Genomic DNA, 144,179 nt, shown 5'->3' with positions numbered 1-144,179 from the left:
CAGCATCTGGCCTTTGAAAAAAATTAATAAAATTGATAAACCCCTAGTCAGACTTATCAAAAAGAAAAGAGGAATGACCCAAATAAATAAAATCACAAATGAGAGAGGAGGAATAATAACCAACACTACATAAATACAAACTAGAAGAGAATATTATGAAAAAATTATATACCAAGAATTGGACAATCTGGAAGAAATGGATAAATTTCTCAAAACATAAACTAACAAAACTGAAACAGGAAGAAATAGAAAACAATAACAGACTGATAACCAGCAAAGAAATTGAATCAGTAATAAAAAATTCTCCTAACAAACTAAAGTCTAAGGCCAGATGGCTTCACAGGGGAATTCTATCAAACATTTAAAGAAGAGTTAGTACCTATCATTCTCAAACTATTCTAAAAAAATAGAAATGGAAGGAAGACTTCCAAATTCATTCTATGAGGACTGATTCCAAAACCATATAAAGACTTCACTAAAAATGACAACTACAGGCCAATATACCTGATGAACGTGGATGTGAGAAGTATCAACATAATACTAGCAAGTCAAATCCAAGAGTATATTAAAAGAATCATTCACCATGATCAAGTGGGATTTATTCCTGGATTGCAGGGATCGTTCACTATTCTCAGTAGATACAGAAAAAGCATTTGACAAAATATAACATCCATTCATGATAAAAATGCTGAACAAAGTAGTGATAGAGGGGACACACCTCAACATCATAAAGCCCATATATGAAAAACCCACAGCTAATATCATCAATGCAGAAAAACAGAGAGCTTTTCCTCTAAGTTCAGGAACAAGACAGGGATGTCCACTCTCCCCTGTTATTTTGAATATAACAGGAAGTTCTAGTCTCAGCAATCAGACAACAAAAGGAAGTAAAAGGAATCCAAATTGGCAAAGAAGAAGTCAAACTTTCACTATTTGCAGATGACATGATACTCAATATGGAAAGCCCAAAAGACACAATCAAAAAGTTGCTAAAACTGATACACAAATTCAGTAAAGTCACAGGATACAAAATCAACGTGCAGAAACCTGTTGCATTTGTATACACCAATAATGAAAAAGCATAAAGAGAAATCAAAGAATCAGTCCCATTTGCAATTGGACCAAAAACCATAAGATACCTAGGAATAAGCCTAACCAAAGAGGTAAAAGATCTGTACTCTGAAAACTATAGAACACTGATGAAAGAAATTTAAAATGACACAAAGAAATGGAAAAACATTCCATGCTCATGGATTGGAAGAAATATTGTTAAAATGTCTATACTACTCAAAGCAATCTACACTTTTAATGAAATCCTTATCAAAATAACAACAGCATTTTCCACAGAGCTAGAACAAGCAATCCTAAAATTTATATGAAACCACACAAGACCATGAATAGCCAAAGCAATCTTGAAAAAGAAAGGCAAAGATGGAGGCATCACAATTCTGGACATCAAGTTATATTACAAAGCCATAGTGATCAAGACAGTATGGTATTGGCACAAAATCAGACACATAGATCAATGGAACAGAATAGAAAACCCAGAAATTAACCCACAACTATATGGTCATTTAATCTTCAACAAAGCAGGAAAGAAAATCCAATGGAAAAAAAAAGACAGTCTCTTCAACAAATGGTGTTGGGAAAACTGGATATCAACATGCAAAAGGATGAAACTGGACCACTTTCTTATACCATACACAAAAATAAATTCAAAATGGATGAAAGACCTAAATGTGAGATGGAAACCATCAAAATCATAGAGGAGATCACAGGCAATAACGTCTTTGACATCAGCCATAGCAACTTCCTACTAGATATGTCTCCTGAGGCAAGGGCAACAAAAGGAAAAATAAACTATTGGGACTTAATCAAGATAAAAAATTTCTGCACAGCAAAAGAAACAGTCACCAAAACTAAAAGACAGCCTTCGGAATGGGAGAAAATATTTGCAAGTGACATACCTGATAAAGAGTTAGTATCCAAAGTATATAAAGAATTTATAAAACTTAACACCCAAAAAACAAATGCAGTTAATAAATGGGAAGAAGACATGAATAGACATTTTTCCAAAGAAAACATACAGATGGCTAACAGACACATGAAAAGATGCTCAATATCATTCATCATCATGCAAATACAAATCAAAACTACAATGAGATATCACCTCACACCAGTCAGAATTGCTAAAATTAACAACACAGGAAAGAACAGGTAGGTGTTGGTGACGATGTGGAAAAAAGGGAACCCTCTTACAATGTTGGTGGGAATGCAAACTGGTGCAGCCACTCTGGAAAACAGTATGGAGATTCCTCACAACATTAAAAATAGAACTACCGTATTATCCAGTAATTGCATTACAAGGTATTTACTCAAATGGTTCAAAAATATTGATTCGAAGGGATACATGCACCTGATGTTTACAGCAGCATTATCAACAACAGTAAACTATGAAAAAAGCCCCAATGTCCATCAACTGATGAGTGGATAAAGAAGTGGCGTATATATACAATAGAGTATTACTTAGCAATAAAAAGAAAGAAATCTTGCCATTTGCAACGAAATAAATGGAACTAGAGAGTATTAGTCTAGGTGAAATAAGTCGGTCAGATAAAGTCAAATACCATGTGATTTCATTTATATGTGGAATTTAAAAAACAGATGAGTATAGAGGAACAAAAGAGACTCAAATCAGGTGTCTGTTAGCCATCTCTATCTTAAAGATACAGAACAAACTGAAGGTTGCTAGAAGGGGTTTGGCGGGGGAATGGGTTAAATGGGTGATCGGTATTAAGGAGTACACTTGTGATGAGCACCAGTGTTGTATATAAGAGATGAATCACTAAGTTCTACATCTGAAACTAATATTACATTGTATGTTAACTAACTGGAATTTAAATAAAAATTTGAAAAAAAATGAAAAATGTTGGGGAAGGAAGTTAAAATGCGAAGGTTTTAGTGTGCATTTATATTCAAATTGTTATAAAAAATGGATATATATATATATATATATATATATGCCATTATATGTGAACCTCATGGTAACCACAAAGCAAAATCCTACAGTGGATACACGAAAGATAATGAGAAAGAAATGTAAATATAATAATAAATTAAGTCATCAAACGACAAGGGAAGAAAACAAGAGAAGAAGAAAGAGAAACTACAGAAATAGCTAGGAAACAATGAAAAAATTGCATTAAGTACATACCTATCAACAATTAATTTAAATATAAATGGACTAAATTCTCCAATCAAAAGACAGAGTGGCTGAATGGATTCTTAAAAATAAGACTTATCTATATGTTGCTTACCAAATCCCACTTCATATCTAAGTACAGACTGAAAGTGAAAGGATGGAAAAAAATGTAACTGAAAAACCTCGTATACCTATATTCATATGAGACAAAATAGACTTTAATGCTGTAATAAAAGACAAAGAAGGGAATTACATAATGATACAGGGGTCAATATAACAAAAGAATGTCACATTTGCAAATGATTATGCACCCAGCTGATGAGCAACTAAATGTACAAAGCAAATATTAGCAGACCTAAAGGGAGAAGTTAACAATACTACAATAATTATAGGGGACTTTAATACTCACTTACATGAGTGGATAGAACATCCAGACAGAAGGGGCATCTGGGTGGCTCAGTTGCTTAAGTGTCCAACTTAAGCTCAGGTCATGATGTCATGGTTTGTGAGTTCAAGCCCCTCATCGGGCTCTGTGTGGACAGCTCAGAGTCTGGAGCCTACTTCAGTTTCTGTGTCTCCCTCTCTCTCGGCCTCTCCTCTGCTTGCACTCTGTCTCTCTTTCTCTTTCAAAAATAAATAAACATTAAAAAAATTTTAATGAAAAGAACATCCAGACGAAAATCTATAAAGAAATATTGGGCTTAACTGACACATTAGACTGGATGAACTTGATAGATATATATACAGAACATTCCATTCAAAAGCAGCAGAATACACATTCTTCTCAAGTGCACATGAAATATTCTCCAGAACAGATCACTATGAAAAAAGTCTCAAGAAGTATAAGAATAATGAAATCATGTCAAGCATCTTTTCTGACCACAGTGGTATTAAACTGGAAATCAATCACAAGAAGGAAACTGATGGGGCAACTGGCTGGTTCAGTCAGTAGGTCATGCAACTCTTGATCTCTGGGTCATAAATTTGAGCCCCATGTTGGGGATAAAGTTTATTTTTTAAAAAAAAGGAAACTGGAAAAATCACAAATATGTGAAGATTAAACAACATGCTACTTAAGAACCAGTGGGTCTAAGGAGAAATCCAAAAATACCTTAGACACATGGAAATGGAAATACAACAATTCAAAATCTATGGTATAGAGCAAAATCAATTCTTTTTCTTAATGTTTGTTCATTTTTGAGAGAGAGATAGAGACAGAGCATGAGCAGGGGAGGGACAGAGAGAGAGGGAGACACAGAAGCTAAAGTAGGCTCCAGGCTGTGAGCTGTCTGCACAGAACAAGACACGGGGCTCAAACCCAAAAACTGTGAGATCATGATCTGAGCCAAAGTCAGACGCTTAACAAACTAAGCCACCCAGGTGCCTCAAGCAAAAGCAATTCTTAAAGGAAATTTCATAGCAAGAAAAAAAAATCTCAAATAAGCAATCTAAATCTATACATAAAGGAACTATAGAAAAGAACAAATGAAACCCAAAGTTAGTTGAAGGAAGGAAAAAGTAAAGACCGGAACAGAAATAAATAAAATAGAGACTAAGAGAAACATAGAAAACATCAGTGGAGCTAGGAGCTGGTTTTTGAGAGGATAAACGAAACTGACAAACCTCTAGCTAGAGTCATCAATACCAAATAAATTTAAAAGATCAAAAGAGAATAGTACAAACAATTATGTGCCAACAAACTGGACAACCTAGAAGAAATGGATGAATTCCTAGAAATAGTCTTCTAAGACCGAATCTTGAAGACATAGAAAATATGAATAGACAAATTACTGTTAAGGATATTGAATCAGTAATAAAAACCTTCAAACAAACAAAAGTCTAGGTCAAAATGGCTTCACTGGTTAATTCTATCTAACATTCAAAGAAGATTTAATACCTATTTTTCTGAAATTCTTCCAAAAAATAGAAGGAAGAAATGTTTCCAAAGTCATTGTAGGCTGGCCTTACACTGATACCAAAACCAGACAAAGACACCACAAAAAAGAATATTACAGGCCAATATCCCTAATAAACATGGATGCAGAAATCATCAACAAAATATTAGCAAAACAAATTCAACAATACATTAAAAGGATCATATACCATGATTTATTCCATGGATTTATTCCAGAAATGCAAGGAGTGTTCAACATCTGCAAATCAATTAATGTGATAGAACACATTAACAAAATAAAGTATTTAAGTTATAAGATCGTCTTACCAGATGCAGACAAAATATGTGACAAAATTCAACATTCATTTGTGGTAAAAAACACTCAAACAAGTGGATCTCTTCAATAAAAGATGTTCAGAACACTGGGCATGCAAAAGAATTGAACTAGACCACTATCTTTTACCATACACAAAAATTAACTCAAAATGTATTAGACTTGAATGCAAAATCTGAAACCATAAAACTCCCAGAAGAAAACATTGGTGGTAAGCACCTTGACATCAGTCTTGGCATTGAATTTTTGGATCTGACTCAAAAAAAGACAACAAAAGCAAAAACTATGAAGCTACTGCACAGTTGAATAAACCATCAACAAAATGAAAAGAAAACCTACTGAATGGGAGAAAATATTTGCAAATCATATGTCTGATAAAAAGTTCATTTCCAAAATGGTTAAAGAATCCAAACAACTCAATAGTAAAACAAACAAGCTGATAACAAAATGCACAGAGAATCTAAATCGACATTTTTTCCAAAGAATACATAGAGCTGGCCAACATGAAAAGATGTTCAACATCACTAATTATCAGGGAAATATAAACCAAAACCACAATGAGATATCACCTCACATTAGTCAGAATGGCTAGTATTAAAAAGACAAGAAATACCAAGTGTTAGTGTTTGGAGAAAAGGGAACCCTCATACACTATTGGTGGGAATGCTAATAGGTTCAGCCACTATGGAAAACAATATGGATGTTCCTGAAAAAACAGATCTACCATATGATCCAGCTATTCCACTTCTGGGTGAAGAAAATGAAGACACTAACTCAAAAAGATTTATGTACTGCTAGGTTTGTTGCAAAATTATTTACAATAGCCAAGATATGGAAGCAACCTAAGTGTTTATCAATAGATGAATGTATAAATAAGATGTTGTGTGTATGTATATGCATATATGTATGTATATATTATATATTTTATACATATATGGTGGGATGCTACTCAACCATAAAAAAGAATGAAATTATGCCCTTTTTGATAACATAGATGGACCTAGATGGTATTATGCTAAGTGAAATAAGTTAAACAGACAAAAACAAATACAGTATGATTTCACTTATATGTAAACAAAACAAAACAAATGAACAAAGACAAATAAAACAAAACCAAATTCTTAGATGCAGATAACAGGCTGATGGTTATCAGAGGGGAAGAGTGTTGGAAGGGTGAGAGAAAAAGGTGAAGGGGATCAATTTTATTGTGACAGGAACTAGACATTGTGGTAGTCACTGTAGTGTATGCAAAGATTGAATAATTTGTGTTGTACACCTGAAATCAATATATTGCTATATACCAATTTCACCTCAGTTAAAAAAAATGACACCAAGTTTTTGACACATGATTATCACTAACTTGATAGTGATAACTTGAGAATACCAGTGGTTTGGGAACTATTGCTTTGGAAATTTGCCTTAAAACATTTCTCTTTTAGAGTAACATAGACTACCTCTCAGATCCCTTAGTAAAAGTTAAATCAATATAAATATAATGCATCTCTTAGTAAAGAATAGCCAAAATTTCTTAAGTGAAACTACCAAACAGGAGTGCCTGGGTGGCTCAGTCAGTTAAGTGTCGGACTTCAGCTCAGGTCATGATCTCCTGGTTCATGGGTTTGAGCCCTGTGTTGGGCTCTGTGCTGGCAGCTCAGAGCCTGGAGCCGGTTTCAAATTCTGTGTTTCCCTGCCCCTCCCCCACTTGCACTCTGTCTCTGTCTCTTTCAAAAATAAATAAATATTTTAAAAAATTTAAGAAACTATCAAATAGGAGCGCCTGGGTAACTCAGTCGGTTGAGTGTCTGACTTTTGATTGTGGCTCAAGTCATCATCCCGGGGTTATGAGATGGAGCCCCACGTCGGCTCTGCACTGAGCTTAGAACTTGCTTAAGATGCTCTCTTCTCTCTCTCCCTCTGCCCCTCTCCCCTGCTTATGTTCTTTCTCTAAAAAATGAAAACAAAAAACAATAACTATCAAGGAAATACACTAATTTTAAAAGATAATAAATATTTATAGTCCCAGGAACAACTTCAAAAGTTATGCATATGTGTGTATTTTTATATATACATATATACTTACGTTTATATAAATGTATATGAGGTACCATATATTGGGAAGAAAGCAAAAATGATTCTGAGGTAACTGAGCATTTCTTATTCCATGTGCTCAGCATTCTATATTTTATCTTTTAAAATTCTCTCACTTTATAGATACAAAAATTTCTTTAGCTCTTGATTGTTCTATAGATCAATCTTAGCATTTGTATTTAATGTTTTATTAAACATTTCCAGTAGTGTTTCTTGGCTTAACCAATGTTGGCTTTATTTTCAGAGCTGGCTTCTTAGGCCACCTAAGGAGAAGCTTTGACTGGCATATGGTGTTTCTTGCAAGGATTTTAAACATTAATTTACAAGATGTTTGCAAGAGGTGTCTTAACAAACAATTGGTTTTAACATGAAAACATATCTGTGAGCATCTCCTTACCAGAAAGCTTGACCATTATTCATCCAATAGATGTTTGAGCTCGTGTTTCCATTTATAAGTGTATTCATTGAAGGAGAGTTATTGGAAATGAGACTTGGTCTATCTCTTTGCTATAATATAAGAGAGAATAAGTTTCATTTGCTTGACTACAAAAATCTCTGCTTGCTTGTACAAGAAAAGTGGACACTATCTCAATTAACTTTGCATGGTTTATTCTTGTCAGTGTTAAGGGACAACATGAACTGATTTGAGGACCAAAGCCTCATAGCTCTTCTGAATGAATAGTGTCCATATCTGGAAATACAGATTTAACAATGCAGTTATAAAAGGTAGCTTCATTTAAACAGAAATAATACTTAATAATCAAGGTGAAAACATGAAAATAGGCTGCTGAGACTCAAATGCAGTAAAACCAAAAGCATTTACATATTAAACCCTCTGAGGAGACAGATTGCAGATCTACCTTTGAGAATGCAATCTAATGGTCTTTGTTCCTTCATTTCTTCAAAGAAATACAGTCAAAATGTTTTCTTTCCCCAGGTGCTGTATGAGGCACATGCTGTGCAGGCACTGTCAAAAATGGATATCACTGCAGCAAAACTCATTTCCTGCATAAGTTAGTCCTAAGGTTTCATTCAGACCCTTGCTTCCTGATGTTTACCTGCCCTACCAATGCCTTTTAGTCACGTCACCCTTCATCTTTCAGAGAAAAGAAAACACTTAATCTCATTTATCAATTCTTAAGTAGTATCCAATACTGCTGGCCATTGTTTGCCTTCCTGTGACCATCCATTCACCAGTCGGTGACATAGAAATACCTCATTTGCCTCATACCACTACTAGAATATACCAATACACACAAATATTCACAGTGGATCATCAACTGCTGGGATATAAAGGGTTAATATCTTAGGGGAAAAATACTCTGAATTTCTATAGATAATCAATTTGTATTTATTCATGGTTGTTTATGCAGTCAGTTGGCAAGGACTTATTGAGTGTCTATGTGTCCAGAATGGCTGATACTTCAAAGAGAGGGGAAACAAAAGGAACAACTCTAGTATTGCAAAATAGCAAATCAACAAGCTACATGGAAATCCAGTTTCTTTTGATGGAGATTTCAAGTAGAATTCTAAACTAAAGAATAATTGTTTTTCTCAAACTGTAGTTTATACAGGTAATGATGATAATAACTAACACTATTGACAAAAATGAAAACATTTTGAGGTTTAATAAGTTCTTTAAGGTCACAAAATGAGCATAGTCAAGAATGCAAAAACAGTTTAGAGGCTTTAAAGGACTAGAACATTTGCTTTATCTAGAATCTGGATAAAAAGTTCCTAGGAAATTTGACTTCCTGCCCCAGTTTCTTCATAGGTGAAACAGAAGAAGTAAATGAAATACTATACAAATAGTACTTAGTAGCATAAATAGCACACAGTATGCCAGTGTAAATAGGTGGTCTCTACTGGGGATGAACAATTAGCTCCAGGCATAGAACAGTTCCTGTAGTGTTAGTAACAGAGAATGATCATACTTGCAGATTAAACTGAGCAAATCAAAGCTTCCACCCTTTAAATTATAAAAACTGAGCTGAGAAATACCTTGACTGATATATCTAAGCCAATGGTTTTCAGTTAGGGGAAATGTCCCTCAGGGGCATTTGGAGACATTTTTGGTTGTCACAATTTCAGGGAGATGATACTAGCATTTAGTGGATTGAGGCCATGGATGCTTCTAACCATCCTATAAGGTGCAGGTCAGCCCCCCACAACGGATTATTATCTGGCCAAAAATATACATAGTGCTGAGGTTGAGAAATCCTAGTCTAAGCTGATGGGCATAAATTAAGATATCAATTTTGCTTATTCTATAATAGAATCATTGAAGGTATCAGATGTAGAAGTGTATTTTCCTTAACATAGAAATGATAAAAGGAACTGGGTGCCACAGTATGTTTTTCTAATACACTGTCTGTTTATAAATTTAAAGAAACATGAAAAGCTAGATTTAGAACATCATCTTAGAGCTATTCAAATGTAAGGATTTTACCAAATAGAGAATGAGGAACCAACCCTAATGAAATATTAAACAATTTCTAGAATTGACTGCAAGGCTATAAAGTCATATTGCATTGGGCATTTATGAGGACTAAATTTAAAAAAGTGTTTCCACAGGGGCACCTGGGTGGCTCAGTTGGTTAAGTGTCTGACTCTTGGTTTTGGCTCAGGTCATGATCTCATGGTTCATGAGTTCGAGCCCCACATTGGGCTCCACGCTGTCAGTGAGGAGCCTGCTTGGGATTCAGTCTTCTTCCTCTCTCTCTGCCCCTTCCCTGCTTGCTCTTTCTCTCTCTCAAAATAATTAAATAGGGGAGCCTGGGTGGCTCAGTAGGTTAACCGTCCGACTTCCTCTCAGGTCATGATCTGGCGGTTTGTGAGTTCGAGCCCCGCGTCAGGCTCTGTGCTGACAGCTCAGAGCCTGGAGCCTGTTTCAGATTCTGTGTCTGCCTCTCTCTCTAACCCTCCCCCATTCATGCTCTGTCTTTCTCTGTCTCAAAAATAAATAAGCGTTAAAAAAATGTTTTTTAAATAAAAATCTATAAATAAATAAATAAATAAATTTAAAAATAAAATAAAACAAAATAAAGTGTTTCCACAGATGTATCTTTTGATCATTTAAAATTCAAGAGACAAGAAAAGACGAACTTAAAACTCAGTAGATTTGATTAGAGTGAGATTTATTTTATTTTATTTTATTTCATTTTGGGTTTCTTTTTGTTTTTCATTCCCATATGCTTTTATATTTTGTCCAAGTTTGTATTTAAATTCCAGCTAGTTAACTTATAGTGCATTAGTTTTAGGTATAGAATTTAGTGATTCATCACTTACATACAAGACCCAGTGCTTTTCACAAGTGCCCTCCTTAATACTTATTACCTCTTTAACTTATTCCCCTTTCTCACCTCCCCTCCAGTAATCATCGGTTTGTTCTCTATAGTTAAGAGTCTGTCTCTTGGTTTGCCTCTCTTTCCCACCCCCCCAAGTTCATTTATTTTGTTTCTTAAATTCCAAATATGAATGAAATCATATGGTATCTGACTTTCTCTGATTTATTTTGCTTAACATAATACTCTCTAGCTTCATATACATTGTTTCAAATGGCACGATTTCATTCTTTTCCATGGCTAAGTAATACTCTCTCTCTACACACACACACACACACACACACACACACACACACACATACACACACACACCACATCTTTATCCATTCATTAGTCGATGGACTTTTGGCCTCTTTCCATAACTTGACTATTGTTGATAATTCTGCTATAAACATTGGGGTGCATGTATCCCTTTGAATTAGTATTTTTGTATCCTTTGTGTATCTAGTAGTACAATTGCTGTATCATAAGGTAGTTCTATTTTTAACTTTTTGAAGAACCTCCATACTGTTTTCTAGAGTGACTGCACCCGTTTGCATTCCCACCAACAGTCTGAGAGGGTTCCACTTTCTCCACATCCTTACCAACACCTGTTGTTTCCTGTGTTGTTAATTTTAGCCATTCTGACTGGTGTGAGGTGGTATCTCATTGCAGTTTTCATTTGTGTTTGCCTGATGATGAGTGAAGCTGAGCAGTTTTTCATGTGTCTGTTACCCATCTGTATATCTTCTTTGGAAAAAATGTGTACTCATATCTTCTGCCCATTTTGTAACTGGATTATTTGTTTTCAGGGTTTTGAGTTTTATGAGTTCTTCATATATTTTGGATAATAACCCTTTATCAGATATGACATTTGCAAATATTTTCTCCAATTCCATAGGTTGCTTTTTTAGTTTTGTTGATTGTTTCCTTCATATAGTGAGATTTAATTAAAGGACAAAAAAAGGCTGTGATCAGGAGATGGTGGCTATTTTGCATTATGAAACTTGTACTTGTTTATAAAGATGCACACATAAAAAGAGATGAAATAAAGAAGGAGAGGAGTGTAAAAGAGTAAATATCACAACTTCCTGTTTTAAATAAAGATGGAAATTAGGGACTTTGTACTGGTGATGAAAATTACAGTAGCTATTAATCACTTATAGACAAATATTTTGTTAATTTTACCATTATGGAAAACAAAAAGTAGATGAAAAATACAAAGAATTATAACATGCTTTTGCATAGCATTTTACAATGTACAAAGTGCTCTGGAATTATCTCATCAATTTATAGAGTAATGTGAGAAAGAACTTATTTTTTTTTTCATAATGACTGCTTACTCCCAGGTGTCCAAAATATTTGGCTTTTGGGAATAGAGCTCTATTGAACTATTGAGTGAACGTGTTGATTCCAAGAGCTCAAGTGGCAGTAATTATAGTCTAAAACCATCTAACTTGCTAATGGTAGAGAGAAGTAGATGGAAGACATAACCTACATCTGAAGACAGCCTATCATACCACCAACCTAATGCACTTGGAAATAATAAGTAGATAACTCTAGCTGCTGAAATTCACAGGGATCTGTATAAACTTGATAAATCACTGATAGAGGCTGTAAACTTGACAGCAAATCAATTACAATACCTTTGTGATTCCTTTCTGCATGTAACTAAAATAATAGCAGTGGGGATTTGAAAAATAATCCATCATTGATTGCTTAAAATCCATTCTTGAAGTGGTAAAAGACACCCCAGTCACCATTCATCAGCAAGGCCTTCATTATATCATTTAGAGCATGAATTTGTTAAATGGGGAAAAGGATTCTCTACATATAAACATGATAATGCTAACCCATTATCAGTAAGACATACATTTTGAGCTGTTTCTCTAGTAGTTAAAATGAGTTGTTTTTTTTTTTTTTTAAGTAAGTTATATATTTTTGCCTAGATTCAAGATACAGCAGGGCTGGAAACATTATCTATGGTACAGTTTATCTTTTCATAATATATAGTTAATAAATAGGGGGATAAAACTCAGACAAATCCCTACATTTCCCTTTAGCAACTATGATATGCTTAGAACCAATCGTAAAGGAATTCCAGTTGTTAAATAGGTAATGTTACTTCTTAGTATCATAGAATATTAGAGCTGGACAAAGCCTTAAGAATACCTAATATCAACCTACATTTGCATATGAGAAAGCTGATTCAGGGAGGTTAACAGACTCATCCAAGTATACTTAGCTATTGTGGTGGCTTATTAGGGTCTAGAATTCAGAGTTCCAAGCTGCCAATTTAGTGATCTTTCTGTCTTATCATGCTGCCCTAAGGTCACACTTGGTTCAACCACTACCTGTTGCTCTGTGAACTTCTTTGAACCAGCCTGCAAGAGATAAGATTTCAAGCTTATGTCAACATCATCCCAGAATTACCAGTTATTTCATTTCTACCAAATGAAAGAATACATGGGGAGCCCTGTGTCCTTTTAAACCTCATCATCTAAATTGGTGCATCCCCTTGCATTTCCTGGGCTTGTTTGCATCCTCAAAGCTAACTCCATGGTGTAGACTTGTACAGAAGGCCATCTCTTAATCAAATAGCACATGAAACAATTTTTAAAATTCAGATCTGAGATATTCTCTAATAATCATATGTCTCTAATAATCATATTTTCACAAGCTGCTTTCTGGTTTAAAAATAATTTTAGGTGTATTAATAATTTTCTTGTACTGGATTTTGGCATGTCACTATGTAGGACAAAGATGTGAATATGGCTGTGAGGTCAACAAACTGAATTTGAGCAGCCTAAATGCAAATTAAAAGTTTTCCAGTGAAAGGCATCTTTAATAATGCTAAAAGGCATGTCAAAATGAAGTGTGGTTTGGGAAGATATGTGAATGCAATCTAAGGGAAAGACTATGGGAAAAATGATGAGTGGGAGTCAGGGGCATAAGAAGTGCAAAAGGTTGCATCAATGACCCCAGTTCTTCATTTCTGCCTGGATCCCTATCCTTTGTCATGTACCTTTTCAGTCCTTTCCAACATAGGTGGGATATAATTCTGAGATCTTGGGTTTAGTCACAATTGCATGCTTTGGACAATGGAATTAGCAAATGTGATAGAGTCTTCAAAACTGCTTGCACAAATGGGCTCACTGACTCTTGTGCTTATGCCTTCCAAGTGAAAAGAACATGCATATCTTAGTCTTCTGCTCCCAAGGGCAAGATAAAAGGTGTGTGAATCAGAGCTGTTACAGCTAATGTACCCTAGACTGGCTAGCCTAGAGCAAAGCATATCCAAAACAAGAATGTATGTCCTATAATACATGATAACTGGTGTTTTGCACTGAGTTTTGAGGTAGTTTGTTATTCAGCAGTTACTTGATATAGAAAGAGTGGTTTCTCATGATTTGGAAATATCTAGCCATTGCTAGGAGAATATCAGGAAGTGGCAGAAGATCTCGAAGAGCAAAAGTATCCCTTCAGATTAGGAAACTCATAAACCTGAAGCAAGGTAGTAATGATTTTCCCACCAAAGATACCGAATCTGGTAGTAGGGAGTGGAGAGTGGTGTTCCAGGAACTGGTGCTAACCTGAATGGAGAGGTTTATGAGGGCCAGAGTTGGAATAATGAGTTTCTTCTCTGAGGTCTTAATGACTTCCACAGGCAGTAGAATCATCAGCTTTGGGAAGGCTTGGCACAGAGAAGATGCTTAATGTTTTTTTCTCACTAAATTAATGAATGAATCAATGCTGGAAACCAAAGTCCAAAGCAAGATCAGACTACAGAATTGGAGTAGGAAGCTGTGAAAGCCAAGACATGACTGTGGGGGGAGGATGAAATTCAGGCAGCCCTAACAAGAATTTGCACATATAGGATGAAGGAGTATAACTAGGAGAGTGCAGGTGGTTGTTTGCAATAAAAGCACTGTTTGTAAGGCTTGTCTGACAGAGTTCCATGAGGGACTGTTTGAGACTTTTTCCCTTTTCCAGAGATTAAAGAATAAAGCAGAGATTATAACTGAGATCAAGCCTTATTTGAAACAAAGATAAATTTTCCCAGACTGGATTTAAAGAGGCTTGGTTCTTGACTCAAAGATTCTATGCCTCCTGGCATTTTCTATAAAGAGAACTAAGGGCATGTAAAGGAGGAGAGCAGCATGTTGGGGAGCATGCCTAGGGTACATTAAATGGAGAGATGACAATACATTTTTCCTGTAGTCCTGTGTTCCTCCTATACTCCTAAAAGGAAATTATCCCTTCACCTCACCTTCCTGAGGGATGACAGGAGGGAGTCACTCTCTTGGTTATTCCTCCAATATTGAGAAAACTAGTCCATGCTTGGGTATATCTACAAGGGAGAGCAGATGTCTTTATCATTGGACGTATTGCTTTGCCTCCATAGGTAATGGAGAAAAATGGGAGATGTAAAAGACAAGATCTCTTACAAAAAAAAAAAAATCCTGATTCACTCAAGTTCCCAGTTTTCACTGTCTGAAGGGTATGGAAAGATGAATCCCTCCTGTGACAACAGGTCCCAGAGACAGGCTGCCAAATTTCTAGGATTTCGCTCAGAGGAAAGTGATGGATGTGGGTGTGGTGAAAGACCCAGCTGAGAGTAAGCTAGTAGCTGTGCTAAGTCTCCCGGGGAGCGGCTTAGAGGTGATTCCTTCTTTAGCGATCATCACCTACTCACACTGAATCTTTTGACGGTAAGATGAGTGCTCAGTGAAAAACTATACAGTGGGCTTAATCGACTTGTCATTGGTGATCATATGAGGAGATGACTTATCCCTTTCACAGTTTCTTGCCTCCACTGGAGGATGTGTAACATGCTGGGAAAAAGAAGTGGGGTCATAGACCATAGACCATGCCTTTCCTTCAAAGCTGCAGAGTAGTGGATCTCAACTCGATAATATTCAGCGCCCTTCCATTCTGTTTTTTATTTAACTGTGGTAAAATATACATAACATAAAATGTACCATCTTAACCGTTTTTAAGTGCACAGTTTGGTAGTGTTAAGTACATTCACATTGTTGTGCAACCCATCTCCAGGATGCTTTTATCCCCCTCCAATTATTTCAATCCATCTCTCCACCCTCCTCCCCTCTGGCAAATACCAGTTCTCTGTATTTATGAGTCTGTTTCTGTTCATTTGTTTTGTTTTGTTTTTTAGATTCCATATATAAGTAAAATCATGTGGTATTTGCTTATCTCTGTCTGATTTATTTCACCTAGCATAATATCCTCAAGGTTCATCCATATTGTTGCAAATGGCAAAATTTTATTCTTTTTTAATGGCTGAGTAAAAATTACATTATACACACACACACACACACACACACACATATATATATATATATATATATATATATATATATATTTCATTCATCTATTGATGAACACTTGGGTTGCTTCCATATCTTAGCTATTATAAATAATGCTGCAATAAACATAAAGGTGCATATATCTTAATAGGTATTTTCATTTTCTTTTAGTGAATACCCAGAAGTGGAATTACTAGATCATATGGTATTTCTATTTTTAATTTCTTGAGGAATCTCCATTTTTTCCATAGTGACTGCACCAATTTACATTTCCACCAACAGTGTATGAGGGTTTCCTTTTCTTCATGTCTTTGCCAACACTTGTTATTTCTTGTATTTTTTTTAAATGCTTATTTTGAGAGAGAGATAGAAAACAAGTGGGAGAGGGGCAGAGAGAGAGAGGGAAACAGAAAATCCCAAACACTCCAGGCTGTGAGTGCAGAGCCCAAGGTAGGGCTCAAACCCATGAACCATGAGAACATAACCTGAGCCAAAATCAAGAGTCAGACACTTAAGTGACTGAGCCCCCCGGGCGCTCCTTGTCTTTTTGATACTAGCAATTCTGACAGGTGAGAGGTGATATCTCATTTTGGTTATGATTTTCATTTCCCTGATGATTAGTGATATTAAGCATTGTTTTAATATGTCTGTTGGCCATCAGCATGTCTTCTCTGGAAAAATGTCTATCCAGATTTTCTGCCCATCTTTAAACAGATTGTTTGTTTGTTTGTTTTTGGTGCTGTGTTGTAGGAGTTCTTTATATATTTTGGTTATTAACCCCTTATTGGATATATCATTTGCAAATATATTCTCCCATTCAATAGGTTGCCTTTTTTGTTGTTGTTGATGGTTTCTTTCCATGTTCAAGAGCTTTTTAATTTGATGTAGTCCCATTTGTTTATTCTTACTTTTGTTGTCCTTGCCTGAGAAGGCAGATTCAAAAACATATTGCTAAGATCTATGTCCAGGAACTTACTGCCTATGTTTTCCTTTAGTTTTATGGTTTCTCTTCTTACATTTAGATATTTAACACATTTTGAGTTTATTTTTCTGTATCATGTAAGAAAGTGGTCTACTTTCATTCTTTTGCATGTAGCTGTCCAGTTTTCCCAGCACATTTATTGAAGAGTCTGTCTTTTCCCCCATTATATATTCTTTCCTCCTTTGTCAAAGATGAATTGACCATATAATGGTGGGTTTCTTTCTAGGCTTGCTATGCTATGCTATGCTATGCTATGCTATGTTATGTTATGCTATGCTATTCTGTTCTATTTTATTCTATTCTATTCTATTCTATTCATCTATGTATCTATTTTTGTGCCAGTACCATATTGTTTTGATTATTACAGCTTTGTAGTATATTTTGAAATCTGGAATTGTGATACCTTTAGCTTTGTCGTTCTTTCTCTATATTGCTTTGGCTCTTTGGGATCTTTTGTGGTTCCATACCAGTTTTTGGATTATTTCCTCTAGTTCTGTGAAAAATACCATTGGTATTTTGATAGGGATTGCATTGAATTTGTAGATTGCTTTGAGTAGTATGGACATTTTTAACAATATTAATTCTTCCAAATACATAAGCATAGTATTTTTTCTGTTTGTGTCCTCTTCAATTTCTTTCATCAATTTTTAAATAAATTTATTTATTTATTTATTTATTTATTTATTTATTTATAGAACGTGTGAGCAGGAGAGGAGCAGAGAGAGAGAGAGAGGAAGAGAGAGAATCCCAAGCAGGCTCTGTGCTGATGCAGGGCTCAAACTCACTAACTGTGAGATCATGACCTGAGCCGAAATCAAGAGTCAGACACTTAACCAACTGAGCCACCCAGTTGCCCTCTTTCATCATTGTTTTATAGTTTTCAGAGTACAGGTCTTTCACTTCCTTGGTTAAATTTATTCTTAGATATTTTATTCTTTTTATTGCCTCATAAATGGGATTATTTTCCCAATTTCTCTTTCTGCTAGCTCATTATTAGTGTATAGAAACAAAACAGATTTCTGTGTATTAATTTTATATCCTACAACTTTACTGAATTCATTAATTGTTTCTAATAGGTTTTTGGTGGAGTCTTTAGAGTTATTTATATATAGTATCATGTTATCTGCAAATAGCGACGATTTTACCTCTTCCTTACTAATGTGGATTCCTTTTATTCCTTTTTCTTATTTGATTCCTGTGGTTAATACTTCCAGTACTATGTTGAATAAAAGTGGTGAGAGTGGACATCCTTGTCTTGTTTCAGAACTGTTTTCATCTTGCAAAGCTGAAACTCTATACTCATTAAAAAATAACACCCCAATCCTCCCTCCAGCTCCTGGCAACCATTGTTCCACTTTATGTCTCTATGAATTTGACTACTCTAGGTACCTATATCAGTGGAATCATATAGTATTTGTCTTTATATAACTGGATTATTTCAGTTAGCTTAATGTCCTCAAATTTCATCCATATTGTAGCATATGTGAGACTTTCCTTCCTTTTTAAAGGTGAATAATATTCCATTGTATGTATATATCACATTTTGTTTATTCATTCATCTGTTAATGGACATTTGGGTTGCTTCCACCTCTTGACTATTGTGAATAATGATCCCATGAACATGGGTGTACAACCATCTGTTTGAGACTCTACTTTCAATTATTTTGGGTATATACCCAGAAATGAAATTGCTGGATCATATAATAATTCAATATTTAAATTTTCTAGGAACCACTTCACACACTACATTTTTTTTTTCAATATATGAAATTTATTGTCAAATTGGTTTCCATACAACACCCAGTGCTCATCCCAAAAGGTGCCCTCCTCAATACCCATCACCCACCCTGCCCTCCCTCCCACCCCCCATCAACCCTCAATTTGTTCTCAGTTTTTAACAGTCTCCTATGCTTTGGCTCTCTCCCACTCTAACCTCTTTTTTTTTTCCTTCCCCTCCCCATGGGTTTCTGTTAAGTTTCTCAGGATCCACATAAGAGTGAAACCATATGGTATCTGTCTTTCTCTGTATGGCTTATTTCACTTAGCATCACACTCTCCGTTCCATCCACGTTGCTACAAAAGGCCATATTTCATTCTTTCTCATTGCCACGTAGTATTCCATTGTGTATATAAACCACAATTTCTTTATCCATTCATCAGTTGATGGACATTTAGGCTCTTTCCATAATTTGGCTATTGTTGAGAGTGCTGCTATAAACATTGGGGTACAAGTGCCCCTATGCATCAGTACTCCTGTATCCCTTGGGTAAATTCCTAGCAGTGCTATTGCTGGGTCATAGGGTAGGTCTATTTTTAATTTTCTGAGGAACCTCCACACTGCTTTCCAGAGCGGCTGCACCAATTTGCATTCCCACCAACAGTGCAAGAGGATTCCCGTTTCTCCACATCCTCTCCAGCATCTATAGTCTCCTGATTTGTTCATTTTGGCCACTCTGACTGGCGTGAGGTGGTATCTGAGTGTGGTTTTGATGTGTATTTCCCTGATAAGGAGCGACGTTGAACATCTTTTCATGTGCCTGTTGGCCATCCGGATGTCTTCTTTAGAGAAGTGTCTATTCATGTTTTCTGCCCGTTTCTTCACTGGGTTATTTGTTTTTCGGGTGTGGAGTTTGGTGAGCTCTTTATAGATTTTGGATACTAGCCCTTTGTCTGATATGTCATTTGCAAATATCTTTTCCCATTCCGTTGGTTGCCTTTTAGTTTTGTTGGTTGTTTCCTTTGCTGTGCAGAAGCTTTTTATCTTCATAAGGTCCCAGTAATTCATTTTTGCTTTTAATTCCCTTGCCTTTGGGGATGTGTCGAGTGAGAGATTGCTACGACTGAGGTCAGAGAGGTCTTTTCCTGCTTTCTCCTCTAGGGTTTTGATGGTTTCCTGTCTCACATTCAGGTCCTTTATCCATTTTGAGTTTATTTTTGTGAATGGTGTGAGAAAGTGGTCTAGTTTCAGCCTTCTGCATGTTGCTGTCCAGTTCTCCCAGCACCATTTGTTAAAGAGACTGTCTTTTTTCCATTGGATGTTCTTTCCTGCTTTGTCAAAGATGAGTTGGCCATACGTTTGTGGGTCTAGTTCTGGGGTTTCTATTCTATTCCATTGGTCTATGTGTCTGTTTTTGTGCCAATATCATGCTGTCTTGATGATGACAACTTTGTAGTAGAGGCTAAAGTCTGGGATTGTGATGCCTCCTGCTTTGGTCTTCTTCTTCAAAATGACTTTGGCTATTCGGGGCCTTTTGTGGTTCCATATGAATTTTAGGATGGCTTGTTCTAGTTTCGAGAAGAATGCTGGTGCAATTTTGATTGGGATTGCATTGAATGTGTAGATAGCTTTGGGTAGTATTGACATTTTGACAATATTTATTCTTCCAATCCATGAGCAGGGAATGTCTTTCCATTTCTTTATATCTTCTTCAATTACCTTCATAAGCTTTCTATAGTTTTCAGCATACAGATCTTTTACATCTTTGGTTAGATTTATTCCTAGGTATTTTATGCTTCTTGGTGCAATTGTGAATGGGATCAGTTTCTTTATTTGTCTTTCTGTTGCTTCATTGTTAGTGTATAAGAACGCAACTGATTTCTGTACATTGATTTTGTATCCTGCAACTTTGCTGAATTCATGTATCAGTTCTACACACACTACATTTTTAAAGAAATATTTTATAATATGATGGCTTGATGTATGTATACATTGTGAATGATTTTCACAATCAAGTTAACTAACACATCCATCCCCTCACATAGTCATCATTTTTGTGTATGTGGTGAGGACACTTATGATCTGTACTCTGTTACTAATATTAACTATAAACTATAGTGTTCCTAACTCTAATCACCATGCCATACTTTAGATCTCCCAAATTTATTCATCTTGTAACTGAAAATTTGTACCATGTGACCAACATCTCTTCATGTCCCCCACCCCTAGCCCCTGTCAACAGCTATTCTAATCTCTGGTTCTCTAATCTCTCATCTCTCTGGTTCTATGATTTCAACTTTTTTAGATTCCACATAACATTGTATACCTTAAAGTAAATCACGTTGTGCAACCTAAATATATAGAATTTTTATTTGTCAATTATACCACAATAAAGCTGGAAATTTTTTCAAATATAAATTTTTAAATAAATTAAATTTTAAAAAGGAAAAGAAATATTTTGTATCATCCCCTGTGCTCTACTGAGGTGAAATTCAAGGGTAATATAGCCTGTCTTTGCAAGTAATTTTTTTTAATTTTTAAAATTTTTCTACTGAGTTTTTTAATTCCCATATAGTTAACATACAGTGTTATATTATTAGTTTCAGGTGTACAGTGAATCAACGATTCTGAGTAGACTCAGTGCTCATCATGATAAGTGTACTCTTCATTTCCTTCACTTATTTCACTCTTCTCCCCACCCGCCTCCCTTCTGATATGCTTTATTTTAGACAAGTATCCTCAGTTAAAGTTATGTTTTTTCAACAAGAACATTTTTTTACTGGAAGCATACTTCATAATACATGGCTCTAAAAGATATATAAAACCTTCCATCCAAGAAAAATAGAATACACATTTTCTTCAAGTACACACTGAAGATCCTCTGGTTAAATCGCATAAAAACAGATATAACACATATTACATATTTAAGACGACTGAAATCATACCAAGTAAATTTTCCAACAACAATGGTACAAAACTAAAGATCAACAATAAAACAAATCTGGAATCTACAATGTAAATATTAAATATTTAATACGTAAATATTCAACAACACACTACTGCACAAGCAATAGGCCAAATAAGAAATCAAATGGCAAGCCAAAATATGTCTCAAAACAAAAGAAAAAGAATTCCAAAACCTATGGGTACAGCAAAAGCAGATGTTAGAGTAAAATTTATGCTATAAATGCTTGTATTAAGAAAAAAATTTCAAATAAACAACTTTAACATTACACCACAAGGAACTATAAATAGAAACTTAATTGAATTTAGTAGCGGAAGTAAGTAACAAAGAAAAGTCAGAAGTAAATAGCAGAATAAACAATAACATAACATGGAAAGTAATGACCAGTTTTTCCAAGAAAATAAACAAAATTGGCAATGGTTTAACTATATTAACTAAGAAAAAATAGGAAGACTCAAAAAAATGAGAAATGGAAGAGAAAACAATACAACAACCACAGAAATACATAGTATGATAACAGATTGCTATGAATAATTATATACTAACAAATCAGATAACTTAGAAATAAAACAGATAACTCCTAAAAATGCACAAGTTACGAAGGCTGAATCATGATTGTTGAATCTAAGAAGAAGGAAATCTTAGAGCAAAACCAAGAATGACGGTTGAATTAGGAACCAAAAATCTCCCAGCACAGAAAAGCCCAAGGCTACATGGATTCATTGATGAACATTAAAACATTAAAAATAATAGTAAATTAAAATCTTTATCACATTCCTACAAATAATGGAATAGAAGGAACACATTAAAAATCAACCCATGAAGCCAGTACTACCCTGATACCAAAGCAGGATGAAAAAAATATATATAATAACAAGTCTAGTTTGTCCAATAGAAATATTGCTGCTCCAACTTTCTTTTGACATCCATTTGTGTGACAAATGTTTCTTCACCCCCTCACTTTCAATCTGCAGGCTCTTTAGGTCTAAAATAAGTCTATTGTAGGCAGTGTATTAGATGGATCTTGTTTTTTATACATTCTGACACCTACATCTTTTGATTGGAGCATTTAGCCCTTTTACATTCAAAGTAATTATTGATAGATATGTATTTATTGCCATTTTATTGCTTCTTTTGTCATATTTCTGGAGATTTTCTCTGATCTTTTCTTGTCTTTGTCATTTTTGTTCTCTCTTTTGCACTCAGAGTCCCCTTTAATATTTCTTGAAGGGCTGATTTTAGTAATTATGAACTCCCTTAGTTTTTGCTTATATGAAAAACTCTTTATCTCTCCTTCTATTCTGAAAGATAGCCTTGCTGGATAGCATATTCTTGGCTACAGATTTTTTCCATTTAGCACTTTGAATATATTGTGCCACTCCCTTCTGGCTTGCCAAGTTTCTGTAGAGAAATCTCCAGCTAGCCTTAGGGGATTTCCCTTGCAATTTAAGGACTTCTTTTGTCTTGCTGCTTTTAAGATTTTTTTCTTTATCACTATATTTTGAAAATTTAATTACAATATGTCTTGGTGTTGGCCTGCTTTTGTTGATTTTGCTACGATTTCTCTGTGCCTCCTGTATCTGGATGTCTGTTTCCTTCCCCAGATTAAGGAAGTTTTATGCTATTATTTCTTGAAATAATTTTCTGCCCCCATTTCTCTCTCTTCTTGTTCTTGGATTCCTATAATATGAATGTTATTATGTTTAATGATGTCACTGAGTTCTTTAAGTCTATTCTCGTGTTGCATAATTCTTGTTTCTCTCTTTTGTTCAAATTCATTACTGTCCAGTATTTTATCTTCTAGATCACTGATTCATTCCTCTGTGTTTTCCAGCCAGCTGTTCAATGCATCAAGCCCATTTCCAATCTCGTGTATTGCATTCTTCTTCTCTGATTGACTTTTTTAACTCTTTTATCTCTGTGGTAAGGGTCTCACTGATGTCTTCTGTTCTTTTCTCAAGCCCAGTGAGTATCCTTAGAATTGTTGCTTTAAACTCTCCATCAGGCATGTTACTTATATCTGTTCTGCTTAGATCTCTGGCTGTGGTTTTATCTTTTTTTTTTTTTTTTCACTTGGGAGAAATTCCTCTCTCTTGGCATTTTGTCTAAGCCTCTGCCTTATTCTCTGTGTTAGAAAAGTCAGTTATGTCTCCTAATCCCAAAAGTAAAGGCTTTATGAAGAAGAGGTCATATAGTACCCAGGGAGGGCTTTGTGCTTCAGGGAATGTCTCTGGTGTGTGCTACATGTACTCTGCTGTTGTATTTTGTCTGCTCTATCCTTCAGACCAGTGGTCTGCAGATATTCTCCTTGCCTGCTGTGGGCAATTCTACATAATATCCAGTGATATAAAGGAAAAATGAAAGGAAAGTAATTTTTAATATAAACTATATTTCAAATGTGTTTGAGCACAATCACAAAAGAAAGGGTCAGATGCTTACTACTAATCATAATAAATAAATTTGGATGTAAAAGAAATAATAAGGGTGCCTGGATGGCTCACTCCATTAAGCGTCTCTTATTCTCCACTCAGATCATAATCTGAAGATTCGTGAGACTGAGTCCCGTGTCAGTCTCTGTGCTGACAGAGCAGGGCCTGTTGGGCTTTTCTCTCTCCCTCTCTTTCTCCCCCCCCCCCCCCGCTCATGCTCTCTCTCAAAATAAATAAATAAATGTTAAAAAAATAAATAAAAGAAATAATAAACTTAAAATGCTTATTATTAAGTGAAAGAAGTGAATCTGAAAAGGCTACATACAGTGTGTATTAGCAGGGTTCTCACTCCAAGTATATGACATTCTGGAAAAGGCAAAACCATGAAGACAGTAAAAAGATCAGCAGCTGTCCATGGTTAGGGAAGAGCAAAGAATGAAGGTGGAAAACAGAGAGATTTTAGAGCAGTAAAACTGTTATGTATGATCCCATAATGGTGGGTACAAGTCATTATACATTTGTCACAACCCATAGAACAATGTACATCACCAAGAATCCTAATGTAAACTAAGGATTTGGGGTGATAATGATGCATCAGTGTAGGTTCATTGATTATAATGAATCTACCATACTGGTGCAAGATGTTGATACTGTGTGAGGCTGTCTGGGGGAGGGGGTATTTAAGAATGCTCTGTGCTTTCTGCTTCATTTTGCTGTGAACCTAAAGCTGCTCTAAAAAATAAAGTTAATGATGATAATAATAATAATAATAGTCAAGGGCCCAAATCAGGTAATTTTCAATTTAAAAAAGAAATAAGACAATATACAATTGAATATTCTTGAAACTTTAATTTTTTTAAATTTTGAATTAAAAGGTAGATAATTACACTTATGTATATATGTATATTCCTGGAATCTCCATAATGAGGATAGTTACATAATACAGGCTGATTCAGCTATTCAAATATGAGTGACACTGCCATTGGTGACATGATTTTCCAGATTAGTAAAGTTTCTAGTAAAATTCTAAACAAAATGAATTCAGTCTTTCCTCAATGCATATGATAGTGCCATTTACATTCCTGGAAAATATAATGATTATTAGAATTGTGCAAGATACTTTTTTAATTTAAAAAATGTAATTATGCTTTATATTTGTTAATTATTAACAGGTTTTTAACAACATGAATGTCCAGTGGGACACTTGAAGGCAGTGCAGGAAGTAAAACTTTTCATGGATTAGGTTTGTCCCACTCATTCTCTCTCAATTCTGACTTCCTCCCACTACATGTCAATAATGCCTCCCCAAAACACTGGGATCATACTTACACCTACACATTTCCTTAAGAATAGCAATTGTCTCAAATGATGTCACTTAAAAATAATCAAATCAAAAGTTATTTAAAAACATGATACTTAGATGAAATATTTCCATTTTTATTGTTCCTCAAAATGGGACACATTGAGTTAAAATACAGAACCAAGTAGAAAATTCTCACTCAACAATAATAAAGAGTATTTGTAATATCCACTGAATAGGTACATAAATTTAGTCTCTGTGTGAAACTCACATTCAAGCAATGGATCTGAAGTTGACACGAATGAATCCTATTTCAAATTCAACAGATTTTAAGTGAGTTTTACATAATTTAAAACAGGTCATTTTTTATAGTTCTTTAACAGTTAAGAATTTTTGTGTCATTGCTAATAATTTTACTGCATACAAGATGAAAGCCAGGCAAGACAAGACTTTTGAGACTATTCATACTCAATGGAAAGTACAGATAATATCTTTTTAAAGTATTTTAAAACTTTTTATTTCAACCTTACATAAGAGTTACATAAATAGTATGAAAACTTTGGGGCACCTGGGTGGCTCAGTCGGTTAAGCATCCAACTCTTCATTTTGGCTCAGGTCATAATCTCACAGTTTGTGGGTTGGAGCTCCATGTTGGTCTCCATGCTGACTGTGGAGCCTGCTTGGGGTTTTCTCTCTCTCTCTTTATGCACTTCCCCTGCTCTCTCTCTCTCTCTTTTTCAAAATAACTAAACTTTAATCTTTTAAAAAAATAGTATGAAAAATTTCCATGTGCATTTTACCTAGATTTACTAGTTGTTAATATTCTTTCCCATTTGTTTTATCACTCTGTCTCTGGATAGGCAGACAAACACTGATATATTTTTTTCTGAATCATTTAAGAGTAAGTTTCAGAAATTATGTCCATTTACTCCTAGACATATAAATATGTATTTCCCAAGAACAAGAATATTCTCTTACATAATCACATTATCAAGATAAGGAAATTTAACATTGATACAATACTATTATTTAATCTGTAATCCATATTTCAATTTTGCCAATTGAATAAAACCACTTATAACTATTATTTTAAAGTCTAAGATCCTGTCCTGGATTTCATATTATTTTTTTAAATGTTTATTCATTTTTGAGAGACAGAGAGAGACAGAGTGTGAGCAGGGGAGGAGCAGAGAGAGAGGGAGACGCACAATCTGAAGCAGGCTCCAGGCTCCAAGCTGGCAGCACAGAACCCGATGCAGGGCTGGAACTCACTGACCACGAGATCATGACCTGAGCCGAAGTCGGATGCGTAACTGACTGAGCCACCCAGGCGCCCCTCAAATTACATTTAGTTGTCTTGTTGTTGTAGTCTCCTCTAAGAATTACTAGAGACCCTCCATTTGGATTTGTCTGATGTTTTCTAATGATTATATTCAGATTATATAGTTTTGACAGGAATGCCACAAAAGTAATGTGCCCTTCTCAATACATTCAATCAGGATGTATATGATGTTATCTTGTCCTTTTATGAGTGATTAGAGAATACCTTCACTAGAAAAAAGATCGAGTAAAAGCAATCTCACCCAAATCAATACAATGTGCTGATCAATTTTGGTGCTTTTTTATAAGTAAGCAAAAATTTAAGTTGATTTGACCTAAACACACAGTATTTTCTTTAAAAAGAAAAAGTAAATTCGTAGTGAAGATAACCTATGGAATATCACCTTTATTAACACAAGCTGAGAGTTTCAAATTCAGATTTAGATTACTTTGATGATTAATATGCATGATGATATATCCTGTCAAAGACCTGGATAGAACTTAGCTGGTGGTCAAAGGATATTGCTTTATAGTCAATGTGCTTGGGAATCACCTTTATCAGAAGGAAAGGGGACCACCTCATGAGATTATATATTGGGTCTCTGAGAAGGGTTAGCTGTGAAGTGCTTTCCTGTAGCTCAATGAATTGAAAAGGATAAGATTCGTTTTTCTCTCATTTTGCTTCTATCTGATTCTGTTCTGCTAGCAAAGTACTTGAAGTAAAGCATCTATTAATCTTGGAACAACCACTGAATTTAATTACCATGTCTAATGTTAGCTTGTACAAAGTGTTATAGGGATATGTTTTCTTCCATAAGAAGTACAGTACAATATGTTCTTCTATTTCAAATCCATTTCACTTAATTCCAGTGTTTGATGGGAAAAAGCAATACTGCTACCAACCTTCATAGTCAGGCTGCTCTCTCTCGCTGAACTACACACCTGAGAAAAATCACATCCTACTTGCTTTCATCCCAACATGCTGCTATAAAGAACTATTTCAGTTTGTTCTTCTCCAAAAAAAAAGGAGTGAGGAGAGTATGAATAATTGTTGCATTCCAAGAGACTATGATGAATTTTATTAGTGTACAAAGCATATTGCATGAATTTACCAAGGGTCTTTATTCTGAGCTCACATATGTTCTGCAAAGCTGTCATTTTAAACCGCTCATAGAGTGATGCTAAGTGGCTTATTCCATTTCCTTGTATGGCTATTCACCTTTTTGGGGGGGGTGGTGGGTGGGTATTAAACTCTACATGCTGTGATGGGAATCTATACAAAGTTTATACTTCTTGACACATTTTTGAGGTGAAGCAAGTAGAGATGAAAACAGGAAGTCATATTGATTCTCTCAGGAATCTCTTAAATTAAGAGGCTATTTAACATTGGAAGGTTGTATGATGGGATATGGGTAATTGCGTACAGAGTCAACATGTAAGTGGAAAACAACACTATTGGCAGTTGTAAAATGATGACCCTCCATCTTCCTGAACAAGTGAAGGAAAAAAATTTAACTATAATCATAATGCTCTGCAATACGTCTCCAGAACTTGTTCATCTTCTAACTTTGTTTGTACCTTTGACCAACATCTCTGTAATTCCCTCACCTCCCACCCTCACAATACAGTGATATTCATATTACAATACATAAATCTATCAACCAACACATTATACACCTTAAACTTACACAATGTTATATGTCAATTATATCTCAATTTTAAAATGTAGCATAAAGCATAGAAAGAGGTATTTAGTTCACATATATTTTTTAAAAACCCATTAACTTGTTAAGATTTCTCAAATAGGATATTTTGCTGGAGAGCCTAAGGAGGGGAAGATGGCCCCCATGCTGTCAATTTGAGACACTAGTCAGAGATAGTCTAGAAAGCATCTCAAATTACTTTTATCCTTTGAGACTTTAGTGTATAGTCATATTAAGGAAGTAATATTATGAGGTCAAATCAGAAATAGTTATTTCAAACAAGTATAACAACCTTTTGTTCACCATTAACCATCCTGCTCTGAGTTTTTCATCATACTTATGGCAAGTAAAATTATTAAATTGATTTTATATTACAGTAAAATGTATCATGCCTCAATTTCACTCCTCTCTAAAAGAACCTATTATACATTTTCTGAATAGAACTACACACTGAAGCCTTCAAAATATGACAGTAAATAATAATAAAAAGTAATGAGAATCATCCTATACTTGAACTATGATAATGACAATCATATATATTTTCATAATTATATTTTCATTATTTAAATTCTCAACCCATCACACATATATCTATTGGTTTACTTTATTTCCAATCCTATTTCTGCCTGCTCACTTTCATATCCACTACTTTCCTGCCCAACTAGCCAAACTCCATTTCTGCTGCTGCTGTGGCTCCTTCATTTGAAAGGCTTTCCTTGCATTACTGCCACCACTCCTTTTATGCACTCTCATCTTCAGAGCTCTAAATCATCCTCATCCTTCTGGATTCAGTTTAAATGCACCTCCTTGATATCCTTTCTGGATAAATATAACTTCCCCTTTCCCTATTTACCCATAATCCTTTAACTATACCTTACTTGTTATACGTATCTTATTCTGTGTTTTGTACCTTTTGTTTGTTCATTTATGCACCAATTATTTATTAAATGTCTCCTATGTGCTAGGTGGCATGTACCAGGGATGATTAATTAAAACAATTCTGTAGGTCTGTGTCCCCTGGAAGCTCTTATTCTGTCAGGAAATATAGACATTAATGAAAGAATTACAAAAATAATGAATTCTGTAAAAGAGAAAACACAAGATATTATGGTTGTGCCTAAAAGGTCATGTCTCTAACCTAGTCTAATGGGTCAGTAATGTCTGTCCTTGGTCAACAGGGATCAAGTTATATGACTTGAGGTTTGACCTACACTTCACTTGTCTTGAGTCCCATTAGATGAAAATGCATTGTTCTGGAAATCCCAGAGGAATCCACTCATATTCACACAGCTTGGGGCTTCAGAAAGCAAATTATTCAATTGCAAATAACATCTATGAAAACTGTATCCACACTATGCATGTATAAAAGTCCCCCATATGTTTATAAAAGCTTGAAGCTGCCCATTCATGGGACCTCTCCTGAGCCCTCTCTGCAGGCCAGGCCTGGTGCCAAGTACTAAGGATACAGTGCTGCAGATGACAAGCTCCCTTCCTTCAAGGAGCTCATGGTGTAACAGACAGAATCTCTCTGATTATTCTAATGGTGTCTCAAGTTTTGTCTGCTGAGACCCCAACTACTTTGGGAAAAAAAGGAAGGGATCTCCTAGTCATCTATTTTGTTCTTTTATGCAGTTCCTTTATTTTTAGTCATAAAGACTCATTTCCATTGAAGAATATGTCATCACTTTTGTTCCAAGGAATTTGAACAACAGATGGAAAGATGGAATCCATAGCTTTTTCCCTTTGGGGAGTCTGCCCATGCATGAGAAACAGAGAATCCCCAATAGTTATAACATAATAGTATATTATAGTTCTTCATGTTACTAGAATAGTAAATTTCCCGTGGGTGGACACAGTCTCTTACTCCTTTCCATTTCTCCTGAATCATTCAGTGCAATGCCTTTTACTTAGTTTGTACTCAGCCAATAGAGTAAATGTATGAGTGAGTGAAAAATTGATGAATGAACAAACAAATGAATAAACAAATTATTTGGAGAAGTTAAAGAATAGGACAAAGCAATGACAGAGCTAACCTTGAAAGTGTAACTTGGAGGATTCATGCCATTCCACTATTTTTATTGCAAAAGATTTTTAATATTTGGTCATGTGACTAGTATTGTTATAATTAATTAGGATCAGATTTATCCATTATCTAAAAATAAATATTGATGACTTTGTAAAGACTCTCTTTCCCTACACACACAGGAAAAGAGATCATTCAGGAAACAATGAGTAAGAAATAGAAACAGACAATCAAAATCTCTAACCCCAAGGACTTCTAAGTGCTTCTATCTGATGCCATATCTGAAATGCATAGCAGTAGAACCAAAATAAATTAGATACTTACCATTTCCCTAAATAGGGGTTGAATATGTAAGGTTTTTTTTTCTCCCTGAATAAATTAATTAGCAGCAAAGAGTAGTGGAAAGTACTTCTTCCTCTATAACAAATTTGTCTGTGTTCAAAGTCATGTTACTAGTCTTCCCACCCTTCAGAGTTGCTTAGTCATTTGATACGTGTGAACAATCTTCTCCTATTTTGTTCTTAAAAATCTGGTCTCCCAAGGTATTTTTTAACTATAAAGGTAATGATGGCACCTGTATAGTGGAGAAACCCAACAGACACCACTTTAACCAGGTGATCAAGGTTAACACTACCAGTAATGGGACATATTGACATCATGTACGTTTTTACATGAAACACTGAGAAGAGCACATCATGCTGTGGCATTCTTGCCATAAATGCTAACCTCAGTCTAACCATGAAAAGCATCAGAAAAAAACAAATTTAAGGGCATTTATAAAATAACTGGTCAATATTCTTCAAAAGTGTCAAGGTCATGATGAAAGAGAAGGAAAGACTGAAGAACTGTCACAATTTAGAGGGGACTAAGGAGACATAAAAATTTAATGATATGTGGGATACTGGATTGAATACTAGACCATAAAAAGGACTTTAGTGGAAGAATTTGTGAAATTTGAATGAGGTCTACAGTTTAGTTTATAATATTATACCAATGTTAACTTCCTCATTTTGATAATTGTGCCATGATTATATAAGATGCTAGCATTAGGGAAAGATGTGCAAGGGTTATATGGGAACACTACTATTTTTGCAACTTTTCTGTAAATCTAAAATTAGTTCAAAATAAAATGTTAAAAAAAAAATCAGACGGCACATCAACATTAATGGACACCCTTAAGAGATAAATAAGTACAGACACATTGTAGAGTGGCCAAAATAAGATTAGTCAGAACAATGTGACTTAAACATTTGAATTGTATGTAATTTCCCTTTATCCAGTCTTAACTAATGGTATCTAACATTAGTATCACTCCACATATTTATACAATCAATCTGCTAGGTGCTCTAGTGCTCACTATCATTGCATCATCTGATTTTAGTAATTTTAATTGGTTACATTAAATGAGTTTGAAAAAAAAACAAAGAAAAATCTCAAAAAGTTTTGAAAGCACTGTCCTCTGCTCCTAAAACTGCTATATAGTCTTTTATTTCTGGTTTTCACTGTCTACCAGATCAAAAATATGTTTGCCATCATCATGTCATTCTAACTTTAGTGGTAAGGAAGCTTACCACTTATCAAAAAAAAAAACCTCCAAAATTTTTGGTATTTAAGTGTGAAATATCAGTTGGTCTGACTCCATATACAAACAAAAACAAAACACACATCTCCTAACCATCCTTCCCCCAATGTGTCTTACCTCCAATCTCTGGGAATAGGATTTTTGGAAACAGTTCTTACTGCAATGTGGAAACTACTTCTGGTTTCCAATTACCAGAGAGTTGAGGGCTTATTCTGTCAGGACTACCTAAGTTTTTACAAAAGCAATTAAGACTTTTCCAGCTTAAGGCTAATGTTCTTCAGAGTGATTCAGATGTCAAAGCTGAAGTGAAATTCAAACTAAGCAAAAAGTTATCTTGGGCAAAGTTGGTCTCTATATTTTAATAGGAAACTATACAACCTTCAAATGTTAGTTATGACTTTGTTGGATTTGGTTGTCACTGGCATGTCAGAATTCCTTGGGCCATAACCCAATATATAGGAATTGGAAAGTGAATGATAGAAAGGAAGTAGGGTTACTATATATGGAATACTTGAGACACTTACTTTAATAGGATGAATGGAATGAAGTGGCACAAGAAGAGACTGTTCTGAAGTGAGGAACTTGCTGATGAATATGGAAGCACCTTGAAAGGAGGTAACAAAGACATACATGGGAGAGTGAGCCTTAGCCCCCTCTACCTTGTTCCCTATTACATCTGTCTCTGAAATGGAAGGGAGGGAAGAAGTTGAAGATAGATGAAGATACAGAGAAAATATGAAGTGGAGTAGAGGAAAGCTGAAGAAGATAATAGCATATTATTTCTGTTCTTTCACAACAAAGTCAGATAAGAGTGGATGTGTTGGGGAAACAGTGGAAGCAAGGAAGGAGAAGTCCAGGACTTGAATGAAATGGACTTGGCACTGTGGAGGTTGCCACTGATATTAGTGAAAGACCTGCTAGAAAACAAAGACCTCAATGGCAGCTCACATTAATTTGTAGTAGAATTATTATCTACACTTTGAGATTTTCTCTAGCCACCCTGGGCATATTATTTATGATTTTCCTACACTTCTATTATTTCCTCTCAAATGAATTTTAAGCAAGTTTACATTTACTCGTAGAAATAACCATTGGCATTTTCTTGGAAAGTCTAAATGAGTTTGTCCAGTCCATTTGGCAACCTTCCCTATCTTTGTGCTTACTCTAGTTTCACAGCTGTTGGCTATACCTATTTCTTCCCTGCCAAGAATTGTATTAGTGCCCTGTTTTAACTTGGTTCTATTCACTCATGGAAACAGGGAAGTTTTCTTTTCTTCTCCCGTATGAACAGTAAAAAGGCTTTCCTATTATTTTAAAGACCATGTTTAAGAGTGAATTTTTATTTATGGAAGACCTACAACTTGGCAATGAATGTTGCAATTGGGTGGGTTGGGGCAGGGGGATAAATGAATAGTCAGATATGAAGAGATTCAATTTAATTTTGTCTTTGATCTCATAAAGTCTTTCTATACAAATTCAGCTTCACAGTATTTCTTCTCTGGCCCTTTGCTTTATACTCTCCCCAGTGAGGTCACCATCATTGATCACTCTCCTATTACCCTGTTCTCTGTTAACACTGATTTTCTAAACCATAGTAACCTCCATCTTCATTGCATTTTAGTCACTCATTGTACTTCTGAAATTGTCATTTCTCAACAAATATCTAAGAACCCAAACCCTCAAATCTCTTCCTTTAGCTCTACAATTCCCTGTTCTACATCCTCACATATAATGAGCCTGATATTTAATCTCCTCATGAGTATTTCCTGGTCTTCTATCCTTTCCAATTCTTCTACCTTGTCACCCTAATTTTTAGTTAACAACTTTAACTGAACATGTCCTAGGTTCAAAATTCCCAAATGTATAATGCCTTATTTTTTAATCGCTGTGTTTTCTGGTTTTCCAACTCTACAGGCTCTATTGCTCAAAGGTTCAGCACTTTGTCACTTGGGTCCACCACAATTCATGGCATCTAGTCTCAGGCAAGCCTTACTTGCTGTCTAGAAGCTTTTTTTATTTTCTGCTCATAATGAGAAGTTCTAAAGTACCTCCATAAAGATTCAATTCTATCCTAATTCCACCCACACTAGGAATCATACCTCAAGACTACAAAGGCCTACAAATACCTTTGAGCACAGCATCCTAACTTTCCCTCTACCTCTTTCCCTCTTCTATTTTTATCTGTTTCTGAGGAGGAAACATCTCTGTTTTCTGCTGCTCTTGTCTTGCTCCAGTCCATCATGGGAAAAGATAATATGCCTAAAGGACAACACTAATCCCTTGCTCAAAAACTTCCAATGGTTTCGCACTGCCTTTGGAGTAGAGTCCAAACACATTAGCCTCCCATTCAAGACCCTCTGGAAGGTAGACCAAATTTACCATTCCATACTATTATTTCCTTAAATAACATGCCCTAACTGGCATAAAAATGAGCTAGTTCTTCCCCAAAAGTCCCTTGTATTCCATGCTTCCATGCCTGGAGGAGTCAAGGTATGATCTTTCATTTATATAATCTGAGTTTAAATACTAACTCATCCATTTTCCAGTTGGGTGACTTTAGTCATGGCTATAGAATCTGTGATCCTGAAGTTTCCTCTCTAGCTACTTGAGAGAATCAAATAAAACAACGATTATTGCAGCGCTTGAAAAACCACATTATGCTACTAAAATGTAAAGTGTTCTTTCATTCAACAAATATTCATTTAGCACCCACTACTTGCCAGACATTATAGTGGTGCTATTCACTTTTTAAATGAATCTTATTGATTAACTCAAGGAGACTAAACCAGTCTGCCTCTACCAATCACCATAAGCAAAAGCAACCAGCAGAATCAAAATATAAATAATAACCCACATAATATTGAGGTTTAGCAAATATGGTTTTTGAAAAACATCCTTTATGGATGGGTTGATTGCCAGTTTCAGCTCAGAACTATTTTCCTTTTTATTATACATCTTCATTGCTGCTTTTCTGGACACCAAAATCAATTCAGATCAATAACCTAAATTAAGAAATTCTGAAAACTTTTTAGAAATAGGAGTAGAATCTATTCCTTTCACTCCTCAGAACATGAATCTCTGATTGGAAAAAAAAAAAATATTTCTTTAAGTAAGCCCATGTCTTGAGTCTCTTCAATCCATGCCAGATGGAATGTTCAGGAGCAGATTGTACAAGCAAGATTGCAAGGGAACATGGTTTTGTAAATATAGCTTCTCTTGTTGGTGGCTGTGACTCTACTTGGTACAAGAGAAGACCAATACAAAAAGCATACACAAAAAAAGTACATTTTCTCCAGTACTGACAGACTTGTTGTACTGGTGCCAATAAAATGATTGTTGATTTCCAGAGGGTTGCAGGCAGGGTGAGGCGGGTGGACACAAAGCTACCCTGTGAACAAGCTGTTTCTCTCTCTCTCCCCACACCTCCTTTAAAAAATATCCAAAATAGAAATTTCAAAGCTTGAAAACTTCAACGCAATTTAATTTAAGTTGCTTCCCATGACTTTAAATACTAAATGTTCACACCTACGTCAGTACTACATTGAGAACCTCCCACTCAGAGACTGTATTTAGGAAAGAAAGGATGCCGTGGTCTGCAATGAGGCCTAGATTTGAGGGACCTTGAATTCTTAGACATGTTCTTCTGCAAGACTCCAGAGTTCAGCGGATCTAATTCTTACTTATCAGTGGAGGGTCTGGTCAATGTTTTCAGGAAATTTCCTTTTAAGGGTAATTATTGAAGATAAAAATATTTATTACAAGATAAACACAGTACACCTATATAACCAGCTTCATCATTCACATATACCCTGCTCCATGCAGTAAGTTTGTTCCTAAGAATCTGGATACATATTGAGTTTCAGCCTTTAGGGCTTTCCTGATATAATCCTAAAGGACAGACATTGCTATTTCTCCCCACACTTAGGCACTGACAAATATCCATGCCCCATTTTCTTTAACAATGATTGCACCTTTATTAGTTTTTAATATATAGTGTAGATTTACTGAACATCCCTTTTCTGGGAAAGTAAATTTTGTTTTTAGTGTTTAAGCCATAACATGGCTAAATTGTATACCTAGCATGTTATTTCACACTCCACCATTTTCATGTTTTTTTAGTTTAAGCCAAGCCAGGTGAGTAGGCGTCATCCAAGATAAAATCTTACTGACTTTTTTTTTCCCCAAAGAAAAGCTGGTGAACAGGAGGTGATAAATGCTATGCTTCCTACTCAGACTCTGTCATATAAGATGTCAGTTTTTTTTAAATTATATTCTTTGCCAGCTCAAAGAGGCAAGTAATTTTGCTACATATTATCTTACCTTTGTTAGAGTTCCTCACAAGCAGCAATGGAAGACTTTTCATTTGTTGTGCCAGAACTGGTCTTAATACCCAATTCTAAACCAATCTCTTGGCATCCTGGAAAAAGAAACAGATTATTAGTTGTCAAAAAAGCAGACCAGACAATTACTAAAATGCAAGCCAGGAATGAAAGAAGAAATACTTTTGTGAAACAATATAGCAACTGGAGAGTTGTTTTTTTTTTTTTTTTTTTTAAGAAACTCTGTATATTTAATCCACTCAAGTAGTAGCATCGAACTACTAGTTCAATGAACTACTAGTAGCAAATGAACTAACACAATACAGACATCATCAAGAAGATGCTGGAAACAAAGGAGAAACTAAGAGCTGCTATCTTAATTGGATTTCCAAGAATCAGACCCTGTCATCAGGATTCTATTGCCAGTTGTGTATTTGGGAAGCACAGGTACCACCAATGGAATAGTAAGGAAAGAATAAGGGAAAGGGAAGGCAACATTTTCAACGACAGGGTCCGTTATTAAGCCAGTCACTACAGTGGACAAATGAAGCTTAATCCTGAGAGAAAACTCTGGGAAATTCTATAAAATATATGCCTCAGAATTATCCCACCCAGAGACCAAGGGAGCTGAAGCAATTATACCACAACCTCAGGCAGTCATTGGTTGAGGGCTACTGAGGTAGAGGAAGGGTAGAAATTATTTCATCAACATTTCTCATCTGCCTTGCAAGTTTCAGAAGAAACCCTCAGGCCCAGAGATGCAGACATTGGAGGTAGATGTGGGCTGGAGCATGCTAGCCAGCTAGGTCCAAGGACAAGAGCAGCAGACTGATAGCATCTGCTACAGCTCCTGTTTGTACCTAATCATGATATCTTCAGACCGAGAATGTTGTACTAGTCTTTGTCATGGGGCTTCCAGTTAGGGTCAAAAAATTTAGCAAATAAAATACAGGATACATAGTTAAATGCAAATTTCAAATAAGCAACAAATAATTTATTAGTTTATGTTTGTATTCTTTTATGAGATTGTCAGTCAGATGTGGCAAGAGGAGACAGAGGAGAGGCTCCAGAAAAAGCAAATTTTATTATACTCACAGATCCTAGACACAGGAGCATGGCACACTGTTCAGGGTCATATGGCAAAGATACCAGAATGGTCAGGAAACAGAAGTCAGGAACAAGGGAAAAGTTTGGGCCACTGTCTTTACTAGGATTTCCACAAGGCAGGGCAGAGGACTGGTTAGGTTGAATAATTTTATCAGGCTTTAGACTATAGGGATGCTCCCTAGTTACCTGGCATCTAGCGCTGGGATTATTAAAGCAGAGTAATATGGTCTTGTGGGGTGTACAGGCCAGATAAAGAAAGTATAGCCCTTGATTGTTTAGTTTGCACATTAAAAACATGCTCTGCTTAGGCCCTTTGCTATCTCTAAGAATTGGCTAGCTCAGGGAAGGGTAATTGCTCTCTAGCCAGAAAGGTTTTGTCTTTATTTTAGGATGCCAAAACATCATAATATATAGAAAATTAAAAATGTTTACACTGTACTATATTATGTCCATACAGCAAATGGTTTGTTGTTTATTTAAAATTCAAATTAAACTCGATGTCTTGTGTTTTATCTAGTAACCTTACCTTCAGAGAGACATGACAGAGAAATGCAATAAAGTCAACCTCTATAGGAGAGAACAGTGTACACTTGTATTACCCCCTCTTCCTTCCTTACCTATATCTCCCACTTCTCATTTACTTGAGTCAGACACTTTGGCCTTCTGTGTGAAAGATGCAGGTGGTGAGACCCTGTTCAGTTTATTTGTGGAAAGATGAGGGACAAGCATTTGATCCTGGAGACAGATAGACGTAAGTCTTTTTTGTGATGGTGTGTATGCAATAAATAATAAAATATGCTCACATTTATTGAAGCTATTCTTAATGCTAAACACCATTTTATATGATTTACACATATTATTCAATTAATCTTCACAACAAGATTATGAGGTAGGTGCCATTATTATCCCTGATTTACAAATAAGGAACCTAAGACACAGAAAAATTAAGTAGCCTGCCTATGGGTACTTAACTACATAACTAGAAACTATCTCCAGAAACCGTGCTCTTAACCACCACGCTAAAGAGGGAAAGAGGTGATAGTTGATGGGATACAAGATAAGAGGTTGACAAAGAAATAAATGTGAGAAGAAGATAGAAAAAGATCTCTGAGCAGTGGATTGGACTTGAGGATTCCAGATATTTTGAACAAATGGAAGAAGAAAAAAAACACACCAATGTAGGGAAAGAGAACACATAATTATCTAACTCCTTTTCTTGCCACCATGGGAAAAGACAAGGTAGGAAGAGAAGCTACCAGGACAATGGGATCTAAATAAGTGCTCTAAATGAGCTAATGCATATCTAGTTGTCATTATCACTACTGTACAAATTATAAACCTTGTTTAAATAAACACAGCACCATAAACATGACAGATACTTTACAATATTTTTAAATTAATTTTACCCCTTTTTGGTAATGAACTTGCAAATGCAAATAAGATGTCTACAAAAAACAAAAGCAAGATAAGGTGAGTCTGGAGAAGGTGAAGCTTTATAAGAGAATCCTTGAGGATAATAGGGTGTTATCTTGCCTTTGAACAGAAAACAATTCTGGCTGAAAGCTAACGAAGGTTCCACAGCTTTCAAATAGCCAAACTGTCCTTGAAATGTGATGTTCTCTTGGCAACTAGGAATGTAATGTAGTAAGATGGCACAATGTTATTTGGTATTCAGCCCTAGCCTGGCTGTGAAATGGGGGCAAAGAACAGCAGCAAAAAAGCCAGCCTAGAAAACAGTCACTAAAGTCTTTTCTGGAACCAAAGGTGTTAGTAAGTCTGGAAGAGAGAGAGGTAAAATTGCAGCTAGCAACACCTTCCAGCAGCCAACAGAGAGAAGACAGTTCACAAAGGGCATGTCACAGAAGGCACAGCTGCAAATCCAGTTCTTCTTTTGGTTATCCATCAGAATAATGAAAATGGGAAGAGCAAAATGAATTCATTATTTTTTGAAAAAATATCTTTTCTGGTTCTGTTCAATGAAGGGGTCTGGAGACAATGACACTGAACAGCAGTGAACACAGATTTGGTGTCTAGATACCATTTCTCTCTGAAAGGAAACAGAGTTCCTTTGAGAAATGAAATGCTTGTAGAAATGGTTAAAGAGAAATGCTTATAGGTCAGGGGCAGGAAGAGTAAGAGAGTGAGCCTGAAATATTTTTCCATGCCAGAAAGTAAGAAAGCACTCAAAGAGTGCTGGAAGGACATAAAAGCCAATTTGAAGGAGTTCCTACTTGGTAAATTTAGACAATTTGAATATCAAAAGGAATAATGGCCATAAATTATTACAATGCTAAATACATAAAACTCCCTGGGTCCAGGTGTTGCTCAAGGAAAAGAAGACAGTGGGAAAAAAAAGAAATGCTCTTTTCTACAGAAAGATGTCAGCTAACAAATATAGAAGGACTGACAAAAATAACGAATCACTCTTTTGCATCCATAATGTAATAATTGGTTGGTACAAGAATGTTAAAGCTACTGGGTAAAGGGTTATTGGGGGAACAAAATATTTGGATGGTGTTGAAATCCTCCCCCCACTTTGGATTACTTGGTAGTTGTGAAGAGAAAGGTTTTCCTTTGATTGGAGAGATCTGGTAGACCCAAGGAAGCAGTTGTATATAATATAAATATAATAATAGTAGCTACATCAGAAAGTTAATATAAGGATTAAATGACTCATCTATGCAAACCACATACCACTGGACCACAGAGTTAGGGCACAGCAAATTATACTACTGCTGTTGCTACTACCACTATTACTCCTCCTCCTCCTCCTGCTACTACTACTATTACTACTACTAATAATAATAATAATAATAATAGTTCTTATTCATATTATTTTATCTAAGCTACAGGTCAACCAAAGGCCTAAAGTCAAAGCAGGTCAAATGATTCACTTTTTAAATTTTCCACAAAGATCATAGCCAAATCACAAACTAGTAATTGGATGGCCAATATAAAAAAAAATATTACAAACTTAAGGGCATAGATCTAGAAGAGAGTGCCCCAATATCTAGAAAGAGTTTGTATAGATAGTTTACTCCAGACTTTTCCAGAGTGGGGCTGCTGCCCCTAAGCTGTCTAGCAAAGCGATGCAGGCTTCTTGTCCTCCTCCCTTCCCCACAACAAGGAGACATAAGGGAGTAAAGGGATTCAAAGAGAGAAAGAGATGGCTAAGTCTTTCCCCAAGTGGTAGCATCCTTAGTCCCCATGACCCCTACTGCTCCAAGGAAGAAGATGCTTTTGAAGAGCTGAAATGGGGATCCAAAAACAAAATGATGGTTGAGATTTCCCCCAACAGGAATGCAGCCCCAGCCCATTTGCCAAGATATCTAGAAGAAAATTATTTTAAAATATGAGGGACCTATTACTCCAATGCAAGTTAATTTATTTCTTCCCTCCTAAGGTTTCACATGATGGAAAATGTGTCTGGATGAGAAATCACACCCCTTGAAGTTTATCAGTCCTCAACACACTTCTTCATCTTGAGACTAAGGTGAATTGGTAATGATAGAGCCAGTAGGAGTTTGCTATGAGCATCTCTTGGCTAAAGTCTAGATTAGCTGGTGTTTTTGTACCTTATTCTTTTAGTGCAATCCTGCCTGAATGAATTCCATTACCAGCTCCTGCATCTCTTTGCCAGAGAGCTTTCTCTAGCAGTTTGGGCCAGTTCCATCTAATGTACAGCAGATCAAAAGTAATAGAGAATTAATGCCCCTTGGAGAAGTCCTCAAACCATGATGAACAGGACTTGGAGTATCTATTCCCCAGATATCTAATACCTTAGGTGGTATGACTCTAAGGTGTGTCTCCTATAGTTTCCAGAGTTCTCCTACAGAATGAAGCACTAGTTTCCCACAGTGGGATCTTTCTTGATAAAAAACACTCTGTTGGCTGTCTTTCCTTCCCTGTCTCACTTCCCTACTCCTTTATTGATGTTTTTCCAGGCCACCTTCCAAATAAGCTATTTGTGCCACAATCCTTGTACTTGTGGAGGAATACAAATTATGATGGCTTACTAAAACAAAATTACGATTACTAACCAAATTTACTAACCAAAATTACCATTTCTAAAGTTACAAATGAACTGCATGACCAAGTAAATCTTTAGGACTAGTACAAACAGCTACATTTAAAATGTGCACCTATAATTTGAGAGAGGAGGTAGAACCCTGGGAGAAGTCTCCAGGTGCCTCCTCTTGTTATAAATGCTTATCTGAATGGCTAAAATTAGTTTATGATCTATCTGGAGCAACATTAGTATCTTTATATGGGAAGTTACTAAAACATTTACCTACTGCAACAATGCAAACTTTGGAGTAGGATCCTGAAAGATGTCAAGAATGGTGGGTCCAAGGCAGTTGTGGAGGTAACAGCAGCTGGTTTTCTAAGCCAAAGTCATTTACTAACCAGTAGGGCAATGTTTCACTATTTTAACAATCAATACAACCCTGTAGTGTATGATAACTGAATATCAATCCTATTCTAGACTACTGAGATGGTTTTTATGGTATTTGGATAAATAGGAGATTCCCAAGGTTTAAAAAAAAGGCTCCTTTTTGCCAGCACCTCAAAAAGAACAGCAAATGATAGTGCAGTACAATCTGGGGTATAGAATGTGCTCTGAAAATTAAGTCTTTGGCATAATAGTTACATCCTGGGTTATCAATTTTAAAATAATTATCCTACAACAAAATACATTGAGTACTAAAACCAAAAATAACATGTTTTAACTTTTTTCTTCAAAATGACTTCAGAGTCATTAATACAAATAACAATTTTCATTGTTTTGTAGCTTTGTGGATAAAACAGATGACTCCATACTACATACACCTGTTTTTACAGAGTAATTATAATAAAACAGCTGTATAACTTTTGAGTACATTTGATTTCCTTAGAAAGTTACAACCATAAGGAATTTTTTTTTTGGATCTTAAAGAACTATTTTAAACACATCTCTTACAAGGTTACCAGTAAAAATATAAATTCCAATTAGAGAAACCATTTCCATAAGTTCTGTTGGAGCTTATAGAATACTGATAGGGAAATGTCAGAATGTAGCATACAAAATAAACCTGATCCAGACCATATGAGGGATAATTTTATGAATACTTGGCCTACATGGAAACCTCAAAAAGCATACCTTCAGCTTCAGGTAACAGTTGGGTCCTAAAAAATCCTTTTTAAGTAAAAGTAAATTGGTTTTCAAAAAATATATAGTTAAAAACTAAAATTATTTTCTACTACTTTCTTTTAAAACTGAGTATGATGAGTATTCAGAGAAAAACTACCAATAAATATCAAATAACTATAATCAAATAATTATGTAACTATACAAATGTTCTAGAGATAATGTGAAGTAAAAAAAAATCCTTTTTTAATAAAAGAATAAAGTTGTATCAGAGGTTTCCATCAAAAGCAAGCTCAGCTTCCAGAGAAGATGGCAACATGAGCCTAAGTGTCTAATCCTCCTTATTGTCTCTGATGTTTTTTCTCTTTATCCCCGTCTTTTATATTATTTTTATTCTCTTTTTTTACTGCTTTTTATCAATGCATTATTCTCATACTCTGTAGTGTTTACCCTAGAAATTATAACATATATCCTTGACTTATTAAAGTGTAATGAAAAGTGGTACCACTTCCCAAAAAATGAAAAGACCAATGAACTCTTTTATTTTATTCACCCCCTTTTCACCTTTTTTGTTGTTATATATTTTAATTCTAATGATACTTTAAGTCACATCAAACATTATGCTCTCATGGATTTTAATTTTCAGCAGTTTTACTATTATATGCTCCCGTATGACTTTGTATTTTTCCTGCTTTGGACTTTTATAGTTTTTTGAATATGTAGCCTGATGTCTTTTGTCTGCTTTCAAAAATCATCTTTTCAGACATTGTTTCTGCTCTATCTGCTTTCTCTTCTCTTTCTGGAACTTAAATCATCCTTATTAATTGAAAATGAAATCAGTGAAAAGTCAGACTAGTTCATTGTGTTCCATATATCTCTTCTGTTTTTGTCTGAATGTTTTATCCTTCTGTTCTCCATGCTTCAGTCTGGATATTTTCTTCTCATATATCTAACAGTTTATTTTTCTCTTTTCAGTTGTGTATAATGTGCTATTAAATCATCTATTAAGGGGCACCTGGGTGGCTCAGTCAGTTAAGCCTCCAACTCCAGCTCAGTTTGTGAGTTCGAGCCCTACATTGGGCTCTGTGCTGACAGCTTGGAGCCTGGAGCCTGCTTTGGAGTCTGTCTCCCTCTCTCTCTGCCCCTCCCCCACTAGCGCTCGCTCTCTCTCTCTCTCTCTCTCTCTCTCTCTCAAAAATAAATAAACATTACAAAATCATCTATTGAATTGTTTTTAAATTTTTTATTATTTTGTAATGTTTATTTTCAACAAGTTTGTTGAATTATATTCTATTTGCATAGCATATGCTTTTATCTGGTTGCACTTTCTTATTTGTTGGTTTTGGTCTATCTCTTCAATATTCAAATTCTTTTTTATTTTTAAAAATCTTTTATTTTTTAGATTTTGGCCTTTCAGTTTTAAATTCTTAAGGTATCTGGAACTGTTGGTTGAAAGGAGATCCAATTTTATTTTTTTTTTCCATATAGGTATTAAACTGTTTTAGCACATTTTTTTCAGCTCTACTGAGGTATAAATGACAGATAAAAACTATATATATTTAAGGTGTACAACTTGATGTTCTGATTTCTATATTCAAATTATTTTCAAAATCGGGTAAATATCTTTAGAGAAATAAGATAGTGTACCCATGAAATAAGAAAGAATGTGATGAAAATTATTTATAATAAATCAAATTATACAAGATAAACTTGCAGAATTGAGAAGATTTTAAAAGGAAGTGAACACACTTGCAAAAAATTTCAAATCAAACATCTTGGAAACCCTGAAAAAAGCAGAGTCAGGCATGTGTATGACCTGGGAGCCATCTGACTCAAAGAAAATATTCACTTTTTATTTGTTTTTGCAGCCTTGGAGAGAGAATCAGGATAAAATTAAGCAATGGATTTTAGTAGCTAATGGGTAGTAATAAAAATACCGAAAGGTGTTCAAGTTATAAAATTATAACAAATGCTTCATGATAGATACTAATTAATTTTTAAATACTAACCCCTTGCTATTTGGATTTTAGAAACCATATTTTATAAAAGGCACAGGTATATGAAATATATGGTCTAATCTGACAATTTAGTTACCAAAGTCATGGAAAATCTGACCCTTTGAATTTTGTTATCCTAGCAGAATTATGACAACTTGTCCAAATTTTGGTCATTCTGGTGCCTAAGAAAATGTAACAGTAGCATAAATATTATCCTTTAGAGTCCAAACCTATAAAATAAAGACAAATTCCAGAAACTGTCTTAATGATTTGTATTCAGCCCATACATAGTTTTCAATCCGATACTGTTTTGATCATAGACAAACTGAATGTAAGCTTCTACTCTGAAAATCCCATAAGAGATTTTAGGGCAATTACTTTCTTCTTCTATTTCAGCTTTGTCTATTAACTATAGAACCTGTAGTGTTCAGAAACAATGGAGGGAAACTATGATTTGAAACATACCCTACATACAACATTATAAACATACGACATTATAAAACCACATGACATAATATGGTAATTAGTAAATGTATATTCTGAGCTCTTTAGCAAATACATACTCAAGAATTAAATTATTTCAAATTTATGTGCCATATCATATCATAATATGTTCCCTTTCTCACAAATGGAAAGAGGAAGAGGAATTGTGTTATCATTTTCACCTATTGCCACCCTTGACAGCCTGTAATAAGCTTTGACTTGCCTCCTTTACTACGGAACAGTGACTCACCTAGATTTATATAATACTTAGTCCTCAGGAAACCAAATTTCTCAGTTTCTCCTTGATCCCAAAAGCGCTTATTGCTTAAAGCAAACAACAACAAAAAAACAGTTTTTTTAATTTTTTTAAATGTTTATTTATTTTTGAGACAGAGAGAGACAGAGCATGAGCAGGGAAGGGGCAGAGAGAGAGGGAGACATAGAATCTGAAGCAGGCTCCAGGCTCTGAGCTGTCAGCACAGAGCCCGATGCGGGTCTCGAACTCGTTAACTGCGAGATCATGACCTGAGTGGAAGTCAGATGCTCAACTGACTGAGCCATCCAGGCACCCCAACAACAAAACAGTTTTAAGGAAATATTCAAGGCAACAAAAAGAAGGGTAAATTTTTCAAACAATTGCCAGAACATGCATACTGTTATGATTATCTAACCCTCCATGCACTCACATTCAGGATCATACAAGCGTTGACTCTGCATTTGCATGATCCTGAGAGTGAGCACCTCCTTAGTTTGTGCCCTAGGCACCTTGTTTGCTTCACCCTATTTCCCATTATATACAGTAGAGAGCCCAGAGAAACAGCATTTAAGACATAAGCAAAAGGAGAGAACCCCTCAGGAGGCACTGAGAAAGTGTCAGAGAGGAAGAAGAGAAGCTGCATCAGAGGTGTTCCGGAAGACAAGAAAAGAGAGCACATCTAAAAGAAAGCAGTGGTCAACATCATCCAACTCTAAACAGGAGTCATATGAGATAAAGTTCAAAAAGTGTTCATTGCTAGCAACTGCCAGTTTAAGGGAAACATACATGACTTTTAAATATACAGAAAGATGCTTAATCTTACTTAAAAATTTTAAAATGCAAATTAAAACTTCAAGAAGACACAATTGATACACCATGTTGGAGAGGACATCAGGAAATGTTCCCTCAAACATTACTGGTGGGGGCGTAAATTGGTACAACAGCTATGGAGCTCAATGTGGCAGCATCTATCAAAAATTGCTTTGACTCAGCAATTCCACCTCTACATATTATGCAACATATTCTTGATATATGTGTTAGAGGAAACATATTGCAGCATTGATTGTGAATACTGAAACAAAATAAGTGTCATAGAGAATAGGTTAAATAAACCTTGATACATCTATGCCATAAAATTAATGCAATACTATGCAGTTGTTCAAAGGAATGAGTGAGCTCTCTATGTAATGATATGGAAAGATATCTACTATCTGTCATTATATGAAAACATCAGGAGAACAGAACAGTGTTTTTCATATGCTCCAATTTATGATTTAAAAATACCTTTAAGACTATTTTACTCATTTTTGCATAAAATGTCTCTAGAAGGAAACAAACAAAATAACCTGGTGATAGCTGTTGCTTCTTGAGAAGGAAACTAAGCTAGAAAATATGGGTTGGAGACAGAGACTTTCTTTTTACTCTACCTTTTTGAACTTTTAAAACATTAATTTCACGTGTATATAGTCCCTATTGAAACTTACAAAAACAATGGGGTGCCTGGGTGGCTCAGTCAGTTGAGCGTCTGACTTCAGCTCAGGTCATAATCTCACAGTTTGTGGGTTCGAGCCCTGTGTTGGGCTCTGTGCTGATAGCTCGGAGCCTGGAGCCTGCTTCAGATTCTGTGTCTGCCCTATCTCTCTGCCCCTCCCCTGCTCCCGTTCTGTCTCTCTCTGTCTCAAAAATAAGTAAACATTAAAAAAAAGAAAATTACAAAACCAAATAAAATGAAAGCTTTTCACTGTATTGAGAAAAAAGAGGTTGCAAATAACCTTAGTAGTGGCTGCTTCAGAGACATGGTAAGCATAGGAATCATATTGCAGTGGATTAAAGAGTAACACTGAAGTTAATAGAGACATTCTAGTGAGAATAACTTTTAAAGTTCTTTGGCACTGAATGGGAGAAGAGTAATAGGATAGCAGCCAGAGGTGGACTCAAGGTCATGAAATTGAGGGGCTAAATATCTACATGAATACTGATGTCACTCAGTAGAGAAGAATATGGTGGGTAATTGAACAACCTGACTTCAATTGGACACTTGGCTTCTGACTCTCCTAACCCGTGTAAGATTAGCAAGTTATTTCATTTCCCTGCATGTCACTTTCCTCATTCACAAATTTCATACAGAGGCTGTAAGGATTAATTGAGTTAATAGAGGTAAATTACTTAGAATAATGCCTGGCACATAGTAAGTACTGTGTGTATTAGCTTGCTAGAACTGCCATAACAAAATGCTAAACACTGGGTGGCTTAAATCACAGAAATACATTTTCTCATGATCTTGGAGGCTAGAAGTCTGAGATCAAGGTGTCAGCAAGGTTGGCTTCTTCTGAGGCTTGTCACCTTGGCTTGTAGATGGCTGTCTTGTCCCTGTGTCTTCACATGAGTTTCTTTCCATGTGTCTATGTCCTCATCTCCTTATAAGGGCACCAGTCACATTGGATTAGGGCTCACCCTAATGACCTCATTTAACCTTACATACCTCTTTAAAGATGCTATTTTCTAATATAGCCACATTCTGAGGTAGTGAGGGTTAGGACTTCAACATATGAATTTTAGGTGGACATAATTCAGCCCATAACACTGAATGTTTGAGGCCAATATAGTATTCAGGATTATGGCAGATGTTTGGCTACACAAGAAATCAGTGATGCTTGTAGTAATGTTTTAAATCGATTAGGGGGAGGAGGAGGGGTTTGATAGAAGACAGCAATGAGGAAGGGGAAAGAGTAGTTTAACTTCTGGGAATTAAAATGAATAATTGTTGCATTAACTTGATTAAAGCTGTAGAAAATTATTCTCCAAGTCCTTAGAACCTCTTAATGGAAAACGTTAAGGAAAGAAGCTATGGATACAAGTAGTTTGTGCAGACAATGCACCAGCTTAGCCATTAGCTTTTAATTAGATAGGGAAGAATGAAGTTTGGGGAAGAGTTACATACCAGCTAGCACAAAATCTGAGTTAAATCTATATTTATGCAATATATTTTTATCATGAAGTTAAATTTCTGTCTAGTTCTAATTACTAAAAATGGCAGAGAAGTTTTCTTTAACATAGAGAGATTTTTTAAAAATAGTTCTAAGAACTGTTCACTTGTCACTTTGAGATTGTCGATGTTTATTATCAGAAACTACATTTGCTAAGATGTTTGCATAGAAAGCAGGGTTTGTTGACTTAAAATCGTAAACTACGGTGACTGAATTTATGTAATCTGTGGAGGTTGCATTTAACACTGATAACCATTGGAGGTAAACTTACTCATCATTCTTGGGATAATTAACCTGCTAACTATGACTGCACTGATCTAGTTTTAATTACTTAGCCAGTATAAAAGATGATGAAGATTATTTTAGAACTAAGAACATGTCTAAAGACTTTTTGTGTAAAAGCTATTTTCCATGTAAAATAACTAAATGAACATACATAATAACTGAAAATGAGGCTGAATTTCAATCTTCCATAATGAGCTGATGGCATGAACATCAATGGGGTGTTTTTTTCCCAATAAGATTGAAGAACAATGTCCTGAAAGTAGCAGGAGGAACTAAAGAGGTGTGGAAAAGAGTATTACCCCACTTAAGAGGGTTTTAGGTGAAGCTGAGTCTTTGGGGAGAGGCCTGGCTTTTAGTTTCAACAAGGAGATGGAGGGAATCTCCAAGAAGAGGATGAGAATATGCAAAGTTTGTAACCATTGAAAAGGGAGTTCTTGGGGACTCATGACAGTTTTTGGAGTGAGAATCAGTGAAAGTTTTGAATGGGAATGAGAATGCATAGGGCATTCTGGAAAAGTGAACGTGGTGGAGAATGGTCAGAAGACCTGATGCTTCATAGATTTGGAAGGTTACCAAGGGTATCAGAGACAAGAGATATGTGGATTCAGCTGTCCATAGTTCTGCCAACTTAATCATTCCACTGGTGGACTGGATGAGCATTCAGGCCTTTCAAGCATCAACCAAGATCTATATGGTTTGCATTTTCAAGACAGCTCAAGTCAATGGGAAAGATTCCAGCTTATGGAGAGGTTTAGGCTGAGGTCTTCATTGATTATGAAGCTCCATAGCAGAGAGTCTAGGCTCCAGACTTTTGGAAACAGGCTCCTTGGGAGTTGTTACAGACCAGATGGATAAATCAGAGGGCCTGGTCCCTAGGAGCTGTTGGATACTTATGATCTAACTGAAGTCCTGTATTTTCTTATTAACCTTGATTACTCCTGGTGTGCCACATACAGATGCAGGGCCTTATTTACCAGTGCAGGGAGGAAGATGTCCTTAGATGAAATATGAAAAGCATGACAGAAAAAAACTTTGGGAAAGAATGAGTTGTTGACTTACGAGTATGCTGAGTTTGAGTATATATGTGGACCACACAGGTATAACTGATCCATGGTATGCCTTTGCTGATCCATGGTGTGCCTGGAATATTGAGGAAGACTATATGTTGCCTCTCATATTCTTTCTCCTGCTTCTTGCCTAATTCATTTCTATTTATCCTTTATTTCTTCAGCTTATGCCTCTTTTTCCACTTGACCCTTTCCTTTATCCATCAAGCATGCCTAAGTTTTCATTGCCTAAATAAATCTTCCTGAGTTCTGATTCTTCTGCAAGCTACTGCCCCCACCTCCTCACACACATTCTTTTTTTTGGTAACTTTTGCAAAATAAGAGATGTATTTGATGTCTACACTTTATTCTTCTACTCTTCAGCTCCTTGTAATCTGGCTTTCATAACTCTGGGAAATGGTCCTTGATTCACTTGGAGAGTAGGTGGGGGCATGAGTGAAATAAAGGAGATTAAAAGGTATAAGCTTCCAGTTATAAAATAAATAAGTCATGGAGATGAAAAGTACAGCATAGGGAATATAGTCAATAATGTTGTAATAGTGTATGCTGACAGATGGTAGTAACTACACTTACCATGGTGAATATTGAATAATGTATAGAATTATTGATTCAATATATTACATACCTGAAACTAATATAGCATTGAATGTCAATTATACTTCAATAATAATTTAAAAATTCTCTCTGATGACAAGCTAATTTTCAACTAATTGCCAATTACAAGTAATCATCCTGCTGACCACTTGGCAACATTCAATGTTATTGAGCACATTCCTTATTGATTCTCTTTCCTAGCCCTTGGCTGCTTTTCTTTCCTCATTCTCCTCCCATCCCTTCTCTCTAAGCTTCACTAGGTCCTCTTCCCTGGTTTTATCTTAAAGTTAGCTATTCTGTATATTCTGTCTGTTGGATGCTTCATCAACTTAAAGCCATGAGGAGGGTGACTGCCTGAAAGCCCTGGGGAGCTCAGGGACATATGCAACCATTGCCATCATGAATGTCACTTTAAGGACTCACCACCACCACCTGCTGGCACAACCATCAACAGAAGAAGCAAGAAGGTTTTTATGTGGGTTTTCACCTGATAGTCAAATGACTAATTAAATGTCACTAAAATAGGAGAATCACAGAATGCTACTTAGAATTTAGCATTCTACAACTCTCAGCTACAAACTCCCAAAGTTGCTTAAATGTGCTATTTGTATTGCCCTGTATTGTGATCTCTACTACAATTCTTCAAGCAAAGGTTCCTGACAGGGTGTTGAGAATTCGCACCAGTTAGTTATCATCAAACCTACCCACCTTTGTCTCTCTTTATGTGTTATCAGTATGGGGAAAAATGATGGAAGTCTGTAGGATTAAGACATGAGGGCATTTAGGGTTTTGTGAAAGTGAATAGGTCATATTTTGGTGTTCAGAAGCTCTACACATTTGCTCTGACTCACAAAGTTGATGTAACCTATCAGGTCTGAGATCCGTGTTGTAGCACTGCCTTTTAGCCCTCTTAACTCTCACTCTCCTTATTTTCTCAGGCTACCTAATCTTTATATCTAGCCCTGATTCCCATTCTGGTCATTTTCAAGTGATCCATATCCATACCTCCAAGGGCTGACTAGATAACTCCACACAGATGTCCTGCAGGCAGCTTGACCTCATCTATAACTGAACCTATTTCCTGCCCCCTTAGCCCTTCATTCCCTTTCCCCAGTAAAAACATACCTATAGTCTTTACCTTGGCAAATAGCAACTATCCTCAATTCCTTATCTTTCTGCAACCCCAGCACACGTTTCTTTTGGTATTGACTCTCTGATGTTTCTCCCATCTGTTAACTCCCTCACACCCACTTCCACTGCCCTAGTTTCATGCCTCATCCCATACTGGCTGGACTTGCAATAGCCTCCAGATACTCCCCTCTCCAATCTGTCTTTTACAGTTTTGTCAGAAATGTGTTCCTTAAAAAATAAATATATTCAGTTCCTGGTTAAATATCTCTATTAAAGTCCTGTTGCATGCAGGATAAATTCCAAACATTAACCAGGCTTGCAGGTTTGATCATTATATGGCCCCAAAATAATTTTTCCTTAGATCTTTTTTAAATTATGGTAAAATTTACATACAGTGAAATGCACAGATATTAAGGGTGCAACTTGACTACTTTTAATAGATGTACACAAACCTGTAACCAATGCCTCAATCAAAATGCAGAACATTCCCATCACTTCAGACAATTCGCTTATGCCCCTTTGAATCAATTCCCACATTCCCATAAGCAATTACTATTATGATTTTTATCATCATTGATTAATGTTGCTTATTCTAAACATAAAGTATGTGTTGTTTTTTCACTCAACATAATGGTTTGAGAGACTCATTCATGCTGTTTTATGTACCAGTTGTTCACTTTTTTTTTTATTGCTGAGCAGTATTCCACTATATGAAACCACCAATTTAAGTTATTTCTGGTTTGGAGCCATGATGATAAAGCAACTATAAACATTCTTATACAAATGGTTTTGTGCAATTATGCTTTCATTTTTCTCAGGTGTGGGATTGCTGTGTCACATAGTAACTGTAAACTACAAAAGTTTGTTAAACAGTTGTTCAAAGTGATTGTATCATTTCCACTTTGCCAGAAATATATGACTTTCTCCATATCCTTGACAAAATTTGGTGCTGCCAGTCATTTTAATTTTAGTCATTCTAGTGGTTGAGCACTTGTTTTAATAGATCATTGTGGTTTTCTTTTCTATTTACTAGATTACTAATAAATTTAAGTACTTTTCTATGTTTATATTGGGCATTACTATATCTTATTTTCTTAACTCTTCAAGTATTTTTTATAATTTTAAGTTGAGTTTATTGCCTTTATATTATTGCATTAAAAACATTCTTTGTATTTCTTTACTACAAAGAATCTGTCAGTTATCTGTTTTGCGAATACTTTCTGCCAGTCTATGGCTTGCGTTCAAATTTTCTCAATCATCTACTTTAATAAGCAGTTTAAAATTTTCATGAAGTCTAATTCATCAATTTTTACTTTATGTTTATTGATTTTTATGCCCCATTTAAGATATCTTTGCCTAGTCCTTTATAGCAAAGATATTTTCTAGTAGCTTTCTTCTAGAAGTTTTATGGTTTTAGCTTTTGCATTCATACCTATTACACAGCTTGAGTTTATATTTGCATATGGCATCAATGTTCATTATTTTCTGTATGAATATCCAGGTGGTCAATATTCATATGTTGAAAGGAATGTCCTTTCCTATTGAGTTGCTTTAGTGCCTATATTAAAAGCCAATTAACCTTATAAGTGCAGGTCTACTTCTGCATTTGTTATTCTCCTCCATCTATCTGTCTACTTTTATGCCAATATGACATCGTATTGATTAATGTAGATTTATAGTAAGTCTTAAGTTAGGTGGTGCAAGTGGCCCAGCTTTTATGCCTTTTTCAAGATCATTTTGACTGTTCCCAGTCCCTTGCATTTTTGTATAAATTTTAGAATCAGTTTATCAAATTCTATTTTTAAAAGCCTGGTACAGTTATGACTGGGGTTGTACCAAATCTGTCGATGAAATTGAAGACAGTCAACATCTTAACAATATCGAGTTTTACAATCCATTAAACATGGTATATTATTCCACTTATTTAGGCCTTTTATAATTCCTTTCAGCAATATTTTATAGTTTTCAGTGTAGAGGTCGATTTGTATTCAGTGTGGAATATTTGTTAAATGCACTAAGAACTATTTATGTTTTTGACACTATTAAAAATAGAATTTTAAAATTTCATTATTCAATTACTTGCTGCAAGTATTTAAAAATCAAATTGAATTTTTATATTAACCCCGTATCCTATACCCTTGATACATTCACTAATTATTTCTAGTAGTTGTTTTTACATCCCTTAAGATTTTCAATGTAAAAATCACATCTGCAAATAAAATAGTTTTACTTTTTCTTTCCAATTTATACACCTTCTTTTCTTGCCTTATGACATTAGGCAGGATCTTTAGTACATTGTTGAATAGAGGTGGTGAAAAAACATCTTTGATTTGTTCCAACTTATGGGAACACATTCAATATATTACCATTAGGGATGAGGATAGCAGTAGGCTTTTTTTTTTTTTTTGTAGATGCTCTTACTCAAGTTGAGAAAGTTCTCTTTTATTCCTAGTTTTCTGAGAGTTTCTACCATGAATGGATGTACAAGTTTTATCAAATTATTTTCTTCATCTATTGAGATAATATTAAGGTTTTCTCCCATTCTGTCAATGGTTAATTACATTGATTTTAAACATTAAACCAGCCTTACATTTTAGATAAATCCTACTTGGTCATGATGTATTGTCCATTGTATATATTGTTGGATTCAATTTACTATTGTTTGTTAAGGAATTTTGCATCTAAGTCCATAGCACATGTCAACCTGTAAGTTTCTTTTTTAAGTTTATTTATTTTGAAAGAGAGAGAGAGAGCAGGAGACAAGCAGAGAGAGAGGAAGAGAGAGACAGCACAGAGACAGATGTGGAGCTAGTCTGTAAATTTATTTTAATGTCTTTGTCAAGTCTTGATGTTGGGATTTTGCTGGTCTCATAAAACCAAGTTGAAAGGTGTTCTCCATACTTCTATTTTCTGAAATAATTTACAAACTATTGGTAATATTTCATCCTTAAATGTTTGATCTAATTCACAGATAAAACTATATGGGTCTGTAGTTTTTTATGTGAAGAATTTGTATTAGGAATTTAATTTTTAATACATAGTACAATTAAGATTTTCTATTTCTTATTAATTTTGGTAGTTTTCATTTTTTGAGAAATTTGTCCATTTTTTCAAAAATTTTGAATTTATTGGGATAAATTTGTACATAATATTGCCATAGTATCATCTTGACATCTATAATATTTTTAGTGATATCCTTTTTTTCATTCCTGGTATTAATAATTTGTGTTTCTCTTTTCCTTGATCATCCTCTTAGACTTTTGCAATTTTATGTATTCAGAGAATCAGCTTTTGGCTTTGTTAATTTTCTTATGTTTATCTGTTTTCTATTTTATTGCTTTTTTCCTTATCTTTATTATTTAATTTCGTGTATTTATTTTGTATTTAATTTATTCTTCTTGCTTTAGCTTTTTTAGGGAGGAAACTTGAATTAGGTTTTAAACCTTTCTCATTTCAAATATAAGCATTTGGAGCAATGAATTCTCCACTGAATACTATTTCAGTAATATGCTGCAAAATTTGGTATATTTTAACTTTCATTTAGTTCTAAATATTTTTTAATTTCCCTTGGGATTCCTTTTTTTGACCCACACTATATTTAAAACTTTGTTTTTTAATTTCCTAATATTTAATGACTTTCATATTGTATTGATTTATAGTTTACTTCTATTATGATCAGAGAATATACAGTATAGGATTTTTGGTCTTTTGAAATAAATTAAGAATCATTTTTATGGCCTGGGATATGGTCTACCTTGCGAATATTTCACAGACACTTGAAAATAATGTGTATTCTGTACTTTGGGGGTACATATTCTATAAATATTAATTAGGTCAAGTTTATTGATGGTATCATACAAATCTTCTATATCCCTACTGGTTTTTTTTTTGTCTACTGTGTCTATTAATTCCTGAAAATAGAGTATTAAATTCTCCACCTATGATTGCGAATTTGTATCTTTGCCTCTTTATTTTGTCAGTTCTGACTCTATGCATTTTTTTAAATGTGAAATTTTTTGTCAAATTGGATTCCATACAACACCCAGTGCTCAGCCCAACAGGTGCCCTCCTCAATACCCATCATCCACCCTTCCCTCCCTCCCAACCCCCATCAATCCTCAGTGTATTCTCAGTTTTTAAGAGTCTCTTATGGTTTGGCTCCCTCCCTCTCTAACTTTTTTTTCTCCTTCCCCTCCCCCATGGTCTTCTGTTAAGTTTCTCAAGATCCTCCTGAGAGTGAAAACATATGGTATCTGTCTTTATCTGTATGACTTATTTCACTTAGCATAACACTCTCCAGTTCCATCCACATTGCCACAAAAGGCCATATTTCATTCTTTCTCATTGCCATGTAGTATTCCATTGTGTATATAAACCACAATTTCTTTACCCATTCATCAGTTGATGGATACTTAGGCTCTTTCCATAATTTGGCTATTGTTGAAAGTGTTGCTATAAACATTGGGGTACAAGTGTCCCTATGCATCAGTACTCCTGTATCCCTTGGGTAAATTCCTAGCAGTGCTATTGCTGGGTCATAGGGTAGATCTATTTTTAATTTTTTGAGGAACCTCCACACTGTTTTCCAGAGCAGCTGCACCAGTTTGCATTCCCACCAACAGTGCAAGAGGGTTGCTATTTCTCCACATCCTCTCCAGCATCCATAGTGTTCAGTTTAGCCACTCTGACTGGCATGAGGTGGTATCTGAGTGTGGTTTTGATTTGTATTTCCCTGATGAGGAGCGATGTTGAGCATCTTTTCATTTGCCTGTTGGCCATCGGGATGTCTTTAGAGAAGTGTCTAACATGTTTTCTGCCCATTTCTTCACTGGATTATTTGTTTTTTCGGGTTTGGAGTTTGGTGAGTTCTTTATAGATTTTGGATACTAGCCCTTTGTCTGATATGTCATTTGAAAATATCTTTTCCCATTCCATTGATTGCCTTTTAGTTTTGTTGATTGTTTCCTTTGCAGTGCAGAAGCTTTTTACCTTCATGAGGTCCCAATAGTTCATTTTTGCTTTTAATTCCCTTGCCTTTGGGTATGTGTCAAGTAAGAAATTGCTGTGGCTGAAGTCAGAGAGGTTTTTTCCTGCTTTCTCCTCTAGGGTTTTGATGGTTTCCTGTCTCACATTCAGGTCCTTTATCCATTTTGAGTTTATTTTTATGAATGGTGTAAGAAAGTGGTCTAGTTTCATTCTTCTGCATGTTGCTGTCCAGTTCTCCCAACACCATTTATTTTTTGTTTCTTTGTGTTTCCCTTCCCTTATGATCATCTGTTTTGTCTCTTAAAGTCCTCATATGAGTGAAGTCATATGATTTTTGTCTTTCTCTGACTAATTTCACTTAGCATAATACCCACCAGTTCCATCCACGTAGTTGCAAATGGCAAGATTTCATTCTTTTTGTTTGCTGAATAATACTCCATTGTATACATATACCACATCTTCTTTATCCATTCATCCATCAATGGACATTAGGGCTCTTTCCATACTTTGGCTATTTTGGATAGTGCTGCTATAAACATGGGAGTGCATGTGTCCCTTCAAAACAGCATACCTGTATCTCATGGATAAATGCCTAGTAGTGCCATTGCTAGGTCATAGGGTAGTTCTATTTTTTTTTGAGGAACCTCCATAGTGTTTCCCAGAGTGGCTGCACCAGCTTGCATTGCCACCAACAATGCAAAAGAGATCCTCTTTCTCCGCATCCTTGCCAACATCTGTTGTTGGCAGAGTTATTCATGTTAGCCATTCAGACAGGTGTAAGGTGGTATCTCATTGTGGTTTTGATTTGTATTTCCCTGACGATGAGTGATGTTGAGCATTTTTTCATGTGTCGGTTGGCCATCTGGATGTCTTCCTTGGAGAAGTGTCTAGTCATGTCTTTTGCCCATTTCTTCACTGGATTATTTGTTTTTTGGGTGTTGAGTTTGATAAGGTCTTTATAGATTTTGGACACTAACCCTTTATCTGATATGTCATTTGCAAATATCTTCTCCCATTCTGTTGGTTGCCTTTTAGTTTTGCTGATTGTTTCCTTCACTGTGCAGAAGCTTTTTATTTTGATGAGGTCCCAATAGTTCATTTTTGCTTTTGTTTCCCTTGTCTCTGGAGATGTGCTGAGTAAGAAGTTGCTGTGGGCAAGATCGAAAGGTTTTTGCCTGCTTTCTCCTCAAGGATTTTGATGGCTTCCTGTCTTACACTGAGGTCTTTCATCCATTTTGAGTTTATTTTTGTGTATGGTGAAAGAAAGTGGTCCTGGTTGATTCTTCTGCATGTCACTGTCCAGTTTTCCCAACACCATGTGCCGAAGAGACTATCTTTATTCCATTGGATATTCTTTCCTGCTTTGTCAAAGATGAATTGGTCATACATTTGTGGGTCCCTTTCTGAGTTCTCTATTCTGTTCCATTGATCTGAGTGTCTGTTCTGGTTCCATTATCATACTGTCCTGATGATTACAGCTTTGTAGTATAGCTTGAAGTCTGGGATTATGATGCCTCTTGCTTTGGTTTTCTTTTTCAAGACTGCTTTGGCTATTCTCGGTCTTTTCTGGTTCCATATAAATTTTAGGATTATTTGTGCTAGCTCTGTGAAGAATGCTGGTGTTATTTTGATAGGTATTGCATTGAATATGTAGATTGCTTTGGGTAGTATTAACATTTTAACAATATTTGTTCTTCCTATCCAGGAGCATGGAATCTTTTTCCATTTTATTGTGTCTTCTCCAATTTCATCAGCTTTCTATAGTTTTCAGTGTGTAGATTTTTCACCTCTTTGGTAGATTTATTCCTAGGTATTTTATGGTTTTTGGTGCAACTGTAAATGGAATGGATTCCTTGATTTCTCTTTCTGTTGCTTCATTGTTGGTGTATAGGAATGCAACCGATTTCTGTGCATTGATTTTATACCTGCAACTTTGCTGAATTCGTGAATCAATTCTAGCAGTTTTGGTGGAATCTTTTGGGTTTTCCATATAGAGTATCATGTCATCTGCAAAGAGTGAAAGTTTGACCTCCTTCTGGCCGATTCGGATGTCATTTATTTCTTTGTGTTGTCTGATTGCAGAGGCTAAGACTTCCAATACTATGTTGAGTAACAGTGGTGAGAGTGGACATCCCTGTCTTGTTCCTGACCTTAGTGGGAAAGCTCTCAGTTTTTCCCCATTGAGGATGATATTAGCATTGGGTCGTTCATATGAGGTTTTTATGATCTCGAGGTATGCTCCTTCTATCCCTGGTTTCTTGAGGGTTTTTATCAAGAAAGGATGCTGTATTTTGTCAAATGCTTTCTCTGCATCTATTGAGAGGATCATATGGTTCATATGGTTCTTGTCCTTTCTTTTATTGATGTGATGAATCACGTTAATTGTTTTGCAGATATTGAAGCAACCCTGCATCCCAGGTATAAATCCCACTTGGTCGTGGTGGATAATTTTTTAAATGTATTGTTGGATCCAGTTGGCTATCTTGTTGAGGATTTTTGCATCCATGTTCATCAGGGAAATTGGTCTAAAGTTCTCCTTTTTAGTGGGATCTCTGTCTGGTTTTGGAATCAGGGTAATTCTGGCTTCATAGAAAGTGTTTGGAAGTTTTCCGTCCATTTCTATTTTTTGGAACACCGTCAAGAGAATAGGTGTTAACTCTTCCTTAAAGGTTTGGTAGAATTCCCCTGGAAAGCCATCTGGCCCTGGGCTCTTGTTTTTTGGCAGACTTTTGATTACTAATTCAGTTCCCTTACTGGTTATGGGTCTGTTCAAATTTTCTATTTCTTCCTGTTTCAGTTTTGGTAGTGTATATGTTTCTAGGAATTTGTCCATTTCTCCCAGATTCCCCATTTTATTGGCATATAATTGCTCATAATATTCTCTTATTATTGTTTTTATTTCTGTTGCGTTGGTTGTGATCTCTCCTATTTCATTCTTGATTTTATTCATTTGGGTCCTTTCCTTTTTCTTCTTGATCAAACTGGCTAGTGGTTTAACAATTTTGTTAATTCTTTCAAAGAACCAGCTTCTGGTTTCATTGATCTCTTCTACTGTTTGGTTTTGTTTGGTTTGGTTTTGATACCATTAATTTCTGCTCTAATCTTTGTTATTTCCTGTCTTCTGCTGGTTTGGGGTTTTATTGACTGTTCTTTTTCCATCTCCTTAAGACGAAAGGTTAGGTTGTGTATCTGAAATCTTTCTTCCTTGTTTAGTAAGGCCTGGATTGCTATATACTTTCCTCTTAGGACTGCCTTTGCTGCATCCCAGATGTTTTGGGTTGTGGTGCTATCACTCTCATTGACTTCCATATACTATTTAATTTCCTCTTTAACTGCTTGGTTAGCCCATTCATTCTTTAGTAGGATGTTCTTCAGTCTCCAAGTGTTTTTTACCTTTCCAATTTTTTCTTGTGGTTGATTTCAAGTTTCATAGCATTGTGGTCTGAAAATATGCACGGTATGATCTCGATATTTTTGTACTTACTTAGGGCTAATTTGTGTCCCAGTATATGGTCTATTCTGGAGAACATTCCATGTACACTGGAGAAGAATGTATATTCTGCTGCTTTAGGATGAAATGTTCTGAATATATCTGTTAAGTCCATCTGGTCCAATGTGTTATTCAAAGCCATTGTTTCCTTGTTGATTTTTTGATTAGATGATCTGTCCATTGCTGTGAGTGGGGTGATGAAGTCTCCTACTATTAAGGTATTACTATCAATGAGTTTCTTTATGTTTGTGATTAATGGATTTATATATTTGGGTGCTCTCACATTTGAGGCATAAACATTTACAATTGTTAGGTCTTCTTGGTCTATAGACCCCTTATGATATAATGTCCTTCTACATCCCTTGATACAGTCTTTACTTTAAAGTATAGATTGTCTGATATAAGTATGGCTACTTCAGCTTTCTTTTGTTGGCCATTAGCATGACAGATGGTTCTCCATCCCCTTATTTTCAATCTGAAGATGTCTTTAGGTCTAAAGTGGGTCTCTTTTAAACAGCATAAAGATGGATCTTGTTTTCTTATCCATTCTGTTACCCTATGTCTTTTTATTGGAGCATTGAGTCCATTGACGTTTAGAGTGAGTACTGAAAGATATGAATTTATTGCCATTATGCTGCTTGTAGAGTTGGAGTTTCTGGTGATGTTCTCTGGTCCTTTCTAATCTTTTGTTGCTTTTGGTGAATATATATATATATATATATATATATATATATTCATCTTTTATATATATATAAATATATATATTTTTATATATATGTGAAATATATATATATGAAAATATATATATTTTTACCTTTTCTCCCCTCAGAAAGTCCCCCTTAAAATTTCTCGCAGGGCTGGTTTAGTGGTCACAAACTCCTTTGATTTTTGTTTGTCCTGGAAATTTTTATCTCTCCTTCTATTTGGAATGACAGCCTTGCTGGATAAAGAATTCTTGGCTGCATATTTTTCTGATTCAGCACACTGAATATATCCCGCCACTCCTTTCTGGCCTGCCAAGTTTCTGTGGATAGGTCTGCTGCAAACCTGATCTGTCTTCCTTTGTATGTTAAGGACTTTTTTTCCCTTGCTGCTTTCATGATTCTCTCCTTGCCTGAGTATTTTGTGAATTTGACTATGATGTGCCTTGTTGATGGTCAGGTTTTGTTGAATCTAATGGGGGTCCTCTGTACTTCCTGGATTTTGATGTCTGTGTCTTTCCCCAGATTGGGAAAAGTTTTCTGCTATGATTTTCTCACATAACCCTTCTACCCCTATTTCTCTCCCTCTTCTGGGACTCCTATGATTCTGATATTTTCCTTTTTAATGAGTCACTAATTTCTCTAATTCTTAAATCATGCTCTTTTGCCTTAATCTCCCTCTTTTTTTCTGCTTCATTATTCTCTATAAGTTTGTCCTCTGTATTGCTGACTCTCTGTTTTGCCTGGTCCATCCTTGCCGGTGCTGCATCCGTCCATGATTGCAGCTCAATTATAGCATTTTTAATTTAATTCTGGCTATTTTTTACTTCTTTTATCTCTGCAGAAAGGGATTCTAATCTATTTTTGACTCCATCTAGTATTCTTATTATCGTGATTCTAAATTCTGGTTCAGACATCTTGCTTGTATCTGTATTGGTTAAATCCCTGGCTGTCGTTTCCTCGTGCTTTTTCTTTTGGGGTGAATGCCTTTGTTTTGTCATTTTGAAGGGACAAAAGGAATTAATGAGGTAGAAAATTGAAATTAAAAAAAAATTTTAATTAAAAATATTAAAATTAAAAATTAAAAAAACACACAAAAATGTAATAGATGATGCTAGATCCTAGGTGTGTTTTGGTCTGGGTCTTGAAAGTGGTAGATGAGAGGGAAAAAAGGAGGGCAGGGGAAAAGGAAGTCGTTTGAGAATGTGAAAAAATGAATACACTGAAGTAGACTAAAATGAGATGATGGGGTTAAAATAGAATTTGAAAAAATATACACAAAAGTAAAGAATATAGTAGAAAAAATTAAAGAAAATATTTGTAATAAAAATTAAAAATAAATGTGTATTTTTTCCATTTTATGTATTTAATAAAAAAGAAAAGAAACAAAAAAGAGAAAGAACGGTAAAAAAAGGAAAGAAAAAAAGAAAAAAATCGTTTGAAAATTTGAAAAAGTGAATACACTGTAGTAGACTAAAACAAAATGATGGACGTAAAATAGAATTTGAAAAAATTTAAATAACAGCAAAAAATATAGTAATAAAAATTAAATAAAAATATTTTCATTAGAAATTGAAAGTAAAAATGAAGTTTTTCTATTTCTGCATTCAAGAAAAAGAAAAGAAATGAAAAAAAGAAAAAGAAAGAAGAAAAAGAAATTGTTTGAAAATTTGAAAAGGTGAGTACACTGAAGTAGACTAAAATAAAATGATGGAAGTAAAGTAGAATTTGAAAAAATTTACACAAAAGTAAAAAATACAGTAATAAAAATTAAAGGGGGCGCCTGGGTGGCTCAGTCAGTTGAGCATCCGACTTCAGCTCAGGTCATGATCTCGTGGTCTGTGGGTTCAAGCCCCGCTTCAGGGTCTGTGCTGACTGCACAGAGCCTGGAGCCTGATTTGGGTTCTGTGTCTCCCTCTCTCTCTGACCCTCCCCCATTCATGCTCTCTCTCTCTGTCAAAAATAAATAAAACATTAAAAAATTTAAAAATTGAAAGATATTTTTTAAAAAATTGAAAATAGAAATGAATTTTTTCTTTCTGTATTCAAGAAAAAGAAAAGAATTGTAAAAGAGAAAAAGGAAAAAGAAAAAAAAAAGAAGAAAATTGAATAGATGAACCTGCTAACAGATTTAAGTACGACTGAAATTTCTTCGTTTTCCCCTATAAGTCAGTCTATGTAGTTCTTTATAGTCCATAAATTAAGCCAGCAGTGAGACTTGTGTTCTTGAAGAGCAAAGTTGGCCCAGTTGGGTGGGACTCAGAGTAACAGCTCCGCTCTCCACTAGATGGCACTGCTAGCCTACTGGGGTGGATTGTTGCTGGGCTCCTACATGCATATGCACATGCACGGGAGCATTGAACATGGCACCACCCAGCTACCCAGTCTGTTCTCCCAGATCAACAATTGTGCCCCCTTCCTCCGTCTTCAGCTCTCATCCACTCCCCACTTCTTCACTCTCTGTGACCCAGCCACAGGCAGTACCTCTCCCAAGTTTTGTCTCAGATGCAGCTGTTTTCCCCGGCCCCTTACTTCTGAAGGACTGCGGCTTTCACCCATTCCACGCCTCTGTGTGAGGGTCTCACCGAGCAATGGCTGAGTGAGCAATGGCAGAATATTGGCTGCACCCAGGTATGCCTGCTGGACCCTGTTGTTGCCAGTTCCCCAGGGCTGTGGCAAGGTGCCAGCCCATCCCAGAAAATGTTCGTGAGACAGGGTAGCAGCAGCGTCTCAGGGATTATGGAAAATCACAACACATATCTGGCACCAGTCTTCACCCTTAACGACCTTGCCCCAGCACCAGCGAATGTCTCCCACCACCATGTCAAAGATTAGTTGGCCATACATTTGTGGGTCCAATTCTGGAGTCTCTATTCTATTCCATTGGTCTATGTGTCTGTTTTTGTGCCAATACCATGCTGTCTTGATGTTTACAGCTTTGTAGTAGAGGCTAAAGTCTGGGATTATGATGCCTCCTGCTTTGGTCTTCTTCTTCAAAATTACTTTGGCTATTCGGCGTCTTTTCTAGTTTCATACAAATTTTAGGATTGCTTGTTGTAGCTTTGAGAAGAATGCTGGTGCAGTTTTGATTGGGATTGCATTGAATGTGTAGGTAGCTTTGGGTAGTATTGACAGTTTAACAATATTTATTCTTCCAATCAATGAGCATGGAATGTTTTTCCACTTCTTTATATCTTCTTCAATATCCTTCATAAGCTTTTCAAAGTTTTCAGCATACATATCTTTTACATCTTTGGTTACGTTTATTCCTAGGTATTTTATGCTTCTTGGTGCAATTGTGAATGGGATCAGTTTCTTTATTTGTCTTTCTGTTGCTTCATTATTAGTGTATAACAATGCAACTGATTTCTGTATATTGATTTTGTATCCTGTGACTTTGCTGAATTCATGTATGAGTTCTAGCATACTTTTGGTGGAGTCTATCAGGTTTTCCATGTATAATATCATGTCATCTGCAAAAAGTGAAAGTTTGACTGCATCATTGCCAATTTTGATGCCTTTGATTTCCTTTTGTTGTCGGATTCCTGATGCTAGCACTTCCAACACTATGTGAAACAACAGTGGTGAGACTGGACATCCCTGTCGTGTTCCTGTTCTCAGGGAGAAAGCTCTCAGTTTTTCCCCATTGAGGATGATATTAACTTTGGGCTTTTCATAAATGGCTTTTATGATGTTTAAGTATGTTGCTTCTATCCCGACTTTCTCGATGGTTTTTATTAAGAAAGGATGCTGAATTTTATCAAATGCTTTTTCTGCATCAGTTGATGGGATCATATGGTTCTTTCATTAATGTGATGTATCACATTGATTGATTTGCGAATGTTGAACCAGCCCTGCAGCCCAGGAATGATTCCCATGTGATCATGGTGAATAATTCTTTTTATATGCTGTTGAATTCGATTTGCTAGTATCTTATTGAGAATTTTTGGATCCATATTCATCAGGAATATTTGCCTGTATATCTCTTTTTTTGCTGGGTCTCTGTCTGGTTTAGGAATCAAAGTAACGCTGGCTTCATAGAATGAGTCTGGAAGTTTTCATTCCCTTTCTATTTTTTGGAAAACCTTGAGAAGGATAGGTCTTATCTTTTTTTTAAATTTTTTTTAATGTTCATTTATTTATTTTGAGAGACAGAGACAGAGCATGAGCAGGGGAGGAGCAGAGAGAGAGACACAGAATCCGAATCAGGCTCCAGGCTCCGAGCTGTCAGCACAGAGACTGACGCGGGGCTCAAACTCACAAACTGTGAGATCATGACCTGAGCCGAAGTCGGACACTCAACTGACTGAGCCACTCAGGCGCCCCATGAGAAGGATAGGTATTATCTCTGCTTTAACTCCTCTGGTAGAATTCCCCAGGGAAGCCATCTGGTCCTGGACTCTTATTTGTTGGGAGATTTTTTGATAACTGATTCAATTTCTTTGCTGGTTATGTGTCTGTTCAAGTTTTCTATTTCTTCCTGTTTGAGTTTGGAAGTGTGTGGGTGCTTAGGAACTTGTCCATTTCTTCCAGGTTGTCCAGTTTGTTGGCATATAATTTTTCATAGTATTCCCTGATAATTATTTGTATTTCTGAGGGATTGGTTGTAATAATTCCATTTTCATTCATGATTTTATCTATTTGGGTTATCTCCCTTTTCTTTTTGAGAAGCCTGGCTAGAGGTTTATCAATTTTGTTTATTTTTTCACAAAACCAACTCTTGGTTTCATTGATCTGCTCTACAGTTTTTTTTTTACAAACTCTACAGTTTTTTTTTTTTTTAGATTTTATATTGTTTATTTCTGCTCTGATTATTATTTCTCTTCTTCTGCTGGGTTTGGAGTGTCTTTGCTGTTCTGCTTCTATTTCCTTTAGGTGTGCTGTTAGATTTTGTATTTGGGATTTTTCTTGTTTCTTGAGATAGGCCTGGATGGCAATGTATTTTCCTCTCAGGACTGCCTTTGCTGCATCCCAAAGCGTTTGGATTGTTGTATTTTCATTTTCGTTTGTTTCCATATATTTTTAAATTTCTTCTCTAATTGCCTGGTTGACCCATTCATTTTTTAGTAGGGTGTTCTTTAACCTCCATGCTTTTGGAGGTTTTCCAGACTTTTTCCAGTGGTTGATTTCAAGCTTCATAGCATTGTGGTCTGAAAGTATGCATGGTATGATCTCAATTCTTGTATACTTAGGAAGGGCTGTTGTGTGACCCAGTATGTGATCTATCTTGGAGAATGTTCCATGTGCACTCGAGAAGAAAGTATATTCTGTTGCTTTGGGATGCAGAGTTCTAAATGTATCTGTCAAGTCCATCTGATCCAATGTATCATTCAGGGCCCTTTTTCTTTATTGATCCTGTGTCTAACTGATCTATCCATTGTTGTAAGTGGAGTATTAAAGTCCCCTGCATTTACCATATTCTTATCAATAAGGTTGCTTATGTTTGTGATGAATCCTTTTATATATTTGGGGGCTCCTGTATTCAGCGCATAGACATGTATAATCGTTAGCTCTTCCTGATGGATAGACCCTGTAATTATTATATAATGCCCTTCTTCATCTCTTGTTACAGCTTTTAATTTAAAGTCTAGTTTGTCTGATATAAGTATGGCCACTCCAGCTTTCTTTTGGCTTCCAGTGGCATGATAAATAGTTCTCCATCCCCTCACTCTCAATCTGAACGTGTCCTCAGGTCTAAAATGAGTCTCTTGTAGACAGCAAATAGATGGGTCTTGTTTTTTTATCCATTCTGATACCCTATGTCTTTTGGTTGGTGCATTTAGTCCATTTACATTCAGTGTTATTATAGAAAGATATGGGCTTAGAGTCATTGTGATGTCTGTAGGTTTCATGCTTGTAGCAATGTCTCTGGTACTTTGTCTCACAGGATCCCCCTTAGGATCTCTTGTAGGGCTGGTTTAGTGGTGACGAATTCCTTCAGTTTTTGTTTGTTTGGGAAGACCTTTATCTCTCCTTCTATTCTAAATGACAGACTTTCTGGATAAAGGATTCTCGGCTGCATATTTTTTCTGTTCATCCCATTGAAAATTTCCTGCCATTCCTTTCTGGCCTGCCAAGTTTCAGTAGAGAGATCCGTCACGAGTCTTATAGGTCTCCCTTTATATGTTAGAGCATGTTTATCCCTAGCTGCTTTCAGATTTTTCTCTTTATCCTTGTATTTTGCCAGTTTCACTATGTCCCCTCATACTCCTGGATTTTTTTTAATCTCTCTTTTTCTCAGCTTCCTCTTTTTCCATAATTTTATCTTCTAATTCACCTATTCTCTCCTCTGCCTCTTCAATCCATTCTATGGCTGCCTCCATTTTATTTTGCACCTCTTTTATAGCATTTTTTAGCTCCTCATGACTATTTCATAGTCCCTTGATGTCTGTAGCAATAGATTTTCTGCTGTCCTCTATGCTTTTTCAAGCCCAGTGATTAATTTTATGACTATTATTCTAAATTCTTGTTCCATTATATTGCTTAAGTCGTTTTTGATCAATTCATTAGCTGTCACTACTTCCTGGAGTTTCTTTTGAGGAGTGTTCTTCCATTTCTTCATTTTGAGTAGTCCCTGGGGTGGCTTGAAACTGCAGGGCACTTCCCCTGTGCTGTCTGGAGTAACTTGTGTTGGTGGGCGGGGCCGCAATCAGACCTGATGTCTGTCCCCAGCCCACCACTGGGGTCACAGTCAGACTTGTGTGTACCTATCTTCCCCTCTCCCAGGGGCAGGACTCACTGTGGAGTGATGTGGCCCCTGTCTTGGCTACTTGCACACTGCCAAGCTTGTGGTGCTGCTTTTATGGGTGTATTAGCCAGGTTGGATCCACAAGGTACAAGGGTTGGGTGGGGTAGGCTTAGCTCACTTTGCCGTCAATGGTCCCCTGCGGGAGGGGCCCTGCAGCACTGGGAGGGAGGCAGATCCGTTGGAGGGATGGATCCACAGAAGCACAGCATTGGTTGTTTGCGTGGTGGAAGCAAGTATGGTGATGGGAACAGGTTCCCTTTGGGATTTCATCTGGGGGATGGGAGAGGGAGATGGCACTTGCCAGAGCCTTTGTTCCCCGCTGAGCTGAGCTCTGTTTTCTAGGGCTCAACACCTCTACCTCCCAGGGTCCTCTCGCCCTCCCGCTCTCTGAGCAGAGCTGTTGTCTTTTAACATTCCAGAGGTTAAGTCCCCCTGGCTGTCAGAACTCAATCAGTCTGGCCCCTCCGCTTTTGCAAGCCATACTCGGGGGCTCTCCCCTGCCGAGCAGGCAGCCCCTCCTCTGCCCCAGCTCCCTCCCACCAGTCCATGTAGCATGCACTGCGTCTCTGCCCTTTCTACCCTCTTCCATAGGCCTCTTTTCTATGCTTCGCACTGGAGAGTCCGTTCTCCATCCTATTCCCTCTAAATTACATGTCCCTGCCTCCTTTGCAGTTAAATATGCCAGGAAGACTGAGTTCTGGCCAAGTGAATGTGAACAAATTAACTTGGTTCACTTCCTGGGCAGGCTCTTCCACATCTGTTTTGTTTTTTTTTTAACATTTTGATTGAGATTTCATTTGCATTTTAAATTAATTGTGTCTTTTGTAACAATTGGTTTAAGTTTTACTAACGGAACACTAGAGATTGTGTTTAAAAAATGGTAAAAGTTAATGTGAGGCTTTAAATCATCCTCCAGACATGGGCTACTTTTGCTTCTGGCAGAAAGTTAGGGTACAGGAGATTTATCTTATTTTGGCTGGGATTGAGCTGATTTGAAGCTTTGTTTAAATTTTTGTGAGAGATGGTCCATTAAAGTTCACTCTTTTTTTTTTATTGTGGCAAAAGTCGTGCAACATAAAACTTACTATCCTAACCATTTTTAAATGTATGGTTCAGTGGTAGTAAGTACATTTATATTGTTGTGTGACCATAACCACCAGCCATCTCTAGAACTCTTCATTTTACAGAAATGAAGCTGTACCCATTAAACAATAACCCCATGATACCTTCTCTTCAGGTCTGGAAACCGCTCTCCTTTTTTTTTTTTCTTTTTTTTTCTTTTTTTTCCTTTTTTTTCTTTTTTTCTTCTTTTCCTCCCTCCCTCTCTCCTCCCTCCCTTTCTCCCTCTCTCCTCTTTCCCCTTGTAAATCTCCCTCCCCCCCTCTTTCCCCTTGTAAATCTCCCTTTTCCACATGCCCCAGCCTCTGGTAACCACTATTCTATTATTTTCCGTTACTATGAGCTTGGCCATGTATGTATGTTTCACATGTATGTGTGATCATGCAATATTTTTCTTTCTGTATCTGTCTTATTTCACTTAGCATAATGTCTTTCAGATTCATGCATATTGTCACAAATGGAAGGATGCATGTGCACATACATGTGTGTATGTATGTGTATCACATTCTCTTTATACGTTCATCTGTTGACAGACATTTAGGTTGTTTCCATATCTTGGCTATTGTGAATATTGCTGCAATAACATGGCAATGTAGATATCTCAAGATAGTTATTTTATTTCCTTTGGATACATCCTAGCCAACACTTGTTATCTTTTGACTTTTTAGTAATAGCTATCCTAACTGGTATGAGGTGATATCTCATTGTGGTTTTGATTTTCATTTCCCTGATGATTAGTGGTGCTGAGCATCATTTCATGTCCCCATTGGTTGTTTGGATGTCTTCTTTGGAGAAAGGTATATTCAGGTCCATTTTTTAAATTGGATTGTTTGGTTTTTTGCTATTGAGTTGTATGAGTTCCTTATATATTAGGGATATACCCCTTTATCATAACATGGCTTGCAAATATTTTTCCCCATTTTTCAGGTTGAATTTTCAGTTTCTTAATTTTTTCTTTTGTTATGAAGAAACTTTTTAGTTTCATATAACCCCACTTATTTATTTTTACTTTTGTCACTTGTGCTTTTGGTGTCGTATCCAAAAAATTACTGACAAGACCTGTGTCAAGGAGGTTTACCCTGTTTTTTCCTGTGGTTTTTGGTTATGGTTTCAGGTTTTATATTTAAATCTTTACTCTATTTCATGTTAATTTTTGTGACTGGTGTAAAATAGGAGTCCAATTTCATTCTTCTACATGTGATTGTCCAGTTTCCCAAACACTGTTTATTGAAGAGACTATCTTTTCCCCCATTGAGTATTTTGGGGTCCTTTGTCAAATATTGGTTGACTGTATAGGTGTGTGTTTATTTCTGAACTCTTGATTCTGTTCCAGTATGATCTATGTGTCTGTTGTTATGGCATTGTTTTCATCACTATAGCTTTGTAATATAGTTTGAAATCAGGAAGTGTGATGTCTCCAGTGTTACTCTTCTTATTCAAGATTGCTTTAGCCATTTGAGGTCCTTTATGATTCCACATGAATTTTTAGGATTTTTTTCCTTCTTCTGTGTAAAACACCATTGGAATTTTGGTAAGGATTGCACTGAGTCTGTAGATCACTTTGCATATTATGGCCATTTTGATAATATTAATTCTTCCAACTCATGAACACAGGGCATTTTTCTTTTTACTTAGGTCTTCTTTAATTTATTTCATTAATGTTTTATAGCTTTCTGTGTATAGATCTTTAACTTCCTTCCTTAAATTTATTCCTATTTTATTCTTTCTGATGCTATTGAAAATAGGATATTTTTCCTAATTTTTTGGATAGTTTATTGTTAATGTGTGGAAATTGAACTGATTTTTGTATGTTGATTTTGTATTATGAAACTTTACTGAAATTGTTTATCAATTCTAACAGTTTTTTGGTGGAGTCTTTAGGGTTTCCTATATATCAGGTCATGTCATCCACAAAAAGACTTGAATTTACTTCTTCCTTTCCAATATGTGTGCCTTTTATTTCTTTTTCTTATCTAATTGTTCTGTCTAGGAGTTCTAGTGCTATGTTAAATAGAAGTGATGAGAGTGGGCATCCTTGTCTTGCTCCTGATCTTAGAGGAAAAGCTTACAGATTGTCAACACTGAGTATAATTTCAGCTGTGAGCTTGTAATATATGACCTTTTCTATGTTGAAATGCACTCCTTCTATACCTAATTTGTTGAGAGCTTTTATCATAAAAGGGTGTTGAATTTTGTCAAATTTGTCTGTATCTGAGCTAATCATATACACTTTATCCTTTGTTTTGTTAATGTGGTGTATCACATTGATTGATTTGTGTATGTTGAACCATCCTTGCTTCCCAGGGATGAACACCCCTTGATCATGGTATATGATCCTGTTAATGATCTGTTGACTTTAGTTTGCTAATATTTTGTTGAGGAATTTTGCTTCTTTGTTCATCAATGATATTGGCCTATAGTTTTCTATTCTTGTAGTCTCCTTGTTTGACTTTGGTACCAGAATAATTAATGCTGGCTTGGTAAAATGACTTTGAAAAAGTTCTACCTTAAATTTTTTCGGAAGAGTTTAAGAAAGATTGGTATTAATTCTTCTTTAAATGTCTGGTATATTTCACCAGTGAAGTCATCTGGTTCCATATTTTCTTTGTTGGGAATTTTTTTGTTGCTAATCAATTTTACTCATTATTGGTATGTTCATATTTTCTATTTCTTCATCATTCAGCCTAAGTTAGTTGTCTATTTCTAGGAATTTATGCATTTCTTCTAGGTTATCCAATTTGTTGGCATGTAATTGTTCATAGTAATCTTTTATGATCCTTTGTATTTCTATGGTGTCAGTTTTGTAATATCTACTCTTCATTTATGATTTTATTTATTTGAGTCTTCCTTTGTTCTTAGTCTAGCTAAAGGTTTGTGAATTTTGTTTATCTTATTTTAAAAAAGCAATTATTATTTTCCTTGATCTTTTATATTGTCTTTCTAGTCTCTATTTCATTTATTTCTGCTCTGATCAGTTATTTCCATCCTACTGACTTAGGGTTTAGTTTGTTATTTTTATTTTTTAAGTTGATTCATTTGGAGAGAGAGAGTGCACTGAAGGGGCAGAGAGAGAGAGAGAACCACAACCGGACTCTGCACAACCAGTGTGAGCCCAATGCAAGGCTCGAACTCACAAACTGCGAGATCATAATGTGGGCCAAAATCGAGAGTCAGATGCTTAACTGACTGAGCCACCCAGGTGCCCCTAGTTTGTTATTTTTCTATTTCCTTTAAGTATAAAGTTAAATTGCTTATTTGAGATCTTTCTTTTTTCTTTTTCTTTTTTTTCCTTTACATGGGATTTATCACCATAAATTTCTTTTTGGTATATCCCACAAATTTTGGTATGTTATGTTTCCATTTTAGTTTATCTCATTTTTTGATTTCCGTTTTGATTTTTTCTTTGACCCATTGATAGCTCAGAAGTGTGTTGTTTAATTTTCATATATTTACACATTTTCCAATTTTCATCCTGTTATTGATTTCTAGTTTCACACCATTGTTGTCACAAAACATACTTAATATGATTTCAATCTTAAATTTGTGAAGACTTGTTTTGTGGCCTAACATATGATCTATGCTGGATAATGTTCCATGTGTACTTGACAAGAATATATCTTATGCTGCCATTTGATGGAATGTTTTGTACATATTTGTTAGGTCCATTTGATCTAAAGTGTATTTCAAGACCAATATTTCCATATTGACTTTCTCTCTAGATGATCTATCCATTGTTCAAGGCAGGGTATTGCAGTTCCCCACTGTTATTATAATGCTGTTGATTTCTTCCTTCGGGTGTTTTATTTGCTTTATATGTTTGGGTGCTCTGATGTTGAGTACATAAGTTTTTGTAACTCCTATATCCTCTTGATAAATTGACCCCTTTATCATTATATACTGACCTTCTTTGTCTTTGTGACTATTTTTGAATAAAAGTCTATTTTGTCTGATATAAGTATACCTGCCCCCTCTTTATTCACTTCCATTTGTATGCAATATATTTTTATATTGCTCTGTTTCATTCTACTTGTGTCCTTAAAGACAAAGTGAGTCTCTTGTTGGCAGCCTATAGTTGGGTCTTATTTTTTTATAAGACCCATTCAGCCACTCTGTGTCTTTTGGGAATTAATCCTATTACATTTAGTGATTATTGATTGGTAAGGGCCTCCTATTGCCATTTTGTTTGTTGCTTTCTGGGTATTTTGTAGGTTTTTTTTCTTTCTTCCTCTCTTGCTGTATTCCTTTGTTATTTGATCATTTTCTGCTTTTATTAATTTCTCCTTATCTTTCACGTATCTACTAAAGGTTTTTGCTTTGTAGTTACCACGAGGCTCACATAAAATGTCTTACAATAGTCTATTTTAGGTTGATAACAACTTAACTCCCATAGTGTACAGTAGCTCTACACTTTTACTCCCTCTTACACTTTATGTTTTTGATGTAACAATTTATATCTTTTTATAATGCACATCATTTAAAAATTATTGTAGCTACAGTTATTTTTAATACTTTTGTGTTTTAACCTTTATACTAGAGTTAAAAGTATTTACACACCACCATTACAATATTAGATAATTTGACTATATATTCATTTTTTTCCAGTGAATTTTCTGCTTTCCTGTGTCCTTATGTTATTATTCATTGGCCTTTTTTTTAGCTTGAAGAACTCCCTTTAATATTTCTTGTAAGGCTGATCTAGTGATGAATTCCTGAAGCTTTTGTTTGAGAATATATTCATCTCTCCTTCACTTCTGGAGCACAACTTTGCTGTGCAAAATATTCTTGGTTGGCAGTATTTTTTTTTCTTTCAGCACTTTGAATATATCATCTCACTCCTTTCTGGTCTTCAGAGTTTCTGTTGAAATATTTTCTTATAGTCTTATGGAAGTGTCTTTGTACATAAAATGTTGCTTTTCTCTTGCTGCTTTGAAAATTCTCAGTCTTTAAATTTTGTCAATGTGTCTTATTACAATGTGTCTTATTACAATGTGTCTTGGTGTGAGTATCTTTGATTCATCCAATTTAGTGTTCTTGGGTCCCCTGTATCTGGATGTCATTTTGTTTTCATAGATTTGGGGAGCTTTTTTTAAACTATTTTTTGAATAAGCTTTCTGTCCTTTTCTCTCCCTTTTCTCTTTCTGAAACTCCTATGATATGTATATTGTCCTTTTGATGATATCCCATAAGTCTCTTAAACTATCTTACCATTTTTTTTCCACTCATTTTTTATTTCTCTAATTAGACAATTTCCACTGACCTATCTTTGAGTTTGATGATCCTTTCTTTAATTTGGTTTAGTCTGCTGTTGAACCCCTCAATTGAGTATTTCCAGTTCAGTTATTATATTCTTCAGATTATTTTTTTATATTTGATAGTTTTTAATATTTTCTATCTCTTTGTTAAAGTTGTCATTTTGTTTATGAATTGTTTTTCTAACCTCAGTGGGCATATTTATGGCTATTATTTGGAATTCTCTGTTGGGTAAATCACTTAACTCTTTTTCATTATGGTCACTGTCTAGATTTATCTTGTTCTTTTGCTTGGAACATATTACCCTATTTCTTCAATTTCCTTGATTCTCTGTGTTAGATTTTGCACATTAGATAAAACAACCACCTCTTCCAGTCTTGACAAACTAACCTTGTGTAGGAAGTGAAACTCACCTCTCAAACTGGCTCAAAACTCTGGGTGCCTGTCAAATTTGTGCTTGTCTATACCACCATTTTTGTTGTTAGTGTTCCCAGGAGATTAAGATGTGTGAAGTCCCAATAGTGCCACAAAAGTGCAGGAAATACTCACATGCCTATTCAGGCTCCTTCAGAACTATTAATTACTTGGTCAGGTCCTAGATGTGAGCTAATTGGAAGTCTGACCTTCAGGTAGTTTCTGGGAGGGTTGGGATGTTAGATAGGCAGTCTGCTCCTATCAGGAATATTAGGGAAGATAAGAAGCAGCATGGTATTGCCTATTTGCTCTGTGCTGATCCAGAAGGAATAGCTGCTAGGAGAACTTGTGCACCCTTAAAAAACAGCTTTTTGTTCTCTGTGATCCTGGTAGACTCACAAATGCTGAGTCCTATTAGTTCCCAGGGCTAGGTAATTTAGAAACCAGTCCCTCAGATGACACCTGCTAGAAGAGTCAACGAACTCCTTTCAGAGAGAAGTTGGAGACTTGGGTTTGTTGTTGGAGTAAGCTGGGAGAAGAAGGTATAGGGAGCACCCACAAACCCTCCAGGTTCCAGAAGCCCCATCAGCTCCCAGATGCAAGCCTGAGGTCAGCAGCTTGGAAAGTATCCCTTCCAGGTAGAAACCAGAAGCTGGGCATTTTTGCCTTTTCCCTCTACACTGTGCCCAGGGGAATAGCTGTGGGAGTGTTTGTTCTAATTGTTTAAAAGAGGCTGTTTAAAAACTGCTTCTTTGTTTATTATGGTCCTGAGAGACTGGCAAATGCCAAGCCCCTTTGGCTTTTTGAGCTAGGTGGTTTGGGAGCTAGTCCCTTAGGTGGCAGCCATAAAAGTTAGGGGGCTAGATGTGTGGTAAAAATTCTTCCCTCCTCAAGGAGAAGCTGGAATTTGGGAGTTTTCTCCCAATTCTAAGGCATTGTGCCAAGAGTGGGTTTATGTCATAAGTGTGTCTCAGCTTTTCCTATCCATTTTTATGTGGGTATTTTCTCAGTTTCCTGCTGTGTAGGAGTCACTCAACTAGATTCTGGATTTCTCTCAGAATGAATAGATCCATGTGTAGCTATATAGCTTTATATTCAGCATGTCTATGGGGAGAGAGAAAATTAGGAGCTTCCTATTTTACCATCTTGTTAATGTACCAGTTCATACTTACACGTAAATTGTAGTCCTTCAAGATTTCCAACTGAAACTCATGAGTATTTGCAAGGGTCCCTCCTCACTATAGAGCCCTGTACTCAAGGTTTATTCCCCAAACCTATGAGATTCCTAAATACTCTGTTCAGTTTCTCAGCCTCTCAACCCCTACCCTCAAATTGGCAAATGTGTCAGAGGCTCTTGATAAGTACCTTTCTGAACCACAGTTTCCTCACCTGTAAAACGAGGCTAATACTGCACACCTTACAGTGTTGGAACACTTGAATGCAAAAACTTTTATAAAATATATAATTTGATGCTTGGTACTTAATAGCTTCTCAATACATTTCATTTTCCTTTCATTTTTTTGTGGATTTAACCCTTCCTTTCACAATGTTTAAGGAGAAACTACAATGGCAGTCATATGGCAGTTGTTCTAGACAGGACATAAAGGGAAGAAAAGCATTATTTCAACTGTCTTTTCACAGCATCTGAAGCACAAATACCCTATGCTTATCTTATATGTGGAATCCAGCATCACTGTTCATCTTTTTTCAATGTAAGCCATAAAAAACCACAAGTTACTTAGAGTAAAGTACCTAATTCAGAATGCAATATTTATGAACTAATTTGAATTTCATATGTGGAAGAATTCTAGCATTTTGCTTACCCTTGGGAAAATAATAATGTGTAGCATATATATAAATATTAGAGGTCAAAGGATACACATGGGCATGGGGACACTTGCAATCAGTTTTTCTCTTTCACAGAAAAGAATATAAAGATGCAAACATTAGGCACTACTTTACAGAACCATGAATTATATCTCAGAAAGTGCCTCTTTTCTTTTCTTGTTTACTTAGAAAGGTAAGCTTCCTTATCAGAAGCTGGAGACTTCTTTGAGGCAGGCATCTGAAAAGAAATGCCATAATGCCAAAAAGCTTGCCTCCTTAATAGAATTGGCACCCTCAGTCTGCATGAGAGTAGCAATAGCTCTGCCACATGGTGCATTGGAATACATGGTTAATTCTGGGCTCCTGAGATGCTTTAAAAAACAACATTATTGAGTTATTGTTTACATGCAATAGACTGCACCCATTTAAAGTGTATATTTTTGTGGTGCCTGGGGTGGCTCAGTTGGTTAAGCATCCAACTCTTAATATCGGGACAGGTCATGATCTCATGGTCCTTAGATCGAGCCCCATGTTGGGCTCTGCACTGAGTGTGGAGCCTGCTTAAGATTCTCTCTCTGTCTCTCAAAAAATAAAAATAAGTAGAAAAAAATAAAATGTATATTTTCATGAATTTCAATAATACATATGTATGAAAGTACCAACATAATGAAGATATAGAAAATTTACATATCTCCACCCAGAAATTCTTTGTGCACCTTTGCAGTACATCTTTCCTTTCACACCAGTCTCAAACACCCACTAATATGCAGTCACTATAGATCAATTTAAATTTCTTTATTAGTTTACATCTCCTAGAATTTTGTATAAATGTAATCATACAGTGTAACTCTTTTTTCTACCTTCTCTCACTCACCATAAGTATTTGAAATTCATCATATTGTTGCATGAATCGATAGTTCATTCCTCTCTATTGTTGAGTAGTATTTCATTATATATGTATACTAAACTTTGCTTAGCTTTTAACCTGTTTTTTAATTTTAGTTTTTATTTTTATTCCAGTATAGTTAACACTCCATTCCAGTATAGTTAGCAGTGTTATATTAGCTTTAAGTGTACAATATAGTGTTTCACCAATTCTATATATTACTCAGTCCTCATCAAGATGAGTGTACTTTTAATCCTCTTTACCTATTTCACCCATCCCCTCACCTACCTCCCCTCTGGTAACCATCTTTTTGTTCTCTATAATTAAAAGTCTGTTTTTTGGATATATATATCTCACATCTCTTTTATCCATTCACCTATCAGTGGACACTTGGGCTGCTTCTATAATTTGGCTGTTGTAAATAATGCTGCAATAAACATAGGGGTGCATATATCTTTTCAAATTAGTGTTTTCATATTCTTTGGGTAAACACAGAATATCAGAATTACTGGATCCTATAATAATTCTATTTTAAATATTTTGAGGAAACTGCATACTGTTTTCCACAGTGGCTACACCAGTTTGCATTCCCACCAACAATGCACAAGGGTTCCTTTTTCTCCACATTCTCACCAGCACTTGTTCTTTCTTGAGGTTTTTGTTTTAGCCCTTCTGACATGTGTGAGGTGATATCTCATGTTGGTTTTGATTTGCATTTCCATGAGGATGAGTGATGTTGAACATCATTTCATGTGTCTGCTGGCCATCTGTATGTCTTCTTTGGAGAAATGTCTGTTCATGTCTTCTGCCCATTTTTAAATTAATTGTATAAGTTCTTTATATATTTTGATACTAACCCACTATTGGATATCTCACTTGCAAATATCTTCTCCCATTCAGTAGGTTGTCTTTTAGGTTTTTTTGTTGTTTGTTTTGCTGAGCAGAAGCTGTTTATTTTGATTTAGTCTTAGTATGTATTTTTGCTTTTGTTTATTTTTCCTCAGGAGACATGTACAGAAAAATGTTATTATGGCTGATGTCAGAGAAATTACTGCCTGTGCCCTCTTCTAGGATTTCTATTGTTTCAGGTCTCATATTTAAGTCTTTAGTCCATTTTGAATTTATTTTCTGTATAGTGTAAGAAAGTGATCCAGTTTCATTCTTTTGCATGTAGTTGTCCAGTTTTCCCAACACCATTTGTTGAAGAGACTGTCTTTTCCCATTGCATATTCTTGCCTCCTTTGTTGAAGGTTAATTGACATATAATTGTGGGTTTGCTTCTGGGCTTTCTATCCTGTTCGATTGATCTATTTGTCTATTTTTTTCCAGTAACGTGTGGTTTTGACTACTAAAACTTTGCAGTATTACTTGAAATCTAGAATTATGATACCTCCAATGTGTCATCCACAGTCACTGTTTCCTTGTTGATTTTATGTTTGGGTAATCTATCCATTAATGGAAGTGGCATGTTAAAGTCCCCTACTGCTATTGTATTACTTTTGATTACTTCCTTTATTTATTATTAACGGTTTTATGTATTTGGGTGCTTCCATGTAGGGTAAATAAATATTGACAATTATATGTTATATATATGTTATATCTCTTGTTGGATTGTTCCCTTTATGATTATATAGTGTCCTTTGTCTCTTGTTACAGTGTTTAAGTCTATTTTGCCCAATTATAAATATTGCTACTCTGGCTTTCTTTTCACATCCATTTGCCTGATAAATACTACTCCATCCCTTCATTTTCAATCTGCATGTGTCTTTAGGTCTTAAATGAGTCTCTTGTAAGGAGCATATATGGGTCTTGCTTTTTAATCTATTCCATCACCTTATGTCTTTTTATTGGAGCATTTAGTCCATTTATACTCAAAGTAATATTGACAGGTATGTACGTACTGCCATTTTGTTACTTGTTTTAGGTTTGTTTTGTAGTTCTTTTCTTTTCCTTTCGTCTCTTACTTTCTTCTCTGACAATTAGTTGGCTTTCTTTAGTGATATGTTTGGATTCCTTTCCGTTTATGTTTTGCATGTATATTACTGATTTTTGATGTATGGTTACCTTTAGGTTTGTGTATAACATCTCTGGATATAGCAGTCCATATTAAGTTGATGGTCATGTAAGTTTGAGTCCATTTTATACTCCCCTCCCCCTTCACATTTTTGGTATATGGTGTCATACTTTACATACTTTTATTTTGTGAATCCCTTGACTTATTTTTATCTCTATACTTATTTTCACTGCTTCTGTGCTTACTACTTTTTTGACTCTTACGTACAGTCTTTCCTTTGTACTCAAAGAGTCCCCTTTAACATTTCTGATAAGAATGGTTTAGTGGTCATGATTTCTCTTAACTTTTGTTTTTATGAGAAACTCTATCTCTCTAGTCTGAATGAGAGACTTTCTGGGTAGAGTATTTTGAGCTACAGGTTTTTTCCTTTCAGTACTTTGGATGTATCAAGTCACTCCCTTCAGGGCTTCAAAGTTTCTGCTAAAAAATCAACGGATAGGGGCACCTGGGTGGCTCAGTTGGTTAAGCAGCCGACTTCGGCTCAGGTCATGATCTCGCAGTCCGTGAGTTCGAGCCCCGCGTCGGGCTCTGTGCTGACAGCTCAGAGCCTGGAGCCTGTTTCAGATTCTGTGTCTCCCTCTCTCTGACCCTCCCCCGTTCATGCTCTGTCTCTCTCTGTCTCAAAAATAAATAAATGTTAAAAAAAATTAATTAAAAAAAAATCAACGGATAGCTTTCCTTGTATGTAACTGTTTTGTTTTCTCTCACTGCCTTTAAAATTCTCTCTTTATTATTACTTTATGTCACTTCAATTATTATGTGTCGTGTTGTGGACCTCATTGGGTTGATTTTGTTGGAGACTCTGTGTGCCTCCTCGATTGGGATTTCTGTTTCCTTCCCCAGATTTGGGAAGTTTTCAGGTATTATTTCTTCATAAATTCTTGCTTCCATTTTCTCCTTTTCCCTCTGGGATCCCTATGATGCAAATGTTATTATGCCTGAAGGTGTCGCTGAGTTTCCTAAATCTATTCTCATTTTGATTATTTTTTTGCTCTCCTGCTCAGCTTGATTACTTGCCATTACTGTTCTTTCATTTGGAACATATTCCGCTGCCTATTCATTTTGTCTAACTCTCAGTGTCTGTTGCTATGAATTAGGAAAGTCAACTACATCTCCTGCTCTTGAAAGTAGTGGTGCTATGTAAAAGAGTTCCTATACCGCCATGCAGTGCAATGCTCCCTGTTTACCAGAACTTGGTGCTTCAGGGGTATCTCCTTTGTGTGTTGTATGTACACTACTCTTGTGGCTGAGCCTCGTTTGTCTTTAGTCCAGCCATCTGCAATGGTTCTTGGCCTGTTGTGGGCAGAGTTTGGCCACTGTGTTGTTATTGGGCCAGTCTGGTCCACCTTGGGCTTGAGTTAAGTCAGACTAAGCATTTCCCAAGCTACAGTCACACCAAACTACGGAGTGCTCTCCCTGTGTTGTCCCTTGGAAGGTTTATGTTGGTGACTGAACTGCAGTCAGACCAGATTTCTGCCTCCAACCCACTGTTTGTGCCACAATGGAACTGGTATGTGTAGTTATCTGCCCTATTTCCTGGGGCAGGGGTCACTTTGGAGTGGTGCTGGCCCCTGTGGTTGCTACTTTCTCATTGCCATGTTTGTGGGACCACTTTGGGTGGATTCCTCCTGATGAAGTTTTGGAGGGAATGGGTCCACAGGAGAACACAAGGGTAGGCACATGGTTTTAGCAAGCTTTGCTCTGGTCTGTTATTGGAAGGGCACCTGGAGAAGCTTTGGTGAACTGCAGAGAGTGGGTTGAAGGGATAAGGTCCTTAGAAGAGTATGGGAGCAGTGTAGGCTGTTAGCAAGCTAGGTGGAAAGTGTTTGTGCTATTTTGGTTCCCACAGGTGTCCATGTATCTAGACTGGAGGTGGGGGGGTTGGGCGGGCAATGGAGGCAATGGTTCCTGCCAGCTCTTTTGTTTCTGGAGAAGTTTTCCAAAGATCCTGTGCCCCAGCAAATGCTCTGAGATTAGTAAACAAATCCCCCTCCTGAATGCCCCTAGGTGTTTTTCAAACTTGTGCTTCTGTATTTTATGTCAGCTGGGCTATTTGTTGTGCTTTTCTTTAAAGGAAGGGACTTGGTTTCCTATCGCCCTCTGGCTGTCCCAGAGCCAAGCCCAGATGATTTTTAAGGTTCCAGGTGGTAAGTAAGCTCCACTGATTATAAGAACTCAAAAAGTTAAGTCACTCTGTTTTTCAAAGCCAAATATTATCAGTTTTGTCTTCCCAGCGCAGGTCCCCCATGCCTTGGGTGCCTCTTACAGAGTCTTCTCTTCTCCCATCTCTGTGCCCTCAGCATCCTCCCTCTCTTGTACATTCTCACAGGTCAGTTTGGTTCCCCACCATGTCTACATCCTTCCTACCATTTTCAGTGTAGCCTGTTGTCTACAGTAAGCTGTGGAAAGTTTGTTCTGCCAGTCTTTGGGTCATTTTTGCTGGATTGTTTACACTGATGTGGGTGTTGCCTAGGTGTATCAGTGGGACAGGTGAACTTAGGATCCTCCTACCCCACCTTATTCCTCAGAAGTCCTTGAAATTCATATAAGTCAGATTTTGGATGTTCCAAGCTAATGGTATAAATTTCTTATCTTCTCTCTCCCACTTTCTATATCTTTTTGTTTTCCTTTATAAGACATTTCCTCATGTTTATCTTTCAACTGTTGAATATTTTTTATTTCATAATTTTAAACTCCAAAAGCCCTTTTGTATTTTCTGATTATTCCTTTGTTATAACATCCTATTATTGATTTACAGATGCAAGGTTTTCTCTTACTCTCTCCTGTTTTTTAAAAAATATTTTTGTTTTATTTTAACTTTTTTTTGTTCCATTTATTTTCGGTCTATTTGTTTTGGTCTCTGACAGTCATGTTTCAGGCTATCTAGAATGATCATTTTGGACTGTTTTTTCATATTTAAGCATAAAACGTTGAAAAGTTAGTTAAAAGCTCTGCATGATTGGATGGGACACAACCATTTTTGGGGGGAACCCTCCAATTTTAGCATCTACAAGTGTTTTCCTCTTCAAATTGTTTCTTCAGAAAAGACTCTTCCAATTTCCTGCCTGGATTATTAGAAGTCTAACTACTAGGGTTCTAGAAGTCAAGAAAGGACAGGAACTTTAATAATTTAATAATTTCACCTGCTTCTCTTCCATACCCTTTACCTTGCCAGGATCTGGAGCCTTTCGGGCTAAATTGTTCCAGGCCCCTGTTGAGTTGCAAAGTGATAGCTGGCTGGGCAGGGTTATAGAGAGAAACTGGGAAGGGGGGGTGCCAACTTTCCCCTATATAATTTCAATAAGTTTTCCTATATTTCACTAAAACTTATGAGGTATTTGTGTGTCTGTTTTTCACCATTTCTGGGATTCTATAGGGCAAATTAGCTTGTTTACTGTTGGCATTTCTCTTTGTAGACACTTAGTTTCAGCTTTCTATTCTAGAGAGTTGCCCTTATAGAGATGGGCAAAGCTGTTTTCCCAGCACTACATTTGCATTTCTGCCCTTAGGAGAGAGAGAAGAAGGGGGGTAGGCCAAACAGTTTCCTTTTAAGTACAAAGTGCATACGTATATGTATATGTATATGTATATGTATATGTATATGTATATATACTTATACATATGCCTCTTTGTATCCTTGCTCACATTCCATTGGGATAATTCAATATCATGGCCACAGTTACCTGTAGGCAGGATGATAAATGTAGTCTCTAGCTAGCCAGCTATATATCCTGATAAAACCCATGTGTGTGGGGAGGTGCTTATTAAAAGGAGGAAAAGGAGAAGGGGAAGGGAGGATGATAAGCAGTCTTTGCCACACATAGGAATAGTGTCATGCCATTCCACTTTACAGTGGTTCACCTGTCCACAAAGCCCAAGTCTTCCATAGATGGACATGTGGTCAGCAGCATGTGCACTTCTAAATATCTGCTGCCCTGGGCTTATGGGTGGGCTATACTGACCATTATAACCCATGGTCCCCGAATGTGTAGATTCCCTGTGAAAAATTCACTTTTTCCTTTGACAGAAACATAGATATAACCAGATAAGGCTTCCAGCCACGTAGGTAATTTTCTACTCATAAACTGTCAGCAACATCTATAGTAGCATCTCTTTTCTATGCTTGGAGAGAGTTTGACCACAGTCTCTAAATTGATACTTATTTTACCTGATATAAGAAAGAACATTCTATGTTTAATACAAAATGGGGAAAATTCTGTCTACTACTCAAAATTAGTGCTTTCTATACACCCTGTAGCAGTGCTTCTCAAACATGGATGTGTATAAGTATCATCTGGAAACAAGGTTAAAATGCAGATTCTAATTCAGTAGGTATGGGCAGGGCCTGAGTGACTACATTTCTTTCTTTCTTTCTTTTTTTTTGGTAGCTGACACACAACATTACATTAATTTCAGGTGTACAACATAGTGATTCAACAAGTTTATACATTATGCTGTGTTCACCATAAGTGTAGCTACCATCTGTCACCATACATCACTATTACAATATTATTGGTTATATTCCTCATGCTGTGCCTTTTATTCACATGGCTTATTGATTCTATAACTGGAAGCCTGTATCTCCCACTCCTCTTCACCCATTTTGACCATCTCTTATCCCCCTACCCTCTGACAACCATTATTTTGTTCTCTACATTTATAGGTCTCATTCTGCTTTTGTTTGTTTAATTTTTTAGATTCTACATATGACCAAAATCATATTGTATTTGTCTTTCTCAGTCTGACTTAGTCTGCTTTTCTAACAATCTCCTGGGCAATGCCGACTTTGCTATCCAAGAGCCACACTATGGTTAGCCAGACACTAAATAATTCCTCTGTTAGTATCCAGTTACTCTCTGCTTTGAGATCAGATAGCTCACATTGTATGCAGAATTCATATATGTCTAAAGGAGACAACAAATGGATTTCTTCTGATAAGCATAAGCAAAGGAGTATCAGAGATTTTTGCAACTTTTGCTGTACCTATGAAAATTAGCATATAGTAATAGTGAATGATAAATAATGATGGGTGAGTTGCAATCCCAAAATGAACTGCTTTTCCATGTAAGTAAAAGAAAACATAATTGCCTAAAGCATCCAAAGAGAAAAATTGGTTATTCAGCTGGCTATTCTCTTGTCTTATGGTTTAACTTGCTTAATTAATGAATATAAACATGTACTCAAAGACCAACACATTTCAAATTATTTTAAGCAGCTGTTCTCTGGTTTCAGTGTATCAAAAAATTTGGACTGTTTTGATGGCTGTGGTTGCTGCTGGTTTTTGGAAACTGTATTTCAATATGGAGAGCACTACTTACCATTGGAGGCAAGCCAAGATCAGTGATTGTTTTTCCTAAACAAACTGAAGTGTAAAAAAACCTTTTAATACCCACATTGCTTCTTTGCTTTATGCTGACCTGTGACTTACTGAGTGGCTCATTCTCCAAGCCTGCCCCTTAGGGTTAACTTGCCAGAGGTATTCATTTTTCCCTAAAGATGCTGTGAAGTGCAAGTCTCTCATTCGTGTTTTCAATTTTTATTTTCTGTCCTCATATGGAGCAACATGAAGGAAGGGAGATACACATCTGGTTGAGGGAGAGGGAATTTTGCTAAATTCTTATTGGTGGAAAAACTGGTTTCATCCCAGTTTCTCATGAAGTAATTTTTAAGTAGGTGATTGATAGAATAATCAATGAAAGAAAGCTGTACTATCAGTAGCCTTGGAAAGGGTTTTGAATTTTGAGGGTGGGAGGATAGAGTCAGGGGTTAATTTCTTTTGAATTTTAAAATAGAAATTAAAGCACAAAAAGAAATACACAGCTTGAGGAATTTTCACAAATTGAACACCAGTAATATAACCAACATCCATATAGATGGAACATTACCAGTACTTCCAGAAACCTTGCTCATGTCAACTTCCATTCACTTACACCCCACTCCACCCTTTGACCTCTACCAGCAAAGGTAACTACTTATCTGACTTTAAATACCATAGACTGTTTTGCCTGTTTTTGAACTTTATGTAAATAGAATTGTGCTGTGTGTAGTCTTTTGGGTCTGGTTTCTTTTGCTCATTATTACACTTGTGTGATTTTTTGCACCTATCTGTTATGTATTTTTACATATAGTTATAATTTCTTCATTTCATTGCTGTGTATCACAAGCCTGGTAGTGTACAAGCAGCCCTACAGGGGCCAGCACTACTCCAAAGTGACTCCTGCCCTGAGGAGAGGGAAAGATCTGACTTTAGCCCAAGCAGTGGGCTGGGAGAAGACGGCTGGTCTAACCACAGGCCCTGCCCACCAATGAAAGCCTATCAGAGATCAACACAGGGAAAGTGCCCTTCAGTTTGGTGCTACTACATCTCTGGTAAATGTGTTGTCTGTCTCAACTCAAACCCAGGGTGGGCTCATACTGGCCAACTAACAGCACAGGGACCATACACTACCCACAACAGGCAGAGAGAGCCACTGAAGACAACTGGACTGAGAAAAACAGCTAAGACACAACCGCAGAGCACATGCAACACACATCAAAGACACCCCTGAGGTGCCAGGTTCTGATGAACAGGAGCATTGCATTGAAGGGCACTACAGGATTACTACTTCATAACGCCATTAATTTCAACATCAGGATACATAGTTGACTTTCCTAACACATAGAAATAGACACAGACATTGAGATAAATGAGGAGACAGGGGCACCTGGGTGGCTCAGTCACTGAGGCGTCTGACTCTTGTTTTCAGCTCAGGTCATGATCTCACAGTTTGTGAGTTCAAGCCCCACAGCAGGTTCTGTGCTGACAGTGCAGAGCCTGCTTGGGATTCTCTGTCTCTCTCTGTCTCTCTCTGCCCCTCCCTGTTCATACTCTCTCTCTCTCTCTCTCTCTGTCTCTCTCTCCCTCAAAATGAATAAATAAATAAATAAATAAGCATTAAAAAAATAACAAGAAAAATGAGGAGACAGCAGAATATGTCCCAAATGAAGGAACAGAACAAAATCACAGCAAGAGATCTAAGCAAAACAGAGATAAATAATAACGCTGATAGAGAATTCAAAGTAATGGTTGTAAAGACATTCACTGAACTTGAGAGAGTGGAGGACCTCAGTAGGACCATCAACAAAGAGATAGAACACACAAAAAAGAAACTATAAGAGATGAAGAACTCAATAACTTAAATTAAAAATATACCAGCAGACTAGAGGAAGCAGAATGAATCAGTGACCTGGATGACAGAGTAATGGAAAGCAATTAAGATGAACAAGAGAAAGGGGGAAAAAAGTAGTAATAATAAAGAAAACTTGACTGAGGGAATTCAGAAACACCATTGAGCATAATAACATTTGCATCATAGGGATCCCAGAGGGAAAAGAGAGAAAACGGAGGCAGATAATTTATGAAGAAATAATAGCTGAAAACTTCTCAAATCTGGGGAAGGAAGTAGAAATCCAGATCAAGGAGGCACAGAGAGCCCCCAACAAACTCATCCCAAGGAGGGCCACACCAAGCCACCTAGTAATTAAAATGGCAAAGAGTAGTAATAAAGAGAGACTTTTAAAGGCAGCAAGAGAAAAGAAAACAGTTACATAAAGAGAAACCCCATAAGGCTATCAGCTGGTTTTTCAGCAGAAATTTTGCAGGCCAAAAGGAAGTGACATGATATATTCAAAGTGATGAAAGGAAAAAATCTGTAGCCAAGAATACTCTATCCAGAAAGGCTTTCATTCAGACTAGAAAGAGAGATAAAGAGTTTCTCAGAAAGATAAAAGTTAAGGGAATTCATGACCACTAAACCATCCCTACCAGAAATGTTACAGGGGACTCTTTGAGTGGGAAGGAAAAACTAAAAGTAAGAAAAGTAGGAAGTACAAAAGAAGTGAAAATAAGTATATCTGTAAAAATCAGTCAAGAGACTCACAAAATCAAAGGATATAAAGTATGACACCATATACCTAAAATGTGTGTGTGTGTTGGGGGGGGGGTAAAGAATGGGTTCAAACTTAAGCAACCAATGTAATATATATTGCTATATTCAGAAGATGTTATATATAAACCTAGAGGTAACCATAAATCGAAAAATCAGTAATAGATGCGCAAAAACTAAAGAGAAAAGAATCCAAGTATATCACTAAAGAAAGCTAACTAATTATCAGAGAAGAGAGCAAAAGAAGAAAGAAACAGGGAAGAATCACAAAACAAACATAAAACAAGTAACAAAATGGCAATAAATACATACCTGTCAATAATTACTTTTAATGTAAATCAACTAAACATTCCAATCAAAATACATGGGGTGATTAATAGATAAAAAAGCATGTGCCATCTATATGCTACCTACCAGAGACTCATTTCTGACCAAAAGACACATGCAGACTGAAAGTGAAAGTGTGAAAAAGAATTTATCATGTAAATGGATTTGAAAAGAAATCCTGGGTAGAATTACTTTTAGAACAAAATAGATGTTAAACCAAAGAAGGACACTACATAATCATAAAGGAAACAATCCAACAAGAAGATATAACAGTTGTCAATATTTATGCACCCAACATGTAAGAACCCAAATACATAAATCAGCTATTAACAAACACAAAAGAAGTAATAGATGCTAATAAAATAATAGTAGGTGACTTTGAAATCCCACTTATATCGATTGATAGATCATCCAAACAGAAAATCAACAAGGAAACAGCGGCTGTGAATGACACATGGAAGCAGATGGCACTAACAGATATATTCAGAACATTCCATCCTAAAACAGCAGAATACACATTCTTTTCAAGTGCACATGGAGCATTCTCCAGAATAGATCATTTGTTAGGCCACAGGAAAAGTCTCATCAAATTCAAAAAGATCAAGGTCATACCATGCATCTTTTCTGACCACAATGCTACAAAACTAAAAATCAACCACCAGAAAAAGTCTGGAAAGAAACTAAATACATGGGGGTTAAATAACATGCTACTAAACAATGAATGAGTGACCCAAGAAATCAAAGGGGAAAGCAAAAAAAATACATGGAGACAAATTAAAATGAAAACACAACAGTCCAAAATCTTTGGGAGGCAGCAAAAGCTGTTCTACAGAGGATGTTTATAGCAATATGGGTCTACCTCAAGAAGCAAGTAAAATCTCAATCAAACAACTTAATCTTACACATAAAAGAGCTAGGAAAAGAAGAACAAAGTCCAAAACCAGCAGAAGGAATGAAATAATAAAGAGTAGAGTAAAAATAAATGAAATGGAAACTAAAATAAGCAAAAGAACACATTGATGAAACCAGGAGCTGGTTCCTTGAAAATATCAAGAAAATTGATAAATTGTTAGCCAGACCCTCCAAAAAAGGGGGAAGAAGAAAAAGTTGTTCTCAAATAAAATAAGAAATGAAATAGAAGAAATTAAAACTGATACCACAGAAATACAAAGGATTATGAGTATGTAATGAAAAATTATATGCCAACTGGACAACCTAGAAGAAATGGATAAAATCCTAGAAACTTATAATGTCCCAAACTCATTTAAAAAATGGAATGTTTAGGGGTGCCTGGGTGGCTCAGTCGGTTAAGCGGCTGACTTCGGCTTAGGTCATGATCTCGTGGTCCGTGAGTTCGAGCCCCGCGTCGGGCTCTGTGCTGACAGCTCAGAGCCTGGAGCCTGTTTCGGATTCTGTGTCTCCCTCTCTCTGACCCTCCCCCATTCATGCTCTGTCTCTCTCTGTCTCAAAAATAAATAAACGTTAAAAAAATTTTTTTAAATAAATAAAAAAAAAATAAAATAAAAAATGGAATGTTTGGACAGACCAGTTACCAGCAAAGAAATTGAATCAGTCACCAAAAAATTCCCAAGAAACAAAAGTCCAGAACTAGGCAGCTTCACAGGTTAATTCTACCAAACATTTAAAGAAGAGTTAATACCTGTTCTTCTCAAACTATTCCAAAAAATAGAAGAGGAAAGAAAGCTTCCAAATTCATTCTATGAGGCCAGCATTACCCTGACACCAAAACCAGATGAAGACACTGCCAAAAAACAGAACTACAGACCAATATCTCTGATTAACATAGATGCAAAGATCCTCAATAAAATACTAGCAAACAAAATCAAACAATACATTAAAAAATAATTCATTATGATCAAGTGGAATTTACTCCTGGGATGCAGGGGTGGTTCAATATTCTCAAATTGATCAATGTGATACATCACATCAACAGGAGGAAGGATAAAAAACAACATGATCATTTCAATAAATGCAGAAAAAGCATTTGACTAAGTACAACATCTATTTGTGATAAAAACCCTCAACAAAGTGAGTTTAGAGGGAGCATACCTCAACATAATAAAGGCCTTATATGAAAAACCCACAGCTAATATCATACTCAATGGGGAAAACTTAGAGCTCTTCCTCTATGGTCAGAAACAGGACAAGGATGTCCACTCTCACCACTTTTATTCAACATAGTACTAGAAGTCCTAGCCACAACAATCAGACAGAAAAAAGTAATAAAAAGCATCCATATTGGTAAGGAACAAGCTAAACTTTCACTATTTGTAGATGACATGATACTATATATAGAAAACCTGAAAGACTCCACCAAAAAAGTACTAGAACTAATATATAATTAAATAAGATCTCAAAATGCAAAACCAATATAAGGAACTCCGTTGAATTTCTATACACTAATAATGAACTAGCAGAAAAAGAAATTAAGAAAACAATCCTATTTACAATTGCACCAAAACATAATGAAATATCTCAGAAGATATTTAACCAAGAAAGTTAAAAACCTGTACTCTGAAAACTATAAAACATTGATGAGAGAAATGAAGATGACACAAAGGGAAATATAATGCATGCTTATGGATTGAAAGAACAAATGTTAAAATGTCCATACTACCCAAAACAATCTACAGATTTAATGCAATCCCTATCAAAATACCAACAGCATTTTTCACAGAGCAAGAACAAATAATCTTAAAATTTGTCTAGAACCAGAAAAAAAAACCTGAATAACCAAAGCAATCTTGAAAAAAGGATAAAACTTGAGGTATCACAATCCCAGATTTCAAGATATACTACAAAGCTGTAGTAATCAAAACAGTACGATACTGTCAAAAAATAGACACATAGGTCAATGGAACAGAATAGAGACCAGAAATAAACCCATAATTATGTGATCAATTAATCTTTTAAAAGGAGACAAGATGAATTCCTTCATTTTGTCATTTTGAAGCGAGGAAAGGAATTAATGAGGTAGAAAATTTTAAATTAAAAAAACTTAAAATTAAAAAAATATTAAAATTAAAAATTAAAAACACACAATGACGGTTGTTGGAGGGGTTGTGGGAGGGGGGATGGGCTAAATGGGTAAGGGGCATTAAGGAATCTACTCCTGAAATCATTGTTTCACTATATGCTAACTAACTTGGATGTTAATTTTAAAAAATAAAAAATTTTAAAAAAAGGAGGTGAGAATTTGCAATGGGAAAGCTACATTTTTATTAACAAATGGCATTGGGAAAACTGGACAGCTACATGTAAAAGAATGACACTGGACCACTTTCTTACACCAAATACAAAAAATACACTCAAAATGGATTAAAGATTAAATGTGAGACTTGAAACCATAAAAATCCTAGAAGAGATAACAGGCAGTGTTTTTTCTGATATCAGCTATAGCAACAATTTTCTACGTATATGTCTTGATACAAGGGAAACAAAAGCAAAAATAAACTATTGGGACTACATCAAAATGTAAAACTTCTGCACAGTGAAGGAATCAATCAACAAAATGAAAAGACAAATATTGAATGGGAGAAGATATTTGAAAATGACATATCCAATAATGGGTTAGTATCCAAAATATATAAAGAATGTATACAACTCCACACCCAAAAGCAAATAATCCAATTAAAAATGGCCAGAAGTCAGGGCACCTGGGTGGCTCAGTCGGCTGAGCATGCAACTTCGGCCCAGGTCATGATCTCATGGTTCATGGGTTCAAGCCCCGCATCAGGCTCTGTGCTGACAGCTCATAGCCTGGATCCTGTTTCAGATTCTGTGTCTCCCTCTCTCTCTGTCCCTCCCCAACTTGTTCTCCCCCTCCTCTCAAAAAAAAAAAATAGTAAAAACATTTTTAAAAATGGTGAGAATTCATGAATAGACATTTCTCCAAAGAAGACATACGGATAGCTAACAGACACACGAAAAGATGCTCAGCATCAGTTATTGTCAGGGAAATGCAATTCAAAACCACAATGAAATATTTATTACCTTACACCTGTCAGAATGACTAAAATAAAAAAACACAAGAAACAACAGGTGTTGACAAGGATATAGAGAAAAAGGAACCTTTGTGCACTGTCAGTGGTAATGGAAACTGATGCAGCCACTGTGGAGAACAGTATGGAGTTTCCTCAAAAAATTAAAAATAAAATTACCATAGAATCCAGTGATTCTACTACTGAATAGTTACCCAAAGAATACAAAAACACTAAATCGAAAAGATACATGTACCACTGTGTTTACTGCAACACTATTTACAATAACTAATTTATGGAAGCAATCCAAGTGGCCATCAATAAATGAATGTATAAAGAAGATGTGGTATGCACACACACACACACACACACACACACACACACACACACAAATATTAGTAAGAGATGAAAATGAATGAAATCTTGCCATTTTCCACAACATGGATGGATCTAGTGGGTTATGCTAAGTGTATTAACTCAGTCAGAGAAAGCCAAATGCCATATGATTTCACTCATATGTCTAATTTAGAAAACAAAACAAAGGGGGAAAAAGACAAACTAAAAACAAGACCCTTAAATATAGATAACAAACTAATGGTTACCAGAAGGGAAGTGGTAGGGGGTTGGGTGAAATAGGTGCAGGGGATTAAGAGTACATTTATCATGATGAGCACTGAGTAATGCACAGAATTGTTGAATCACTGTGTTGGACACCTGAAACTAATATGAGACTGTACATTAATTAAAGTGGAATTCAAAAATATAAATAAATAACAAATAAATATAAAAAAGCAATTTCAAAATAAAAATAGTTAAAAGGTGGTGAATAAATTATAAAAGAGGCAATAGGACATATTCTAGAAATTACAGAAATGAGTTTTCAGAATGCAAGAACTCATTAAATGCTAAATAAAATGTAGAAAGTAAGAACTACCCATCCACAAGATACATCATTTTGAATGTTAGGATAACAGGGAGATACAGAGAAAGCCTAAAAATTCCTAGAATAAAAATTAAGTTTCCTCACTAAGAACCAAGAATCAATATTCCATTGGACTTTCCAGCGGCAACACTGGAAACTGGAACAATGCCCATAATATTTTCATTAAAGTTTATTTCCATTCTGGAATTCTACATGCAGCCAAACTAACATTCAAGAGTGAGAGAACATTTTCAGGCATGAGAGAATTTTAAAATGTATTTCCAGAAAGTTACTCCAGAATGTGCTTCACTAATTTAAGGGAGTGAACCTACAAAGTGGAAGATTATGATCCAGAAGACAGAGAAGTCAACACAGGAGAGAAAGAGAATTCCTTTATTAACAGAGGATTGTGACAGGACAGCCACGAAGCTGGTCTAAAGACCAATTAAATCGGATTGAATCAGAATAACAGGAGACTCTAGGACAGATGTCTCCAGGGGAAAGGGAGAGGAGATGGAGCTGATAGGTTACCAGATGTGTTTGATGGTATTGAGAAGCATCTATAACTCTATGGGAGAGTTGGGGAATAATTAGCGATTGGTTCACAGAAAACTAAACAAACATAAAGAAAAAGCAATTATTACCTATAGAAAAAATATACAGTAAAGGAATTATTGCATACTACATGCCTCAAGTGTGAACAGTTCTACATAGTCATAATAGTGTTTGACACAAGATATTCATTTAACCAAAAATTATGATACAACTATATTGGAAAGATGAAGAGAGGGACCATATGGGTGTGTATAAGTGTACTAAATTCTAATCTTTCACTGTAGGAAGTTAATAAATAATGTGCAAAATAGGTAAATAAGAAATCACAGTATAAACATTTTGTGTATAATTAGGTACATAAATAGAATAAATAGCTACAAGAATTGAAGCTAGTTTTCTCTGAGGAGTGGTTTTGGGGGGTAGGGAGGAGTAGGGCAGTAGATGTATTTTCTTATAAGTTTTAGTGCTAATTTTACTTTTTAAAATTAAATACATCTATTAAATTGGTAAAAATAAAAATACAGGCAGATCAACAACACATTACTTCTCTGAGAAGTATCCCTTTACAATTTGGATTCTCTTCCACCCCCTAGTTGTAACCTGAAGTGATTTATTCCTTGTTAAGAAATGTCAGGCATTAGGAATCAAGTAAGCACTATATAATTGTGGTGAGCCCAGTATCCATGTGATCACATCACAGCATTCCACTTACATGAGTACTGGTCCTAGTGGAATATTTGTATGTGTATTTGGTAAAATTGCATTGTAATTTCTAAACAATGTCAGCATCCTTGAGTAAACAGTTCTGAAAGCATGATTAAATGATAAAAATCAAACCCAAGGGCGTTTTAACAGAAGTCATAGTCCTGAAAGTAGAATGAGGATAAGATGGCCTGATTAAAGGAGTATCAGATATGAACTTGGGCCTCAGTGTCCTAATCATTCAGGAATCTTACTTTCCTAAGAATCATCTGACATGAGAGGCAGTCTTCCCCCAGGCAATGCCAGATAGATGAGGCATAACAGCATGGATCCAGAGCAGAGTTATACTGGGCCAATAGCTGCCTGGGCATAAGGGAAGCTGGGCTGAAAAGAGCCCTTCAGTTTTATTATTCATTATCCTAACTTAGTGGCTCCTCAGCCATCTTTCTGACAGCCGGGAGCAGTGACCAGTGGAGCATTCAGTCAACAAATGTTATCATCACTGCAATAATAGTCATGTTATCACCCATGATAATGGTGTTTATTCTGAGAGAAGACTCAGAAGGCTTGAGGTTTCCATTTGGGAAAAACTTAGAGAAGAAAGGTGATGTAAGGAGGATGGGTATGCCAGTAGGGGTGGGAAAAAAACAGGGCATATGGATTTGAGAGTGGAATAAAGGGGTAAAAGACAGTTGGCAGTGAGGAAAGAAGCACAATAAACGCTATACAATACAAGCTAGAAATTTAAAAGACTGGTTTTACAATAGTGTTGAGAATAAGAGGTTTGTCTGCCACAGTCACATTATATCCACTCTACAATGTATTCATTAGTCAGATATACAATTGAGGATAGTTTCAATTATATAGTAGATGCTGTCAATGTTCCTCCTATGTCCTCTTTGATCTACTTACCACATACATTGTATACCAGCCTGAACTCCAATAGCCATTGCATGTGCCTTTGCCAGAAAACTGACCTGGGGCTGCTGGAACAAACTTTGCCCACACACACAACAGTGCCTAAGATTAATATTCCTCCAGGGACAGCCTTGAACAAATGGCTGATGGTTATAGAGGCACAAATGTCTTAGGTATCTGGCTTCTTGGGTGGGTTATGCTGTGATGCATGTTTTATCCCATTTCCAAAGTTTCCCAATGGGAATAAACTTAATTTGTCCACTTTTTTAAAAAGCACCTTTTATTAACTGTCTTCCCTTCCCTATATCAGTTCCTCATTCCCACAATGTACCTCCCTAACATACATTCAATTTTCTGCCTCAGGGGAAAACCCAACCAAGACAAACTTCTACTCACTTTCACACATGGTCAGCATCAAAGGTTGATCTGTGGTGTGTTATTCCTGCCAACTGCAACAGGGTCAAGGACAGTCCAGATAACAGACAAAGGATGGTTAGTAATTATAGCTTTTTCCCAAGATGCACCTCTTCCATGGAAAAAGTACTTTTTCTGTCTAATGGGTCCAATCAGAACAGTGTAAACAATTAAGGAAATTCAATACAAAGATGATGATCTCTAAATATAATATATCCAAAGAAGATTATGTCTTTATAAGAGTCTTAGGTTAGAAGAGGCAATGAAAATTTGTTTTTTAATGTAAGATTATATTCCTCTCACACAATTCAAAGCAACATGCTGCATACCAACCAGGATTTGGTATTTTTCATACGTGGGAGCAATCATAGAAATAATACTGGCCTTACTCTATAGAAGATAAATATAATTATGATATATATTCAGAAGACCTATAATGTGATATTTATTTGTAATATATAATATCATAGGTCTATGACATAATCATTACCATGTAGGTAGTTGCACTAATATGTGAGGTACCACTTGAGGGGGCCACTTGTAGGTCTTTGTCTGAGGGCCTGGAGATCCTCAAGGCAAGGCAATGTTTGAAAAGGAGAGTCTGGTGTACAGTTCTCACCCTTTCTGCAAAGGTACCAAACACCAAGAACAATCCCTTAAACCCCAAGATTAAGTGTTTTCCAGTGTCTCCAGAAAAAAAAAAAAAACAATGAAAGAGAGTTGAGGAATGTTCTTGGTCCAAGAACAGTGGTTGTAGCCAGTTGGAAAGAGAGATGGGGTACCCCCTAGCCAAATAATCCTCAAAATGCCTTCTATGTTGGATCTCACATTGGGGCCCAGACCAGGATTCCAAGCAAAGGACACCTTAAAGGATAGTGAATGAGACAAGGGAGTTGATTCTCTGGTGTGATTCTAAAACCCTCCAAGAACAATGCAGAGCTGTCTTAAGACATAATAAAAATAAAACCTACGTAGGAGACTGTTCTTGCTCCCACTGCAGCTCAATGAGTGATTAAATGCAAGAGTGGCTATAACCACATCAGACAGCAGAGAATTTAGTCCATCAAATAATTTAATAAATATTTATTGAACATATACATATGTCAGCAGGATACTGTGATAAATACCAAAGATATAGTGTTTAATAACAAAAAGAATGCATTCTTCCATGGTGCTGACAATGTACCAGGCACTATTCTACTTTCCAAGATTCACACAATACCCTATTAGATACATATGCTTGTCAGCCCCCTTTTAAAGATTAAAGCAGAGGTTAGGAGACTTGCCCATAGCCATACAAATAGTTAGGGCTAGAGCTGGGATTTGAACTCTACAATGTGCTGCCTTCTAAGGAGTCCTAACCACTATTGGTCTGTTGTCTTGGAATTTATATTCTGGTCTGCAAAAAAAGACATCATATAAGACATGAATAATATTTGCAATCATTTCATTTCAATCTTGGTCTAGACCTTGTAGGAGGTGCTATGTACAGAGTGCCATGAGCATATTCAGCAGCTTATTCACTCCATAATTGATAGCCTACTCTGTGCCAGTTTCTGTAGAGGATACTGGAAATTTAATGAGAGCAAAACAGATACTTCCTCTGCTGTCTTGTGGAGGGAAAGGGGTGTCAGATATTATTTAACTAATGGCATACATTTATATGTGACTACAAAGGTGGCAAGTGCTTTGAAGCAAAGTACCAAGCATATAATAGGAGGACTTGACATTTAAAATGAGATCAAATGAGATCTGAAGGATGAGTCACAGTTACCTTGGCAAAGAGAAAAGGAAAACTCATTTCAAGGAGGCGTGTGCCAATGTTCTGAGGTAAGAAAGAAAAGAAAAGGAAAAGAAAAGAAAGGAAAAGAAAAGAAAAGAAAAGAGGGAGGGAGGGAGGGAGGAAGGAAGGAAGGAAGGAAGGAAGGAAGGAAGGAAGGAAAAAGGGGAAGGGAAGGGAATCTAAACCACTGAGGGAAGGCTGGTGCGGCTAGAGAACAGTGAGTGAGAAGGAAAGTGGCATGCAAAGAGGTAGGGGTGGTTGGCAGGGGTCACATGACATCTCAGCCAATCAGCATACTTTTCAAAGTGAAATGTGTGCTGATAATAATTCAACCAGGAGAACAGGCATAAACAGGTATTGATTTGGGTAAACTGGGACAGATGACTAATTTGTAAGGCCTTATAAAGGATTCATTCTCTAGCCTAAGAACAATAAGAAGTCATTGAATGATTTTATTTTTTTTTTGAATGATTTTAAATTAAGGGTGGGGAAATGTATAATTATATTTTACTATGATTATTTTTAATAGCACTTTAGCTGTGTACAGAGAATAAATAAGAGCAATAGTGAATGCAGGGGCAAATAAAGGATGTTGTAACAATAATCCAGGTGATGGTACATTAGACCGGAGTGGAAGTAATGGAGATGGTAAGAAAGAGAAGGAAACTAGTGATCATGGGTATTAAACTCAACACAACTTGGAGGCTTATTGGATTTGAGGAAGGAATACAGGAAGACATAGGAGCAATCTGGAAACTGCTTAATGAGGTTGGGAGAAATGAGAAAGAAAAGGCCAAATAAAGAACGAAAAAAAATGATCAAACAAAATGATCAAACAGATTGTCTTCTTGTTTCCTGCTGGAAATTTTATATATTTAGGTTTTACATTCATGTCCCTGAACCTTTCAGTTAATATACTTACATGATGCAGGTTATGGATTAAAGTTTTTCTTCTATTTTTTTTTTCTGTTTGTATATGGATAGCTAAGAATCATGACCTTTGTTAAAAAATACTTTCTCATAAAACACCTTTTCACTTTGAAAAAAAAAAAAAGGTTCATATGGCCATTTGACTCCTCAGGAAGAATTTGAAGGGGCTAAGAAACCTGCCATCCCAGTGCTAGGGGCTACTGTTTATAGCCCCAGTGTTCTCCATGATGGCTCATAGATAAAAACCAGTTTTTGCTGTCTGAACACATACGCACAATTAGACAATGCCTGTATATCTAAAAGATGTACAACTAAGTGAGTGACAGAAGCAGAGAGATGTTGTTCAAGGTTGGCAATGTGATTTCAGAGAGGAAATGTATCTTGAAAACAATTTGAAAGAGAGGGAAGGAACCTGGCTTATAAAGGAAATAGTATTCCAGATATAAGAAAAGTCATGTGAGGAAATCCAATTGGACTGTGTGTTAAAAGTATGTTAGTGATTTTCCAAAATTGTTGTTATTTAATGTTTGAGGATGTCTTCTGGGTTTCATTTTTCAAGTATAATTAACATACAGTGTTATACTAGTTTCAGGTGTACAGTGTAATGATTCAGCAATCCTTTACATTTCTCAGTGCTCATCAAGATAAGTGTGTTCTTAATTCTCTTTATCTATTTCACCCATCACCCCCTCACCTCACCTCTGGCAACCACAGATTTGGTTTCTGTATTTAAGGGTATGTTTTTTTCTCTTTTTTTTCTTTGTTTTTTATTTGTTTTGTTTCTGAAATTCTGCATATGAGTGAAATCATGTGGTATTTGTCCTTCTCTGACTGACTTATTTCACTTTTGGAGTTCTTTTATTAATAAAAGTGGAAAATAAGGAGCCCACCCCAAAGTAGTTTCCCTTCCAAATTAATCATTTTCTCTTTTTCTGAACCACTGTCAAATACCATCGGATTCCGTCCCAAATGAAACAAGCAATTGAGGATGGGGGTGTGGAATCCCCTCAAGGAAATGTGTCCAAAGCATACTACTTTCCTTGTGGATAAGTGAACTCAGAACATAAACTTCTCTTAGCTAGCATATCTTTGTTGTTGCTGTTGTTGTTGTTAATTTTACTTATGTCTGAGTCCAATCAAAGTGAACCATGTTTAAAACAGCTCTCAATCAAATTCAAATTCCTCTTATTGACTTTAATCAAAATGGAGATGTTATCCTTTCTAAAATTATAATCCTCATTCTCATTTGATGTGGACATAACAGTGCAAGTATAAGCAGAAATTCTAATTGTTATTGATATTTCTATAATGGCTCCATTTTTATATTCAGCTGCATGTGTCAGGCTGATATTTCACTCCTTCTACCAAGAATTCTAAGGGAAAAATAAGAGACAGTGATGTTTCCTAACAGTTTGTCTTTACCAGGTAACAAATGAATAATTCAAAGTTAAGGGCTTAGTCCTGGGATGAAATCTACAGATTAGCTACTCCTTTTCCCATATTTTGAAAATGTAGAAAATGAATCTCAGAAAAATTACTTGCCCAAACAGCAGAGTCAGAATAAGAGCTTAGCTTCTTGATGCCCAGGCCCTACTCTTTTCACCACATTGCATAATCCTAAAGCTTTGTTGGGCTTCAAGTCTCATGAAGTTTCTCACAAGCTAATAGTGTGAGAAGACTTGATGGTTTATTTAAATAGTATTTTCCAGAAAGAAAATATTCATCTCTTTTAATATCAGTATTCAATTCCTTATAACATTAATATTTAATTAATGTTCTTCTTTCTTAACATGAAGCCAACTATAACTTCTTTTGGCAATTATATTGTATCGAGGGACTTTTCTGTGGTAGAATACAGCTAATTTGATGAAAACCTCACAAATTCAATCTTATGTTGCATTCTCATTTAATCTTCAATTAGATTTAAATCAGAGGAACCAACTCTCTTTGAAACAGTAGAGAATAATAAACATGGTATTTATTTGTTCTTTTTTCAAGGTATAAAGCCAACAAAAAATAACAAGATTAATTTGTACTTTATTTTGTTTAAAGCTTTTGAAGAAGAATTACATCTGTCATGTGTGTACAAATAAATATTTTTGTGTTACCTCAGTCCTCCATTGCTGAAAAACAGATGTGGAGTTATGTAAAGGTTAAGAGGTGGATATGATTTAATTCAAAACTTATTTTACATGGGAAATAATAACCACAATAACAATAACAATAATCACATCTGGTTTAAAATGTTCTGATATTTGTATTTCATAACAAACAATACACAAATTATTGTTGACCCAAATTACTTTATCTTGAGACTCAATCAATTCCACTTATTCTTTGGTTATCAAATGAGTTAAAGGTTTTGGTTACATAATTGGGTAATATTTATAAAACTGATTTGAACTGCCCCCCAAAAGTCTTTCAGCTATCTTACTACAACTTTAAACTACTATCTTGTCTCATTTATTTTTGAACATCACATGTCTCAGAAGAGTATCTTCTCCCCTTGACTTCCACTTCTTTATTAGTCAATTTTTAATTCTACCTCCATTGAAACTGCATTCCTAAAGGTCACTAATGAATGGCTGGCCTTCCTCGGCCACTAACAAGATCTTTTGGTGTGTTTTCAGTTGTCATTCTTATTGACATTTACCCACGATATTTGACATTGTTAACATTGATATTGTTCTGTATCATCTAAACTGCTAAATTATCCTGGTACCTTCATCCTATTGCATCAGCAGCACCGCTGGTCAGAGTATAGAACTATCAGGGCCTCTCATTTGGAAGAAGGGGAAAACATTGTTAGAAATAAAATGAGACAAAACTACCTTTAGAGGGAATATGTTTTGGTGAGTGAGTTGTCGAAGACATATAGGCAAATTAAAAGAAGAAAAACAGAATGGGAGTGTAACCAAGTAAAGTCAGGTCCCAGCAGAAGCTGAAATATATATGTACCAACCCCAGATGCCCTGGCATTGGAGCTACCTACCTTTCAGTAGTGCCATCATATTGACTTTTAAAAGATACAAAAAACAGGATAATTAAAGGTAAAGCCAGGAGTGGTTTCAAAGGAGTTTGGGTAGGGTTTGTGCCTCAGACAAAGGATGAGACAGATCACAAGAGAAAAAAAAATGGATTAAATACATAAAGATCATGTTGGACCTACACACCTATATCTTCTATAGTCTCCTATATCTTCTGGGACCAGTACATTCCTGCTGTTTCTACCTCTATGTTGGTAAAGTCAGTGTTGGTAAAGTATTATCTGGTTGCATATTCATTTTTTTTACTCATTGGCCTAGCTGCCTATGAGGAATGTTGGTCTGGAAAAAAAAAAAAAAAGACAGAATAGCATTTTCCCAGACTGGCGTCAGAGCAACTGGAGGTCCTGCTTTTCAGACTGCTCCCCCTGCCCTGCAACCACCCATTGGGTTGGCTCAGCCAGAGTGAGGAGTGGGAGAAGAACTGACATTCAACACCTTCTTCCCTTCTTTGTTTCTTCCCCACCCCCACCCCGCCTCCTTCCATCCTTCAGTAAATATGTACTGAGAACTTAACAAATGTTAATTACTTTGTTAGACACTGAGGGCACAAAAATTAATAATACTGGCCACCAAACAGAAACAGCTTATGCTCTTAAGGGAAAATGTATATCTTACAAGCACCTTAAATCAACATTTAAAAAAAATTCATGTATTTTAATCCTCATATCTCTCCCAACTCCTACCTGCCCTAGCCCCTCTTCCTGATTTTCCTATTTCTACTCCAGTTAATCAACATTAACCCAAGCTTAAAATTCTAGATTTATTATTAAGTTTCTAAAATTAAGCATCCCTCCCGTCCTTTTCTACTGCCATGCCTCTGGTTCACATCCTTATTAATATCCTCCCAGACTAATGTTCTTGCTAGTCTCCCTGCTTCTAGTTGCTCCACAATTCAATTCATCCTGTTCAAGTCCACCAGATTAATTTTCCTCAAGCATGACACTGAGTATATCCATCTCCTAGATAAAACCATCATGGACTCCACAAAGTGTGTATTCAGAGGACCTGCCAGCTGACTGCAACTTATCTCTCCAGCATATTTTCCACCATTCCAAATGTATATTTTTCTCCGATTATATTTGTGTGGTAGGCTGAGTAATGGCCCCTAAAAATGTCTACACCATAATCCCCAGAGCATATGAATATGTTACCTTGCATAACAAAAGGGATTTTGCAGATATGATTACGTTAAGGATCTAAGATTATCATGGATTATCCAGGTGAGTCCAGTGTAATCACAAGAGTCCTTATAAGAGGGAGACAGGAAGTCAGAGGGAGGAGAAGGCAATTTGACAACAGAAGCAGAGATTGAAGTGATGCAGCCATGAATCAAGGAATGCCAACAGTCTGTAGAAACTGGAAAAAGCAAGGAACAGATTCTTCCCTGGAACTTCTAGAAGAAACCAGCCCTGCTTACATCTTGATTTCAGTCCTGGAAGGTTCATCTTGGACTTCTGATCTTTGTATTGTTTTAGGCTACTAAAATTGTCGCAATTTGTTGTAGCAGTAATACAAATCTAACACAATTCATTAGCAATTGCTCCATAAATGACAGCTACAAAATCTCAGTTGCATACAAACATAAGCATTTACCTCTGGCTCACATGTCTACAGGTCAGCCAGGCTCTACTGGTCTTAGCTGGGTTCTGCTGGCTGCCCACTGTTGGTTCAGTTCACCTCTATTCCGTTACGTCTCATTGTTCCAGAAACAGCAAGTTTCCTAAAAAATATCTTTCTCATGTTGAAATAAAAGGATGCAAACCAGAAGTCTAAATAGGTAAGTACATTTCAAGTATTTGATTATGTCACATCTGCTGACATTCCATTGGTCATAGCACCTTACCTGGCCAAACCCAAGATCAGCAGGGCAGTAAAATATCACTTGCCTCTAGTGGAAAGAATTTCAAAGTCTCAGGACAAAGGGCATAGATTTAGGGAGAGTTGAGATAATAGGAATCATAACGCAATATACATAGTGGTGTGCTGGTAGACCAGCTTTCAAAAAACAAACAAGAACAAAACAAACAAAAAGAACCCTGATTTATAGTATTTACTGATTTCCATGGTGTAAATATTCCCACAATGGTTGATTTTAAGCAACCAACATGGCATCACAGAACATGAAATTGGGAAGAGATGCACAGAGTATACTCATAACCAGCACCAGTCAGCTCCAGCATAGCATCAAATCTAAATATCAATCAAACCAGTCATTACATATTCCTTCCTGAACAATGTCTCAAGCCATTCTATCTGACTGGAATTCTTCCACCTTTCAAATACCAGTTTTTATGCAAAGCTTTTCTGTTTTCCTAACCAGAAATAATTCTACCCTACTTCATTCAGTTTTCTGCAATACATATTGTGCATACAGACATATGACCACTGGCGTTCAAAATAGTAGAAGGTTGGGACTATATATAATACATCTTGAGATCCAAGTGCACTTTACACACAATAAGTATTAATAACTATCTAGTGGGTGAATGGATGAATGAATGATGGGTCACATAAAAAGATAAGAAATATTAATTAGATTTAATTGGGCAGGTGATGTTCTGGCAGAATACTGTTACCTGAAAGGGAGAGGCCAACAAAGAATTCAAAGGAACCATAACTTAAACCCAGAGAACACAAGAATTCTGAGCATGTGCAGTGGGTGAGTTTTATCTTCCTAACCTATTCAAAGCCGAGTATTTGAAAACCCCCACAAAATCTAATTCTGACAAGACAAAACATTCTCTCCTCAACCATTAGGAGACAGAAGCTCTAACACCCACAGAGAATTTGGAAGCCCTCAATGACAGAAGCAGTGGAAAAGGAGTCTGCTTCATAATCCATAGCAGCTTTGCAGAAATTCTCCATTTTTATTGTTAGGAGGAAGCCACAGCTGTTACCATCTGGCAGCTGTCAAGACCTGGGATTCAAATTGGTAGAACCAGACTTGTTTCCTGTGGAAATACCTTTTTCAATCCTATCACCAAACTCATCTCTGTGAATGAAAGTCTCTTACAACCTCAATGCAAAGCACACAGATGAATTCTCCTTGAAATTGAGATTGTTACTGAGTCAATTTTTAGAGTTTGTCATTCAAGCACATTCACAGGTAGGCTAAGAAATTATACAGGAACTGTGACTGTCCCCTGTTGCAGTGTTTATGAAATGAAAAATAAGACTCTTTTTTATTGCTTTTGGCCTTTTCTAAAGCTCTTTCATACTAGGAGGAATATAAAATTTATAAAATTTATAAAAAAAAATTAAAGGTAGATAGAGTCCCTTTTCTTTCAAACAAAGCATTTTGGTACAGATAACAGACTTGGTACATAAAATACACACAAGGGCCATCTTCCCTTTGTTCATTAAGAGTCATGGATAGCTGTATATGTGTAGGGAGAAAACTTATAGATATAGACAATATTCTTTCTGAAATGAGGCAAATCTGTCTTGTAGAAATATATATCCATCTCTTGGTATATCATGTCAATAATCTCTCTTCCTGCATACCATGAAAGTGGCTTCTCGGGATTAAACAATAAAGCTGGATATTCACTCAAGTGGTGCCAATTAACATGTTCTCATTTGTTCATTCAATTAACTATTCATTGTATACTTACTGTGTTCCTGACACAGTGTTTGACAATAAGGATACCAAGATTAATTTTTAAAAAAGAAAAAAGAGGGAAAAAAAAGAATCCCTATTTTAAAGGAACTAAAAGTCAAGTAGAGAAGATACATATAAGTAGTTAGAGCCTTAGGTGTCCCCATGTCTGATCACACATATACATTGCAAATCTGTTATTAAAGAGTGAAGCCAGTGTTCAAAGGGAGCCATAGTAACAGTGGTACAGATTCAACTGGGTCTTACCCCCACATACTCATTGAAAACCTCAGACTTTTTTAAAGTATACCTTGAACACATATGGTATCTGCCTTTCTCTGTATGGCTTATTTCACTTAGCATAACACTCTCCAGTTCCATCCACGTTGCTACAAAGGGCCATATTTCATTCTTTCTCATTGCCACGTAGTACTCCATTGTGTATATAAACCACAATTTCTTTGTCCATTCATCAGTTGATGGACATTTAGGCTCTTTGCATAATTTGGCTATTGTTGAGAGTGCCGCTATAAACATTGGGGTACAAGTGCCCCTATGCATCAGTACTCCTGTATCCTTGGGTAAATTCCTAGCAGTACCACTACTGGGTCATAGGGTAGGTCTATTTTTAATTTTTTGAGGAACCTCCACACTGTTTTCCAGAGTGGCTGCACCAGTTTGCATTCCCACCAACAGTGCAAGAGGGTTCCCGTTTCTCCACATCCTGTCCAGCATCTATAGTTTCCTGTTTTGTTCATTTTTGCCACTCTGACTGGCGTGAGGTGATATTTGGTGTGGTTTTGATTTGTATTTCCCTGATGAGGAGCGACATAGAGCATCTTTTCATGTGCCTGTTGGCCATCCAGATACCATATGTGTTCACTCTTATGTGGATCCTGAGAAACTTAACAGGAACCCATGGGGGAGGGGAAGGGAAGAAAAAAAAGAGGTTAGAGTGGGAGAGAGCCAAAGCATAAGAGACTCTTAAAAACAACTGAGAACAAACTGAGGGCTGATGGGGGTGGGAGGGAGGGAAGGGTGGGTGATGGGTATTGAGGAGGGCACCTGTTGGGATGAGCACTGGGTGTTGTATGGAAACCAATTTGACAATAAATTTCATATATTAAAATAAATAAATAAATAAATAAATAAATAAATAAATAAAACACTTATGACTATTTAAAAAAAAAAAAGTATACCTTGAAGATCTCTGGAAGTCCCCATGGGATATCTCACATATACTTGTGAAGATAGGTACTGTCACCAAGAACCACTATGTCCTGACCCAGGGAATGGGAGTGCTTATGGGCACTGCTCAATAGTGCATCCCTTTTGGGGAACATTCTGTTACGTTGGATCCTGAGTTTTCAAATATCTTTACAGATATTTAAGTATTCTATTTTTCAATTGTCATGCAAGCCCTTTTCTCCCTATGGGCCTTATACTAGTTCAAGAGACAAATCTAAATGACAAATACCATGCTGTACTCAAAATCCCCATGCCCTTGGAGTTTCTTAGCTATTACTTATTGAACCACCCTTATTGGGCCTGCCTCTTTCTTTCTTCAGGGTGATCTGGCTCACAAAAGGGCCTCTTGACCATTTGGGAAGTCATGATTAAGTATTTCTACAACGTTCTGAGACTCAAGCTAGAACCCTTGCTATTCTTATAATATTTAAGCAGTCTGGTGCAGCCTAGTGGGAAAAATAAAGAAAGCATCCTACAGGAAGTCACACACAGCCTGAGGGTTAACAGATGAATAAAAAGTATCCCAAGTAAAGATGAGGAATGATAATACCAGCAATGAGGTAGAGAAAGCAAAATACTCTGTTTCACTTTAACATTGCATCATATAAGCTATTATGGTTATGTAGTGCACATGGTGGGTATGTGTCCCAGTTCTAGTTTTATCCATTAACATATCATTGATCTAGTCAGTGTCAATGAATTGATAGAATTTGAACACACCAATGTATCATGGTGATACTTATTTGAATATTTTATGGAGATACCACGAGTTACAGTAATATCTATGAAAATCATAATTGATAATTCAAATACGTATTTTAAGTATAATATATTTAAATTACTCTTCTAGTTTCAAAAATCATTATAAACAAATTTGTTTAAATTAAAATGAAGGCATACAACTGATTCAGAATTGAGAGGAGAAGCAGAAATTAGTACTATGACCAGAACAGGAAAGAAGCAAATTGGAAGAAGGTATGCCACAATCTTCACAATGAATGGCAATTATAATTTGTGACAGCAGAACAAAATGAAAAAGCTATCTGTGTGTAAAACACTTTAGAAAAAAATTAAGTGGAAAATATTAAGAGACACTTTCAGCAAATACATAGTGAATTTGATAATTTTTGTATCAATAGTCAAAAAAAAAACCCAATGAAATGGGTCACTTAAAATCAGAATAAAATGTCCAACAAATTTTTAAAAAGTAATTCATAACCTTGGCTAGCTTCAAAATGAATGGCTTGGATTCCTGAACAAAAAAGAAACTCATACTTATAGAAACAGTAAAATATTTTTCATTTCAGTTATGAAAATTGTGTTAGAAACTTATAAGGAAAAGATTTTAAATGATATTTTACAAAGTGAAAGTCAGTTATACCAGCAAACAATTACCTGTGGCATACAAGAATTTTCTAACAATTTCAAAGATCAATTGATTCAAAATCTGAAAAATTGCATGTACTTTTCTGTAGCTTTAGATTAATTATGCAGTGTGAGTGGCACTGCCCAATAATACTTTGGGTACATTTTGTTTCAAAGGACTTATGAATTTATAAAGAAACTATGTCAATTAACAGCCTAAAAATCAAATTTATGGTGTAGATATTTTTAAGTCTCTTACATCTGTCAAAAAATAGAAAAAAATAATTTCTATCATAACAGATGATGCTTTGGCTATGTTAGTTTAGAAAATACAGATTTATTGAATTTTTAAACAAAAAACTGATGTTTCCCTTATTGCTTTGTTCCACTGTATAATGCACATTGAAAATATTTGTGCTCAGTTTTCTGAAGCAAACCTAAGAAAAGTGTCATGGATACAGTTATTAAAATTGTTTGGTACACATGCAAATGCTATGAGTCATTGCCAGTTTATGGAACTGTTTACAGAAATAGAAGACAATGATCGTCTGGTCTTTGCCAATACTTATTGGCTGAGTTGCAGAAGAGCTTTGAAAAGATTTATTGTACAGTACTTTTAAATAAAATTCAAGGTTTTCTTAAAGCCAAAGGAACACTTGCCAAATAGTCAATAACCAAAGGCAAAAATGGATGTGGGATTTACATTTCTTCACTGATATCAAACAGCACATGAATACACTAAAGTTTTTATCCTGGCTTTATTGAAATATAATGTGCATACTATATAATTCACCCATGTAAAGGGTACAGTTCAATGATTTTTTAGCATACTCACAGAATTGTGTAGTCATCACCACAATCTGATTTTAGAACATTTCCATCACCCCAAAAGAAATCTCATATCTGTTAGCAGTTATTGCCCAATTCCCTCCCAGTTTCTCCCTTTTATCTGCTGCTGGCAGCCACCAGTATACTTTCTGTCTTTATGTATTTGCTTGTTTGGGACATTTCATATAAGTGGAATCATACAATTTGTGGTCTTTTATGACATTTTTCAATCATCATAATGTTTTCAATGTTCATCCATGGTGTGCATGTATCAGCACTTCATTTCTTTTTATTGATGAATATCATTCCATCATATAAATATGCAACATTTTATTTATCCATTCCTCAGTGATAACATTTGTATTGATTACACATTATGGCTATTATAAATAATGCTGCAATGGATATTTGTGTACAAGTTTTTGTGTAGATGTATGTTTTCATTTCTCTTATATGTATACCTAAAAGTGGAATTGCTAGGCCATATGATAACTTTATAAGGAACCACAAAACTCTTTTCCAAGGTGGTTCCACTATTTTAAATTCTTACTAGCAGTATATGTGGAGGTCTCATCTTTCCACATCCTTGCCAACGTTATTTCCTTTTAGATTTTAAATTTAGATTCCTCTTAGTTAACATACAGTGGAATATTAATTTCAGGTCTAAAATATATTGATTCAACACTTCCATACAATACACCTGGTGTTCATCACAAGTGCACTTCTTAATCCTCATTTCCTATTTAACCCATCCCCCATACCCATTCCCTTTCTGGAAATCATCAGTTTGGTCTCTATAGTTAACAGTCCGTTTCTTGGTTTTTCTCTTTTTTTTTCCCCTTTGCTCATTTGTTTTGTTTCTTAAATTTCACATATGAGTACAGTAAAACCTTGGTTTGCAAGCATAATTTGTTCCAGAAACATGCTTGTAATCCAAAGCACTTGTATATCAAAGTGAATTTTCCCATTAGAAAGAATGGAAACTCAGATGATTCATTCCATAACCCAAAAAGATTCATATAAAAATGATTAAAATACTATAATACAATACAAAATAATAAAGAAAATACACAATATAAGGAAAAATAAATCTGCGGTTACCTTTGAAAAACTTCGGGGTTGGTGTGGGGGAGACAAGAAAGAAGAGGGTTATTGTCTAGGACATCTTTCACTATCACTAACAGAATCACTGCTATCTATTGGCTCAATGGAATCTTTTTCTTTTCATGCAACTTTAACAAGGAACCTATCCAAAGACACTTGCTTTTACCTCATTTTGGAGATTTTATGGAAATGTAATCATTTTTATTGTTAAAGAGATTCATCACTTGCACTGCTACAGCCTTATTCGGGTGCTGCTTTTCTACAAAATTTTGTACTGTTTCCTACATTTTACACGTCTCCCTAATCTCATTTGAAGTGAGGAATTCCTCTGCCTTTTTCTCCTCCTTTTCTGCAGACGAGATGCAGAGGGAGATTTCTTATAAAATCTTGCAATTTTGGCCCCTTGCATACCTCATTCGTACTTCTCCATGATTTCCTTCTTAACTTCCACTGTAATCATCCCCATTCTTCTTACCACCCTTCTTTCAACCTTTTTCTGCATGGGGGCCATTGTATACAATTGCATGGGATGTTGACTATACTACAGTATTAACAAACTCTTGTCATATACTCTATTTAATGTAACTGGCAATAAAGCAGCAGAGGAAAGGGTCTTTATCTGTAGGCAGCCGAACCTAGAATGAAACAAAGCATTCTTAAGCTTACTCTTGTATGGAAAAGCAAAGGACTATCCGTAGGTGATTTGAAGTGACAAAAAATACACTAATACCAGTTGTGGGTACCTTTCAATGTTCTGAAAAATCACTGATTTCTGCCAAACACCATGCCTTGAGACTGAGCATCCAAGCATGGGAGATGATCACCAGCAATCCCGCAGTGAGAGAGAGAGAAAAACCATTGGCTCAGTTGTGATCATGTGATCTTTGGCATCATGTACTACTTATATTGCAAGACATCGCTTGATTATCAGGTTAAAATTTATTAGAAATGTTTGCTTGTCTTGAGGAACACTTGCAGAATAAGTAAGTCACAATCCAAGGTTTTACTGTATTTGTCTTTCCCTAACTTATCTCACTTAGCGTAATCGTCTCTAGCATCATCCATGTCCTTGCAAATGGCAAGATTTCATTCTTTTTTATGACTGAGTAATATTCCATTGTATATACATACCACTTCTTTATCCATTCATCAGTTGGACTGATTCCATAATTTGGCTATTATAGATGCTGCTGTTATAAATATCAGTGTGAATGTATCCCTTTGTATCAGTATTTTTGTATCCTTTGGGTAAATACCTACTAGTGAAATTGATGGATTGTAGGGTAGTTCTATTTTTAATTTTTGAGAAACTCCATAGTGTTTTCCCGAGTGGCTTCACCACTTTGCCTTCCCACCAATAGTGCAAGAAAGTTCCTTTTTCTTCACATCCTTGCCAACACTTGTTGTTTCTTGAGTTTTTTATTTTAGCCATTCTCACAGGGGTGAGGTGATATCTCATTGTAATTTGATTTGTATTTCCCTGATGATCAGTGATGTTGAGCATCTTTATATGTATCTGTTGGCCATCTCCATGACATCTTTGGAAAAATGGCTATTTATGTCTTCTGCCCATTTTTATTTTATTTTTTATATGAAATTTATTGGCAAATTGGTTTCCATACAACACCCAGTGCTCATCCCAACAGGTGCCCTCCTCAATGTCCATAACCCACTTTCCCCTCTCCCCCACCCGCCATCAACCCTCAGTTTGTTCTCAGTATTTAAGAGTCTCTTATGGTTTGCCTCCTTCCCTCTCTGTAACTTTTTTTTTCTTCACCTTCCCCTCCCCCCTGGTCTTCTGTTAAGTTTCTCAGGATCCACATAAGAGTGAAAACATATGATATCTGTCTTTCTCTGTATGACTTATTTCACTTAGCATAACACTCTCCAGTTCCATCCACGTTGCTACAAAAGGCCGTATTTCATTCTGTCTCATTGCCATGTAGTATTCCATTGTGTATATAAACCACAATTTCTTTATCCATTCATCAGTTGATGGACATTTAGGCTCTTTCCATAATTTGGCTATTGTTGAGAGTGCCGCTATAAACATTGGGGTACAAGTGCCCCTATGCATCAGCACTCCTGTATCCCTTGGATAAATTCCTAGCAGTGCTATTGCTGGGTCATAGGGTAGGTCTATTTTTAATTTTTGGAGGAACCTCCACACTGTTTTCCAGAGTGTATGCACCAGTTTGCATTCCCACCAACAGTGCAAGAGGGTTCTCTTTTCTCCACATCCTCGCCAGCATCTATAGTCTCCTGACTTGTTCATTTTAGCCACTCTGACTGGCGTGAGGTGATATCTGAGTGTGGTTTTGATTTGTATTTCCCTGATGAGGAGTGACTTTGAGCATCTATCCATGTGCCTGTTGGCCATCTGGATGTGTTCTTTAGAGAAGTTTCTAGTCATGTATTCTGCCCATTTCTTCACTGGATTATTTGTCTTTTGGATGTGGAATTTGGTGAGTTCTTTATGGATTTTGGATACTAGCCCTTTGTTGATATGTCATTTGCAAATATCTTTTCCCATTCCGTCAGTTGCCTTTTAGTTTTATTGATTGTTTCCTTTGCAGTGCAGAAGCTTTTTATCTTCATGAGGTCCAACAGTTTATTTTTGCTTTTAATTCCCTTACCTTTGGAGATGTGTCAAGTAAGAAATTGCTGCGGCTGAGGTCAGAGAAGTGTTTCCCTGCTTTCTCCTCTAGGGTTTTGATGGTTTCCGTTTCACATTCAGGTCCATCATCCATTTTGAGTTTATTTTTGTGAATGGTATAATAAAGTAGTCTAGTTTCATCCTTCTGCATGTTGCTGTCCAGTTCTCCCAGCACCATTTGTTAAAGAGACTGTCTTTTTTCCATTGGATATTCTTTCCGGCTTTGTCAAAGATTAGTTGTGTCTTCTGCCCATTTTTAATTGGATTATTCATTTTTTAGGTTTTGAGTTGTATAAGTTCTTTATATATTTTGGATACTAATCCTTTATCTGATATGTCATTTGCAAATATAGTCTCCCATTCTGTAGGTTGCCTTTTAGTTTTGTTGACTGTTTCCTTCACTGTGCAGAAGATTTTTATTTTGATGAAGTTCCAATAGTTTATATTTGCTTTTGTTTCCTTTGCCTCAGAAGACATATCTAGAAAGATATTGCAATGGCCAATGTCAAAGAGGTTACTGCCTGTGCTCTCTTCTAGGGTTTTGATTATTTAAGGTATCACATTTGTATCTTTAATACATTTTAAATTTGTTTTATGTATGATGTAAGAAAGTGGTCCATTTTCACTCTTTTGCATGTTGCTGTCCAGTTTTCCCAGCACCATTTGTTGAAGAGACTGTCTTTCCCATTGCATATAGTTGCCTCCTCTTTGAACATGAATTGACAATATAGTTGTGGGTTTATTTCTTGGTTTTCTAGTCTGTTCTATTGATCTATGTGTCTGTTTTTATTCCAGTAATAATCAAAATGTAATGTTTTGATCACTGCAGCTTTGTAATATCATTTGAAGTCCAGAATGCCTCCAGCTTTGCTTTTCTTTTTGAAGGTTGGCTATTTGAGGTCTTTTGTGGTTCCATACAAATTTTAGGATTGTTTATTCTAGCTCTGTGAAAAATTTTGTTGGTATTTTGATAGAGATTGCATTAAATGTGTAGATTGCTTTCAGTAGTATAGACATTTCAAAAATATGTGTTCTCTCAATCCATGTACATGGAATATGTTTCCATTTCATTGTGTCATCTTCAATTTCTTTTATCAGCATTTTCTACTTTTCAAAGTACAGGTCTTTTACCTCTCCATTTATGTTTATTCCTGGATATCTTAATGTTTTTGGTGTAATGGTAAATGGGATTGTTTTTGTAATTTCCTTTGCTGCTGCTTCATTATTAGTATAGAGAAATGCAACAGATTTCTGTATGTTGATTTTGTACCCTGCAAATTTACTGAATTCATTTATCAGTTCTAGCAGTTTTGGGGGTGGAGTCTTTCAGGCTTTCCATCTAGACTATCATGTCATCTGCAAATAGTGAAAGGTTTATTTCCTAGTTGCCAATTTTGATGCCTTTTATTTCTTTTTGTTTTGTGATTGCTATGGCTAGGACTTCCACTAGTATGTTATATAACATTGGTGAGAGTGGATATCCTTGTCTTATTCCTTACCACATAGGACAATTTCTCAGTTTTCCCCCATTAAGGATGATATTAGCTGTGGGTTTTTCATAGATGGCCTTTGTTATGTTGAGGTATGTTCCCTATGAACCTAATTTTTTGAGCTTTTTTAAAATTTAAATTCAAGTTAGTTAACATGCAGTGTAGTCTTGGCTTCAGGAGTAGGATCCAGTGATTCATCTCTTACATATGACACCCAGTGCTCATCCTGAAAACTGCCCTCCTTAATGTCTATCACCCATTTAACCCATGCCCCCGCCCCTACCCCTTCAGCAACCCTCAGTTTGTTCTCTCTATTTAAGTCTTTTATGGTTTGCCTCCTGATATGTTTTTACCTTATTTTTACTTCCTTTCCCCCATGTTTGTCTGTTGAGCTTCTCAAATTCCACATGTGAGTTAAATCATATGATATATATCTTTCTCTGACTGACATATTTACTTAGCATAATACCCTCTAGTCCCATTCACGTTGTTGCAAATTCCATTGTGTATATATATACCACATCTTCTTTATTCATCCATCAGTCAATGGATATTTGGGCTCTTTCCATAATTTAGCTATTGTTGATAGTTTTGGTGCAATTATAAATGGGATTTATTCCTTGATATCTCTTTCTGCTGCTTCATTATTGGTATTTAGAAATGCAACCGATTTGTGTATATTGATTTTATATCCTGTGATTTTGCTGAATTCATGTATCAGCCCTAGTAGTTTTTTGGTGGGTTCTTTAGGGCTTTCCATGTAAAGTATCCTGTCATCTGAAAAGAGTGAAAATTTGGCTTATTCCTTGCAAATTTGAATGGATTTTATTTCTTTTTTTGTCTGATTGCTGAGGCTAGGACTTCCAACACTTTGTTGAACAACAGTGGTGAGAGTGGACATCCTTGTCATGTAATTGATCTGAAGAGGAAAGCTCTAAGTTTCTCCCCATTGAGGATGATATTAGCTGTGGGCCTTTCATATATGGCCTTTATGATGTTAAGGTATGTTCCTTCTATCCCTACCTTCTTGAGGGTTTTTATCAAGAAAGGATGCTTTATTTCATCAAATGCTTTTTCTGCATCTACTGAAATGATCATATGGTTCTTATCCTTTCTTTTATTAATGTGGTGTGTCACATTGATTGATTTGAGAATATTGAGCCAGCCCTGCAGCCCAGGAATAAATCCCACTTCATCACTGTGAATAATTTTTTTAATGTACTGTTTCTATTTCTATGTTTTCTATTTCTATTTGCTAGTATCTTGTTGAGAATTTTTGCTTCCAGTTTCATTAGGGATATTGGCCTATAATTCTTTTTAGTGGAGTCTTTGTTTGGTTTTGGAATTAAGGCAATGCTGGATTCATAGAATGAGCTTGAGAGTTTTCTTCCCACTCATATTTTTTGGAACGGTTTGAGAAGAATAGGTATTAACCCTGCTTTAAATGTCTGGTAGAATTCCCTTGGGAAGCCATCTGGCCCAGGACTCTTATTTGTTGGAAGTTTTTTGATAACCGATTCAGTTTCTTTCCTGGTTATGGACCTGTTCAAATTTTCTATTTCTTCCCGTTTGAGTTTTGATAGTTTATGTCTACGAATTTGTCCATTTGTTCCAGATTGTCCAGTTTGTTGGCATATAATTGTTCATAGTATTCTATTATAATAGTTTGTATTTCTGTGGTGTTGGTTGTGATCTATCCTCTTTCATTCGTGATTTTATCTATTTGGGTCCTCTCTATTCTTTTTGAGAAGTCTGGCTAGGGGTTCATCAATTTTGTTTATTCTTTCAAAAAACCAGCTCTGAGTTTCATTGATCTGTTCTGCCATTTTTTGTTTTTGTTTTTGTTTTTTTGGGGGGGAATTCTATATTGTTTATTTCTTCTCTAATCTTTATTATTTCCCTTCTTCTGATGACTTTGGGCTTTATTTGCTGCTCCTTTTCTAGCTCCTTGAGGCATAAAGTTAGGTTGTATATTTGGGACCTTTATTGCTTCTTGAGATGGGCCTAAATTTGCATTGTATTTTCCTCTTAGGACTGCCTTGGCTGCATCACAAAGGTTTTGGACTGTTATGTTTCATTTTCATTTGCTTCCATACATTGTTAAATTTCTTCTTTAATTTCCTGCTTAACCCATTCATTGTTTAATAGGATGTTGTTTAACCTCCATGTTTGAGGGCTTTCCAAATTTTTTCTGGTGGTTGATTTCAAGTTTCCTACTGTTGTGATATGAAAATATGCATGGTACAGTATCATTCTTTTTGTACCTGTTGAGGGCTGTTTTGTGACCCAATATGTGATCTATTCTAGAGAATGTACCATGTGAACTCAAGAAGAATATGTATTCTGCTGCTTTTGGATGAAATGTTATGAATATATCTGTTAAGTCCATCTGGTCCAATATGTCATTCAGACTCATTGTTTCCTTGTTGATTTTCTGATTAGATGGTCTGTCCATTGTTGGATGTGGGGTATTAAAGTCTCCTACAATTATGGTATTATTATCAATAAGTTTGCTTATGTATGTGATTAATCAATTTATATATTTGTTTTAAATCTAGTTTGGCTGATATAAGTGTGGCTACTCTGGCTTTCTTTTAAGGTCCATTAGCATGATATATAGTTCTTCATCTCGTTACTTTCAATCTGCAGGTGTCCTCAGGTCTAAAATGAGTGTCTTGTAGGCAGTATATAGATGGATCTTGATTTTTTATCCATTTTTAAATCCATTGTCATTTGATTGGGACATTTAGTCCATTTACATTCAAAGTGATTATTGAATGATATGAATTTAGTGACATTGTGTTATCTGTAGTTTTCATTTTGTGGTGATGTTCTATGGCCCTTTTTAGTCTTTCCTGCTTTCCACTCACAGAGTCCTCTTTAGGATCTCTTGTCGGGCTGGTTTAGTAGTCACAAACTTCTTTAGTTCTTGTTTGTCTTTAGTTCCTATCTCTTCTTCTATTCTGAATGATAGTGTTGCTGGATAAAGGATTCTTGGCTGCATATTTTTCCTATTCATCACATTGAATATTTCCTGCCACTCCCTTCTGGCCTGCCAAGTTTCAGTGGACAGTTGTAGTACTAACCTTATATGCCTACCCTTGTAGGTTAAAGACTTTTTGTCCCTAGTGCTTTCAGAATTCTCTCTTTATCTTTGTATTTTGCCAATTTTACTGTTACATGTTATGGTGACCTTTTTTGCGGATTTTCAAGGGAGTTCTCTGCACCTCTTGGACTGGGATGCCTGTTTCCTTCCCCAAATTTGGGAAGTTCTCAGCTATAATTTGTTCAAATAAACCTCCTGCCCCTTTTTCTCACTCTTCTTCTTCTTGGAATCCTATGATATGGATATTGTTTCATTTCATGGAATTGCTTATTTCTCTAATTGTCCCCTCATGATCTAGTCATTTCCTTTCCCTCTCTTTTTTCAGCTTCATTATTTCCATAATTTTATTTTCTATTTTTCTATTTCTGTTTATTTCTATTTTTCTCTACTTATTCAGTCTTTGCTGCCACTGTATACAGTTTATTTTGCATCTCAGTTATAACATTTTGAAATTCATCCTAACTAGTTCTTAGGTCTTTGATCTCTGCAGCAAGGGTTTCTCTGGTGTCTTCTATGCTTTTATCTAGCCCAGCTATTAGTCTTATGACTGTTATTCTAAATTCTTGTTCAGATATATTGTTTATATTTGTATTGAGCAATTCTCTGGCTCTGATTTCTTCTTGACCTTTATTTTGGGGAGAATTTCTCTGTCCTGTCATTATGGTTAAGTTTCTTCCTTTTGCATGTTTTAAAAGCTTGTTATGTGTCCTGCACCTGAGAGTACTACTATATTAAAAAGTATAGGCACTTTCCAGGGCCTGACACTCCAGGAAGTGTTTCTGATGTGTGTTGCATGCACTCTGATGTTGCGTTTTGGCTGCTCCATCCTACTGGTCAGTCCTCTGCAGAACTCCTCCTTGCTTGTACTGGTGGAGTGTTTGGGCCTTTAACTAGGTGTGCTTTAATTTGTTTGCTGAAGTAACCCTGAGGGAAAAAAGGTTGGTGGGGTTGGGGGAAGCCTGATCCCATAAAAAAAGAAAAAGAAAAGGGGAGAAAAGAAAAACAAATGGAGAATCAAAAAGCTATAAGGTTAATTCCAGAGAAAGAGAAAGGAAAATATAGAAGAGGAAGAAAGAAAAAAGACATAAAAAGAATAGAATAAAAGTGACTCATCAAAAAAATATATATTTATATATTATATATTAATATATATAATACATATATTATATATGTATATATAATAAGAATTGACAAAAAATAAATCAGAAACTATGAGCCTGATTCCAAAAGGAAAAAAGAAAGGGGAGGAAAGAAAAAGAAAAAAAAGAAAGAAATAGGAAAAAAGAAGAAATAGTTGTCTGCTGGCGCCTGGGGCTGGTGGCTGTGCTGATCTGGAGGAGAGGCTAGCTGTCTTGGGTCAGTCAGTCTTGCTCCAATAAATAAGCAGTTGCCAGGCACAGAGGCTTGGGGTTTGGTATAAGTGTGCCCCGCCTCCACTGGGCGGGTACTGCGCTGCTCTCTGAAGTCCCACCATGTTGGTGTTGGGGGAAAGTGGCATCACCCCAATCTCTCCTCCCTGGACCAGGTATCTCAAGCCACACTCTTCAGCAGCCCTCACAGAATAATGAGGGTGGTCAGCTTGCCCTGCTCCACAGTTCTCCAAAGCGTTCTTGGTGCTCGGTTGGGATTCAAAACCCGATGATTTAAAAGATCTAGCCTGGGGCGCCTGGGTGGCTCAGTCGGTTGAGCGTCCGACTTCGGCTCAGGTCACGATCTCGCGGTCTGTGAGTTCAAGCCCTGCGTCAGGCTCTGGGCTGATGGCTCGGAGCCTGGAGCCTGCTTCCGATTCTGTGTCTCCCTCTCTCTCTGCCCCTCCCCCGTTCATGCTCTGTCTCTCTCTGCCTCAAAAATAAATAAATGCTAAAAAAAAAATTAAAAAAATAAATAAATAAAAGATCTAGCCTGGTGCAGCTCCTCTCTCCTGCTCTGGAGTACAGCCTCTCTACCCTACCAATGAAAGACCCTTGGCTGAGATGGCAGGGTCTTTTGTCCTTGGGGTGGCAATAGACCCTCTTCTCAAAGTACTCCAGGAAGGGGACTGTTCTCTCCCAGGGCACCCCTGAACTCACTACACCATGCTACGCACTCTGGGGCTGGTCCCTCTGCTCTGTATAAAGTCATGCACTTCTGAAACCTCTGAGTTCCAGCTCCAAAGGCTGTAAATAAATAAATGAATGAGTGAATGAATGAATGAATGAATGGTGCTCTCTGTATTTCTTGTTCCCAGGTCTGTAGCCCAGGGAGGTTTTCCTCTTGTGCTAACTCAATGCTGCACTTTCACAACCCCTCACTCTTTATCTTCTGTCTCTCCACAGAAGGGGTTCCCTCTCCTCTGTGCCTATGCCATTTTATCTCTCCCAATTCACATACACACACCTCGATCTTACCAAGCTGTCTCCTTCCAACTGTGGAGATCTTTCTGCCATTCCACAGATCGATTTCCTGGGTGTTCCAAGTGATTTGACCTCAATACAGCTATGTTTGAGGGACAAGGAAAATCCCGGTCACCCTACTTCTCTGCCATCTTAAGTCTTGGGTCTGTTGAGGGTTTTTTATAATGAATGGATGTTGTACTTTGTCAAATGCTTTTTCTGCATCTATTGATATGATAACATGGTTCTTCTCCTTTCTTCTATTAATGTGGTGTATCACGTTGACTGATTTGTAAATATTGAACCACCCTTGCAACCGGGGAATAAATCCCAGTTCGTTGTGGTGAATGATTTTTTAAAATGTATTGTTAGATTCAGTTTGCTAGTATTTTATTGGTAAGTTTTGCATTCATGTTCATCAGGGATATTGGCCTGTACTTCTCTTTTTTAGTAGAGTCTTCATTTTGTTTTGGTATCAGGGTAATGCTGACCTCATATAATTAATTTGGAAGTTTACCTTCTTTTTCTATATTTTTGAATAGTTTGAGAGGAACAGGTATTATCTCTTCTTTTAAATGTTTGGTAGAAATCCCCAGTGAAGCCATCTAGTCGTGGACTATTGACTGTTGGAAGTTTTTTGCTTTCTGATGAAATTTCTTTCCTGGTTATCACTGTGTTAAGGTTGTATATTGCTTCCTGTTTCAGTTTTGGTAATTTGTGTGTTTCTAGGAAGTTGTCCACTTCTTCCAGGTTGACCAATTTGTTGGCATATAGTTTTTAATGAGATTCTCTTAAGATTGTTTGTATTTCTGTAGTGTGGTTGTTATTTATCCTTGCATTTGTAATTTTATTTGAGTCCTTTCTTTTTTCTTTTTGATAAGTCTGGCTAGAGGTTTGTCAATTTTATTGATTTATTCAGAGAACCACCTCCTGGTTTCATTGATCTCCTATTTTTTTATTTTATATATAATTTTTTCTTCTCTAATCTTTATTATTTCCTCCCTTCTGCTGGTTTAGGCTTAATTTCTTGTTCTTTTTTGAACTCCTTCAGGTGTAAGTTTAGATTGTTTATTTGAGATTTTTCTTGTTTCTTGAGGTAGACCTGTATTGCTATATACTTCCATCTTAGGACTGTTTTGCTGCATCCCAAAAGTTTTGGATCATTGTGTTTTCATTTTCATTTGTTTCTATGTATTTTTTAATTTCTTCTTCGATTTTCTGTTTGTCCCATTCATTGTTTAGTAGCATGTTGTTTAACTTCCATGTATTCGTGGTCTTTCCAAATATTTTCTTGCGGTCAATTTCATGTTTCATAGCATTGTGGTCAGAAAATATACATGGTATGATCTCAATCTTTTTGCACTGTTTGAAGCCTTATCTGTGACTCAGTAAGTAATCTATTCTGGTGAATGTTCCATGTGCACTTGAAAAACAATTTGTATTCTGCTGCTTTAGGATGAAATCTTCTGAATATATCTATTAAGAACATCCCGTCCAGCATGTCATTCAAAGCCATTGTTTCCTTGTTGATTTTCTGTTTAGATGATTGGTCCATTGATGTAAGTGGGGTGTTAAAGTCCCCTCCTAATTCCTTTCTATTTGCAATTAATTGTTTTTTTATATATCTTTGTGCTTTCATGATGGAGGCATAAATACTTACAATTTTTATATATTCTTGTTGTATTGTTCCCTTTATGACTATATAATGCCCTTTTTTCTCCCTTTTTACAGTCTTTGTTTTAAGGCCTAATTTGTCTGATATAAGGGCTGGTCCTTCAGCTTTCTTTTGACATCCATTTGCATGATAAGTATTTCTCCATGCCCTCACTTTCAATCTGTAGATGACTTCAGGCCTAAAATGAGTCTCTTGTAGTCAGCATATAGTTTTTTAACCCATTCTGATACCCTATATCTTTCTTTTTTTAATTAGGAAATTTATTGTCAACTTGGTTTCCATACAACACCCAGTGCTCATCCCAACAGGTGCCCTCAATTCCCATCACCCACCCACCCTCCCACCCCCCCATAACCTTCAGTATGTTCTCAGTTTTTAGGAGTCTCTTATGTTTTGGCTCCCTCCCTCTCTAACTTTTTTTTCTTCCCTTCCCCTCCCCCATGGTCTTCTGTTAAGTTTCTCAGGATCCACATAGGAGTGAAAACATATGGAATCTGTCCTTCTCTGTATGACTTATTTGACTTAGCCTAACACTCTCCAGTTCCATCCATGTTGCTACAAAAGGCCATATTTCATTCTTTCTCATTGCCATGTAGTATTCCACTGTGTATATAAACCACAATTTCTTGATCCATTCATCAGTTGATGCACATTTAGGCTCTTTCCATAATTTGGCTATTGTTAAGAGTGCTGCTATAAACATTGGGGTACAAGTGCCCCTGTGCATCAGCATTCCTGTATCCCTTGGGTAAATTCCTAGCAGTGCTATTGCTGGGTCATAGGGTAGGTCTATTTTTAATTTTTGGAGGAACCTCCACACTGTTTTCCAGAGTGTATGCACCAGTTTGCATTCCCACCAACAGTGAAAGAGGGTTCCCGTTTCTCCACATCCTCTCCAGATCTATAGTCTCCTGTTTTGTTCATTTTGGCCACTCTGACTGGCCTGAGGAGATAACTGAGTGTGGTTTTGATTTGTATTTCCCTGATGAGGAGCGAAGTTGAGCATCTTTTCATGTGCCTGTTGGCCATCTGCATGTCTTCTGTAGAGAAGTGTCTATTCATGTATTCTGCCCATTTCTTCACTGGATTATTTGTTTTTTTGGGTGTGGAGTTTGGTGAGCTCTTTATAGATTTTGGATACTAGCCATTTGTTGATATGTCATTTGCAAATATCTTTTCCCATTCCGTTGGTTGCCTTTTAGTTTTGTCGATTGTTTCCTTTGCTGTGCAGAAGATTTTTCTCTTCATAAGGTCGCAACAGTTCATTTTTGCTTTTAATTCCCTTGCCTTTGGGGATGTGTCAAGTAAGAAATTGCTGCGGCTGAGGTCAGAGAGGTGTTTACCTGCTTTCTCCTCTAGGGTTTTGATGGTTTCCTGTCTCACATTTAGGTGCTTTATCCATTTTGAGTTTATTTTTGTGAATGGTGTAAGAAAGTGGTCTAGTTTCATCCTTCTGCATGTTGCTGTCCAGTTCTCCCAGCACCATTTGTTAAAGAGACTGTCTTTTTTCCATTGGATATTCTTTCCTGCTTTGTCAAAGATGAGTTTGCCATACTTTTGTGGGTCTAGTTCTGGGGTTTCTATTCTATTCCATTGGTCTATGTGTCTGTTTTTGTGCCAATACCATGCTGTCTTGATGATGACAGCTTTGTAGTAGAGGCTAAAGTCTGGGATTGTGATGCCTCCTGCTTTGGTCTTCTTTTTCAAAATTACTTGGGCTATTCAGGCCTTTTGTGATTCCATACAAATTTTAGGATTAGTTGTTTTAGCGTCGAGAAGAATGCTGGTGCAATTTTGATTGGGATTGCATTGAATGTGTAGGTAGCTTTGGGTAGTATTGACAGTTTAACAATATTTATTCTTCCAATTCATGAGCACAGAGTGTTTTTCCATTTCTTTATATCTTCTTCAATTACCTTCATAAGCTTTCTATAGTTTTCAGCATACAGATCCTTTACATCTGTGGTCAGGTTTATTCCTAGGTATTTTATGCTTCTTAGTGAAATTGTGAATGGGATCAGTTTCTTTACTTGTCTTTCTGTTGTTTCATTATTAGTGTATAAGAATGCAACTGATTTCTGTACATTGATTTTGTATCCTGCAACTTTGCTGAATTCATGTATCAGTTCTAGCAGACTTTTGGTGGAGTCTATCGGGTTTTCCGTGTATAATATCATGTCATCTGAAAAAAGTGAAAGCTTAACTTCATCTTTGCCAATTTTGATGCCTTTGATTTCCTTTTGTTGTCTGATTACTGATGCTAGAACCTCCAACACTATGTTAAACAACAGCGGTGAGAGTGGACATCCCTGTTGTGTTCCTGTTCTCAGGGAGAAAGCTCTGTTTTTCCCCATTGAGGATGATATTAGCTGTGGGATTTTCATAAATGGCTTTTATGATGTTTAAGTATGTTCCTTCTATCCCGACTTTCTCGACGGTTTTTATTAAGAAAGGATGCTGAATTTTGTGAAATGCTTTTTCTGCATTGATTGACAGGATCATATGGTTCTTTTCTTTTATTAATGTGATGTATCACATTGATTGATTTGGGAATGTTGAACCAGCCCTGCAGCCCAGGAATAAATCCCACTTGATCATGGTGAATAATTCTTTTTATATGCTGTTGAATTTGATTTCCTAGTATCTTATTGAGAATTTTTGCATCCATATTCATCAGGGATATTATCCTGTAGTTCTCTTTTTTTACTGGGTCTCTGTCTGGTTTAGGAATCAAAGTAATGCTGGCTTCATAGAATGAGTCTGGAAGTTTTCCTTCCCTTTCTATTTTTTGGAAGAGCTTGAGAAGGATAGGTATTATCTCTGCTTTAAATTTCTGGTAGAATTCCCCTGGGAAGCCATCTGGTCCTGGACTCTTATGGAGCTATGGAGCCTATGGAGATTTTGGATAACTGATTCAATTTCTTCGCTGGTTATGGATCTGTTCAAGCTTTCTATTTCTTCCTGTTTGAGTTTTGGAAGTGTGTGGGTGTTTAGGAATTTGTCCATTTCTTCCAGGTTGTCCAGTTTGTTGCCATATAATTTTTTTATAGTATTCCCTGATAATTGTTTGTATTTCTGAGGGATTGGTTGTAATAATTCCATTTTCATTCATGATTTTATCCATTTAGGTCATCTCCCTTTTCTTTTTGAGAAGCCTGGCTAGAGGCTTATCAATTGTGTTTATTTTTTCAAAAAACAAACTCTTGGTTTCCTTGATCTGCCCTACAGTTTTTTAGATTCTATATTGTTTATTTCTGCTCTCGACTTTATTATTTCTCTTCTTCTGCTGGATTTGGGGTGTCTTTGCTCTTCTGCTTCTATTTCCTTTAGGTGTGCTGTTAGATTTTGTATTTGGGATTTTTCTTGTTTCTTGAGATAGGCCTGGATGGTAATGTATTTTCTTCTCAGGACTGTGTTCGCTGCATCCCAAAGTGTTTGGATTGTTGTATTTTCATTTTCATTGGTTTCCATGTGTTTTTAAATTTCTTCTCTAATTGCCTGGTTGACCCATTCATTTTTTAGTAGGGTGTTCTTCAACATCCATGCTTTTGGAGGTTTTCCAGACTTTTTCCTGTGGTTGATTTCAAGCTTCATAGCATTGTGGTCTGAAAGTATGCATGGTATGATCTCAATTCTTTTATACTTAGGAAGGGCTGTTGTGTGACCCAGTATGTGATCTATCTTGGAGAATGTTCCATGTGCACTACTCGAGAAGAAAGTATATTCTGTTGCTTTGGGATGCAGAGTTCTAAATATATCTGTCAAGTCCATCTGATCCAATGTATCATTCAGGGCCCTTTTTCTTTATTGATCCTATGTCTAACTGATCTATCCATTGTTGTAAGTGGAGTATTAAAGTCCCCTGCAATTACCACATTCTTATCAATAAAGTTGCTTATGTTTGTGATGAATTGTTTTATATATTTGGGGGCTCCCATATTCGGCGCATAGACATGTATAATTGTTAGCTCTTCCTGATGGATAGACCCTGTAATTATTATATAATGCCCTTCTTCATCTCTTGTTACAGCCTTTAATTTAAAGTCTAGTTTGTCTGATATAAGTATGGCTACTCCAGCTCTCTTTTCACTTCCAATAGCATGATAGATAGTTCTCCATCCCCTCACTTTCAATCTGAAGGTGTCCTCAGGTCTAAAATGAGTCTCTTGTAGACAGCAAATAGATAGGTCTTGTTTTTTTATCCATTCTGATACCCTATGTCTTTTGGTTGGTGCATTTAGTCCATTTACATTCAAAGTAATTATTGATAGATATGTATTTATTGCCATTTTATTACTTGTTTTCTTGTTGTTTCTGAAGATTCTCTCTGATCCTTTCTTGTCTTTGTCATTTTTGGCCTCTCCTTTGTATTCACAGAGTCCCCTGTAATATTTCTTGCAGGGCTGATTTAGTGGTCAAGAACTCCCTTCATTGTTGTTAGCCTATGAAACTCTTTATCTCTCCTTCAACTATGAATGATAGCCTTCCTGGATAGAATATTATTGGTTGCAGATTTTTCCCATTCAGCACTTTGAATGTATCATGCTATGCCCTCTGGCTCCAAGTTTCTGTTGAGTAATCTCCAGCTAGCATTATGGCTTTTCCCTTACAAGTTAAAGACTTCTTTTGTTTTGTGCTGCTTTTAATATTTTTTCTTTATCACTATATTTTGCAAATTTAATTATAATATGTATTGGTGTTGGTATCCTTTTGTTAATTTTGATTCGATTTCTCTGTGCTTCCTGGATTTGGATGTCTGTTTCCTTCCTTGGATTAGGGAACTTTTCTGCTCTTATTTCTTGAAATAAGTTTGCTGTACCCTTTTCTGTCTTCTTCATCATCTTCTTCTTCTTCTTCTTCTTCTTCTTCTTCTTCTTCTCCTTCTTCTTCTTCTTCTTCTCCTTCTTCTCCTTCTTCTCCTTGGCTTCCTATAATACAAACGTTATTATGTTTGATGGAATCACTGAATTCCCTAAGTCAGGTTTGCATTGCACACTTCTTTCTCTCTTTTGTTCAGTTTTGTTATTTTCCATTACTTTGTCTTCTATGTCACTAATTCATTCCTCTGCTTCTTCCAGCCTGCTATTCATTGCATCAAGCCTGTTTCCAATTTGTTTATTGCATTCTTCGTTTCTGATTGATTCTTTCTTAATTGTTTTACCTCTGTAGTAAGGGTCTCGTTGATGTCTTCCATTCTTTTCTCAAGCCCAGTGAGAATCCTTAGGTTTCTTTCTTTCTTTCTTTCTTTCTTTCTCTCTTTCTCTCTTTCTCTCTTTCTTACTTTTCTCTTTAATTTTTTTTATTTTATTTTAAAAAAATTTTAATAATTTACATCCAAATTAGTTAGCATATAGTGCAACAATGATTTCAGGAGTGGACTCCTTAGTGCCCTTACCCATTTAGCCCATTCCCCCTCTGACAACCCCTCCAGTAACCCTGAGTTTGTTCTCCATGTTTATGAGTCTCTTATGTTTTGTCCTCCTCCCTGTTTTTATATTATTTTTGTTTCCATTCCCTTAAGTTCATCTGTTTTGTGTCTTAAAGTCCTCATATGGGTGAAGTCATATGATATTAGTCTTCATCTGACTGACTAATTTCGCTTAGCATAATACCCTCCAGTTCCATCCACATAGTTGCAAATGGCAAGATTTCATTCTTTTTGATTGCTGAGTAATAATCCATATATATATATGTATATATATATATATACACATATATATACATATATATATGTATATATATATACACACACATATATATACACATATATATATGTATATATATATACATATATACATATATACATACATATACATATATACACATATATATACACATATATATATACACATATATATATACACATGTATATATATATGTATATATATATACACACACACACATATATATATATATACGTATATATATATATATATATATATATATATATATACACACATTTTATCCATTCATCCATTGGTGGACATGTGGGCTCTTTCCATACTTTGGCTATTGTGGATAGTGCTGCTATAAACATGGGGATGCATGTGTGCCTTCAAAACAGCACACCTGTATCCCTTGGATAAATACCTAATAGTGCAATTGCTGGGTAGTAGGGGAGTTCTATTTTTAATTTTTTTTTAACATTTATTTATTTTTGAGACAGAGACAGAGCATGAACAGGGGAGGGGCAGAGAGAGAGGGAGACACAGAATCGGAAGCAGGCCCCAGGCTCTGAGCCATCAGCCCAGAGCCCGACGTGGGGCTCGAACTCACGGACCATGAGATCGTGACCTGAGCTGAAGTCGGACGCTTAACCGACTGAGCCACCCAGGTGCCCTATTTTTAAGTTTTTAAGGAACCTCCATACTGTTTTCCAGAGTGGCTGCACCAGCTTGCATTCCCAGCAGCAATGCAAAAGAGACCCTTTTTCTCCACACCCTCACCAACATCTGTTGTTACCTGAGTTGTTAATGTTAGCCATTCTGAAATGTGTAAGGTGGTATATCCCATTGTGGTTTTGATTTGTATTTCCGTGATGATGTACAATGTTGAGAATTTTTTCCTGTGCGGTTGGCCATCTGGATGTCTTCTTTGGAAGGGTCTATTCATGTCTTTTGCCCATTTCTTCACTGGATTATTTGGTTTTTGGGTGTTGAGTTTGATAAGTTCTTTATACATTTTGGATACTAAGCCTTTATCTGATATGTTGTTTGCAAATATCTTCTCCCATTCTGTTGGTTGCCTTTTAGATTTGCTGATTATTTCCTTCACTGTGCAGAACCTTTTTATTTTGAAGTCCCAATAGTTCATTTTTGCTTTTGTTTCTCTTGCCTCTGAAGATGTGTTGAGTAAGAAGGCTGCAGCCAAGATCAAAGAGGTTGTTGCCTGCTTTCCCCTCAAGTATTTTGATGGCTTCCTGTCTTACATTGAGGGCTTTCATCCATTTAGAGTTTATTTTTGTGTATGATGTAAGAAAGTGGTCCAGGTTGATTCTTCTGCATGTCACTGTCCAGTTTTCCCAGCACCACTTGCTGAAGAGACTGTCTTTATTCCATTGGATATTCTTTTCTGCTTTGTCAAAGATGAGTTGGCCATATGTTTGGCCATATGTGGGTCCGTTTCTGGGTTCTCTATTTTGTTCCATTGATCTGAGTGTCTGTTCTTGTGCCAGTACCATACTGTCTTGATGATTACTGCTTTGTAGAATAGCTTGAAGTCTGGGACTGTGATGCCTCCTGCTTTGGTTTTCTTTTTCAACATTGCTTTGTCTATTCACGGTCTTTTCAGATTCCATGAAAACTTTAGGATTATTCTGTTCTAGTTCTGTGAAGAATGCTGGTGTTATTTTGATAGGGATTGCATTGAATATGTAGATTGCTTTGGGTAGTATCGACATTTTAACAATATTTGTTCTTCCTTTCCTGGAGCATGGAATCTTTTTCCATGTTTTTTGTGCCTTCTTCAATTTATTTCATAAGCTTTCTATAGTTTTCAGTGTATAGATTTTTCACCTCTTTGGTTAGATTTATTCCTAAGTATTTTATGGTTTTTGGTGCAATTGTAAATGGGATCTATTCCTTGATTTCTCTTTCTGTTCTTCATTGTTGGTGTATAGGAATGCAACCGATTTCTGTGCGTTGATTTTATATCCTGAAACTTTGCTGAATTCATGAATCAGTTCTAGCAGTTTTTGGTGGAATCTTTTGGGTTTTCCATACAGAGTATCATGTCATCTGTGAAGAGTGAAAGTCTGACCTCCTCCCGGCCGATTTGGATGCCTTTTATTTCTTTGTGTTGTCTGATTGCTGAGGCTAAGACTTCCAATACTATGTTGAATAACAGTGGTGAAAGTAGACATCCCTGTCTTGTTCCTGACCTTAGGGGAAAGCTCTCAGTTTTTCCCCATTGAGGATGATATTAGCACTGGGTCGTTCATATATGGCTTTTATAATCTTGAGGTATGATCCTTCTAGCCCTACTTTCTTGAGGGTTTTTATTAAGAAAGGATGCTGTATTTTGTCAAATGCTTTCTCTGCATCTATTGAGAGGATCATATGGTTCCTGTCCTTTCTTTTATTGATGTGATGAATCACATTAATTGTTTTGCAGATATTGAACCAGCCCTGCATCCCAGGTATAAATCCCACTTGGTCGTGGTGAATAATTTTTTTAATGTATTGTTGGATCCAGTTGGCTAATACCTTGTTGAGGATTTTTGCATCCATGTTCATCATGAAAATTGGTCTATAGTTCTCCTTTTTAGGTGGGTCTGTCTGCTTTTGGAATCAAGGTAATGCTGGCTTCACAGAAAGGGTTTGGAAGTTTTCCGTCCATTTCTATTTTTTGGAACAGCTTCAAGAGAATAGGTGTTAACTCTTCCTTAAATATTTGGTAGAATTTCCCTGGAAAGCCATCTGGCCCTGGGCTCTTGATTTTTGGCAGAGTTTTGATTACTAATTCAATTGCCTTACTGGTTATGGGTCTGTTCAAATTTTCTATTTCTTCCTGTTTCAGTTTTGGTAGTGTATATGTTTCTAGGAATTTGTCCATTTCTTCCAGATTACCCATCTTATTGGCATAAAGTTGCTCATAATATTCCCTTATTATTGTTTTTATTTATGCTGTGTTGGTTGTGATCTCTCCTCTTTCATTCTTGATTTTATTCATTTGGGTCCTTTCCTTTTTCTTTTTTATCAAAGTGGCTAGTGGTTTATCAATTTTGTTAATTCATTCAAAGAACTAGCTTCTGTTTCATTGATCTGTTCTACCATTTGGTTTGGTTTGGTTTGGTTTCGATAGCATTAATTTCTGCTCTAATCTTTGTTATTTCCTGTCTTCTGCTGGTTTTGGGTTTTATTTGCTCTTCTTTTTCCAGCTCCTTAAGGTGTAAGGTTAGGTTGTGTATCTGAGATCTTTTTCTTCCTTCTTTAGGAAGGCCTGGATTGCTATATACTTTCCTCTTATGACCACCTTTACTGCATCCCAGAGGTTTTGGGTTGTGGTGTTATCATTTTCATTGGCTTCCATATACTTTTTAATTTCCTCTTTAATTTCTTGGTTAGCCCCTTCATTCTTTAGTAGGATATTCTTTAGTCTCCAAGTATTTGTTACCTTTCCAAATTTTTTATTGTGGGTGATTTTGAGTTTCATAGCGTTGTGGTCTGTAAATATGCACGGTATTATCTCTATCTTTTTGTACTTGTTGATGGCTGATTTGTGTCCCAGTATATGGCCTATTCTGGAGAACGTTCCATGTGCACTGGAGAAGAATGTATATTCTGCTGCTTAGGATGAAATGTTCTGAATATATCTTTTAAGTCCATCTGGCCCAGTGAGTCATTCAAAGCCATTGTTTCCTTGTTGATTTTTTGATTAGATGATCTTTCCATTGCTGTGAGTGGGATGTTGAAATCCCCTACAGTTATGGCATTACTATCAATGAGTTTCTTTATGTTTGTGATTAATTGATTTATATATATGGGTGCTCTCATATTTGGTGCATAAATGTTTACAATTGTAAGGTCTTCTTGGTGGATAGACCCCTTGATTATGATATAATTCCCTTCTGCATCTCTTGTTACAGTCTTTATTTTAAAGTCTGGATTGTCTGATATAAGTATGGCTACTCAGGCTTTCTTTTGTTGACCATTAGCATGATAGATGGTTCTCCACCCCCTTACTTTCAGTCTGAAGGTGTCTTTAGGTCTAAAATGGGTTTCTTGTAAACAGCATATAGATGGATCTTGTTTTATTATCCATTTCTTTACCCTATGTCTTTTAATTGGAGCATTGAATCTATTGACGTTTAGAGTGAGTACTGAAAGATATGAATTTATCGCCATTATGAGGATTATAGAGTTGGAGTTTCTGCTAGTGTTCTCTAGTCCTTTTTAATCTTTGTTGATTTTGGTATTTATTTATTTATTTATTTATTTATTTATTTATATTTTCATCTTTTCTCCCCTCAGAGAATCAGTCCCCCTTAAAATTTCTTGCAGGTCTGGTTTAGTGGTCACAAACTCCTTTAATTTGTGTTGGTCTGGGAAACTTTTTTTCTCTCCTATTTTGAATGACAGCCTTGCTGGGTAAAGAATTCTTGGCTGCATACTTTTCTGATTCAGCACATTGAATATATCCTGCCATTCCTTTCTGGCCTGCCAAGTTTCTGGGGATAGGTCTGCTGCAAACCTGATCTGTCTTCCCTTGTAAGTTAGGGACTTTTTTTCCCTTGCTGCTTTCATGATTCTCTCCTTGCCTGAATATTTTGTGAATTTGACTATGATGTGCCTTGTTGATGGTCAGGTTTTGTTGAATCTAATGGGGGTCCTCTGTGCTTCCTGGATTTTGATGTCTGTGTCTTTCCCCAGGTTAGGAAAGTTTTCCACTATGATTTGCTCATGCAACCCTTCGACCCCTATTTCTCTCTCTTCCTCTTCTGGGACCCCTATGATTCTGATGTTGTTCCTTTATAATGAGTCACTGATTTCTCTGATTCTTAAATCGTGCTCTTTTGCCTTCATCTCCCTCTTTTTTTCTGCTTCATTATTCTCCATAAGTGTGTCCTGTATATCACTGATTCTCTGTTCTGCCTCATTCATCCTTGATGCCTCAGCATCCATCCATGATTGCAGCTCGGTTATAGCATTTTTATTTTATTCTGACTAGTTTTTACTTCTTTTATCTCCAGAGTAAGGAATTCTAGTCTATCTTTGACTCCAGCTAGTATTCTTATTATCGTGATTCTAAATTCTGGTTCAGACATCTTGCTTGTATCTGTGTTGGTTAAGTCCCTGGCTGTAGTTTCTTCCTGCTCTTCCTTTTGGGGTAAATTCCTTCGTTTTGTCATTTTGAAGAGAGAAAAGGAATTATTGAGGTAGAAAAATTAAAATTAAAAAATTACAATTAAAAAATACTATAATTAAAAAATTAAAATCACACACACACAAGGAAAATCGCATAAGTGATGCTAGATTCTAGGTGTGTTTTTGTCTGGGTGTTGAAAGTGGTTTGATAGATTAGAGAAAAAAGGGGAGAAAAGGAAATTGTTTGAGAATTTAAAGTAAATGAATACACTGCAGTAGACTAAAATGAATGATGAAAGCAAAATCGAATTTGAAAAAATTACACAAAAGTAAAGAATATAATAGAAAAATAAAGAAAAATATTTTAATAAAAATTTAAAGTAAAAATGAATTTTTTCTCTGTGTATTCAAGAAAAAGAAAAGAAATGAAAAAGTTAAAAAAAAGAAAAGTCGGGGAAATTGTTTTAAAATTTGGAAAAGTGAATACAGTGTAGTAGACTAAAATAAAATGATAGAAGTAAAATAAAATTTGAAAAAATTTACATAAAACTAAAAAATATAGTAAAAAATTAAAGAAAAATATTTTTAATAAAAATTGAAAATAAATATGAATTTTTCCTCCTTTTGTATTCAAGAAAAAGATAAGAAGTGAAAAAGAGAAGAAAAAGAAAAGAAAATTGAATAGATGGAATTGTTAACAGATTGAAATAGGACCATGAAGCGCTTTATAGTCCATAAACTAAGCAGCCGGTGAGACTTGTGTTCCTGAAGAGCGAGGTTGGCCCAGTTGGGCGGAGCTTAGTGTAACGGCTCTGTTCTCCAGTAGATGGCGCTGCTAGCCTACTTGGGTTGATTGTTGTGGAGTTTGTAGGTGCGTATATACATGCGCGGGAGCAGTGAAAATGGCGTCACCTAGCTATCCAGTCTCTAGTATCGGAACTCTGTTCTCCCTGATCAGCAATTGTGCACCTGTCCTCTTTCTTCAGCTTTCGTCCACTCCCTGCTTTTTCACTGCCCGTGACCAAGCCCCAGGCAGTACCTCTCTTCCGAGTTTTGTCTCTGATGCGATTGTTTTCCTTGGCCACTTACTTCTGAAGGACTGCAGCTTTGACCGATTCAGCCCCTCTACAGGAGGGTCTCACTGAGCAATGGCTGAATGCCGGCTTCACCCAGGAATGCTTGCTGGACCCTGCTGCTGACAGTGCCCCAAGACTGTGGCCAGGTGCCAGCCGGCCCCAGAAAAAGTGTGGGAGAAAGTGTAGCAGCAGCATTTCAGGGATTATGAAAAATCACAACACACATCTGGCACCAGGCTTCACCCTTAATGACCTTGTTCCAGCACCAGTGAATGTGGGCTTTCTCTGGGGTCTGCTGGGACCAGGTGGCCTCAACAGTCTCCACCAAATGTCCTTCCAGCAGTGGAACAGCTTTTCCCCATGTGGCCTAAGAACCTCCCAGAACCCCTTCTGTTCCTGGGGATCCACCCCTCCTACCAGAGCACCGCCAGGTATGGAGCTGTGGAGTTGCAGACTCTGTGTTCCCCTTGTTTACAGTCTTAATGGAATTTAAACCCTCTCCTTTATCCTTCTTCCCTTTTTAGTTTAGTCCCTGTGGCTGTTTCCAATTTTCCACTTTCTCTCCAGCTGCTTTTGGGGAGGGATGCTCTTCCCATATTTTCCCTCTGTCTCTGTCCTCTCTCCACACACAAAAGTGGTTCCCCGTATGCAGCGGCTTCTCACTCCCCACGTTCACCTCTCCGTGCCACACACCTGCTGAATTCAGTGGTTCAGATTGTGCAGATTGTTGTGTTAATCCTCAGATCAGTTTTCTAGGTGTGCAAGATGTTTTATTGTTTGTCTGGCTGTATTTCATGGATGTGAGACACACAAAAAACTTCCATGCTGTTCTGCCATCTTGGTACCCCCCTTTCTTTCTTTCCTTTTCTTTCTTTTTTATTTAAAACCATGTTAGTTAATATATAGTGTCATAATGATTTCAGGAATAGAATTTAGTGATTCATCACTTACATATAACACCCAGTACTCATCGCAACAAGTGCCCTCCTTAATGCCTATCACCCATTTAGCCCATCCCCCCACCCAACACCCCTCTAGCAACCCTCACTTTATGTTCCATATTTAAGAGTCTCTTATGGTTTGTCTCCCTCTCTGTTTTTATCTTATTTTTCCTTCCCTTCCCCTATGTTCATCTGTCATGTTTCTTAAATTCCAAACATGAGTGAAGTCATATATTTGTCTTTCTCTGACTTGCTTATTTTGCTTAGCATAATACACTCTAGTTCTAGCTAGGATTCTCGCTTTAAATTCTCCATCAAGCATGTTGTTTATATATGTTTCACTTAGATCTCTGGTCTTGGTCTTATCTTGTTCTTCCATTTGAGATACATTTTCTGTCTTGACATTTTGTCTAAGTCTTTGCCTTCTTCTGTGTGTTAGAAAAGCAAACTAAGTTTGCTCCTAAAAGTAATGGCATTATTTAGAAGAGGTATTTGGTAGTGCCCATAGCCTGGCACTTCAGGGAGTGTCTCTGGTGTGTACTGGGTGTGCTCTGTAGTTGTGTTTGGTCTGCTCTGTCCTTCAGGCCAGTCATTTTCATAGGCTCTCCTTGTCTTCTTTGGGCAGTGTTTAGTCCTTGGCCTGAATGTGGTGAGTTTTAACTAGGTGTGCTCTGGTCTGCTTGTGACATGAGACCTGATACCAACTCCACTGGAACTATGGCCCTGTAGAACTCTCTGGTCAGGAGATGTTGTGCGGGCACGGGTTTGTGCTGGTGTTCTGGGGTAGGGGCCCAATGTGCTGGGACTAGGGCAAGCTTGACTGACGAGGGCAGTTCCACCAGAGTGCAGGCTCTGCACTTGCTTGGTGTAAGCAAGTTAGGAAGCCATTGTCCTAGCTGAGCTGTTTCCCACATGTGGCTCTGCATTTATGCAGAGGGATGAGGCTGGGAAATGGCATCAGCCTGTTCCTTTGTTCCCAGAGAGACATCTCTGTTAACACTGCCTCTCAGGGACATGCTCCGAGAAGAGTACATATCTTCCCATGTGTGCCCTAGGCACACTTCTGATCACTATTTCCATGTTGTCTGTCCCCAGGTTATTTGCCTACCTTCTCTCTAGGAGCAGTGCAGTGCCCCCTGGGCTCTATCCCAGCCAAGGCTCCTGACCTTTAAAACTCGAGCCTTTAAGCCCTGCTGTTTTCAAGAAATCATGGAATTCAGCACCTCTTGTTTTCCAAGCCAATGGCTTTAGGAAAATGTTTTCCTTGTGAACTCCCCTGTGTGTTCATTCCTGTTTCTCTCTTTCTTGCCCTTCTCTGTGACCACTGCTCCCTCCCCCTCCCCTCCTCCCCCTCCCTCCCCCTCCACAGAAACCCACAATCTGTTTCTTTCCTAAACCACATCTCTGCACTTCCTACCTTCTTCAATGTGACCTCCTCTCTCCCTCTAGTTGTGGAGTTTGTTCTGTCAGTCTTCAAGGCTATTTCTGGGGTATTTGGGATGAATTGATAGTTATCTAGTTGTGTTCATCGATTGAGATGAGCCTAGGGTCCTCCTACTCTGCCACCATCTTGAAAATCCACCCACACTGTTATTATTTGGGGGGTGGGGGTAGATAAATACTAATTTAATTCTAGTAAGCACAGAAAACTTGCTCTGATAAAGCTTTTAAAAAATGTTTAATTATGTTATATTAGTTTCAGGTGTAAAACATTGGGATTTGACCATTAAATATGTTACAAAATGCTCATCATAAGGATAGTTACTATCTGTCACCATAAGAAGTTATTACAATATTATTGACTGTATTCTACTTGTACTATGTTGTACTTTTCATCCTTATGACCTATTTATTTTATAACCAGGAATTTTACCTATTAATTCCCTTCACTATTTCATCCATTCCTTCACCCCCATCTGCTTTGGCAACCACCAGTTTGTACTTTGTTTTTATCAGTCTGTGTCTGTTTTTTGTTTCTTTGTTTTTCATCTGTTTTTTCTTTTAGGTTCTACATATAAGTGAAATCATATAATATTTGTTTTTCTCTGTTTGATTCATTTCACTTAGTGTAATTTCCCCCTAGCCAATCTATGTTGTTTCAAACATCAAGATTTCATTCTTTTCTTTAAAGTTTTTATTTATTTTGAGAGAGAGAGAGAGAGAGAGGGAGAGAGAGAGAGAGGGAACACACACATGAGCAGGGGAAGGGCTGAGAGAGGGAGAGACAGAGAATCCCAAGCAGGCGCTGCACTGTCAGCATGGAGCCCAAATCAGGGCTCAAACTCATGAACCATGACATCATGATCTGAGCCAAAATCAAGATTTGGACACTTAAAGGACTAAGCCACCCAGGTACCCCAAGATTTCATTCTTTTTTATAGCTGAGTAATATTACACTGTTATATGCCACATCTTTATTTATCTATCAATGACACAGATTGCTTCTGTATCTTGACTATTATAAATAACGCTGCAATAAACATAGGAATGCATATATCTTTTCAAATTAGTTTTAAATATTCTTCAGGTAAATACCCAGATGTAGGATTACTGGGTTGTATGGTATTTACATTTGTAATTTTTTTTTGAGAAAGCTTCATGTTTTCCATAGTGGCTGCACCAACAGTTCATTGGTGTTTCTTTTTCTCCACGTCTTTGCCAACACTTGTTAGTTCATGTCTTTTTCATACTAGCCATTCTGGATGGTATGAGATGTTATCTCATTGTGGCTTTGAGCTGCATTTCCTTGAAGATTAGTGATTTTGAGCATCTTTTCATGTGTCTGTTGGCCATCTGTATGTCTTCTTTGAAAAATGTCTCTCCAGGTTCTCTGCACATTTTTAAAACCAGATTATTTTAATTTTTTGGATGTTGAGTTGTATGAGCTCTTTATGTATTTTGGATACTCCCTTGCCAGATATGTCATTTGAAAATATTTTCTCCCATTCAGTAGGTTATCTTTTTGTTTTGTTGATAATTTCAAACTTCACTGTGCAAAAGTGTAATCCCCATTAGTTTGGTGTAGTCCCAATTGTTATTTTTGCTTTTGTTTCCCTTGCCTGGAGAGACACACCAGAAAATATTGCTAAGGCTGATGTCTAAGAATTGACAGCCTATGTTTTTTTATGGAGTTTTATGGTTTCAGATCTTTCATTAAAGTTAATCCATTTTGAGTTTATTTTTGTGTTTAGTGTAAGAAAGTGATCCAATTTCATAATTTTGCATGTAGCTGTCTAGTTTTCCCAACACCATTAATTGAAGAGATTGTTTTTCATCACTGTATATTCTTGCTTCCTTTGTTGTAAATAAATGGCCATATACTAATGTGTTTATTTCTGGGCTCTTTATTCTGTTCCATTGATCTGTGTGTCTATTTTTGTGCCACAACACAAAAATGTTTCAATTACTACAGTTTTGTAGAACAGTTTGAAATATAGGAGTGTGATACCTCCAACTTTGTTGTTTCTCAAGATTTCTTTGGCTATTCAGAGTCTTTTATGGTTTCATACAAGTTTTAGAATTATTTGCTCTGGTTCTGTAAACAATGCCATTGTTATTTTGTTAGAGATTTCACTGACTCTCCACATCTTCACCAACACTTGTTGTCTCTTGCTTTTTTAAATTTTATTTTAGCCATTCTGACAGATTTGAGGTGATTATCTCATTGTGGTTTTGATTTGCATTTCCCTAACGATAAGTGATACTGAGCACGTTTTCATGTATTTGTTCACCATCTATATCACCTTTGGAGAAATATCTGTTTATTCTTCTGCCTTTTTTTTTTAAATTGGATTACTTGATTTTGGGTGTTGTGTAAATTCTTTATATATTTTGGATACTAACCCTTTATTGGATGTGTCATTTGCAAATATCTTCTCCCATTCAGTGGGTTGGCTTTTTGTTTTATTGACTGTTTCCTTTTCTGTGCAGAAACTTTTTATTTTGATGTAGTCCCAGTAGTTTCCTTTTGCTGTTGTCTCCCTTGCTTCAAGAGACATTTCTAGAAAAATGTCACTACAGCTGATGTCATAAAAATTATTGCCTGTGCTAACCTCTAGGATTTTTATGGTTTCAGGCCTCACATTTAGCTCTTTAATCAATTTTGACTGTATTTTTTGTGTATGGTGTAAGAAAGTAGTCCAGTTTCATTCTTTTACATTATGCTATCCAGTTTTCACAACACCATTTGCTGCTGAGACTGTATTTTTCCCATTGCATATTCTTGCCTTCTTTGTTGAAGATTAACTGACCACATAATTGTGGGTTTATTTCTGGGCTCTCTATTCTGTTCCATTGATCTGTGTGTCTTTTTTTTTGATGGTATTATACTGTTTTGATTACTACAGCTTTGTAGTATATCTTGAAATCTGGGATTATGATACCTCCAATTTTATTCTTCTTTTTCAAGATTTCTTTGGCCTTTCAGCGTCCTTTGTGGTTCCATACACATTTTAAGACTATTTGTTCTAATTCCATGAAAAATGCTATTGGTATTTTGACAGGAATTGCATTAAATCCATAGGTTGTTTTGTGGACATTTTAACAATATTTGTTTTTCCAATCCACAAGCATGGATTATGTTCCCTTTGTTTGTGTCACCTTCCATTTCTTTCATCATTGTTTTATAATTTTCAGAGTACTGGTTTTTCACTTTTTTGTTAAGTTTATTCCTAGATATTTTATTTTTTGTGTGTGTGCAATTTTAAATGAGACTATTTTCTTTAATTCTCTTTCTGCTAATTAATTATTAGTGTATAGAAATGCAACAGATTTCTGTATATTGATTTTGCATCCTGTGATCTTATTGAATTAATACATCAGTTCTAGTAGATTTTTGGTGGAGTCTTAGGGTTTTCTATATAGTAAATGTTTTATTTCTTTCTTACCAATGTGGATGCTTTTATTCCTTTTTGTTGTCTAATTCTTGTGGCTAGGACAATCAATACCATCTTGAATAAAAGTGGTGAGAGTGGACATCCTCGTCTTGTTCCTGATCTTAGGGGAAAAGCTCTAAGTTTTTCTCCACTGAGGATGATGTTAGCTGTGGATTTTCATATATGGCTTTTATTTTGTTGAAATATGTTCCCTCTAAACCTTTTTGAAGGATTTTATCATGAATGGATATTGTACTTTGTCAAATGTTTTATCTGCATCTACTGAAATGATTATATGGTTTTTATCCTTTCTCTTATTGATATGATTTAACATATTGATTGATTTGCAGATATTGAACTATCTATGCATCCCATAAATAAATCCCACTTGATCGTGGTGAATGATTTTTTTAATGTATTGTAGGATTTGGTTTGCTGATATTTTGTTGAAGATTTTTGCATCTATCTTCATCAGAGATATTGGCCTGATATTCTCTTTTTTGTAGTGTTTTTAGCTGGTTTTGATCTCAGAGTAATGATGGCCTCATAGAATTAATTCTTAAGCTTTCCTTCCCCTTCCACATTTTGGAATACTTTGAGAAATATAGGTATTAACTCTTCTTTAAATGTTTGGTATGATTTACTTGTGATGACTTCTAGTCCTGAACTCTGGTTTGTTGGGAGTTTGTTATTACAAGTTCAATTTCATTGCTGGTAATCGGTCTGTTCAAATTTTCTGTTTCTTCATGATTGAGTTTTGGGAGATTATATGTTTCTAGGAATTTATCCATTTCTCCTAGGTTGTCTAGTTTGTTGGCATATAATTTTTAATAATATTCTCTTAAAATCCTTTGTGTTTCTGTAATGTTGGTTGTAATTTCTCCTCTTTCATTTCTGATTTTATTTTTTTGAGTCCTTTCCCCCTTTTTTTGATAAGTCTGGCTAAAGGTTTATAAATTTTGTTGATCTTTTTAAAGAAACAGCTCCTGGTTTCATTGATGAATTCTATTGTTCTTTTAGTTTCTATTTCATTTATTTCTTCTGTAATGTTTATCATTTCCTTCCTTTTACTGGTTTTGAATTTTGTTTGTTCTTCTTTTTCCCACTTCTTTAAGTCTAAGGTTAGGTTGTTTGAAATTTTCCTTGCTTCTTGGAGTAGGCCTCTATTGCTATATACTTCCCTCTTGCAACAACTTTTGCTGCATCCCAAAGATTTCAGAGTGTTTTGTTTTCATTTGTTTCCATGTATATTTTTTACTTATTCTTTGATTTTTGGTGACCCATATATTGTTTGGTAGCGTGTTATTTAACCTCTATGTGTATAGTTCTTTCAAGATTTTTTTGTGGTTCATTTCTAGTTTCATAGCATTGTGGTCAGAAAAGATGCATGGCATGACTTCTATCTTTCCAAATTTGTTGAGACATGTTTTGTGGCCTAATATGTGATCTATTCTGGAGAATGTTCCATGTGCACTTGAAAAGAATATGTATTCTGCTCTTTTTGGATGGAATGTTCTGAATACATCTCTTAATACCATCTGATTCAGTGTGTCATTCAAAGCCACTGTTTCCTTATTGGTTTTCTGTTTGGATGATCTATCTTTTGGTGTAAGTAGGGTGTTAAAGTCTTTTACTATATTGTCATACTATCTGTTACTTGTTTTATGTTTGTTAATAGCTGCTTTATTTATTTGAGTGCTTCCTTATGAGTGCATAAATATTGACAATAATTATATCTTCTTGTTGGATTTTCCCCTTTATGATTATGTAGTGTCCTTCTTTGTCTCTTGCTACCTCAGGTTTCTTTTCACATCCATTTGCATGATAAATGCTTCATTAACCACTCACTTTCAATATGCATGTGTTTATAGGTCTGAAATGAGTCTTTTATAGGCAGCATGTATGGTCTTGTTTTTTTTTTTTTAATGTTTATTTATTTTTGAAGGAGAGAGAGACAGAATGTGAGCAGGGTTGGGCAGAGAGAGAGGGAGACACAAAATCTGAAGCAGGCTCCAGGCTTTAAGCTTTCAGAACAGAGCCCAATGCAGGGCTTGAACTCACAAGCTGTGAGATCATGACCTCAGCCAAAGTTAGATGCGTAATGGACTGAGCCACCCAGGCTCCCCAGTGGGTCTTGCTTTTTAATCCATTCAATCACCTTATGCCCTTTTATTGGAGTATTTAGTCCATTTGCATTAAAAATAACTATTGATAGGTATGTACTTAGTGCCATTTTGTTACTTGCTTTATTATTGTGTATTTCTCTGTTACTTTCTTCTCTTTCTCTGTTCTCTTGTGGTTTGATAGCTTTCTTTAGTGATACACTTGGACTCCTTTCTCTTTATTTTTTGCATATCTATTGCCAGTTTTGCCAGTTTTTCATTTGTGGTTACCATTAGGTTCATACATAGCGTCTTCTTCATATAGCATCATATTACATTGATGGTCACATGAGTTTGAACTCATTCTAAAAGCACTAAATTTTTACACCTCTCTACCCTTATGTTTGAGGTATATGGTGTCATTCTTTACATTCTTTTATTTTGTGAATCCCTCGACTAATTTTTAGAGAGTTTTTTTACTTTATTTTACTGCTTTCATGCTTTAATTTTATCCCTTTTATGTTTCCTACTTTTCTTACTCCTTATGGCCTTTGCTTTCCACTCTATGAGTACCCTTTAACATTTCTTGTAAGGCTGGTTCAGTGGTCATTAATTCCTTTAACTTTGTTTGCTTGGGGAATTCTTTATCTCTCCTTCTATTCTGAATGATAACCTTGCTGGATAGAATAATATTGGCTACAGGTTTTTGTCTTTCAACATTTTGAATACATGATTAAAATATATATTCCTTTTTAGCCTGCAAAGTTTCTGGTGAAAAATCTGCTGATAGCCCTACTGGGCTTTCCTTATATGTAACTGTTTTCTTTTCTCTTGCTGCTTTCAAAATTCTAGCCTGCAAAGTTTCTGCTGAAAAATATGCTGATAGCCCTATTAGGTTTTCCTTATAAATAACTGTTTTCTTTTTTCTTGATGCTTTTAAAATTCTCTCTTTATCACTGCTTTTAGTTAGTTTAATTACTGTGTCCTGATGTTCATCTCCTTGATTTTGTTAGGGGCTCCCTGTGCCTCCTAGATCTGGGTATCTGTTTCCTTCCCCATATTCATGAAGTTTTCAGCTATTATATCTTCAAGTAAATTTTCTGCCCCCTTTTTGTCTCTTTTCCTATAATGTGAATGTTATCACACTTGATGGTACTGCTGAGTTATCTATCTATCTATCTATCTATCATCTCACCTGTTCACCTTGATTGCTTTCCATTACTCTGTCTTCCAGTACTCTGATGCATTATTCTTATTCCCTAGTCTACTATCTGTTCTATCCTAGTGTATTTTTAATTTCATTTATTGTGTTCTTCATCTCTGATTAGTTCTTTTTTTAGGTTTTCAGTCTCCTTGTTGAGGGTCTCACTGAGGTCCTCCACTCTTTTCTCAAATCCACTGAGTATCTTTATGACCATTATTTTCAATTATCTGTCAGCAATATTACTTATCTCCATTTCATTTAGCTCTCTTGCTGTGACCTGTTCTTTCACTTAAAATATATTCTTCTTTCCTCATTTTGTCTAAATCTCTGTGTCTGTTTCTATGTGTCAGGAAAGTCAGCTATGTCTCCTGCTCTCGAAAGTAATGACTTTATGAATTAGAGGTCCTCTAGTGCCCTTCAGTGCAATGCCACTGTTCATCAGAGCCTGACTCTTCAGGGGTGTCTCCTATTTGTGTTTCCTATGCCCTGCTATTGTGTCTTAGCTGCTTTTCTCAGTCCAGTCATCTGCAGTGACTCTCATTGCCTGCTGTGGGCAGTGTTTTGTCCCTGTGCCATTAGTTGGTCAGTCTGGGCCCACTTTGGGCTTGAGTTGAGTCAGACCAGGCATTTGTCAGAGATGCAGTAGCACCAAACTGCAGGGCATTTTCCCTGTGTTTTCTAATGTGAAATGATATGTAGAAGATGCACTTATAATTGATAACATTATATAAGTTGACTACAAAAATACTACAGGAAAAAATTGAAAAAACTCTTTCTTATGTTGGTTAATTGACTTGTTTTTCAATTTATATATTTCTTTGAGCCTGTTAATCTCACTGAGTTGACACAATATTTAGTGAATTTAGTTAACTTGGGAAGATATAGTTTTGAAATTTATATGCTTTTTATTCAAATCAAATCATTGCTTCTAAAAGCTTTAAACCAGTTTTGTCAATGTGGATGCAAATAGTAAAGGCACATGATTTTTTATGGTACTTGCTTGATTTAAGTTATTGAAAAACTGTTGAGTATGTTTGGAAGAACTTAGGTATGTGAATCTACTTTTTCAACTGAAAATTATATGAAATCTAAATCCAGTTCAATTATTCCCAATAAAAATTTAGCTCACAAATTGAGATATATTGTAAGTACAAAGCATACACCAATTTTCAAAGACTAATATGAAAAAATAATATAGCACATATCAACAATATATTTTTCATCTTGATTATATGTAGAAATGATAATATTTTCATTTATTAGGTTAAATAAATTATGTCATTTAAGTTCATTTGACCTCTTTCCTTTTCCTCTTGGTAATAATTAATTTCAATGATCTATATGGCTAAGGGAAATACTGGGAGCAATATTCTGCATATAGAGATATATAATGAACTGAAATAGGAAGGCAGTCATGTTATCTTGAAGTTAAGTTGCCCAAACTGAAACTTACCTGCTGATTCACTGTTTGCTTAGACAAGTGCACTCCCAAATAGAGAAATCTTTGTGAAGATCAGAAGTGGGTAGAATCTTGACTAGTAGGAAAGGGTTTAAGACCAACTTGTTATGCTTCGGTACTTTTGAAAATTTTTGTCTATCTACATATCCCTTCATTTTCTGGGATACCATGTCATGTATGGAATATGCAGACAATTTTTGAAGCAAATATATATAAGCAACTAGGGAATACACATGACCAGCATGTGAAATTGTTTCCACTTTGCAGCCAGCAGGATGTAACCAGAAGAATTGAACAGGAAAAATACGTACTACAGAGAACAATTTAGAAATTTTATTACAAGAGGTAAATTGATTGTTAAATGGAAGATTCCAAAAGAAACAGCAAAGAACTATTTTTATAATATACATATACTTCCTTTAAGTATAAACACATTTAAAGTACATATTTTAAAATATGTGTGTATATATAAAAGCATACATATATATACATATAGAACGATATGTAACACAACGTTCACAATATTAATAGTGGTTATCTATGGAAAGCAGAATTACAGGTGATTTTTAGATTCTCTTCTTTTTGCTTGACTGTGTTTTATAAATTATCTACAGTGAGCATGTATCCCTTTTATTCTGAGGGGAAAAAAGTCTTTTAAAAAATAATCTGAAGACCTTCTACCTGTGTAATTGAAAGCTACAGTCTTCTGAGCGGAGCATAACCAGAAATGGAAGAAATTACAAAGAATAAACAATCATCACCTTCCCTCAACACATAGCATAAAGATGAAAAGGCCTTCCAGCAAATTAAGTCTCAGTGAAATTCTCCAACAGCCACTTTCAGCTCAGCAGGAAAGCACACATTTTTTCTTTGTTGCTTGGCTTAAGATGTCTGGTCACAGGCTCACTGGAGCGAGGTGATACCAGCCAGCCTCTCCCAAGCTCACCCAGGACATCGTTATCTGTGTGGTGCAGTGTAGCAGGCAAGGCTACGCTTTGCAGAATATCCCCCACTGACTCTGCTCCTGAAAACACATGAAAACCCCATTAACAAATTCTTAAAGTTTGCTACTGTGTGCTAATTTTAAATATTGCTCTCCTTCTCTTAAAATGCAAACACAATGGCTTTCTTTGGGGGAGTAAAATGTACAGAAAATGAGTTAGGGTCATGGGTGAAGGGTGGGATTCAGTTTAAATGTCTACTTTTAGATTTCCATGGTCAACTGCACAGTAAAGAATTTTCTCAAGTGACTTTCTTGGTTATAAAGCTTTTCTCTCTCAGCTCCAAACCATCCTGCCCTGTTCTGTTCTTTTCTCTGAGGTAGGAGCTGAGAGTCAGCCAGACACTTTTCTCCTTGGTCAGCTTTGCCCTATTAGACTCTGCCAATAGGGAGCGCATGAGAGTCTGTGAGGATGGTGGAGGGAGAGTGAACTTATCCCCATTTGCTCACTGTCTCTGTCAGCATCGTTCATGTAAGAATTCCTCACCATGGCACTGGCATTTGTTTCCCCAAAGATATCAGCACCAGTTGAGCAGTACCCCCTCCTCCAAATTACTAAATTTTAATAATCCCAACCTCTTCTCTGTATTTCCCAGTCCTAGAGGTAGGAACAGTTTATTACAGTTGTAACCTTTTGCCTTTCTGGATCTCCAACACTTGGTTAACAATTTGTTATATTAAACTCTTTCTGTTGAAACAGCTAATGTGTTTTTT

Source organism: Panthera uncia, chromosome X, assembly GCF_023721935.1.
Source record: "Panthera uncia isolate 11264 chromosome X, Puncia_PCG_1.0, whole genome shotgun sequence".
In the NCBI taxonomy this organism is placed as follows: Eukaryota; Metazoa; Chordata; class Mammalia; order Carnivora; family Felidae; genus Panthera; species Panthera uncia.
Note: the sequence above shows the minus strand (reverse complement) of the source record.